Raw genomic sequence first — 135,000 nt, 5'->3', positions numbered from 1 at the left:
GGGACGTGATTTGTCCCGTATTTTTTTTATCATTTTTTTTAAAGCAGCGTCTCATGCAAATCATCCCACACGCATTTTATGAAGATGCCTCCTTTCCTACTTTTGATTGGGTAATACTTGATATCATCGTTAGTTTGATTGGTCTTTTTAACTGTCCAGTGAAGAGGGCGGGTCTTTTAAGTAGAGTCTGCAAAGTGTTGGCACTGAGATGTGGCACCCGCTGCAGTATACGTCCCTTATTTTTTTGTATTAAAAGTGGTAACCCTACCTGGCAGGTAACACTTATGTTTGGTCATGAAGTCGTCTAAAATCCGCCACGTGCCCTCTTTTAATTGCGAGAAGCAGATATATATAGCCAAATTCTGGCGCTTCGTTGCGGCGAAGTACTGCTTTTCATTTTTTAAGAAGAAAAGAAAACCTTTTTAAACGGATCGAAAATATACCAATAACAATTTGTTAAGGATCTGTTTTTTTGTGAACCTCGCTTTTCACAGCTGTCGCGCTACGGCGTGTGTTTCGTTTATTTGACAGTATATAGATCGTGGTAATTACATTACTGGCATTCATTTTCTGAATCACGATCTGACTTTATGGGTGGTTACCTGCCAGGTTACGCTTGTGGTTGGTCAGGAAGTCGCCTTACATCCACCACGTGCCCTCTTTCTGTTCCCAGAAGCTGATCATAGAATGGTTTTAATAGTTTACTTTCAAATAATGCAAAGAGTATGCGACACGTGTTTCTCCCTAATTCTGGGCTCATCAGGCATACACACTCACTGCATCCCCTCTCGGGAATCGAATCTCTATCATCAGCACCAGAGTTGAAGCCCCTAACATTGCGGTCAGCAAGTCGGCTAACATCCGCCATGTGCCGTCTTCCAGTTGCGAGAAGCAGATCATAGAATGGTTGAAACTGTTGCCCCTAACGTTGCGCTTACGCCGTGTGGTTCGTTTATACCTCGTGTCTTCTCATTAAAGTTTTATCTCGCGAATATGTTATTGCAATCCGCAGCGGGAGCGTTTCTATAAACTTAATTTAAACTTACGTTTTACACCATGCTGTGTTTCCCTTATGAACATGCTTGTATGCTTCACTCGCTCCCTTCTCAATTGTTTAATGAATTTTTTGCTCTTCGCTGTTTGCGGGTCTTCCTTCATTTCTCCCTACTGCGTTCACAGTCTTTTCACGTGATTACGTGGGAGGCGTGATGACGTCACACTCAACTCCGCCTCCCACGGCCATCGAGCTGCCGTCCATTACAGTATATTGTCAAAAAAGAGGTTCCAGTTATGACCATTACGCGTTGAATTTCGAAATGAAACCTGCCTAACTTTTGTAAGTAAGCTATAAGGAATCAGCCTGCCAAATTTTAGCCTTCCACCTACACGGGAAGTTGGACAATTAGTGATGAGTCAGTCAGTCAGTCAGTCAGTCAGTCAGTCAGTCAGTCAGTGAGTCAGTGAGGGCTTTGCCTTTTATTAATTAGTATAGATAAAGTGCTGTCAACCTTGTACAGTCAGCACAATGGGGAGGTGAAGGAAGAGAGCTCATTTTCCTCCTAATCGACAGCAGGGTATCCCTGTGGACTAGTTTACTTAGGCATTGTGTGTATGTGAGTGTGTAATTCACAGTTTCAGCTGCCAGCATGAATGTTACTTTGATTCTTCTCAAAGGTAGAGGAAAGTCATCATCCGAACATATTGTAAAAAGCTGGAAGTGCAAGAAATGGAGGAATGGTGGTAGCTGGTCCTTACTAGGACTGTTGATTTCTTTTATGGCTGGACCTGTTATCATCTTCATCAGCTGCTTCTCAATGCTGCTAAGGACATTTGCAACTCCTAGCACTGTCAGCTGCTTTGTCCTTGTCCCCACATATACACACTACCAGTCGTGCCTTGTGTCCCTCACCAGAGGGTAGAAGCAAGCCATTTGCAATACTTTCCAGCAACTCCATAAGCCAACTGAAGGCAAGGGTCTGAACCTGAATCTCACAGGTAACCAGGAACAAATGGACTTTAACAGCAGTGAGACACATCCGCAGTGCTTCTTGAAATGCTGCATTTGTGCCATTACTTTTCATGCTCTCAGGAACTGCTTTTATGGCCATCTTCTCTAGGTTGCCTCACCCATTCTGACATTCCTTGGCCACATGAGGAACTTGTCCCTCTCAGGTCCAGACCAAGGACACTACAATATGTCACATATCAACTGATAGCTTCCGTGTTGTGCCTTATTTAACAACGTTTAAGTCTTTCTTTACCGCTCCATGAATAGAAAACCTTGCACCTGCTCTATTTCTGTCTGCATAAAACATCTGAGAAGATTCTAGATCAGTACCTTCTGTTACCAAGCATAGCATTAACATATCCTGCCCTGAATTTAGTGTATGGATCTGAGAAACAATAGGAGGCAACATGCATTTCAGGTTTGACTTTTAGTACAATATATACAGCTGAACAATACCAGTACAAACTGGGAGTGCAAGGCCAGAATGAGCAAATACAGACATGCCCCACAAGTACAAAAAGCCTATTGAAGGCGGCGGCAGCCCAATCCGCTCTCCACTAGTCGTTTGCTTTCTGTTGAAGTTTGTTTAATTTTGAAAAGGATTCATCAGTGGAAATGAAGCATTACGTTCAACTGGATGATGACAGAAATGAGAGCTGCTGTGCCTTTTCTGCCAGTAATGTTGACTTTTGTGTTCCGCTGTAAGCAAGAGACAGGCTGCCAAACAGAATCCGTGTGTCCCTGCTGTCCCTCCAGTTATGCTTATGTGTTCATCTGCTGTGTCAGCAGCTCACTGTGACTCTTTCCACTTGCTTTTGTCTGTCTTGCTGATATCAATTTTAAAATCAATAATCTTTAAGAAAAAATTGATTCATGTTGCTTCTTAAAGAAAGACACAAGGATAAGGGGATGATGGCCAAGTAACTGGACTGAGACTTCATTAAAATGTTCCCCCAAAATTCAGACATCAGAAAATACAAAAATCAGGGCCTGATATAAACTAAAGTGAATCACAAGAAGAATGAAGGATAAAGCTCTCATAGTCGATGAAACCTGTGATGTTATTTTAGACAAACACATTTGTTTAGCTAATAGCTAAGCTGTTCCAATGTGTCATCCAGATTCTTCTTAAAGTTTGTCAAGGTCTCTGCTTCAACTACATGTCTTGGTAGTTTGTCCCTGATTCCCAATCTCTTTGCGTAAAGAAGGGCTTTCTGGTTTCAGTCCTAAATGCGTGATTCACCTTTAATCTAAAAGAATGCTGGATCTTCTTTATCAATGCATTTCAGAACTTGGATTAGGCCCCCATGCAGTTTATTCTGCTCAAAACTTAACAGATTTAATTCTCCGAGTCTGTCAGAGTATGACATTTCTTCAAGCTCTCCTCTGCATGGCTTCAAGTGCTTGCAATGTCTTTCTCATAGAGTGGTGACCAGGGGCCTCATGTAGAATGCCGTGCATAGAACTCACACTATAACATGGCGTAAGCACAAAAGAGGAAATGTTCGTATGCACAAAAAAATCCAGATTCATAAATCTGTGCGTTCGCCATCTTCCACGTTCTTCCACTCCATAAATCCCGGTGGGCGTGAAAAGTAACGCACGTGCATGTGTCTGCTGTCCTGCCCCAACGCCTCCCAGAATTACGCCTCTTTGAATATGCAAATCAATATAAATAGCCCTTAAGCTCAGCCTTCTATGAAAAGACAATGGCAAAAGCAAGAGGGAAAACAGAAGAATTTTAGCGAATACCAAGTGGAGGCAAGGAAAAACACTATTTGTTGGATTAAACAGTGGTATAAACAAGAAAAGGAAGTTGATCGAGTGACATAGCATGTTGGAGAAACTTGAAAGCTCAAGTTCACAAAGTCGCATAGTTCCCGAAATGAAAAAGAAGTTGTCAGATATCAAAGTTGCCATGAAAAGGCAAGTTGTAGCCCACCATCTGAGTGTCATATGAAAGCTTATTAGGGTACAGAGAAAAAAAAAAAGCACACAGTGGGGAGAAAAGCACGAAATGTCAACTTTAATCTCAAAATTTCCACTTTAATCATGTAGTTTATTTTGTCATTAAAGTAGAACATCATAAACTTCATCTTAAAATCATTTAATTTACTAGTTTCCCAAATCCCATCGTAACTAAAGTAGCACGTTAAATGCTTTTTATTGTATTTGATCTTCTATGTGCTCTATGTGTGTGAATCACTATGCGCTTCCGGGCTTTTTCTTCCTCCGACAGGGGACAGAATCCATTACATTCGTAATATTACAGCTCTCTGAATAATTAAAATACTGAGATGTCATTTTGATGATGTCATTTTCATGATGATAGGTGTTAAAGCATGTTATTAAACATGGGAACATGGTAGCGCAGTGATTGTTCATGTCTCACGCAAGATGCTTGCTGCGCCATATGCAACCTTCAATGAAATACTTTATTGTAGCAGTACTGTCTCTTTCAAACATGCTAACCCCCAATTCCTGTCCTCACTTTTCTTTCTCCAAATACCCAATCGCCACACAATCAGCTCTGTAATAGACATTAAGCCATCTGTAAGCTTAGAACGCCGATTCTTCAAAACTTTTAAGGAACATTGAAATATCTTCATAGTACGTGTTTAATTATTCTATCCATCTATCCTTCCAGCACCAGCAAGAATACAGCACGAGGCAGGAACAATCCGTGAACGGAGCACCAGCTTCTGGCTAGCACTGCGGCACTGTGTCCTCACGTGTTTAATTTTTAACAATATAGATTGCTTAAATTAAGTTAAAGTTTTATCTGTATAATATAATAAAACATATTTTGCTGCATTTCATCTTAAAAATGATATCGTCATCATATGTAAATGCGCACTTTAAAAAGTTGCTCAGGTTGTGCAATATTATAACTTAGTGCACGTTTACAGTGAGGTAATTGTACATAAGTACAAACAGTTCTACACAAAGGACACTTGATGGACTGATTGAGTGCGTTTATAGTTCTTGGGATGAAACTGTTTCTGAACCGCGAGATCCATACAGGAAAGGCTTTGAAGCGTTTGCCGTGTGAGAGCAGTTCGATAGATAGCATGGCTGAGGCAGCGTGTGCTTGATGCTGTATACCAAAAATTCTCTTTCCGATCAGTTGCTGTACAGCTGTGATTTACACTCAGATACAGTGATATAAATACTCCAAGGGTTGCAGTGAGAATAATATGGAAAAAGATGATCCGCTGTGGCAACCCCTAACAGGAACAGCTGAAATAAGAAAAACAAGGTGCAGTGAGAGTAACAACGCTAAAGCAGCTATGGTATTTGGAATACTTTGGCTATTCCCTAGACCATTATATTGTTACAGGTTAATTACAATCAGATGCCTTAAACTAATAAACAATATGCAGTTAGTTTCAGTGTATATGATAAAGCCGCATCAGGGATGTGGATCTAAAAAAGAAAGGGTAACCACACAGGAACAGTAGCACTGCTTTGACGCTGGGTACCGCCAGTCTGCAAAACCGAGCGGAGAACTTGCGTAAGCCAGGGTTGGAGCTACCGTGAAAATGTGTGTGGCTTTACGCCAAGTTTAGGTTTTATACATCGCGATTTAAGCGTGGAATCGTTCGTACGCAACATTTTTGGGCGTACGCACTGTTTATACATGAGGCCCCAGACGTGCACACAACTCTCCAGATGTGGTTACACTAGTGCACTATATAGTCTGAAAATGAACCTACTGAAACTTCATCAGGCAAACAGACCTATGGGATCACCATGAAAAAACTGAAAAGGATCTGTTGAACAAATTTGGGGAAAATATTGCCATATCAGCAGATCATGAGAACATTCAGCAAAAGCTGACGTGGCCATTCCAAAGGATTCCAAGGTGAAGGTTGGGCCTTAGAAAGTAGTCCGAAATAAATGTGAGCTGATGCATTGAAGAATTAGAGCATAATAATAAGTAGAGGTTAGAGAACATTCAAAAAGAAACATGCTTAGTTAAAGAACACTTCGATAACTAAGTAAGTACTCAATGAAGATGCAAATGAAACAAGTTGTAAAAGAGATGTAAGGATATGCAAGAAGATTTGTGATATCAATGGGATAACCCTGTTTAACTTCCATTGGACAAGACTAAAGGTCAAAAAATGCATAAACGAGTTGGATCTTACTTGTACACATGAATGCACCTCACATGTTGACTGACACCATCTTGAGTAAGATATCAGTTTTTTTTCTCAATCAGTAGAGGAGAGGCTGGGTTGGTGCAGTTTTAGAGGTGAAACTTGAAGTCTGTTCATCTAGAAGAACTATGGGGCTTAGCCCCCTGCTTGCTTCGCTCTACCACAAGCCTGAGCTAATTGCCAACCACTTCGAGTCTCTGCCGGTCACGCTGTGAAGAGTGGGGCTGAACGCACCCCAAGGTGACACAGTCGCTCCTCTGAAACCCCCTCTCAAACGGTGATACAATGGGAAACACATACAGTTTTTTTTTACCTTCTCTTTGCTCGATCGGCTGCTGGCTAGCTGCTGCTGCTGCTGTGCCACGTGATCTACATTTCGCAAAGCGCACTTCTGTCATATCACCTATATCCATATATTCGATCTCTTTTCGCTTTTACCTTTTCATCAATATCGCATTAAATTTTGATTCTGTGTTTGGAATTACATTGTGACAACGCAACGTATAACTGCCCGTGAGTGAATATCATTTCTTTCTCTCTACAGGAAATGTGTCCGACATAACCACACAGGACTTTTCCAAATCTCTTTGCTTAAGCTCTTGTCTCATGGGGCTCTGGCCCTAGGCGTGGTTACATCGCTTTGCACAAAGACTCGTCCCCCGGGACGTGAAAATTTCTCTGAGACAATCACATCTCGTCTCCTTCCAAGATTTTTTTTATAATAGAGAGACATCGGGGACAAACACACGCAGCTAAGTAAACAGATCTACTAAACACTTACCAAAAAAAGACATTCCATGATTATGAGACATAAAGTGCGTCCATGAAGCACAATGCAAAGTGGGTGTAGCCAAAGAGATCTGCTAAGGAAATTGTAGAAAAATAATGTAAAATTCAGAATATTCAGGAAATATTAGGACCAAAACATAAAGACGCACCTGGGCAGATAAACAGAAAACTAACAGGAGAAGATAATACAAGTCAGGAGAAACAGTAAGAATGAAAGAAGGACATAGAAGCTTAGTAAGAAGCTAAACTAAACAAATAGGAGAAGACATCTCTGACTCAGTAGATCTAGGAACATAAAAAACACGTGTGAAGCTGGCAGAGCACATCTAAAGAAAACATGCAATGAAAACGACAACGCAGAGTTAGGAGATTTGAGGAACATTCTGGAAAAAAATATTTGAAAGTGAGTTAGCAGCTCTACAGTAGACCATGCTATGTTAGCAAATAGAGAATATTCAAACAGAAAGAAAATCCAGAGATAGGTGATACGCAGAACATCCTTGCAGGTGGTCTTATCTCTTAAAGATAAAGTAATCTGAACAACTAAGGATGAAATAAGTCGGCAAATCTATGAAATTTTCAGCTAGGATTCAACCAGTATGACTCCATCCATCCATTCATCCTCTTCCGCTTATCCGAGGTCGGGTCGTGGTGGCAGCAGCTTGAGCAGAGATACCCAGACTTCCCTCTCCCCAGCCACTTTCTTCAAGCTCTTCCGGGAGAATCCAAGGTGTTCCCAGGTCAGCTGGGAGACATAGTCCCTCCAGCGTGTCCTGGGTCTTCCCCGGGAACCTCCTTCCGAGTTGGACGTGCCAGGAACACCTCACCAGGGAGACGTCCAGGAGGCATCCTGATCAGATGCCCGAGCCACCTCATCTGACTCCTCTCAATGCGGAGGAGCAGTGGCTCTACTCTGAGCCCCTCCCGGATGACTGAGCTTCTCACTCTGTCTTTAAGGGAGAGCCCATACACCCCTGCGGAGGAAGCTCATTTCAGCTGCTTGTATTTGCAATCTCGTTCTTTCGGTCACTACCCATAGCTCATGACCATAGGTGAGGGTAGGAACATAGATCGACTGGTAAATTGAGAGCATTGCTTTACGGCTCAGCTCCTTTTTCACCACGACAGACCGATGCAGAGCCTCACTCGTGAACAAGACCCAGAGATACTTGAACTCCTCCACTTGAGGCAAGATCTTGCTCCCAACCCTGAGAGGGCACTCCACCCTTTTCCGGCTGAGGACCATGGTCTCGGATTGGAGGTGCTGATTCTCATCCCAGCCGCTTCACACTCAGCTTGCGAACCGATCCAGAGAGAGCTGAAGATCACGGCCTGATGAAGCAAACAGGACAACATCATCTGCCAAAAAGCAGTGACCCAATCCTGAGTCCACCAAACTGGACCCCCTCAACGCCCTGGCTGCGCCTAGACAATTCTGTCCATAAAAGTTATGAACAGAATCGGTGACAAAGGGCAGCCCTGGCGGACTCCAACTCTCACTGAAAACGGGTTCGACTTACTGCCGGCAATGCGGACCAAGCTCTGACACTGGTTGTACAAGGACCGAACAGCCCTTATCAGGGGGTCCAGTACCCCATACCTCCCGGAGCACCCCCCACAGGATTCCCCAAGGGACACGGTCAAACACCTTTTCCAAGTCCACAAAACACATGCAGACTGGTTAGGCGAACTCCCATGCACCCTCCAGGACTCTGCTAAGGGTGTAGAGCTGGTCCACTGTTCCGCGACCAGGACGAAAACCACACTGTTCCTCCTGAATCCGAGGTTCGACTATCCGATGGACCCTCCTCTCCAGAACCCCCGAATAGACTTTTCCAGGTAGGCTGAGGAGTGTGAGCCCTTTGTAGCTGGAACACACCCTCCGGTCCCCCTTCTTAAACAGGGGGACCACCACCCCGGTCTGCCAATCCAGAGGCACTGTCCCTGATGTCCATGCGATGTTGCAGAGGCGTGTCAACCAAGACAGTCCTACAACATCCAGAGCCTTGAGGAACTCCGGGCATATCTCATCCACCCCCGGGGCCCTGCCACCAAGGAGTTTTTTGACCATCTCGGTGACCTCAGTCCCAGAGATGGGGAGCCCACCTCTGAGTCCCCAGGCTCTGCTTCGTCATTGGAAGGCATGTTAGTGGGATTGAGGAGGTCTTCGAAGTACTCCCCCCCACCAACCCACAACGTCCCGAGTCGAGGTCAGCAGCACACCATCCCTACCATATACAGTGTTGACACTGCACTGCTTCCCCCTCCTAAGACGCCGGACGGTAGATCAGATTCTCCTTGAAGACTTCCGAAAGTTGTTCTCCATGGCCTACCCAAACTCCTCCCATGCCCGAGTTTTTGCTCTCAGCAACCACTGAAGCTGCATTCCGCTTGGCCTGCCGGTACCTATTAGCTGCCTCCAGAGTCCCCACAGGACAAAAGGGACTGGTGGGACTACTTCTTCAGCTTGACAGCATCCCTCACCGCCGGTGTCCACCAACGGGTTCGGGGATTGCCGCCACAACAGGCACCGACCACCTTACAGCCACAGCTCCGGTCAGCCGCCTCAACAATAGAGGCACGGAACATGGGCCCATTCGGACTCAATGTCCCCCACCACCCTCGCGACGTAGGTCCGAAGTTTTGCCGGAGGTGGGAGTTGAAGCTACTTCTGGCAGGGGGCTCTGCCAGATGTTCCCAGCAGACCCTCACAACACGTTTGGGCCTATCAGGCCTGACCGGCATCCTCCCCCATCATCAAAGCCAACTCACCACCAGGTGGTGATCAGTTGACAGCTCCGCCTCACTCTTCACCCAAGAGTCCAAGACATGTGACCACAAGTCCGACGACACGACCACAAAGTCGATCATCGAACTGAGGCCTAGGGTGTCCTGGTGCCCAAGTGAACATATAAACACCCATATGCTTGAACATGGTGTTCATTATGGACAATCCGTGATGAGCACAGAAGTCCAATAACACAACACCACTCAGGTTCAGATCAGGGGGGCCATTCCTCCCAATCATGCCCTTCCAGGTCTCACTGTCATTGCCTACGTGAGCACTGAAGTCTCCCAGCAGTACAAGGGAGTCCCCAGAAATTATGCCCTCTAGCACCCACTCCAGGGACTCCAAAAAGGGTGGGTACTCCGAACTGCCATTCGGTGCATACTCACAAACAACAGTTAGGACCCGTCCCCCAGCTGGGAGGCTACCCTCTCGTCCACCGGGGTAAACCCCAATGTACAGGCTCCAAGTCGGGGGGCAATAAGTACGCCCACACCCGCTCTGAGCCTGTCATCGGGGGCAACTCCAGAGTGGTAGAGAGTCCAGCCCCTCTCTAGGAGATTGGTTCCAGAGTCCAAGCTGTGCGTCGAGGTGAGGTGACTATATCTAGCCGGAACCTCTCAACCTCGTGCACTAGCTCAGGCTCCTTCCCCTTCAAAGAAGTGACATTCCCCGTCCCAAGAGCCAGCTTCTGTAGCCGAGCATCGGACCGCCAAAGTCCCCGCCTTCGGCCACCACCCAACTCACACTGCACCCGACCTCCTTGGCCCCTCCCATAGGTGGTGAGCCAGTATGACTCAGAAGATAAAAATGAACTAGTATACCCAAAAGCTGAGTCTCAGAATTCAAAGAACAAGCAACGCTGATACAAAAAGGCTAGGTGAGCATTGTGCTGATTCATCATATTTACGGAGCACTAACCAGAACTAGCAAACAATGAGTCAGCAGATCTCAGATCTTACTACCCAGGAACAGGTTGCTGAGCTCAAATCAGCAGCTGAAGCTGGCTTAGTGAAACCACTCAGCGTTAATGAAGAGAGTAACCTGAGCCTACAGATGCAAGGAAGACTGAGTGCGAGTGAAACTGAGTCAGACAGTCTTTGAAATAATCTTCAAGAAAGAAGTGGAGAGGAGAAGAAGGAACATCTAACACCTAGGGATTGACCTGCAAATTCAAGTCAAAAGATCAGCTAGACCTCAAGTTGCAGATAAAGCTGAGTTCATCAAGTGTGTATCCAGGCAGCAAAGGAGCTCTTAACAGGTGAACATAAAGCGGAGATGGCAAATCTCCAAAATGAGTAGCAGGAGGTTATAACACCAGTAACAGGCACAACTGTTAAGTATTTAGATGTGAGACAGCAGACCCACTAAAAACTTAAAAGGAGGTAAAGATGTATCAGCAGATTCTCAAAGACAAGATCCAGGTGTATATTGGCAGTTATGTGAAAAATTCATGAAGGAATATGAAGCTGAGGTAACAGATGAATTAGCTGAACATCATAATAACTCGGCAGAGCCAGAGGAACACAGTGTTGATTCAGTAGATTTACTGTATCTAACAATAAACAGGAAGAGAGGCATAGCTACAGGTGGTAAGGGCAGAGGGCTTACACTGATGCCTATAGGGATGGGGGGGCACCATACCTGCATACAGTGGACCCTTAACTTACGAACTTAATTCGTTCGCGAGGGCTGGTTGTAACTCAAGTTGGTTGTAAGTCAAGACTATTTTTCCCATAAGAAATAATGGAAATACTCATAATGCATTCCGAACCTCCCACTGCAACACTTACTTAACCTTTTTCATAATAAAAAAAAGGGTTGTATAATGTGCATAATTTTACCAAAACACCAATAATTTTTCTAATGTACTAACCAAAAAGTTATAAAAAGTGCCTAGCCTTCCAGAAACAACAATTTCATACTGTACTCTCCATTTAATTTGACATCTTTGGGCTGCAGGAAGGGAGGAGGAGGAGAATGAAACGGAAGGTGGTTATTGTTTAGAAGGAGCCTTCTTATGCAAATCTTTTCTTTGTAAAATTGTCGAGATGGTGGATTTCGACATGCTGTACATATTAGCGAGATCGGTCACACGAACAGCACTCTCATATTTCCACACAATTTCCTTCTTCGTTTCGATTGTGATTGCTTTCTTTACCTTCGTTACCTTCTCTTCCTTCCTTAGCAATTATGTGTCTTGCTTGCCATAGTCTTAGTGAATTATATATATACATAAATCACTGCACTGACCGAAATTACGTCCACAAACACATGTATCTGGGCTCCGACTGACGCTTACTAACTCTCTCAGCTGTTTGTTTACAATCGCGCAAGCGGATACACGTGACCGCATTCAGGTCGTAACGCAAGATGTTGGTCGGAAATCAAAATAAAAATTTTGGTCGTAAATCAAGTTGTTCGCATATCAGGCCGGTCGTATATCAAGGGTCGACTGTAGTTGTTTTTTTTAGTAAAGCTTTATTAATCATTCAGAATAAAATGTGTTAATAATGACGCAAACATATAAAGCTTAAGTTTGACTATTAACTTATATACTTGACATAGCTCAATGATGGTGGTCATTTTAAATTGGATTTAATTTAATTTCACATCATTTTTGTTGTTGATTTTTTTGCACAAAAGGCCCATCAAATTCTAGTTGTGTCATTGAACTGGACGTCTAACTAGCAAACTGAAATGAATACAACAATGTTGACTACAATTACAGAACAATCAGGAATAGACTGTCATGTTTTAGTCAGGGTATTTTATTGTTCTGTGTCTTCTTTGCTTATTTTGAAGTATTCGTTTTCATATGTTTATTATAATAAATCATTTTTTGTTAATAGTGACTTCTTTATTTATTATTTACTACGTATGTTTAATGAACTGCTCTCTTATGTGCCTTGTATTTTGTGAGTGGAACCCAAAGGGGTGGGGCCACCATGATGTTACTGCTGAAAGACAACCCTCAGGGCTCATTTATACTTCATGCTCAGAACGTGTAGGCGCCCGCATCATGGCTGCCACGCGTTTCCAGCATTCAGTTGATGCGTCCTCTGAGCAGGTCCTCAGAAATTAACGCAACGCGTGCGTGAGTTGCAGTACCAGCAAAAAGTCGGGGGGCACAGTGTGCTAAAAGTTGGAATGTGAAGTCAGAGTCTCTGTTTACTATCTACACGTGACAGAAAGCCGCTATGAGATTGGTGTGCACGCTTCGATGTTTGAGGAATGGTTCGAAGTGGTGAAGTAAAATGCCGACATACAGATGTATTCATGGTGCTTTTATATTCAAGCGTTGCATATTCCCAATCGTAATGACACGATACATTTTAAAAGTCTCACATACCGTCTTCTGTGCCATCTTTTTTTCTGTGGCTTCCTCCGGTACTGACAGCAGCAGCAAACAGCAATAGATCGCCACACTGAGCACATTAAATGTATGATATTCCAACTTTCTGCACATTTAGAATCCTCAGATTTATACTTGATATCACTTTCATGATGAATTGCATTGAAGTATGTATGTTACATTTTACAGATAAATCGGTAATTTTGTTTAAATAATGAATACTGTTAATTACACACAAGAGGTGACACGGTGGAGGAGCGTTAGCGCTACTGTCTTGCAGGGAGTCACGTTGCTGATATTCCCTGCCTGGAGTTTGCATGTTTTCCTTCTGGGTTTCCACAGTGTGCTCCGGTTTCCTTCCAAAGGTATGCAGATTTGGTTACACTAAAATGACGCCAGCGTGTATGTGTGCATGTATTCACCTTGCGATGAGCTGAGGCCCAGTCCAGGGATTGTTTCAGCCTTGTGCCCAATGCTAGCTGAAATGGACAAATCCCTGGACTGATGGATTTAATCATTAAACATCCTCTTCAGAGACATTGCGGTAAGATGTCATTGGAATTTAATGGGTGTTCCAGGCAATTCACAACACAGTGAAGCCAAACCTGTTTTCACCGTGATAATATCTCACACTGCCACCTGGTGGATTCCTCCACATTTATGTAAAATATGCAAATATAAACAGTACAACGCTTGCGTAGCAGGAGCGTCCGCTGCAGCATGCGTCACATCGCATGAAGTATAAATCCGGCCTAAGTCTTCAAAGTCTGAAGCTGGGAGCTGATCCTTCAGTGATCCACTGATGTTCATTGAGAGCATTTAGTTGTGTGTATTGAATATTGTTTGCTTTCTGGTGTTGCGGTTGGAGGACGCTCAGATTCATACCGCTGTTACTTGGTGATTTGTTCATTTATTTCAGGGTTCCCAGGAATGCAGAAACATGTAAAATGACTACTCAGAAAAGCAAGGATTAAAAAACAATTAACAAACAACATGCACGCAAATCTCACCCAATTTCCCTGATGGGATGGGAGCATGCATTGAAACTCTAAGTACAAAATGGTAAAAACTCACGATACAGTCCACAATCAGTCCAGTTCCACAGATGCAAACGATGATGATCAAGTGATCAGCCTCCTGAATGTTATGAACAGTATTGGCCAACTGAGCTCCAGTTGTTGCATGGAGATATTATGTGATTAGGAATGTTACCCAGATGAAGACGTATCCAGACAAGACAAGACGAAATCACGTGAACAAGCAGGCACAGGACAAGAATGGAATATCCAGAAGACTGTAATCCAAAGTGGTTGAATTTGTAATCTGATTGAGGGTGAAGTGTTGAAACATAGAAATAGATGAATGAGATCCTTTTTGGCATCTTACAGCTCCTTTTCAAAAGTAGCACCTCATCTTGTTTCTTCCCAACAACCCCCCATGCAAATCCAAATCTCACATTGTTGTGGTTCTTCCAGGGATGCTGGGAATTGCAGCCTTATTAAGTGGCACTGCTTAACTGTTCTTGGTGTGATGTTCGGATTATGCATCTGGGCTTGGCTTTTTAGGCATCTTATTATTGCCTGTTTGCTATTTTTGCCATTTGTGTTCTTTTTAGTTATCATCAAGTAAATCTTTACATGCCTAAGGATTACTTTGTGGCTTTGTCCCCCTTAGGAAAAAGTTTTGACTGTTCCTTTCCCTAGAAGGGCATTTTTGTGCATTTTATAGTTTTTGGGACATGAAAGAGATTATCTGGAATTTTGAAAGTTTGTTCCTCACTTGGGACCTGAATATGCCAAAGTCTCCTTGTGGAGGTGAGAGGTCATACTGCTTGGGGTAAGGCCTGTTCTAGGCAGGCTTGTGGATTCTTTTAGGAGTCTTCTCTCTGTTTTCACTGTTGAAGTGCACTTGATTCATAACATAGACCATGCTAAGTCTCCAGACAGCATCATATGAAGGTGATTCAGGAGATCTATGAAACACTTAGTAGAAGGACAAAACCCTGACTCTGCAGAGCAAGAAGAACATAATGCTGGTTCATTGGAGACTATGCAAGAAAGTAAATACTGACACAGCAAATCTATGAAACATCCAGGAACAACAACAGCATTTATTTATATAGCATAAAGTAGCAAAAAGTAGCTCAAAGTGCTTCAAAGGAAGAGACCACCAAAGTGACTTAGTCAGTATACAAAATGATGAGACCAAATTGTGTGTCCTCATTCATAGAACACTCCACCTGACCACCCGGTTGGGAGCATGCACTGATTACAACGCACTGCCACAACCACCACACAGCAAATCACCCAGATTGAGATCCGAGTGCAGCTGTGCAACGGGTGACACCTCAGCACCACACTAAACAGTGTGAGGTTTTTTACAGTGGCTGGAGTGCCAATCCTGCCATCAACCCCCAAATTTTCCCTGCATGATAGAGGACCTACTTGCAGAGCTGGAAGCCAATTAACATCATACCCAGGATAGAGCAATTGCAGGTTAACTCAGTGGAAGGAAAGTAGAGTCGAAAGATCTATAGAACATTCAAGAAGAAATAAGTGACTATATGACAATAGATCTCCAGAACGTTCCTCAGCAGAAGATTTCATCTTGAAAAATTCAGGAAGAGGCCTACAAACTGAACTGAGTAGATAAGATGGACTTTATGCTGCAGATCAAGGCAAGTTACAACATCTATGGAACATTCATGGTGAGACAAAGCTGAGTCAGCAAATGCTTTGAATTCTAAGGCAGCAGATTCACAGAATGGGTAGCAGGGGGCAATAAAAGCTAAAGGCACATGAAAAAGAGTCTGGAGCTCAGACAGCCAATTCAGGAAAGACTTAAAAGGAGATAATGCTGAGATTACTGGAACAATAAATTCGAGAGAAAAACAGCTCAGCAGAGCTATTGGACCCACAGCAGGAGATGAGGTGGAAATGGCCAAACGACTGAATGAAGAGGTGCTAGATGACAATCAAGTAAGACCTTATGACCTCACTGCATATGTCACCAACAGGAAAGTGTTGCTTGGTCTGGCATTATAATCGCCGGGTTTGGGTATTTGGTCCAAACAGGCTGCAGACATTTCACTCCTCAATAGCATGCAGGGAGCACCTTGCCAGGTAAGCCTCTTGTGAGTTTAATGATTAGTGCTTTTGTTGGGCAGGGACCTAAAATGGAAAGTGCACAGAAAAGCGTCAGAGCTGGTCAATATTTGCACAGCAGTGATTCCGCCTCAGGTAATCTCTTTGTTTTTGTAAGATGACCTAAAGTGAGCTGAGCCGCTGCTGCTTTACTGTACTCTGTGTGCAGAGCCTGAGAATTAAAGCAATGAGCATCTGCATATTTACTTCGGAAGGAGCAGATAGCCGGCTGGTCCCCTTAATTTTTTGGAGAACGTGTCCTTTGCTTGAAGCTCATCACTATGCAGAGAACAGGCCAGAGATGAGTGGTGGTGTCAGCTACTTTTCAGTTGCAGCCTACAGGATTGCTAATGCAGTGCCTTTCAGATCAGTGATCAATACTGGCACAGAGACAGGCAGTTTCAGGCACTGCCAGTTCTTCCTGGGACAAATGCTGTCACCTGTAGTAACTTCAGGTTCCAATGTCCCCTCATGACTGCCAGGGACAGGAGGCACTTTCTAAATTCAAGCTCTACAGCAGCAAAGTTCTCTGAACCCCCTTTCTGTTCCCCATGGGCTCGGGACATGCCTAATATAGGGCATGCCACAGAAGTTCAGCTGGTATGAAGCCAAACTTCACGTGACTCTGTTCGGGTGGGCTTTGTGCCAAGCTCCTCCACTGGACGCAACATGGCAAGGTCCCATTTTACATCAACTGCAATCTCAGTAAAGTGCTGATAAGGGTGGCCTATACATGACGTAAAGCGACGCAGCACTACGATAAGCTGCTTGACTATGTCTTTCTCACTGGAAGTCCATCTGGGCTTCACAATCCAGCATTTTTCTTCTTCAGAATAATAACAGCAAAGCCATCAAAGGTGTAGCTGCACTCGTTTAAACTTAGCCCCACCGCCATCTGGTTAGAGACATATTCTGCACCTACCCACGCCCCCATTCAGTCTTAACCCGAATACTAAAGTTCTGTCTAGTGCCCACACAGCTTTTTGGAGCCCAAGCAACTGCCTTTTTAAATCTTTTGAAAGCTGAAGATGGCTAACTGAATTTGATGCCAACAGGTCCACTGACTGTACATGCCCACCCCATTCTCTTGCCTAGATGTAGTGAACATGCTGAGGGAAGCAGATTGTGCATCAATGTAACAGTATAAACTTTGAAAGGGGTTGTACAGTACCGACAAAAAGTGATTGGCCCCTTTGAAGTTCTCACGTTTTATACCTCATTGATTCCCAATGGATTCAACTTGGCTTTTCTTGATCAACAGAAATGCAAAGTGCTGTAAATTAATTACAAATACAAAGCACAAAATGATTGATTGCATAAGTAATATGACACTCTGAAATCAGCCAAGAGAATTTAGAGGTCACAGAAGTATAGCAGTCTGTAGTCTGGGGCTTTGTAGTATAAATGCATCTTAATGTGGAAGGTTCATCTTGTGGGGAGTCATTATAGACGCCTAACCTACACAATGAAGGCACAAGAATACTCCAAGCAATTTAGTGAAAAGCACAAGTCAGGGGATGGAGATAAGACAACATTCAAGTCACTGAATATCCCCTGTAGTTTAGTTAAATCAGTCATTAAGAAATTTAAAGAGTATGGCACAGATATAGATCTGCCTAGAGCAGACCGTGTGGTCACGCAAGAAGAAGACTAGTGAGGGAGGCCACCAAGAGAACGACGATAGCTCTGAAGGTATTACAGGATACAGTGGCTGAGACTGGAGAGATTGCATATACAGCAACTATACCCCAGTGGTCTACCAGATGCAGCTTTATGTGAGAGTGGCAAAGGGAAAGCCACTGATAAAAGAAACACACAGAATACCTTGGCTAGAGTTTGTCAAAAGGCCCATGAAAGACTCTGAAGTCAGCTGGAAGAAGGTTTCTGCGGTTTGATGAGACCAAAATTGAGCTTTTAGGTAATCAGAAGAAGCGGCATGTTTGAGCGCTGTACATTCTCAAAAAGAGGTTTCTCTGTAGCAGGCCCTTGAAGGCCCTTTTGGGGATGGAGGGTAAAATGAATGCAGGCAAAATACAGGAAAGTCGTTGAGGGAAATCAGTACTGCATAAGACACTTGAACCTTGGGAGACGATTTGTTTTCCAGCAAGACAACAAACCCCAAAAATAAAGCCAATGCTACACAAGAATGGGTTAAATCCAACAATGTTAATGTCCTAGAGTGGCCGAGTGAGAGTCGAGATCTCAATCCCATTGATCTAAATGTGTCTATCTAAATCGAAATATGTCATTTAGAATTGACTTTAAAATACTGCTTATGGTTTACAAAGCCTTAAATAATCTTGTTTCATTCTATATTTCAGAATGTCTTACACCTTACACTCCAAATTGTAACCTTAGATCTTCAAATGAGTTTCTGCTTATTATTCCAAGAGCTAAACTTAAAAGAAGTGGTGAGGCGGCCTTCTGCTGTTATGCACCTAAAATCTGGAATAGCCTGCCAATAGGAATAGGAAAAGGCTAATACAGTAGAGCACTTTACAAAAACTGCTAAAAACTCATTATTTTAACATGGCTTTCTCATCGCTTCATTTTAGTTTCATCCTGATACTCTGTATATTCATTGAATTATCATTATCATTCCTGGTGGCTCCAATATCCATACTAACCCATACTTTCTCTGCTGTTCTTTTGCTGGTTTTCTGTGGTGGCGATCTGCAGCACCACTACCTGATCAAAGCACCGTGATGTCCCTACATTGATGGATTGAAGGCCAGAGGTGCACATAACCATCATCATCAAGTTCTTCCATGTGAACCCTGAAAACCATGAGGACTGATTGAGATCATTGATGTTAGGTAGAATGCCTAGAGGGGGCTGGGTGGTCTCGTGGCCTCAGAACCACAGCAGATTTTTATTTTTTTTCTCCAGCCATCTGGAGTTTTTTTGTTTTTTCTGTCCTCCCTGGCCATTGGACCTTACTTTTATTCTATGTTAATTAGTATTGCCTAATTTTTCTCTTTCTTCATCCTGTAAAGCATTTTGAGTGCTATCATTTGTATGAACATGTGCGATATAAATAAATGTTGTTGTCGTTGTTGATAATTTGTGGCTGGATTTATAAATGCTGTTCACTCAGAATCACCACGCAACCTAAAAGACTTTTAGCACTTTTACAAAGAAGAACGGAGGAAAATGACAGAATCTAGATGGGCAAAACTCATAGAGACCTGTGCATACTGACTCGAGGCTGTCATGGCTGCCGAAGGTGCGTCTACTACATACTCACTTAAAGAGGGTGAATACTTATGTGATCAGTTTTATATTTGTAATTAATTTAGACCACTTTGCGGAGCTCTGTCTCCACTCTGATATTAAAGAGTCTTTTTCTGCTGATAATTGTCAACAACGTCAAATAAAATCCACTGCGATTCAATATTTGTGACAATAAGAAGTGAAGCCTTACAACGTTTAGAAGCATTTTATGTCTATGCACACAAGCCTGTTGCTTCCATTCCGTGTAATGTTCATTTCTTTGCAGAATATAAAAAGACACTATAAAAAATAATTCACATGAACCAAAAATCAAGATCAGATGACAGGTTCTACATTGGAGTTCATCGCTCTCTTCGTCTTCCTCTTGATTATCTTACCTGGCACTCCTACTCTTTGGCAGCAGAGCTCACTGGACATGTTGCTGGAAGGCCGAGACTTTAGCAGCTCCTTTATGGAGTTGATACACGTGAGCCCCGCCGTGTATCTGCTGATGTTACTGCCTTCTGATGAGAGACAGGCTTTCCTGCCCAGAGAATTATTTAGGAGCAAGGCGAATGAATCTGTCCCTGATGTATTAATGGTAGTTTGTGAAGGTGGGAGGGGGTGCAATAAATGGGCTTGGTCGGCAAGGCAACAAGTTGCCAGCACCCTGGCTTTCTGAAAATGTGGGCTCTTCATTACCCTCCCGTGATAGGCATTGTTTTGAGATTTATGTGCCAGTTGCTGTTGCCATGGAGTATCCAGAGTTGTCAGTGGGTTTTTCACTCGGCTATAATTTATCACTCAGTCACCCAACCCGGGAATTTGCTCTGAACAAACGACTTTTCAGCTTGCATCTGAACTCCGCCAGATTTCACTCATCCTGTGTGCCACCAGGACAGCACATTCATACCACTGTGCGACCCGGTAGTGCCTTTCACCTTTGACCCTGATGCTCCCAGTCTTGGACTGACGAGGCCACAGATCAGTCCTAAATTCTCAAAAATGAGTGGTAGTGCTCTTACTGCCTACTCCAAAAGGTGCACGTCAAAAACACAGAAGTGAAACCCTGCAGTAAAAGTCGCCAGCCACCTCTACTCACTTTTACTTTACAAGTGGCAGCGTACTGTCGCCTTTCAAACTGGAAATCTGGACGGTGTCCATCAGATGGACGCTCACTTCAAGCTCAAACCCTCAATAAGACAGCAGGTGCTGTAGTCTATCAATGCCACTGAAGTGAAGCCCCCTTAGATGAGAAATACTACAGGGTACTATAAATGCCATTGTGTATTATGAGGTCTACTGTTGGTGTTTTGGCTCCTCAGCACAAGATATTTGGCACTTGGATATGACTTGGGAATCAAACCCCCTGGATATGAAATCCATCATGACCTATCAGTTGAGATGAATGTTGTTTTTTGTGGTTGTTACTTTAGAGCACTGGCACCATAGGTACACCTTCTTACACAAGTTGGCATTGGACCCAAGTAAGTCAAATGGCTTTGTGGTCTATAACTGTTTATGAGAACTGGTACACTGACTTGGTCTAATCAAAAACTTCATAGTCAATATTACCAAGAGTTGGCACTGAAGTTGAGTACCTCAAATGATAATTGTCATCTGAACTGAAGTGGAGTAAAGACCCTCTGACTAGAGACAGTACAGGAGTCAAGCCCTTTAGACAAAATCTCATTCTAGAGTTGATGAATTCAATGAATTCTGGTTTAGTGATCTTTAACTTTAAATGAGTGTTGGCATTGTGAGTTCTGCTCTCAAAGAAGACCAAGCTTTAGATGTTATGAACTACTGGCAATGGAATCAATGCATTGTGGCAGATCTTAGTCTTGTTGACTATAACTTTAAATGAGAGCCAGCTCTGGGAGTTCAGCCCTTTAGCAAAAGCCTGCCATTCAGCAGGAACTGAAGTTAAGGGAGTTAGATTAGAAGTGGCACCGGAGCCATTAAACTTTGATGAATCATGGTTTTATGGTCTGTGCCTTCAAAGGAGAACCTGCATTACAAAGCCAAACTCTACAACATTCCTGGCATTTCATGTTGATGGTCTGGAGACAAGTACTTCAGGTGTTCACTGGCACTGGTGTCAATCCCCTTAGAGAACTGGACTTAGAGAATTCGTCTGGTTCCCAATCTTGTGTTTGGTGTCTTAACAGTTGGCATTTGGGTCAAGCTACTGAAACATGGAAAAGGAATGGTACAGAATTACTAAGAGATGGAATGGGAGTCAAATGCCCTAGACGAGAACTGATGTTGGCAATGTAAGACTTCAGATGAACCCTCATAATGGGATGTACTGTATGTCTTTGGTAAAGGCTCATCGTTGAGCTTCTACTAATTAAGAAAGCAGTCACTATGGTTCAGCTCTTGAAAAGAAAGCTGGTGTTCAAGTCCAAATTTATGAAGGAATAGGATTAGAGAGCTGTCACTAGAGCCAAGACATTAGGTGAGAACTGCCATTGGATTGTACATTGTACTACTGGGGTCCGGTACTGACAATATCTGACAAAGACATCAAACTACTTAGATATGAAATGGCCCAAACATTAAATTAATTCAGAAGAATGCTAACACAGGTGTCTTCTTTGGTTTCAGAAGAACCCTGGCATTGGTAACTTTAAGTGACAGCACAGAGATTTAGCTCCAAGAATCGGGCACTTAAAAAAAGAGCACAATATTACCAAAAAAGCACTCATATTGGAACTGGCACTGACATCTTTGACTTTTGATAAGAGATGGCACTGATACCAATCTGACCAAAGGAGAACTAAAATGAAGCCTGAAAGGTAATAACTTGAGTCCTGTATATAAGACTTGACATGGGTATAATAACTTCAGATGAAGGTAGACATTGGGGTCTAAAACTGCCTTTGTGATCTGTGAATTCTGAGGAGACTTCAACTCTCCTCTCCTCTTCTTGACTGAGACCAAGATCCAGCTTTCCCAAAAACCGACGCTGGAGTCAAGACCCTCTCATAAAAACATTCCAGACTAGTGTTATAAGTTAAACTTAAGGCCAGAACTAAGGCCTTACTCTTTAGATCAGAACTGGCACTGAAGTAAAAGAATTCAGATGAGGTCTGTAATGTTACATGAGGTCCATGTGCTTGATATTTCGTAGAGACAGGTTTGGATTAGCGCCCGAGTGCAGCTGTGCAACACCTCAGCACCACACTGGAACAGTTTGAGTATTTTTTCTTTATACATCGTCTGGACTGCCAATCCTGCCATCAACCCCCGAGCTTTCCCTATAAGTTGAAGGACCTGCTTGCAGGGCAGGATGCAGATTAACATCATACCCAGGATGGAGCAATTGAAGGTTAAGGGCCTTGCTCAAGGGTCGAACAGAGTAGAGTCACTCTATCATTTACAGACTTCGAACCAGCAACCTTCTGATTGCCAGTGCAGATCCCTAGCCTCTGGGCCACCACTCCACTCCATGCTTTGCAGATCTTCTTAAAATTCCAAGGTTAAGTAAAGCCTTTAAGTTAAGCTTAAGTTAAGCCTTTAGCTCTATGGCCTGCAAACTCTGCCAAAAGTATTAGGATGCCACAGGCCTGAGCATTTAAACCAAGGCTGAAGTCTGATTGTTTTAGCATAATGTATTCCTAGAGATGCATCCGGTGAAGCTGTTCACTTGTTTTTCACAGCAGTCTTTGTGACTGGTCATTACTGAGTCTCCAAACTCCATCTTTCCAAACTCTTGAGATTACTCCTGTTTTGATCATGGTGTCTGTCCTGGCATTGGAGCCACATCTTTCAGACTTGCCGACTGCTGTTGCTGAACTTATCACTGGACCATGCCCATTTAAGTGACGGAAAATCGCTGAGCATGTCAGAATTAGTACCTTCATGATAACATTCCAGCACAGCCATGCTTGCCCCCTTTTTTGACAGCCAATAGAGTTCTGTACAACGGGTTAATAGCTATGTCGAATTCAGTCCTTTTTTTCCATTTTGTCGTGGTATGTAAAACACAAGACATCATACAGATGAGCTTGTCTTCTATTTGTGAGGTCCAAAATACCTGCGTGTTCTTTACTCCTCGTAGCTGCTTTCTGTGCATTGCACTTCCAGGTGAGGGGTTACTGTTTTGTCGGCTCTGATGTGCATAGAGCCCACCACAATGACAAAAGACAAAATCAAATGTGTGATTTTTTTGGAGCTGGAGTGAACCGCTGGGTACATCAGACTAGATGCGTACCACCAACAGCGTCCAAGTCACTAAGAAAACTATTGAAAACTACGACAGAAAAGTCATCTCATAAGACTTTAGAGTAGAAATGTCATCACTAGTTATGGACTCAACATATAAGCTGTGCTGTTTATTGGCACAGTTATCAACTTCTAATGGTGGGATGGTGCATTGTTTAAGTCTCCAAGTAGAGAATGAATGAGCAGTTAACTGAAGATAGACATATTCTGTCTAGACCAGTGTTTTACTTATCTCTTCTCTCTGTTACTACTTGATATTAACTATTAAGTTCATCCATTATGAATCAATCCACTTAGCATCCTGGCAACTTCAGTGTGAGGCCAAAATATTGGTGCTTTGAACAAAGCAAAGACACTGCACAAATAAAATGCATTATTATTATTATTATTATTATTATTATTATTACTATTATTATTATTATTATTATTATTATTATCTGCTGCTTCGCAGTAAGGAGACCTGGGTTCGCTTTCCGGGTCCTCTCTGCATGGAGTTTGCATGTTCTCCCCATGTCTGAATGGTTTCTTCCCACAGTCCAAAGACATGCAGGTTAGGTGCATTGGCGATCCTAAATTGTCCCTAGTGTGTGTGCTTTGTGTGTGTGTGTGTGTGTGTGTGTGTGTGGGTGTGTGTGTGTCCTGCAGTGGGCTGGTGCCCTGCCCGGGATTTGTTCCTGCCTTACACTCTGTGTTGGCTGGGACTGGCTCCAGCAGACCCCTGTGACCCTGAGTTAGGATATAGCGGGTTGGATAATGGATGGATTATTATTATTATTATTATTATTATTATTATTATTATTATTATTATCATCTGAGGTCTTGTTCGGGTTACTTCAGGCCTGATGCCTCTCATTCACAAAGAACCAGGCTCATTCTTTGTGTCCCTCAAAGATTTGTTCCCTCTCTACAAAAATATAACTTATTTTAATGTAATGTTTTCTTTGCATGTAGCTTGTGGACCACCAGGGGGCGTATCGCACCCCAAACCCAGACACAGTACACAGCTTTATTTAAACGTTTTTCTTTTGCTCCCCACTACACAGCATGGTACAAAGCACCAAATAACACACAGTTCTTCCTTCTTCCTCTCTCTTTCTCTCTCTTCCTCACAAGCTTTGTCCTCCATCTCCCGACTCTGGCTCGCTGACTGATGGTGAAGCAGCTCCTTTTATAGTGTCCAGGTGTTTCTTGACCTTCTTCCAGCTGCACTTCCAGGTGTGGAGGAAGTGGTGCCAAAAAAGGGTTCAGCTGTAGCTGCAGCATTCCCTGGTGGCACCCACAGAGTCCAACACTCCAAACTACAACTCCCAGCATGCCCTGCGGGGATCCGTGGTGTAGCAGCAACCCAGTGGGGAAGCCATCTAGCATCACGGGAAGGACATTGTCTCAAAGAGGTTCTCTCTCTCCCTCGGTCTTTCCACCATCCATCCTAAGCTGCTTCTTTGACATCTTGTAAAGCACTTTGTGTTACATCATCCATCCATTATCCAACTCACTATATCTTAACTAAAGGGTCGCAGGGGTCTGCTAGAGCCTATCACAGCTAACACAGGGCACAAGGAAGGAAACAAACCCCAGGCAGGGCGCCAACCCACCACAGGGCACACACACATACACACCCACACACCAAGCACACACTATGGACAATTTAGAATCACCAATGCACCTAACCTGCATGTCTTTGGACTGTGGGAGGAAACCGGAGCACCCGGAGGAAATCCACGCAGACACTGGGAGAACATGCAAACTCCATGCAGGGAGGACCTGGGAAGCAAACCCGGGTCTCATAACTGCGAGGCAGCAGCACTACCCACTGCGGTGTTACATCGTTTGTTTGAAAATGTGCTCTAGTAATAAATGTTGTTGTTGTCGTTGTAGTGTGACACACAGTATTTTGAGAAACATCACAACTCAATGGTGAACAGGACGAGCTATGTTGAACTAAATGACCTGTTCTTGTCCAAATTGCTCTAATGTTCTATTATTATTTGTCGACTGGATGCCAGCAATAAACTGGGCAGACACACACATTCACTTATACTGGGTCATTTCCAAAGCTGCTGATGAACCCAACACACATGCAGTTGTGATGTGAGAGGAAAATTGATTTTTTATTTATTTATAAAACACTTTTAAAAAGAACATCAAGGCAGACCAAAGTACTGTAAAATAAACCCAACATATAAGACACACAATAACCAAAGGGTAAAAGAAACAGAAAAATGAAACAGCTGAAGAAATTCATAATAAAAAAAGTACACAGATAGTCAACATCTCACACTGGGTCAAAGGCCAGGGAGTAAAAGTGTGTTTTAAATAAGATTTAAAGACAGCAAGTGAAGAAGCCTACCTAACCTGTAATGGCAAATCGTTTCAGAATTTTGGAGCTACAACTGAAATACATTTAATATATTATTATGTGATCTTTTTTAAAATATTGCACTTAAAAAGCCTATAAACATGTACATTTTTGCAACATTTTAGTTCTATGTAAAGTATGGTGCTTTGTGTGTTGCTGTATTTATTTTTGCGCTTTAATTTCAATATACTGTACATGCCACCATGTTGTTCTGTAGTGGCACTGCCTCAAAGATACAATGTCTTGGCTTTGCAGACTGGTGATCTACAGTATGTTTAAGTTGCACCTTCTCCCCACATCTGTATGTTTTTTTCTCCAGGTACTTTGGCTTTCAGGCATTAGAACATTAAAAAATTAGAAAGCATTTGATGAGAACAGGCCATTCAGCCCAACAAAGCTTGCCAATCCAATACACTTGATTCCTCCAAAATTACATCAAATCGAGTTTTGACGGTTTCTAAAGTTCTCCTCTCTACCACACTGCTTGGAAACTAACAAGTGTCTATAGTTCTCTGGGTGAAGTAAAACGGTCCATGTTTGTGTGAAATTTACCCTTGACAAGTTTCTAGCTTTGCCCCCTTGTTGTTGTTAAGCTCATGTTAACAGTCTCGGTCCAGTGGACTAAATCCCTTCATAATTTGAAACACTTTAATCATGTCACCTCTTAATCTTCTTTTATTAGCCTTTTCAAGGGCTCAGCTCTTTTAACCTTTCCTCATAACTCATCTTCTGTGGCCTTGGAGTCTGCCTAGCTGCTCTTCTCTGGGCCTTTTCTAGTGCTGCTATGTCCTTTCTGTATCCCACAGATCAAAACTGCACCCAGTACTCCAGATGAGGCCTCACCAGTGCCTTATAAAGCCTGAGCATCACTTCCTTGGACTTGTACTTTACACATCAGGGCACTATATAACCTCACATTCAGTTAGCCTTCTTAATGATTTCTGAACACTGTCTGGAGGTTAGCAGAGACAAGTCCACCACGACTCCTAAATCCTTCTCATAAACAGTAATTTCAAGTTTCAGACCTCATATTGAGTATTCAAATCTAACATCTTTACTTCCTCCATGTGCTTCTTTACATTTACTGACATTAAATTTCATCTGCCACAAATCTGCCCAAGCCTGTATTCTGTCCAAGTCTCTCTATAATGATTTGACTGATTCTAGATTATCAGCCAGTCCACTTAGCTTGCAGACTAAACCAGCTTGTTATTTTAATTTCTGTCCAGACCATTTATGTATATTGTGTTTTAGTCAATTCTGCCCCCATCTACACACTATGCTTCACACAACACCCCAAAGACACGTTGGTTATGTTGACTAGTAGCTTAGAACTTGCCAAGTACATGAATGAGTGGGTTCTGCAAAGAACTGGCCGCCTGTCTAGGGCCATGCGACCCTGAGTAGTATTAAGCGGGTTTAAGAATGTTATGGCAGGTTATACTGTGTGTCTAAATGTGTGCCGCACTCACGCTTTTTAAAGGAAGTGTGCTACATAAAAATACATTGGAATAATGCCAGCAAGTGAAAATCTTTTAAGGTTTTTCCTTGTTCCTTAGGTGCATGCTGTGCTTGCCTTCATTGGTGCAATCAAACAAGTAAAGGCCCCAGATGGGTGGCTTTCATACCAGTCTGCAATCACTATAAGATTCATCTCTATTGCTGCTCTCCTTTGCTCAGGCATTACATACCATTTCAGAAACTCCTCAACTGCTGTTTGTAGGGAATGTTTTTTTTCCACTGGCTGCTTATTTTGTAAAGAAGTGTCAGACAACACAATGCTGAATAAACAAGCAAGCAGTGAGCTTCTCACAGCTCAGAGTAAGCAAAAACGAGGAAGAGACACAGAAGGAGAGAAAGAAACAGACAGTGATGGCCCGAGGCCTGCTCTCTCACTCCATCTATTGGTCAGCACAATGCTTTGCATGGGAGTCTGAACTTCCATTATGGTCACCCAGTCACATCATCTAGAGACTGAAGGAGTCGGACACACGCTACTTTCTTCAGTAATAAGAACCAGTGCTATGGAGTGGGCACTGTACTTCTTCACTGACAGCTACTGACATCATTTTGGTCAGTTAGTGAACTGAACTAAGAATTAAATGGATAGGACTGGCAAGTTTGTTGGGCTGAATGTCCTGTTCTCATCTACATTGTTCTAATGTTCTGATCTTCTAACAGACCAAATGTCCTTTTACAGTATGTAAGAGTCCTGATTGGCTCCAATGGTGCATCACAATATCAGGTGCTACATCCATGGACCGGTAGGCTGATGAGCTGACGGCTTCACAAAGCACACAATGATGCCTGCTGCACCTCACAGTCCTTTATCAGTGTCCAAGAAATAGGAGGGATGCTTTATGATAGATAGATAGATAGATAGATAGATAGATAGATAGATAGATAGATAGATAGATAGATAGATAGATAGATAGATAGATAGATAGATAGATAGATAGATAGATAGATAGATAGATATGAGAGGCACTATATAATAGATAGATAGATTTATTATATTTTAATTATTATTTATTATAGATTTATTTCCATAACATACTCTTATTGAAGTTTACTGAGTTTTTTTCATGCTTCCCACTTCATTGCTAGTCTATTAATTATATTTTTTTTAAATTTGACTTTACTAACTTCTTTTACATTTTCTTTCTCTATGTGTTCAGGATCATTTGTTAAATTATATGACAGACCTGTTTACAAACATGTTCCATTTAAATTTAGTTTTCATTATTTACTTGGACTAGGGGACTGTTGAAACCTAAATCCATCCTGTGTATTTGTGTATAGACAGAATGCTCAAATATATATTTAGTCACACACTTGCACAATATGGGACATCTTCAAGGCTCTCAAATCATACCTGTAAGTAATACGACCCCAGGCAGAAAGGGGGCTTTCTCACTAACACCTTCTCATTTCCCTTCCACAATTCCGATGCTCACCAGCAGGAAGGTGAATGACCTCATCTAGCACTTCCTCCATGAAGCCCCGCCCCTTCTAGGTCAACAATATAAAAAACACCAGAAGCTGACTTTCATTGAAGGACCATCACTAAAGGTGGTTGGATCAACTTCTCTTCCTAGCATTCTTTTGTTTTCTTTTCTTTTGTAATTCTGGGAACAACCGTGCCATGTAGTGTCACCAGTGTATCTCAAACCTTGAAGATAAACAGAATTAGTGGTAGCTTGAACTTGTGACTGATCTTTGTGTAAATATTTTTTAACAAGGTTATCACGGGTCATGAATTATTATGTTTCTAGTACAGCCCATAAACAAAATGGCAAAGCATGCACAGGAAAACATGACGTTTAACAAGGGCAAAAAAAGTACACATGCCACGGTCATGGTTGAAGACCATGCTTGTGTACTATTTTTCAGCCGTGGTGAACTCAGTATTTTCCACTCCGTGCATTGCCATTTTTCTTCCTGGTCATACTGGAAACACTATGCTTGTGCTCATCTGTCAAGATTCATGGCACACGGACAACACTGCACAGCCATTCCAAGAATAAAATTGTCACACATCTATCTATCTATCTATCTATCTATCTATCTATCTATCTATCTATCTATCTATCTATCTATCTATCTATCTATCTATCTATCTATCTATCTATCTATCTATCTATCTATCTATAATGCAGTGGCCTTCTTATGTATCAATCATCCATCCAATCCATCCATTATCCAACCCGCTATATCCTAATTACAGGGTCACGGGGGTCAGCTGGAGCCAGTCCCAGACAACACAGGGCGCAAGGCAGGAAACAAATCCCGGGCAGGGCACCAGCTCACCCCAGTATGTATCAATCAGTTCAATTCAATTTATTCTTAGTAAGGGCACTTCACAACTCTAGCCAAAGAAAGGTGGGGACTCGCCCCTTTTTATAGGGCACTCAGAAGGATGGGGGTGGCCCAAGTGTGGCCAAATAAAGCCCTGGAAAGGTCCATGTGCCCCCTGGTGATGGTCACGGGTTCCAACAGGGTTGCGCTCCCATGCTCATGACCAGTGGCCCTACTGGAAACCAAGGGGTCTGCCCTCTGTCAGCCCGGGGGAGAAATTGTCCTGAAAACACTCTCTCACCCGGTTCCTCCACACTCAGGGCACCCCGGTCGGGTAAGAGTCCCGGCAACCCGGCACAATATATATATATCGAGAGAGAGAGAGAGAGAGTTTCCATACTTATGTTTGTATCGATTGAATTTGTAATTATTGAATAGGTCTCATATGTGGAAGTGCCCTTACTAAGAATAAATTGAATTGAATTGATTGATACATAAGAAGGCCACTGCATGATAGATAGATAGATAGATAGATAGATAGATAGATAGATAGATAGATAGATAGATAGATAGATAGATAGATAGATAGATAGATAGATAGATAGATAGATAGATAGATAGATAGATAGATAGACATTGTGGCCTGCAGGGGGCACACTATCTCCCCAAACCTGACACAGACAGATGCAGACACAAGTTCAGTTACACACACACACACACACACACACACAGGGTTATTCTGCTGTGGGAAATACTTCCTTTTCATTTCCCACCTGCAGAGCACAATACAGTCAATGAAGCACAGTTTATAAAGCACAGTAACACAACACTTCTTTTCCCTCTCTCTTTCTCTTTCTCTCACTTCTCTCTGCCTCCACTCCTCCCAACTTGTGTTATCATCTTCCTCCCTCCTGATTCTGGCTCCTGGAGAAGTGGCAGCTGGCTTTTTTAGTCCTGCACATGGGAGCACTTCCGGGTAAGGTAGAAGCCAGATGAAATAGGACTCCACGGTCCCTGCAGCATCTTTTGGTGGCACTCATGTAACCGACATGGCTGTGCAAAACTCCTACTCCCAGGGGGGCTGCCATCTAGCACTCCAGAAGAAATAATGCCCTATGTCTGCCACAATATTCATCTTTAAACACTCCTCCTACTTAATGGTTTTTATATGTTGCGGATTGCAGTATCTCCCAGCCATTTCTCAAACTGCTCGGTTTAGTTCAGTGACTATGTTGTCAGGCTCTGTTCCAGCATAGCAGGCCTGCACCTTATCTCCTTGTCCAGTATTACAGGTGGAACCGTTGGACAACTGAGAATAGTCTCCCAGGAGCCTAGGGCCAGGATAAAGAGGTTGGAAAGCAGCATCAACTTCTCATAAAAAAATGCATTTTTTTACTCCCCGGCTTTTGAAACGATGCATTCATTTTATGTTGAAAGCATCTGGAATTTTTTGTGCTGGGTTTCTTGGAAAGGGTGTCATTTTTCAGCTGTTTGCTCTGCTGTATTTTTTTCCAGTACTCCCAACTGGTGGACATTTCTGAATCATAGGTGACACAAAAAACAAGCACAGATTGCTATTTCCAAGCACGACACAAACCAGCTCAGGCTGACAATTGAGTAAACCTCACAATCAGGCAGAGTGACTCGGCGAGGCAAACGCCTTCACAAGAAATCCCATTTCACTGGATAAAGTCTGCAAGAATGTGACACTGAATAAAAACAGAAATGCAAAAATCAAAGGTCACTACCCTTAAATAAATATTCTGAGTTCACTGCTAATTACAGCACGCTTCCATGTGCATTACAGTGGAACAAGTGAGCTTCCGGCTGTGTTGCGCGGTGTTCACCGTGATCAGCCCTGTCTGGGTGTTGTAATCTGTATCTAACACCAGCCTGTAAAATGTTTCATCACACCAAATGATCAACAAAATTGCAGCTTCATTCTTGTATGTAAGAACATAAAAAGTCTGGAAGAAGAGTGGGCTTTTCAGTAGCTCACCAATTCCTGTTGTTTCTGAAACAATATCAAGTTCAGACCTGAATGTCCCCAAGGTGCTCCTTTTAACCACATTGCTAGGTAAATGTTTCCACATATTTACAGTTCTCCTTTTGAAATGTGTATTCTAACATCTTGTCTGATTTAATAAATCATTTTGTCCTACTGAGGGTGCCAGGAGTAGAAGGCTAAACAGGGCAGATCAGCAGAATCCATTCTCAGGATAGATAAAAGATTAAGTCCACACTGAGAGCAACCTGCTTATTTTAAAGATGTTGACGAGGGGACTAAAGGTTGTACAAAACCCCTTGCGGATCTGGTGGTTACATGCCAGTTCCCCACAGACATCGGCTGGGCCGGGGTGTGAGCTTTAGGAGGCATGTGGAAGGGGCACAAGCCACTGTTCTGTCAAGCCACTCCCTGCATTTATTAAATATAGCGCCATTCATGGTGAACACTATCTCAAAGAGATTTAGAAAAGGAAGAGGACTGCAGCAAAAGAAGAATGTAACAATCCAGGTTAGTTTTGTATTTAGGTGTGGATGGTATAAGAAGGCTTTCAATGGCAAAGTCATTCCAAAATGCTCCACAGGTTTACCACAGCAGAATTCTGTGCTCAGTTTTATAATTTGCATGGCACGGTGCCACAGTGGCTAGTATGAGTGCTTCACAGCTCCACAGCTCTGGATTCAAACGCCAGTTTGGGTACATTCTAACACAGACATAGTTGCTCTTTCTAGATACTGCAGTTTTCTTTCTACGGAAGCGTATTAGGTTCATGGGGAAAAAAAACAAAATACGGACTCAGTGAACACAACAAAAAGTGTATGTCGAGAATAAAGTCAACATGCCAACTTTATTCTCGACATTTCCACTTTAATCTTGCCGTTTATGCCAAGATTAAAGTCGACTTGTCCACTTTAATCTCAGCATTTCCACTTTAAACCCTTGTTTTTTCTCTCTGTAGTTTAACTTTGTCATGTGGTAAACTTCATCTTAAATGCTGATGTCCAGATTAAAGTCGACATGCCGACTTTATTCTTGTAGTTTATCCATCCATCCATTTTCCAACCCGCTGAATCCGAACACAGGGTCACGGGGGTCTGCTGGAGCCAATCCCAGCCAACACAGGGCACAAGGCAGGAACCAATCCCGGGCAGGGTGCCAACCCACCGCAGTCTTGTAGTTTATTTTGTCATTAACGTAGAACATCGCAAACTTCATCTTAAAATCAATGTTAAATTTACTAGATTTTCTCACACCCTGTCATAACTAATGTAGCACATTAAATGTTTTGTGTTAAGTGTTCCCGGACCCCATTGTTAATTGCTATTTGCTTTTTAAAGGTTAACAAAATCCCACATCTTACATGATTTTGAAAGGAATCTGAAGCACGCCGAGTAAACCCACCAGAAAAACATGCAAATTCAAAGGCAGGGAACACCCAGGACCCCCTTGCTGTGAGGCAGCAGCACCACCTCCATGCCACCATGCCTCCACATGTTTAACAACATTTATTTATATAGCACATTTTCATACAAATTATGTCACTCAAAGTGCTTTACGGGATGAAGTAAGAGAAAAAAGACAAAACATAAAAATAAAATTAGAAAATACTAATTATAACATCTGCGGTAGGGCTGGTGCCCTGTTTGGGGATTTGTTCCTGCATTGCGCCCTGTGTTGGCTGGGATTGACTCCAGCAGACCTCCATGACCCTGTGTTAGGATATAGCGGGTTGGTTAATGACTGACTGACTGCCTAATTAACATCGAATAAGAGTAAGGTCCGATGGCCAGGGAGGACAGAAAAAAACAAAAAAAAACTGGAGCTGGAGAAAAAAACAAAATCTGCAGGGGTTCAGAGGCCACAAGACCACCCAGCCCCCCTCTGGGCATTCTACCTAACATAAATGACCTCAATCAGTCCTCATGAACTTGATGATGATGGTCATGTGGACCTCTGGTCTATAATCCATCAGTGTAGGGACATCATGGTGCTTTAATTAGGTGGTGGTGAAGCAGATCGCCACCACAGAAAAAAGAACAGAAGAGACAGTAGGGGATAGTACGGATATTGGAGCCACCAGGAATGATAATGATAATTAAATGCATATACAGAATATCAGGATTAAACTAAGATGAAGCTATGAGAAAGCCATGTTAAAGTAATGTGTTTTCAGCAGTGTTTTAAAGTGCTCCACCGTATTAGCCTGGCGAATTTCTATTGGCAAGCTATTGCAGATTTTAGGTGCATAACAGCAGAAGGCCGCCTCACCACTTCTTTTAGATAGATAGATAGATAGATAGATAGATAGATAGATAGATAGATAGATAGATAGATAGATAGATAGATAGATAGATAGATAGATAGATAGATAGATAGATAGATAGATAGATAGATAGATAGATAGATAGATAGATAGATAGATAGATAGATAGATAGATAGATAGATAGATACTTTATTAATCCCAGGGGGAAATTCACACAAGTTTTATCTCTTGGAATTAATTCATGCTTTAAGGCATCACATCACAAAAATGATATCAAGTATTTATGTTAGCATTCTAAATGTTCAGAGAGCAGGAATATCATGAAGTGAATGTTTTCTGTGTGGCGATCGCTGCCTGCGGCTCCTCTCAGTACAAAAGCAAGTCAGTTTAAGAATCATGTAGCGATTAACAACTGGGTCAGTGAACACTTAATACAAAGAATTTAATGTGCTACATTAGTTATGATGGGGATTGACAAAATCTAGAAAATTAAAGATGAAGTTTACAATGTCCTGCTTTAATGACAAAATAAACTACGAGAATAAAGTCAGCATGTCGACTTTAATCTCGACATTAGCACTGAGATTAAAGAGGAAATGTCGAGAATAAAGTCAGTATGTTGACTTTATTCTCAACATACTTTTTTTTTCTTCTCCGTGGCCTTAATACGCTTCCTTAGTTTTCTCTCCACGTCCCCTAGATGTGTGTATAACGTTTATAGGATCAGTCCTGTCACATATACAGTGTACAGTGAAATCCTTCCTTCCATAGGTTATGTTTCAGCCAGGGGCGTGAAAATGTCTTGTTTTTGTCCATTTTGTTCATTTTTCGTTAACACTGGTAGTTTCTGTATTTCGATGTATCTCTTTCTATGGGCCTTGTGTTTGCATGAGTGGCTCCCAAGTAAGCGGCAAAAACTCACCGTCCTTAGTGGTCCATTGAATGTGCTGGCCTTGCTAAGCATCTTTTGTGATTTTTCTGTGCTTTTGTGAGTTACTTTTATGTTTGCCCTTTGTGATCTCTTTAAGAATTATTCTTTGGATTTGTGTGTTTGCCTTTGTGGTTTCAGGCAACTCTTTTGGCTTCTTGTGCTCCGCTAAGCTTATTTTGTGCCATATAACATTTTTTTTTTACATTTTTTCCTATTATTTATAATGATTGTATGTTTGACCATTCCATCATTAACTGGGGTCTAATGGTTTTCTCCCCTCTAGTGGGCATTTTATGTTATTTACGGGACTATTATGCTTAGGAAATTACTAGTCTGTGACAGCATGTGCCAACCAACATGCGACACGTTGCCATGATTAGTGAGTAGAAACTTCTCTCTTTCTTACCTTAAGCTGCTTTTGTATCAATGATTTTGGATTTTGAGCTGGTTTAATTTTGATGATTTGCTATATTCGTTCTTTTTGTTTTCTTTGGTAGTTTTTGAAAATTTTGTGGATATGTTAAATAATGTGGACTTTCTATATTTCATTTAATACATTTTAAGCCTTTGTTATTTTAGGCCAGCAGTTGTGAGGTTCCCCTCACCCTTTCTATGATTTTTTTTTTTTAGGCCACAGGCCTTTGTGGAGTATTCTTGAAGTACTTGTGCCGTTTTCTCCAAATTGGTTAGGCCTACACACAACAAAAGCAAGAAGTCCTAGTCCTAAGTGTTCTTGGTTGCTTAGACATGGAACACTATGCACCTCCAATTTGCAAACACGTGTGTCATTCTGTCAAACATATTAATTTGTCAATAAGTGGTGTTACTACAAACAATACGGCTGCACCCCAGCTGAAAAAAAGTCAAAAGGGTGGCGACGGCAATGAAACCAAACCCATAAAATAGCAGCTGATAACATTATCATCAGACTAATAAGGACAAATAACATTAGGAAAAATAAATCGAATCTGCACAAATACTTACAAAAAATGAATTCTGGCAGTGAAAACTTGAGTCATGACAAGTGGAGATGCTAAACTGGGCCAGTGTGAGTGAGTGTGGATGTGTGAGTGCACTCTGTGACAGACTGGCACCATGATTTCCAGAGTCAAGGAATCAAAACCCAGAGCAGGCACTGCCTGTATGCTCTTTGCATGCTCTCCCTGTGTCTACCTGATTTTTCCACTTAGAGTTCCAGTTTCCTACTACACTCCATTTGTGTATGTTAGGTTACTTAGAGACTTTAAAGGCCCTGTCACATTACACACTGTTGGTTTTCAGTTGCTGACCTCATTTATATAATGTTAGTAAGTTGGAGGCAGTTGCAGTATGCTCCTGTGACTACCATTCATCTAGTCTGATACGGCCAGCAATGCTGTCTATCTAGTCCACTACTCGCCCCTCCAAAATCAAGCAGGTTTCATTTTATCTTAATTCTTAGGGATGAGCTCTGTTTTGCATGAGAGCTGACATCCAATCAGCACACACTCCGTTCAAGTGCAACGCAGCCATGGAGGAAAAGGAACGCAGGTGGTTTGAACCTCGCAAACAGAAGAGAGGATCATCTGTCTGCTCTTTCATGTTTTATATACAGTACCATAATATGATGGAAAAAAGAAAAAATTAAAAATCGGGAGTGTTCTCCCCTAGACTTTCTCGTATACTCAGATATGGGGATGGATATTTGAGGAGTAAACTGCAAGACAATTATTATATTTTTACATTATGTACATTAAAGAACCATCAACAACGAATCAATTCAAATTAATAATATATTGAACAATTATTATAAAGGTAAAGTTGAATAAATCAGACTCTGCAGCTGCATGAATAAAAAGTAACGTACCACTTTCAGTTAGCAGACATAACCCAAAAGTTGATAGAAATCTACATTTTGTCCCTAATACTTGCAAGAGCAGCGTTTGGAGGTGCCAAGCGGGCCTAAGTGTCCCATTTGAGCGGATTTGTCAAGTTATATTCTCCAGTATATGTATATTTGAGATGCTTCTAAGAGGAACCCTTTTAAAATCCCTCTTCAAGGTCAAATACCGTACACGTCCGTCTTTGAAAACATTCCATAGTCCACCTTCACCACCCGAAAAGGGTCGCCAGTATAATCCCTTCCTAAAATAGGTATAGCTCATTAGTCACTGGGTTGGCTTCTGCTTTGACCTGGGAACAACTGATGGTTTGTCGTTTATGACTCATTCGTGTCCAGAGGGCCTACCATCATTTCTTAGTCGAGTCTTTGGTTCAGTTTGCTACAGTAGGCCTAGTTGAAACAGTGTGGGAAGTTTTTGGTAGTGGAATGTGCAGTAACGTTGTATTACTGGTTTAACTGTATCACTATCGATGCCATGAGATCGTGGTGCACTTTTTTAATAGCTTAAATCGTTATATATTTTGATAAAGTCCATATGTTATCTTGCAAAAATTTAGCTGAATACTGTAATGAGAAAATCCAGTGTATGTTAACATTATTTTTTATTAAATTTGTGTGCAAGTTTATACAGTCCACACATACCGGTAACAGCGTTTGACGTAACTGGCCCCGCGTGGGGTTAGCCAGCCCTAGGCCCCGCACACCCCTAAGGCCGCCTCTGAATACTTGTAGGCAGACTTTGGTAGACATACCCAAGTTATTGTGTTTACATACACAGACACACAGACAGACACACATACATAATTCCAAAAACGGTATTTTCAGACTCGGGGAGGTCTAAAACACAGAGATTCATCGAAATCTCAATATGGAATTTTTGGAGGATTCCAATACTTTCCCTATATTTCATATTCAAGAAAGTCAGGGAGGTCTAAAACGTACAGATTCATCAAAATCTCAACATCGAATCTTTGGACGATTACAATAATTTGCCTATACTTTGTATACGAGAAAGCAAACAAGGGACCCAGGCTGAACTCAATGTGAAGCATTTGCATGGTCACCAGCTCTGTCAGGCAGCATGTTACTGGCTGTCAGAAAAAAGGAGGACACGTACTTCTTTGGGAGTGTGGATCTCTGCTGGAAAGTCATCACAGAGTTGAGCTGTATACTCAGGTGATGAGATTTGCAACTGAAGTCATCAAGTCTGATATCCCCTCAGACTAAAAATTGTACAACTTGACATCAGCTTAACTTGTCCCATTATGAGTGAGTGTGCGCAGGTGTATGTGAGTGTTACCCTTTGATGGACTCGCTGGATTCCACATTGTACCCTAGTACTGCCATGACAGGCAACAACTATGACCTGAATTAGATGAATGGAAAATAACATGATGAACGGCACACTGGCAGATGACCAGCATCTTTCCTCTTACACATCCAAAGCTTTGATAACTATGCCACAAGTCCTTTGAAAGTAAACTGGAGGGCACCTAACTTAAACATGAGGTTACTCTTTCCACTATTGCGCATTTTGCATTAAAATAATAAAATTGCAATTAATTGCATGGAATGTGATGATAACACAAAAAGGAGAATTAAAAGTTCAAAATAAGGGTTACGAACGACAGATCTGGCCTGCTTGTTAGAGTCCTGCCAGTTACAGGATTTCCATTAGAAAGGAGTGCAGAGTAGCATGGAAGGGAAGAGGTGTGTGTGATCAGACATGGCCTACAAGAGTCCAAGATGGAGAAGAGACCTGGGGTCATACAAAAAGGTGTGAAGGTGGCAAGGGGCTCAAACGGTGAATCAGAAGGTCAGATGGGACTCTTTAAACTCTCCCTACTGTCTTTTTACAGAAATATAAAGCAAAAAAATTAATATGCTAAACACTTTGTATCCATTATATGCAGCTGTTAACAGTGCACATGTTATAAAGCCTATAATAAACCTTCTTAGAATAATGTACAACAGTGAACATTGGAATGTTAGAATAGTTTTGACGAGAACAGGCCACTCAAACATATTGCAAGAGTGTTATTACTTTTAATGTGTAGCACAGTGAATAAAATATTTATGGACGGTTAATTGATGTGACTATAAGAAATGAAAGAGACTTTCCATTTAATCACATTGCAAATTAGTTGTCATTTTTCAAATCACAGATAAACTTTACTTGCTCGACTGTTTCTTACAATGGAGTTTAGTGTCTATTTTCCTGGTAGGCTAAATGACACAATGTAGTGACCACTCCAGTGTCTTACCCACTTGGACACCTGGGCTGAATCTTTACTCTACATGGCAACCTTTCCCAGACATTTGCAGGAATATCTATAGTATGGTTTACTAAACTTGCTTAATTTAATTGTGGGTGTCTTAATGTACAGGAACCTATTTGCTCAGCATGGCGGATAAGGAATGAACTAACCTCAGACAGAGTGCCAGTTCATCACAGGGCACACTCACCAGACAACCACACACACTGGTACAGTTTTAGAGTCACCAATTAACCCAACCTGCATGACTTCGTTATGTAGGAGATAAATCAAAGTACATCATAAAAAAGCCCAACAGACACGGGAAAGTGCAAACTCCACACAGACTGCGATTGGGCCTGCCACTCAAATCCAGTCTTCTGGAACATCACTGTCTACTTGAGAAGATAGAGAACAGCTGACCCCAAGTTTCAACAACTGGTGCTCGGGCAGCTTGTGTTCTGCTCAAAGTCATACCATGAATTAGTAGTGGGGAATAAAAGGGTCTTCAGAGTGATGTCATAGGGGAACCATTTTTGGTTTCTAAATGAGCCAACCACATGAAGTTTCCTGAAAGGGTCTTTTATTTAGACCTGTAACAAATTCCATAAAATAACCACAGATAGATAGATAGATAGATAGATAGATAGATAGATAGATAGATAGATAGATAGATAGATAGATAGATAGATAGATAGATAGATAGATAGATAGATAGATAGATAGATAGATATGAGAGGCACTATATAATAGATAGATAGATAGATAGATAGATAGATAGATAGATAGATAGATAGATAGATAGATAGATAGATAGATAGATAGATAGATAGATAGATAGATAGATAGATAGATAGATATGAGAGGCACTATATAATAGATAGATAGATAGATAGATAGATAGATAGATAGATAGATAGATAGATAGATAGATAGATAGATAGATAGATAGATAGATAGATAGATAGATAGATAGATAGATAGATAGATAGATAGATAGATAGATAGATAGATAGATAGATAGATAGATGTCCTGCAGTGGGTTGGCACCCTGCCCGGGATTGGTTCCTGCCTTGTGCCCTGTGTTGGCTGGGATTGGCTCCAGCAGACCCCCGTGACCCTGTGTTCGGATTCAGCGGGTTGGAAAATGGATAGATAGATAGATAGATAGATAGATAGATAGATAGATAGATAGATAGATAGATAGATAGATAGATAGATAGATAGATAGATAGATATGAGAGGCACTAGATAGATAGATAGATAGATAGATAGATAGATAGATAGATAGATAGATAGATAGATAGATAGATAGATAGATAGATAGATAGATAGATAGATAGATAGATATGAGAGGCACTATATAATAGATAGATAGATAGTTTTATTATTTTTTCATTATTATTTATTATAGATTTATTTCCATAACATACTCTTATTGAAGTTTACTGAGTTTTTTTCATTCTTCCCACTTCATTGCTAGTCTATTAATTATATGTTTTTTAAATTTGACTTTACTAACTTCTTTTATATTTTCCTTCTGTGTGCCTTCAGGATCATTTGGTAAATTATATGACAGACCTGTTTACAAACAAGTCCCATTTAAATTTAGTTTTCATTATTTACTTGGATTAGGGGACTGTTGAAACCTAAATCCACCCCGTGTATTTGTGTACAGACCAGCATTTCTCAACCTTTAGGTATTTGCGACCTGAATTTTCATAGCAGTTTTAATCGCGCCCCCCTAAGATTTTTTTGAAAGGAGCCGACTAATACCACTTTGTTCATTTTTAATTAATGATATATCATAGATGCATATTTTATTATACCTACTTAACTTTTACTGACATTTATCTAACTCTATATTTATTTTTCTAGTATCAGAATGTAGTTTAAGTTAATTTGTTTTGGTTTCAATAGATGTATTTTTCATATTTTCGATTCTTGTTTTCTTTTTTTCATATCTTCGCACCCCCCCTTTTTGTTACTTCATGCCCCTCTAGGGTGGCCCGCCCCACAGTTTGAGAACCACTGGTATCGGCAGAATGCTCAAATACATATTTAGTCACACACTTGCACAATATGGGACAAGGCTCTCAAATCATACCTGTAAGTAATAAGACCCCAGGCAGAAAGGGGACATTCTCACTAACACCTTCTCATTTCCCTTCCACAGTTCTGATGCTCACCAGCCAGAAGGTGAATGACCCATCTAGCTCTTCCTCCATGAAGCCCCGCCCCTTCTAGGTCAACAATATAAAATCCACCAGAAGCTGACTTTCATTGAAGGACCATCATTTAAAGGTGTGGTTTCCTCCATGCAGTGAGAGGGGGTGCTGTCACTACCACTGTCTTCTCTTTCACCTGCAGTTCCAAGAGGTGGGCCAAGCACCCACCTTCAGCCCCAGGATGGCCACGCAAAGAAACACAATGAAAACAGGTTGTCCCCGGAAGATGCAGGTTCATTCTAGAACCCCTGCCAATGGACACAGAGCACCCACTGACAAGACTTTATTTTCTCTTGTGCAGTGACATTTGCCAGAAGGCTAAGAGTTGTGTTATCGGCTTGGGTCTTGATTGACTTTCTTTTGGTTTTTCTGTTTTATTTCTGTGGCTGGTCACATGCAAATTAAATGGGGTAGCCTAGTTGGAGCCCTGACTAATTCTCTGGCTCCATCATAATCTGCCCACTAATCACAACAGAAAGATAGATAGATAGATGATAACGCTTGTGCCCAATGATTGTCGGGATGGGCTTCAGCTGCCACGTGACCCTGCCCTAGATAAGTGGGTTGGAGAGATGATAAGAAATTTTGAAATAACCAGTGGATTGCTGATTTAAGGACTTGTGCTGCATCAAATAACGCAGGCTCAGTTCAGGTTTTTTTGATCTGTAAGCATCCTGCTAATGAGCCTACTATACATTAAATCTTTCTGTTTTGTCCACATGTCAAAAAACTTACATTTGGTTATTTGGCTGACACCTTTATCGAAGATAACTTACAACATTTCTGATACAATGGGTTACATTTCTGTTTGGTTTTACAATTGCAGCACAGGCAGGTTGAGTGAACTGCTCAGGGTCACACAGTGTCAGCAGCGAGATTTGAACCCACAGCCTCAGGGACAGAAGTCCAAAGCCTTAACTGCCTTTTCAAAGCCCAAAGAACGGACTTCATATGTAAGTCAACCTTTCACAGAATTCATTTTTTTTTCGTCAAGCAGTGGTTCTACAGGGAACCACACATCCCAGTAAAGTGCCTTTAAAGTACCAGTGTCTCTGAGAGTGTAAGAATTAGTTTTATGTAACATCTTTCTGTATTAATTCCCATTCCTTCCCATTATGTATATGGATGTAACACCAGATGAAATTCCAAGCAACTGTGTGACCTGGCAATAAAATTCAATTCAACTCATCATAAAGGCAGACTATATTTGTTATCTTATTTTTCCATTTGGTTTTTGCTAGGTTATGTGTCTTGTTTAAAATCAAAACGTGGTTCTTTAGAGCAATGCCATAGAAGAACCATTTTTGGTTTCCCGTAAGAATCATCCATATGAGGGCTCCAGAATGAATCATTATTTATTTAGAACCAAGGTGGGTTCTGTTAAGTAGCCATAAAAAGATGGTACTAGACTTGTGAAGCACCAAAAGGTTCCTGATTTTAAAAGCATTCTTGCTGCGCTCAATAAGAACACAGGCTAAGATCAGATTTTCTTGATCTACTGTATGTGCATCCTGCTAGGGAGCCTCTAAAAGTTTCTGTTTTGTTAATCCAGGGTTTGTCCTGCCTTGCGACTTGCATGCTTGAATAGAATCCTGCTTCTTCGCAACCCTGCTCAGGATAAGCAAGTTTGGAAAATGGATAGACGGAAGGGTGGAGGGATGGAACCTTGTCAAAGCTCAGAAAAGCAATTTCATATGCAAAGAAGCCATCCCAGAATGAAACGGTTCTTTGACAAGCAGTAATTCAACGAGGGACCACACAAACCAGTAGCGTGCCAATAAGGATCCAGTTGCCCTATAAACAACAATGCATTTCTAAAATTGCATTTCATTTTGTATCTTCGCTGAACCGACATCCCATTCATCATTTCTGAAACTTAAAGACAACTTATTTAATGATTATGCTGTTCATTCCAAAAAATACATGTTTGCAGTAAAATTATACATCTGCAACACTGAGATAGAAAAAACAAGTTTACAAAATGAAAGGATTTATAAGAGGGAGTCTTTCAACAAGTAAACCTCCGACTCAAGTTGTTTTACTGACATATAGTATAATAAAATTGCCTTCATATTTGCACAGCGTATGCTACAGCATAATCACAATCCAATAGTGATGGGAATTTAAAAACAATACCTTTTTCTTTACATTCCAACATAGGAAATCCTCATGCCTAAAGCTTTATGTAATTCTTTTCTATAATGAACACTTTTGTGGAAGACTAAGCAGGTACAGCACAATTATTTTCATATTCATGCAATTGGTTCTCTGACAGGTAAAGTGACTTGGGGTCAAAGAGATTCAGCGGTGAGGGCCAAAACAGAAATGCTACCCTTCAGTCCGCTACCTTAGCCACCAGGCCACATATCCTGCCTATACATCTGTTTATTAATGCTTAAGTTAAGTGTATCTTAACCATTTTTAGTCATTATTTATCACCCAGATCATGGTCCGAACTTAAATGTCGCAACCTCCAGTCTTTATTATTAACTCTTACCCATTGCAGAGAAATGCTTTGATTGCTAACAAATCAAACGTTTGTAGTATGAGTATGGGCCACATTTAGTTTTCTGCATAAGTCCACTTACCAATAATTATGAAGGTTTTGATTATCTTGACTACACCAAGCCATGGAGAACCAACATTTAATGTGCTTCACCACAGACAGAAATACCAAGTGAGAAATGCCCAGATTTTTTCTGAATTTTTGGCCGCATTTCCAAAACCAGACCAATTTAGCAGTCATAAGGGGAAGCTTCTGCAGGGCAAAGCAGCAGATCTGTGCTATTCTGATGTTTATTTAACACTTGCAATTGTACTCCGAGAAATATTAGAGAAACCGGTTTAACCAAGTATACCATTAGAAGTGGGAGGCCCGCTAGCAAGTCCATTTTTCTAAAACATTCATCCTGTTTTTAAGAAGATGACTGCGCTTTCCCTGACAAACTTGAAGCGGCCTTACACTTTTGTTCATGATTTGTCTGAAGGAGAAAAACGTGGGGGTGTCCACCTGTCACCACCCCTTGTGTTTATCTTCTTTCGTCGATAACGCGCTCCAGATTAAATTCATTTTTGTATAGCTAGTTGTTTCTTGTCCCTTTATTCACTATCCGAAACCGCATTATAGGGACCTGAATTTATGTTATTTGTATTTATGGTCCCCTCGATTTTCTTACAAAAAATGTGAAGTTTGGCTCCGGTAGATCTCGATTTTATTGAGGGGTTTCGTGCCTTTTTATCTCTCCAACTATCTTTTACAGACAGAGGGGCTGCAAAACGAGAATGATTCGAATCTGACATAAAAGCGCTTGAGACACCTGCCATGAAAGGCACTAGCGCATTCAGATGTTAATATAAACTGGTCTTGGTAGTATTCTTTTCAAATTGTACGTGAATTTACCGAGGAAATGTAAAGTGTTGCGATTAAGCTTTTTATGAGCCAGCTAAGGAGCTGTTTTATTTAAGAAAGAGGAACCCTGCCAAGAAAGAGTAAGCGGTTTTACGACCTCTGGGTAATTGCTGTTCCTTCGCATCCTCTCCCGGGATCTTTAAAAGAGCCCTCCAGGGCGGGACACACCCACAAAGCCATATTTGTCTTGTGCGCCACGCCTCTGACCGCCTCATCCACGCCCACTTCGGACCGCGGCTGAAGTTGGTCCGCGTCCGATGCTTCAGCAGCTGACATTCCGTTTCACAGCGAACTGCGAGCCGTACGTCGCCGGAGCGCAAGCTGCGCATCCTACCCTAGTGCCCGCTGCAACAGGAGAGACGGCGGAGCGAAAACGAGCTGCTGTACCGTCTGGACACACGCACGAGTGGGATCATATGTCTTAAAGTTCCCGTTATATGTGGAGGCATAGCCTGCGATCTTGCTGTCATCGAACTCGAGCAGAGAGAAAAAGAAACCGGCGTCCATCGGACTTTGGCAACTTTCTGCCGTGGACGGTCGATGGATTAACCTGCGCCTGGTGGTGATGAAGTAGCGGCTACCAACCCTCACCCCCCCTCCCCAGCCCCCCCCCCCCCTCCGGTCCCCTGAGACGCGGATTTTACCTGACAGTCTGGGGAGCTGTGCGGGACGACAAGATGACACCGGAGTATTTGCTCAGGTCTCTTCTGCTGCTCATTGTCGCTCTCTTCTCCGCGAACGCAAGCAACTGGCTGTGAGTTGTATTAACATTTCTATGGACACGCACGTGTACCTGAGCTTGTGAGTGCGCGCGCGTGTGTGTGTCCGTCCTGAAATTGTAAAAGACAAAATCGCTCAAGTGCAGCCGACGGATTGGGGTGAGGAGGGGGGGCTTCAAGGTTCTTCCTGTCAAAAATTAACTGTTGCATTTGTGTCGATTAACTTCTGCTTCTAGGGTTACTATAGCTGGAATGGTTAAAGTTACTGTGTAACTGGCTTCTCACATTGACGCTAAGTCTGCTGCTAGAGCCCTTAAATGACTTCGACTTTCTTTAATTCTGCTACTGCTGCGGGTATTGCATTTATTAATAGCAATTGTAGTATCTGAGAATGCATTAATAGCAGTCCTGCTTTTGTGTTTCTCCTAGATGATATCAATGTGATTACTAGCAGCGCTTATGAATGGCTTAACTCGTTGTATATTATAGTGTTACTCCACAACAGGCGCTTTTGTTATTTGTAATACCTGTTATTATGCGGGCTTCGCCTCACTGAGTACCTGCGCCAGATAAAGCGGCTTTGGAACATGGATGAATGACGGGAGTAGTAGCTATGTTATTTTTCATTTTTAACAGCGGCAATTTAAAAGTTATCATCCGTAGTATTATTTGACCAAACAATGTGCGTCTTTGTCAGATTTTCATTAGTTGAAGTAGTGACTGTATTATTATTATTAGGACACATCTGTTACGTTTATTATTAGCGACTGAATTATGCCTTTTCAGTAATTAGAAGTGCAAATATTACATTCAGTTATTTTTATAATTATATAGTAAAACATTTATATATTCAGTTCCAGAATCCACTTTCTACTAACCGTATCGCGAGAAGTGGACAAATTAATGATTGCTTTCATGTTATTGTTCTTCCTATTGGTAAAAGTGTTTGGTGTCGGTTATTTCGTTTTCTGTATAATTGCTGCTGACTCATATAAAGATGCTACTAAATATGTCCACCCGGCTTGATCTCCTTTTGTATCTTGCTTTAAGACTTAAAATCTGAAAGTCATGTGGGCATCAGGGAGGCGAGTAGATTTTTTAAAAAGTTTGGAATAATACCGCAATATAGATGATGACAGTCTTTTCGTGTCGTATGTAATTTTAAGAGATTTGATTCTATGTTCTTTGTTGCGCAAAGTTATTGTTTTCTTTAGTTGTTCGAAGCTGTCTCTGCGAGAGTTTCGGTTCTGGCCGCTTCACAGGCACGAGTCGGTCCCGTATTCCATGTGAGGAGATCTTTATTTATTTAAAGGTATAGTTTTCCTTGAAGTTCGCTTCACAACACACTTTTTAATGCAATGTCGCAAATTTGCCTTATTCTTCCGTGAAGTAAAATCTGCGTATTTGATTCCCTGTCGTCATTTTCTTCTCTTATTTCCTCGTTAAGATGAAATATTTTGAAGCTAATAGTCGTAGACATGCCGGGTTTAAAGAGACGCTCGACAGATTTAAAGTCTTTCTTCACAATTACCAATAAAGCTGATAACCACATATTAGATTTTACATTTCTATTTGTTTTATTAAAATGAAAACGCATTTTCTGGTTACATATAGATACTGGTGTATTTAACAGCACAGCGGGTTTTATACTTACATGCCTGTCTCATTTTATTAAGGTGTGGTGAAAGAGTGCAGACGTGCTGAGACCTGCTTAACACTTAAGAAAAAATCTGAACTTTCAACTTATGCTTCAAAATATTATTATTATTAGCCAACAAATCCCATGCATTGCACGTTCTGGGAATCCGTTGCAGTGAAACGCTCCCCTCCTGTGACACTGACTTCACGATTATCTATCATTCATTCTGTCCGTCTGCCAATTTCTAAAGTTTAAAGATCGCTTTTTTCATATTCACACATTTCTGCAGACTGCTAAATTCAAAACAAAGGCACGCTGCCATTAAGAACAATTTCTGTTGACGGTTGTGAATCTTGGCGCCGTATGAGCCGTCGGAGAAATTTGCGCAGCGTTTAGAATAAGTTTGGTTTGTGTGAACCTGATGGGACGAAATATGGCAAAGAAGAAGAAAAAAAAACACGCCTGTCTGCGGTAGCTGAAATCATCGGATGAGCTTTAAAAGCTGAAATAGCAATTTATCTAGCCTCGAATTATGTCAGTGGAGCTGAAAAAGTGCGCACGGCGCTTTTTAATGCAGTGAGATTTGTGACGGACGGTCTTTTGCGGCGCTACAAGGCGCTGAACGGCGGAGACTGGAGCGCCCAGCAAGCAGGAGAGCTGCAGTTTCGTTTAAGTCGATCGTGCGGTTAACGCTCTTTCGTGTCCAGAGTTTGGTGTAGGTTTCCGTGCGTTGTGACACTGACAGCATTTCTCGTGGTTTTAATCCGACGGACGTGTGGTTTGCCTAACCATATGTGTTCGTTGAAGGGTTCAGTAATTGTGGCGTTGACTGAATTTCTCGCGGTTTTAATCCGGCGGATGAGTGGTTCGGTTTTTCCATGACATCCATTTTCGAACTCGTAGTCGTTGGCTATTCCGATAGAACCAGCCGGAATGCAGAGACGAAAGTTTAGGCGATTGCCATTTTCGGGCAAAATGAACCCCCTCCATCACATGATGCCAATCTCATGTCACCTGCTTTGGTGATTGGAAAGCAAAATCGGACAAACCGGGGAAGCTCAACGCGCTCACGGGGAGAACGTTCAATTTGAGCTTCGAATTTAGACGTCTCACGGCGAAGGGCGGGCAGCTGCCATAACTAGTGGAGCAGTTGTCTTTCTGTTGTTCTGTTGATTATTTAAACGATTTCACTCATGTTTAAAATGCTGTGTTCTGTATCTATAGTCTCGCTCCTGTGGCTAAGAAAGCTGCTTTTTAAACTATTTTTTTTCTTTAAGTATGTATAAATATTCTTAAACTCTAAATAAACGAGTACCCACACATTTACGCGTGTATCATTAAATCATCAACCAGTTGAATATCATAGGTCTTATTCAATACGCTAAATCCCAAATGTTATACTCTTAAAGTGGTAAAGTGATCCATAAATGTGTATACTGTATATGAAAACACAGTTTTTCAAATACAGTTTTTTCGTTAATTTCTTCATGTACATTTTATCCGTTGAGTAAACGCTGGCGATTTTGACGTATATATATTTATTCTGCGCACGCCTTTATTTTTTGACTTCTCAAACAAGTGCGGGTATAACTATTCCCCAATACATTGCGGAGTCAGTTTTCAGCATAACTGGATGGATGGCAGACGCGTCGCAACATATCCGATTAAACTATCGGATTTTTAAAAAATATGGTTATCCATTTTTCATGCAGAGAAAAAAAATCCTGTGACTGCTTAACACGAACACAGGCGTTGCGTTGCATCATTGCCATTACATCATAATTGCGTGTTATTGATTTGCTTAAAGTGATTTAAGCGAGTCTGCTGCTTTACCTCTCACGCAACAAAACGCTTCTGGTGAAAGTTTTCGTATAGAAAGTTTAAAAACCTATTTGCACTATAGCGGATTTAAATATAATGTAGCTAAGCATAGTCTTTTCACCTGCCAATCAGTCAATGAAACCTTTCAACAACACCAGGCGCATTGCAAAAGCAAACGAAGTATGATTAAGTAAAGGAGACTCCCAGTGCCCAATAACAGGTCCCCGTAACGCCCTGCCACCCAGGTCCTCTACACGCTCTACACAAGCGCTCTGATTTTGCATCTTCTTTGTGCTTTACTGTATTTTCATTAAGAGCTAAACATTGATGAAAACATGTTAATTTAGAAGGATAATCCCTTACCAAAATAGGAAAATTATACTTAAAATCTTATTGATCTAAACGGACGACACCCATAAATTCTCCATGAGCTTTCGCTGAGATTAAGGCTTTTTTAACATAATGACAGCCTCTTAACTTGCGCGTTGGTCTTAATGAGTATCGCTGTGACATTGCATTAGGACAGGCACCAGAAAATTCAGTAGATGGTGATCGCAGCTACAACCGGAGTAAAGACTACTTAGTTTACAAAACGAGCTCTGTTTCAGATATACGGTTACTTATCTGTATAATCCTGTTCGTACACACATCTGTGAAATTATAGCAAACGCACCCTTAGCCATAACCCGTGTACAGTCTCCCTTTACTCACCTGCACTAGTTGCAGCCTGACGCAAAGTGATTCGTTTGAAAACGTTTGGACTGTAACGCTAAACCGCTCCTCCAAAACGGTGTTCACAAAAGTGAACAATCCATGCGATGGATAATGATGATGAATATCCAGCCTTTGTGTTTTGTTCTAACTAGTTAGGATCGTGCAGTCCACCAAGAGCCTATCCAGCTAACTCTGAGGGCCGAAAATCAGATTTATAGCTCGTGAAATCGTTATTAATTCGTTTATTTCTTAACTCCTTTCAGGGCGATAGGACCACCGACAGCAATGTGCTCAAGGCAGAAACCCTGAATATCAGTCCCCCAATAAGAAATTCCAACATAGGACCTCGAAATGTACGTCACGCACACATAATAATAATAATAATAGTAATAATAATAATAATAATAATAATAATAATAATAATAATAATAATAATAGGCGCACGGTGACGCAGTGATAGTGCTGCTGACTCGCAGTAAAGATACCAGGTTTCCCGTCCCATGTCATCCCTACCTGGTGTTTGGATGTTCTCCCTGTATGTGCATGGGTTTCATCCCATGGTCCAAAGACATGCAAGTTAAGTGAATTGGTGATGCTCAGTTGGCCCTATTGTGTGTTTAGTGTATGTGTGTGTGTGTGTGTGCTCGTCCTATGATGGATCGGTGCCCTGCCCAGGGTATTCTCCTGCCTCACAGCCTGTGCTAGCTGAAATGGGCACCAGCCCCACCACCATACCCTGATCTGGATTAAATGGGGCGGAAAATGACACTATTAATATTTTTAATTAATAATAATAATAGTATGTTCATTAAGCACAGGAGTCTGGGTATACAGACCAAGCCGGTGGGATAATTATGAATGCTCAAGAAGGTTTCAGCACATTCTGGGATTTAACTGATTGACGGCCAATGAAGTCTTGTAGCCTGCTTGATGTGTGGACTGTTGGTGGAGCACTGTCTGGTGTGCTATTTAAATAAAATGGATATGCAGTTTATAGTGTGATCATTTCTGGTCCATGGATGCTAATAGAGTATACTGTATGATGTAAAACAGATGAAAACATTTTAGTCTAGTTATAGTTTGCAAAGAGTGTTCTCTGAGATTGTTGAATATTATTATTACAGGCGTTCATCGTTCCTTTCACCTCCAGAAGTTCTCACCAGACTTCGTTTGCCTTCAGTTGAATGCTCAGTTGGATCTCGCCTCGCTTTATGGCTTCTCGATAAGAAGTAAAACTTTAGATTTTATCTGACAACTCTTTATTTTCTTATATTGGGCGTTATTTTCACACAATCATTATGTATTTATATGCCGAAGTTTGCCTAAATCACAGTTTTGATCGGTTGAAAAGGGAAAGCTGCGTGGTGACGCCACACCAGTCCGAGAAGCTATAAGGTTTTGTGTTCGTTTTCTTCCCACATCTCGACAACAGAGTGAAAATTCTCCATCCTGAAGTCAAGCAAGCAAATTTGATTGGCTACTGTTAATTGTCCTGAATATACGTCTGTGTGTGCACATGAGTGTGCCTTGTAATGACGTCAAGCGGACAAGTCCACTGCGACTCTGTGGGGTTAAAGGTGGATGGAGGCGACAGAACGTGTAGCCGCTCCGATTTTAAAGGTGAACTTAGAGGTACGATTTGCCAGAGGTCCGCATCTATCCAGGTCACGATGCAGGGCTGTGTTTTTAGAAAGTGTCGACAGACAAGAACTGAATGGCCTGGTGCGATGTATGCACGCCTCTTGTTCTCTCTTTCTTACTGACAATATATGGACTCCAAGCTCTTCGCGGTCCTACCGTTAACTTCGCTGGTTCTGTGGCTCAGACATTCCACTGAAGACCAATGACCATAGTGATACTATATTATTATCTTTGTACTAACTGTGCTGTGGTACCCATCTAAGACAGGTTGTGATCAAAGTATTCAATGTAGGCCTCAGCGTTAATGCTTACAGTGCACCATGCAAATCATGTCTCTTTGGTATGGGATTCATAACAGCAGTGTTAATGTTTGTGATGCGCCATCTGTTGGAATGACAGAAACATAGCAAGTGGGTGAACACAGACAGACATATAGATACTTGTCCTTTTATTAAGGTGGAGGATCTCTTCACATGCGCTTTGCCTTGATGTTTTGAGGACTCCATAGATGATGCCTGTTTCATTGTGAGACAACTGATTAGTCCAGCATCGTTAAGGATTTTATGTAAAATGTTGCAGAACAGGCATTATGGATCAAAAGCTTTGCCAGTGCCATAGCAGCTTCTTGTGACAGCCTTCAAATAGTTTTATTGAACATTTAGAGAATATATAGCATAGTACACCGAAAACTAAACTGTGTCATGGCACAGCGAGTTTCTTTTTATATATTAATGTTGTCTTCTTAGTCACAAAGAATGTTCTGTCTACAGTTTGCAATTGTTTCGATGTTGTTTATTCTTTAAAGTGATGCTGTGACACTGTTCATGGTCATAATGCAATAAGCACTTTGAGCTACTTTATTGTACAAAAATGTGCTATATAAATAAATGTTGTTGTTGTTGTTATTATAATGGCAGTAAATAAAATAAAGATTAATTGATTGATGGGCAATGCTAGATTCCCAATCCAGGAGGCTAGGATTTGAACCCCATATGCCCAGTTGGGTGGTTTCCCTCCACATCTCAAGGATGTTCAGGTTTGATTGACTGGTGACTCTAAATTGGAGCACTGTGAGCAAGCCCAGATTAAGACCCCCTCAGGCCCCTGGGTGACGTAGCTCCTTAACAGAGAGTTGATCACACTTTTAACAGTGCAGCTTGTGGACATCCCAGTCATTTAATACAGGGTGGTATTTCCCACTCTTGGTTTTGGCGCATGAAGGTTTGATTCTTTCATCAAAGTGAAGGGACTGTTTGATGCCACCATCTGCCCAGAATGCACTGATGGTTGATCCACCTGCGCCTGTGGACAAGTATGGTGTCCCTCCTATGCTTCCTTCTTGAATTGTACCTGATACTGCTGGAGGAAGCTCTGAATTGCAATGACTGGGTTCAAAAATGAACAAATGGTTGGATGGACAGCTTTATGATTGATTCATGTTTTTAATCAATTCCCGTCAAGATCCAAAGTCACAGAGTCTGGACTTAATGGTTTACTACATTAACCTGTTGAATTGGGGTGTATAAACATGCTTTGTGATGGACTGACATCTTGAAGCAGTGTTGAGTCCAGTCTTCAACATTTATGGGCATAATGGGCACTGGCTGGGGGCCCCAGGAGCACAGAGGCCCACCTTGTTTCTGATGCCTACTGTTTGTTTCTATTCTGCTATCAAAGCAGAACTACTTTGCTCAGGGGCCTATGATGTTGTTAACATGGCCCTGTATGCTATCATGTAAACTATAATTCTCTCCCATTCTGTACTAAATGAAGGTGATCCAGAAGATGGTTGACATGAATTAAAGTTTTAAGAAGAGCACATGCCTCGACCATAACTGGCACTGGGGTGTATTTTTATTTCAGACTCAAAGAGAACAGATAATCCTGTGCTTCGTATGTAGTGTCCTGTATAGTGAAAAGAGCATTTCTTAATTAGATAACAAAATACAAATCCAAAAAATAGGAAGCCAAACCACTCAATGATTTCAGAATTATCAGTGAAAGGGGCAGGATGGTGGTTCACTGCTTAGCACTGTTGCCTCCTTGACCATGCGTCCAGGTCTAAATGTCATGTCTGGACGTAGTCTAATAACCCGGTGGAGTTTGTATCAGATACTTGGGTTTTCCTCCCACAATGCCAAAGAGCTACGGCTCAGGCTAATTGTCAGTTCCATATTGGCATGAGTGTGGGTGCCTGTGTGAGTGGGTACTGCCATGGACTGCCTCTTTGTCCAGAGTCTTGCACCTGCTATTGCTGTGATTCTGTATTGCATTAAGCAGGTTTGAGAACTTTGTGGTATTTTCTGTCTTAAATGATTCCTGGAAAGAGCAGGTGTAGGAGAACCATGGATTGGAAGGACACAAAGTATACCATCACCACTGTCAGTTTCTGTCAAATCAACATTCCCATCATTTGCAGTTTGATCTTGAACTGAGTTGAAATGGAGGCTGCCTGGATTCGAGTTCAGATTTCACTGTTGGCTGAAGGTGTGACCCTGAGCTAGTCATCTCAGCTAGTGGTAGCGTAAGAAAAAGCATTTCTGTGAAAATTGTGTTCCATGTGGTATCAAAGGGTGATGTTCAGCATGAATTGTGCTACATGCTTTAAACATTGTATGAAGAAATAATATAAAGTGTGTGTCTTGAAGAATAATTTGCATTTAGCTTTATAATATGTTTACATATCAGCCTGGCTGTTAATTGTTCTGCAGGCTTTCATTTAATCCAGGCACCTGTCACAGGTCAGTTCTGGTGTAATTTCTCATTTTTAAATGGTGCTGGGTGGGATTGCTGTCTCACAACTCCAGAGCCTTGGGGTTAAATCCTGGACTGTGCAGAATCTCCATGTTCTTGCAGACTTGCTGGTTCAATTAATTGGTGGCTCTAAAGTGGTGCAGTGAACAATCTGCTATCCCATTTGGTGTTAGTTCCTTCCAGAAAAGTCTTTGGTTCCCAGACCCCTGACAGCCCTGTGTTTCAGGTCCCAGTGTGATGTATGCCTCTTCTTAACTGTAGTGACCTCTGAATGAGTATAATGGGGATCACCTTGCATGATTAGATCCCTCACTCCAAGTTGTTTGCCAGCTGAGGTTTTAGGATTTTCCCAGAGCATGAAAGACGGTAGCCCGATAACAGGATCATTTCACTTGGGCCCTGTTGCTTTGAAGTTACAACACTGACTGTTCAACCTGTATGAGAATTTACTGTGTCCATGGGAACATGTTGGATGTTGTGTATCCCATGCGTGTTTTAGCTGTCAGGTTTTATTGTTATAAATAATGGCAACATAAGCTCTTCCTTGCACTTCTGCACTGTGATGCCCTGTGTGTCCCAGTTGTTGTACTTTTGTTCTCAACTGCAGCGTACAGTACATTATTACATTGTCGGGAATTGGACTTGGGGAATACTGGCAGACATCAGTCAGCCTACCCATTTACAAGTAATAATTCTTCAATGGCACTAGATGGCTCTTTACTGGGCTGTGTGGTTCCTTGTTGGACTATTGCTTAACAAAGCCACATGTCATTCTGGGATGTGTTTTTTGCTTATTAAGTTGGTCCTTTGTGCTTTGAAAAGCTTCCTAATATGCAGAAAATGAAAACAAAATGTTGAATGTATGGTAGACTGCAAGGACTAAGCCTGTGTTACTGGACATATGCAGTGAGAATCCTTTTAAATAACGACCCATTGATATTTCACAAATCCGTCACCGTCTTTTCCACCTAACCATCTAAAGGTGTTTACTGTATGGAGCAGGTTACAGATGTAAATAAGTAAAGGTTCTTTCTGCAACCTTCATGTGGATGGGTCTTTTGGGAACCATAAAAATGGTTCCCCTATGGTTTCACTCGGAAGAACCACTCTGGCACCTTTATTTTTAAGAGTGTACTCCCCCCACTAACTAGTGATAAGAAAAAAAATGTTTGCATCAAATTGAATTTACAGTGAAACCAAGTTTCCTTTTGCAAAAAAATAAAATTCACAAAACAAATTGTGTTTTTTGCCAATGTCAAAATCAAAGTTGTCCATTTATTCATATGAATGAGGACACTGTAGGTATTGCTGCAGCCTCAAGGATCTGGCACGTTGGGTTCAAATCATGGTCCAGACACTTTCTACATGGAGTACGGTCCTTCACTTTATGTCTGTATGGCTCTTCCTGAGTATCCTCCAGTTTTTTTCCTCTCATGTCTACTAAGACCTGCCTGTTAGGTTAATCGGCTCTTCTCAAATGGCCGCACGTGAGACTGGCACCCAGTCTTGGTTACGTTTCAGTCTGGAATCCTCTCCTGCTGGTAGAGGCTCGGGCCCCCTATGACCCTGAAGTTGAATTAGTGGGTTCATGAATATATAGATGTGAACACATTTGTTGGTACCCCCCCCCCACAAAGAAAGAAGAATCCACAATTGTCTCTGAAATAACCTGAAACTAACTAAAATAATGGGCACTCTTAATTGTTTTTTCCATATTTAACAAAAATCAGACTTTGCTTTTGAGTTTTGATTCGAGAGAATATTAGAATAAAAAAACAAATGAAAATTGTATGGACAAAAATGATGGGACCCTTAACCTAATATTTTGTTGCACGACATTTAGAGGCAATCACTACAAACAAGTGATTCCTTTAGCTCTCAATGAGACTTCTACACCTGTCTACTGGTCGTTTGGCCCACTCTTCATGAGCAAACTGCTCCAGCAGTGTCAGGGTTGATGGGGGTCTTCTCTAGACTGCATGATTTGGTTCTTTCCATAGATATTCAATAGGATTCAAATCAGAGCTCATTGGAGGCCACTTTAGAATAGTCCAGTGTTTTGTTCCCAGCCATTCTTGGGCACTTTCTGCTGTGCGTTTTGGCTCATTGTCCTGTTGGAGGATCCATGACCTGTGACTGAGACAGAGCTTTCTGACACTGGGCAGTACATTTTGCTCCAGAATGTCTTGATAGTTTTAAGATTTTGTTGTTCCATGCATAGACTTGAGGCACATCATGCTAGACTTAGCAAAGCAGCCCCAAAACATAGCTGAGCCTCCTCCATGTTTCATAGTAAGTATGCTGTTCTTTTTTTTTTTGAAAGCTTCATTGTTTTCGTCTGTGGACATGGTATTGGAGTGACTTGCCAAAACCTCCATTTTTGTCTCATCTGTCCAAGGACATTCACCCATTTTAGTAAATTCCAGTCTGGCTTCTTTAGTTTTTCTTTCAACAGTGGAGTCCTCCTGGGTCTTCTTGCATTGAGCCCACTGTCACTCAAAAAGCGATGGACGATGTGATCAGATACTGATGGACCTTGACCTTGGAGTTCAGCTTGTATCTCTGTGGAAGTTGTCCTTGGGTTTTTGTCTGCCATTCTTACTATCCTTCTGCATGTTCTGAAGTCAATTTTCCTGTTGAGGCTGTGTCCAGGGAGGTTGGCTGTAGTCCTATGAATGTTAACTGTCTTAATAATATTTGCAACTGTCGTCACAGGCACATTAAACTGCTTGGAGATGCTCTCTTAGCCTTTGCCTTTAACATGCCTGTCTATAATTTTCTTTCTGATCTCCTCACACAACTCTCTCCTTTCCTTTCTCTGGTCCAAGTTCAGCGATAATACCAAACAGCAGAGAGACGAATTTTCTAAATTTAAATCGGCTGAGTGACTGATTGCACGATTGGTGACATGGTGTGACACTAATTAAAGAAACCAACTAGTTTGAAAAATCTCTCAAATCCTATTATTGATGATCTTTTCTAGGGGTGCCAACAAATGTGGTCCCGGCCATTTTAGAATGTCTTTATAGAATGAGCGGCACTTGATCTCTTTCCACACTTGCTTTGCTTTGCTCGATGACATATCAAATGTATACAGGGGACAATTGCTCTTCATTTCATCACCTTTCAGGAGACATACAGCACTTTCTTAATGAGATGTAAGGGGACCGACAATTTTGTCCACATCCCGTGCATTTTTCAACATGTTCTTGGTGTGCTGTATCAAACGCAGACATTCCAACCATTTATTCTATTTTGTGGTGAAGTTCTCTCAATAATGTGAATGTAATATGCAGACCTTGTGTTTTGGTCCATTAATCACATGAGCAGGGTTTTAAACCAAAAGACGTGCAGGTTAGGTGGATTGGCAATGCTAAGTTGGCCCCTAGTGAGTGTGCACTTGTGTGTCTTCACCCTTTGATCTGCTGACATTCTTACCATGGATTGTTCCTGCCTTGTGCTCAATGATTGTGCAGGGATAGGCACCAGCTTGCCTGCAGCCCTGCTCTGGATAAGCAGGTTCAGAAAATGTATGGATGAATGAATTAATAACTTTCTGGTGGTCAAAGGCTGATATGTTGATTGAGACCAACTGTGAAACTGGCATTCAGAGCTGAGAATATGTTCTTGCTTCAAGGAAGTTTATAGATGTAGAGGCAGAGGTAGTGAGAGATGTTTACAAGTAGCCATATAATTGTGGCCTCCAGAGGGCGTTATCCTTGTGAAAGACATTCAGAGGAGAAGAAGACAGGCCACGTCAGGTCAGGTTGGGGAGCATGCATTGGTTCAGTGCATTGCTGCACTGACCACACAACGAAACAGCTTGGGATCCTGGTTGGCAACCCCCCACGCAGACACGCGATCCAGTCCCACCCTCCAGAAATAACCATCTATCTGCCTCAGCCCAGTATTACGTGGGCATCCCCTTGGCCTGGTCCAGCCACTCGTGTCCTCAACAATGAGGACCCTGCAAGCCAGATGACCCTCAGGAAGTCGCACTACATGGCCGTAGTGCCGCAACTGACATTCCCTCACAATGCAGGTAATGTGCCTCATTCGGGACTCCATGCGCAATTGCTCATTCGACACAAAGTCAAACCAGCTGTACTCAAGTATTCTCCAAAGAGACACAGTACCGAAGGATTCCAGCCTTCGTCTCAGGTCACTGGATAGCGTCCATGTTTCACAACCATATAGCAAGACAGGAAGCACCAGAACTCTAAAAGGCTTGGACCTTCGTCCTTTTGCAGAGATATCGGGAGTGCAACACACCCCTTTCGAGTGACCTCATGACCCACTTTGCTCTCCTAATCCATCTACTGACTTTACAGGAAGAGTCAGCAGAGACATGAAGACAGAAGACAGCTCATGGGAATGTTATGGGACCTGTTTATAGCTCAACATCAGCTCTTACTGTATTAGGGAACTGGTTTTGTTTATAACAAGACAGGAGCGCCTGAGTTTGGTGATCCTAGATTAGGTACACAAGCAGTTGCTGTGGAGATTGTCCTGTGGTGATCTTCACATCCCTGACATGTTGGGGCACCCAAAATGGAAGATAAAAGGTCCTACCAATGTTATGGATGGGCAGTCAGCATCGACTGTTACACCCTAAGACTACACAGGGGTCGCCAAGAGGCAGCTGGCCTGCACTATTATGAACCAACTTCTGCCCATCAAATGTACAGGCTGAATGTTTGTTTCTATGCAAATCCTATCTCTGCCAGATTTTGCACAGGTTCCCTGTACAAGCTAGGTTTCATCTATTAGGGAAGTGCCTATAGGAGTCATTTTTATTATTTGTCATAAGTATGCAAAGTTGCTTCCCACGGTGGGTTTAGTCAGTGATATTTTGTTTTTTGGCCAAAATTTTACCCCGTGTTTAGTGACTGCACCTGCACTCAATTGCATCCTCGGTTGCACTGTTTGCCCTTGCTAGTAAACATATGTAGATTGGACTTCTAAGGGTTGATGTCTGCGCCCCTAGATGAGACGTGAGTTCACACAAAAGTTTATGGGTAAAGAAGGAGCTGGGACTAGAAGGAAAGACAGGGAGCAGACAAGTGGGAATGTTTGTAGAGATAAGGTGGATGCCCATGCACAAAACTTGATCTGTCTTTTGTCCCTTTGCTGTATGCCCCCCTGTCACAATGGTGTAGAAGTCTTTGGTGCTTCTCCTGACTAATTTGAGCTTCATGGTGGTTCCTAAATAGAATGCACTTCACAAATACCCTTGAGGGTCAGAACTGAATCAGCACAAGGTACTCCTCATGTGCACCTAGGGAGAAACTTGGGTGGAATGGACCTGAAGTCGTATGATTGTGCCTTTCGAGATGCTGCTCCCCCAATTTGGCAGAGTTACTCATGAGATGTTTGGATAGACCCTTTGGGTGGAGTTTTCAAGCTTTCTTTTCAACGCGTGACCATCCACATGTCAGCTCCTGTCTACTTACTGTTTACTCTTTTAGACTGTGATGGACACAGGTCACCAGTGAACACCAAACACGTCCACACGAACACAGTCCCGGGTTCAAGTAAATTGGTTTTTATTATAAAAATACCTCCGTATAAGCACAAAAGCACAAGTTTTCTTTCCTTAATCCCTCTCCTCTCACCACCGCACTGCCCTCCTTCAGTCAAGTGTTGCCTTCCTTCCCTCCAGCTCCAACTCTGATGGATAAGGGTGTGCAGTCCTTTTTACTGAGGTCCCGGGAGTATTTCCATTGCCAGGGCTGCTGCCCATCAGAAGTACTTCCAGGTCATACGAAAGTCCAATGTATTGGGGAGTGCATCTCCCTGCAGCGCCCTCTTGCATCACCCCCAGACCCCAATAGGACTGCGCTGCTGGACTACAACTCCCCGCATTCCCTGCTGGTCGCCAATATGGAGGACTGCTGCCATCTAGTGCCTGGGGGGAATAAACACCTCTCAAAGACAATCGTTTCTGGTCCATCTCTTCTTTTCCCCAGTTCAGGGAAGGCACTGGAACCACGGCTGGTCAGGATGCATGTCGATTTGCCCAGGACTTCCTGTCTGGGAAAGGAATCTCCTTCTCTGTCTGGGCCTGTCCGTCCATCCCCTAGGGACGTTCCGTTTTTGTATGGCCCCTTTTTCTTCTTTGGTCAGGATGCCTGACTGACCTCCTGAAGCTTCCTGTCTGGACAAGGAACCGCTACCTGGTCGGGATGCCTGTCCAACCCGTGTGGCCCTTACAAGACATATTTCCTTCTAAATGTAGTAGCATTACCTCATCTCAGCTCCACCACCTTGGATTCAAATCCTGTCTTAGACACTGACTGCGTGAAATTTGCATGGCTTTCTCTTCAAAGACTTACAGGTGACTCTGAAGTGCCCATGATGCGAGGTGTGGGTGCAGGACCACTTGAGTGTCTCTGCTTTTAGAACTTCGGACCAGTGGTCAGAAAGCTGCAGGTTAGTTCTGTAAGTCATAATGGAGTAACTCAAGCAGTCATCAAGTCCTGCTCCTCTCCTAGCAGACAGAAAGTGGTGTTTACTGACTGTCTGTTGGGCACACAATAAGCCAACAGGAGGCGATCTTGTGCAAGATGGCATAGCTTTCTTAATGTTATGTTTACCCTTGGAAAAAAAGAGCCAAAAATGTTGAATTTTTTCAACAAGAAAAATGTATTTAGATGTCCCTGAAACAACACCAAGACGTCAACATAAATACAGTAGGAAAGGCATTTCTAGTGTCCACTTCTGTCCTGATGCAGATTTAGTACACGTCCCACATGTGATGTTTTAAAACTGTCACCAGTGCACAGCATGACATCACAATTAGGACAGTATGTTTCTTTGTGTACTTTTCTAATAATATTTTTCTGCTGCTTGCACATGAGAGGTAGAATGTCAGTGCGTGATCCTCGTGTTTGACGCACCCATTGTGTTACCACAGCTCAAGTCTTGAGAATAGTGCTTAGGAGGCCAATATCTTTCTTGGCCTTCCACTTGATCACAATTATTTTGTCTTTTTGCATCACAGTGAAGCTTCACGTACCCAAAGTCACCAGGCATATGACAGCAGTTTGTCAGTGACATCCACATCAGTCTCACTATCCGTGTCAATGTATGATGACCAATTCACATCGTCGTCACTATCACTCAGTTTGAGGAATGGTTCAGTTTCAGTTTGTTCTAAAACTGGAGATTAAGAGGTGACATGAATGAAATGAAGGGAATGAGGCCAGTGGAGTGAGACGGTGACTTTAAAATGAGTTCATCAAGAACACGGGGACACAGTTGGAAACTTGGGAAAGGTAAAGTTAACACAAACATTAGGAAGTTTTTCTTCACACTGAGAACCATAGACACATGGAATATGTCACCAAGTACTGTGATAGACAGTAGAACTTTAGGGGCCTTCAAAGCTGCACTTGATGTTTGGAAGAGTTAAGTGGATTGGACTGGTGAGCATTGTTGTGCTGAATGACCTGTTCGTGTGTAGATCGTTCTAATGTTTTAATGTTTATAGCTTTTCGTTTGCCATTGAGGTTTTGTTGACAGTTCCATCCCACTTGTGAATACAGTAATCCCTCCTCCATCGCGGGGGTTGCGTTCCAGAGCCACCCGCGAAATAAGAAAATCCGCGAAGTAGAAACCATATGTTTATATGGTTATTTTTATATTGTCATGCTTGGGTCACAGATTTGCGCAGAAACACAGGAGGTTGTAGAGAGACAGGAACGTTATTTAAACACTGCAAACAAACATTTGTCTCTTTTTCAAAAGTTTAAACTGTGCTCCATGACAAGACAGAGATGACAGTTCCGTCTCACAATTAAAAGAATGCAAACATATCTTCGTCTTCAAAGGAGTGTGTCAGGAGCAGATCATGTCACAGAGATAGAGAAAAAAGCAAACAAATCAATACGGCTGTTTGGCTTAAGTATGCGAAGCACCGCGGCACAAAGCTGTTGAAGGCGGCAGCTCACACCCCCTTCGTCAGGAGCAGGGAGAGAGAGAGATAGAGAGATAGAGAGAGACAGAGTTTGTTTTTCAAGCACAAATCAATACGTGCCCTTCGAGCTTTTAAGTATGCGAAGCACTGTGCAGCATGTCGTTTCACTAAGCAGCTGCACAAAAGATAGTAACGTGAAGATAATCTTTCAGCATTTTTAGACGAGCGTCCGTATCGTCTAGGTGTGCGAACAGCCCCCCTGCTCACACCCCCTACGTCAGAATCAGAGAAAGTCAGCGCAAGAGAGAGAGAAAAGTAAGCTGGGTAGCTTCTCAGCCATCTGCCAATAGCGTCCCTTATATGAAATCAACTGGGCAAACCAACTGAGGAAGCATGTACCAGAAATTAAAAGACCCATTGTCCGCAGAAATCCGCGAACCAGCAAAAAATCCGCAATATATATTTAAATATGCTTACATATAAAATCCGCGATGGAGTGAAGCCGCGAAAGGCGAAGCGCGATATAGCGAGGGATCACTGTACTGATAAATTCCCATGGAGTTACCATAAAGTGGCAGAATGCATTTAATCCACTAGATGGCAGCAAAATACTGTCATGGGAGTACCTCAGGCTTAACACTGTAAAACTGATCATGACATGTAACCCTGAGTCTGACTCGGACTTAACCGCACTTAACATAGAATTCTAGTCACGCTTGGGGTAAACGCCATGGATGTCAAAGGATAAAGCTTTTATTTTCAGATTTTGATCCGTGCACCCGTAGGCACCATTTAAAAACACAGCAACAGGCAAATTTTTATGTTTAAAAATGTATAAAAAAATTCTACACTTAAGAACAGTTTCCTGTGGCAAATTAATGTATACAATGATTGTGAAAAAGCAACCGATTTCAAAAACGCCAAATATATCATTTAAGGAGCCTGAGGGGCTCATTTGTTACTGTATATGGCAGCACATGGAGCTTGATTGGATAGAAGTTGTCAGGAAGCACCATGGAGCACTAGCTTTTTTTAATTTTGACTCTCCAGGTTGTAACATGAGCAACGCCCCACCAGAAATCCACTTGGTCTATGTCACAGATGGAATTTATTTTCCATGCATACTCTTGCTACTTCCAGTTTCTTATTGCCGTGTCTTACAGATTTGCTGCACTTCAGTGTTTCAGATGTATCCAGCAATTGAGAAGGCCTTGCCAGTGTCCACCACCAAAGTATCACACTTGAGCTCTCTGCCACTCTTGGCTAGTGGCACCTTTAATCTGACACAGTTACAATTCAGTACTGCAATTCCGGTTTCCTCCCACAGCCCAAGATGTGCATGTTAGGTGGACTGGAGACGCACAGTTGGCCTTAGTGTGAGCAGTATATAAGTATGGGTGTGTGTGTTCAACCTATAAATGACTGGCACCCTATCCAGGGACTGACTGTTTCTGCCTTGCACCCAGTGCTTGCTGGTATAAACTCTAGCATCCCTGCAACAATGCTCTAGAAAATGCCGGTTTAGAAAATAGATGGAAGGAAGGAAGGCTGTCTGGGTTGATATGTGGGATGGTTGAGCTTGAAAGGTACTGCTGCCCCAGGCTCAAAGAATCTAGACAAGATATCTGATCTTCTGTCCAGAAGTCCATCCATCCATCCATTATCCAACCCGCTATATCCTAACTACAGGGTCACTGGGGTCTGCTGGAGCCAATCCCAGCCAGCACAGGGCGCAAGGCAAGAACAAACCCCGGGCAGGGTGCCAACCCACTGCAGGGCACACACGCACCCACAAAACAAGCACACACACTAGGGGTAATTTAGAATTGTCAATGCACCTAACCTGCATGTCTTTGGACTGTGGGAGGAAACCGGATCACTCGGAGGAAACCCACGCAGACACGGGGAGAACATGCAAACTCCACACAGGGAGGACCTGGGAAGCGAACCCGGGTCTTCTTACTGTGAGGCAGCAGCGCTACCACTGCACCACCATGCCGCCCCTCTGTCCAAAAGTGGTTTATCTAAATACACCGGCCACTTTATTAGGTACACCTGTTCAAGTGCTTGTTAATGCAAATATCTAATCAGCCAATCACATTGCAGCAACTCAATGGACTTAGGCATGTAGATATTGTCAAGATGACCTGCTGAAGTTCAAACTGAGCATTGAAGTGACTTTGAATGTGGCATGGGTGTTTGCTGCCAGTCAATCTGGTCTGAGTATTTCAGAAACTGCTGATCTACACGTAGAAGAGCATCTCTGAACGCACAACACGTCAAACCTTGAAGCAGATGGGCTACAACAGCAGGAGACCACACCAGGTGCCACTCCTGTCAGCTAATAATAGGCAACTGAGGCTACCTTTCACACAGGCTCAGAAGACTGGAGAAACATTGCCTGGTCTGATAAGTCTCAATTTCTGCTATGACATTTTGAAGGTGGGACCCGAATTTGGCGTTAACAACTTGAAAGCATGGATCCATTCTGTCTTGTATTAACGGTTTAAGCTGGTGGTGGTGGCCTAATTGTGTGAAGGATATTTTCTTGGCAAACTTTGGGTCCCTTAGAACAAACTGAGCATCGTGTAAATGTCACAGCCTACCTGAGTGTTGTTGCTGACCCTGTCCATCCCTTTATGACCACAGTATACCCATCTTCTGATGACTACTTCCAGCAGGATAACATGGCAGGTCGCGAAGCTCAAATCATCTCAAACTGGTTTCTTTAATGTAACAATGAGTTCACTGTACTCAAATGGCCTCAACAGCTACCAGATCTCAATCCAATAGACCACCTTTGGGATGTGGTAGAACTGGAGATTTGCATCATGGATGTGCAGCAATCAAACCTGCAACAACTGCGTGATGCTGTCATGTCAATATGGACTAAAATCCGTGAGGAATGTTTCCAACACCTTGTTGAATCTATGCCACGAAGAATTAAGGCAGTTCTGAAGGCAAAAGAGGGTCCAACCTGGTATCGGCAAGGTGTACCTAATAAAGTGGCCAGCGAGTGTATATTTGTTATAACCTTACAGCACCTCCTGCTGGCAAAACGACAGTGCAAGAGAACATATGTCTTCAATTTCTGAGTGTTTTGCCCTCTAGATGACTCTGAATTTGACTCCAACCGCAGTCCTACATGGCACACCAGCACTGGAACTCAATAGACGTACAATAATGTGAAGCGGGCAGCTAAGTGCACCCCCATTTGTTGTCCCTCTTAGATGTACAGCAGGTGCTGGTCAGTTCTGCAAGGCCAAGCAGTCGGCTTCCACAATGTCACAAACTTGTTTGAACAACGTCAGGAAATGGGCGGTTAAGTGAGGAGGAGAGGAAGTCATTAGGATGTTCCTCTTGGGTCTAATGAGTCAGAGCCTGGAGGCTGAGCGAGTCCGGCTGACAGGAGCTCTCATTGCAAAACGCGCACTGCGCCTTCAGCCGTCTGTTCTGACTTGTCAGCGGTCAAGCTGAGCCGAAGCTAATCCTCGCAGGCGGCAGTCGCATTGCATAACGGCAAAGGTTCTGTCAAAATTTGTGTATGAAGACACTCACTGTAGAATAGTCATAAGTGTAAGATACCAGGGGGCAAGGTTACAAGATATGGGGATTGCCCATCAGTGCCACCACAGGCAAATGCCCCCTTCTAAAAGATACAAGCACCACAGCAAACCTGAAGTGCCTTCTAGCGTCACTGGTTTACCCAGCCAGTGAATCCTTTAGTGTACCTACCTATAATGGATCCTGGATGGGACGGGGTGCACTGCCACACTCACGTGGGCACATTCAGTCAACTTACCTGAATATCTTTATAGACATAAAAGAGAAACCGTCCATGGAGAGAATAAGCCAGCTGACAGGCATTGACCAGGCGGAGTCTCAAACTCATGTTCCTCAAACACCACCACGTAACTGCATTCAGCTCCCAGGCTGCCTCTTGCTGTTGTTAAAACTGTAGCAACGTGGGGTGTATAATTAAAAGGACGATTAGGTTGTGTTATATATAGTGCCTTTCTCAGGAATCACCACAACAATGCAAAAATGTTATTCAAATTAAACGTGCGGAATGTGAACCACTTAGTCACACAGAGCAGGATTGGCTACCGTGTTCTCTTCTAAATCGAGCAGCCCCTGCCACGGAAGTGACCTGGACGGGCTGAACATCCAGCGTTCTGTTGAGCACAGATGGATGGTACCCTTGGGATGGAGTGGGTGGCCTGTATGTTTGTCACAGCTGCTAGTGGAGAGGACAGCGGTGGCGAACGCTCGTACTTCAGTGGTATGTCAGCCCCGTCTGTTTGTTATTGCAGATTACACTGGGATGACCTTGGCTCTTACTCACTGGATCGTGTGTCCTCAAAGCAAGTGCAGATAACAGCAGCCAAAGAAAATTGTTTAGTCTCTTCAGGAAGGAATCTGCCGAGTGCATTTCAAGGATGTGCTCGGATGGGCTCTGGGCCTTGCTGGGGAGCGCAGGGTTCGGTTTGCATGTCACCGGATTGCTCTCTCTTTCACAGAGCCGAAGAAGGCATTTCACTTGAGAGCTCTGAGCTGACATCTTCACCCGCCTCTTGGCAGTTTTCAACATTAGATTACTGAGAGGACGTTTTAGCTTCCTTACAACAAGGAGGGCTCCTTCACTCACAATCAAATCTTAACGCTGATGGGGCCTCTTTCTATTCAAAGTACCAGAATTCTACATATACAGTAGCATTTTGAAGCCCACTTGATCTGTTTAAAGGGTCATGGAGGGCTGGCAGTACTGCGTACAAGGCAGGGACCAGCTTTGGGTGGGGGTGCGTACAAGGCAGGGGCCAGCTTTGGGTGGGGGTGCAGGGTCATTTTGTAATCGACAATTAGCCTGTGCGTCTTTGGGGACACATAGGGGGCAGACTCATGTGGACACAGGGAGAACATATAACTGGAATACAGTGTGCCACTCTACCCTCTTTATACATTTATTACTTTACGATTAAAAGTGGAATATACTATAAAAAATAATTCATTTATTCATTAATTCAATAACAGATTTCTGTCTTTTTTTGAAACAAGTTTGTCAAATGTGATCTGACATCTTAAGTCAAGCCAGACTCAGGTGACAGAATGGAAAGGCTGTGCTGTACAGAAAGGCATAATGGGCACATTGTGAAAACGTAGCCCATACAGTGGTAAGCCTGACCAGTTTGAACCAGTATGTCTGTCCCAGTATGCTTGATGAGGTTTAATGACTGTTACTTCATAAGCCATGTTTCCATTTTAACTCTGATGTGTTTAGCATTAGCTGCAGTTTGAAATCCTAGCCCTGGTGCTATCTGTGTGGACTCTGAATGTCCTGCCCATGCCCGTCTGCAAAGATAGCGTCATCAGAGTCTCGCCGAGGGCTGGCCTAGAGTAATTTGTCGTTATTGTACTCGAGTATGCTTTGAGAACAGGGACGTGTGGTCAGGGGAGGCATGTGAGGCAGAGTAAAAAAACTAATAATGATAAGATAAAATAAATGGGTCCACTGGTCTGTGCTATTAATTTGTTTTCTATATGATTCCAATAATTTTGATCATTTTTATAGTCAAAATCGCTGATTTGGTACATTTCCTGTTCAAATACAGGGGAGAAACGCGAGGTGCGGCAGCGACGAGACGAGCCTCACCACGGACTGCACTCTCCCTCACACACGGGTTTGATGCATGCAGTTGGCGCGGTGCCTGTTGTTGTCTCTCTATATGTCGCCAATATAATGTTTGCAGACACATTTATTATACACCCTGACTTTCCACAGTCTGGCTAATATCTTTAATGAAAGTGTGTGACATATTTAGTCTTGCTGATCGGACAGTGAAAAGGCACAGGGTGAGGCAGACAGTACCGTGCCGCACTGAAGGGGGCGCATCTGAGCCCAACAGGTGCCTGTTGCTGCTGTTCTTCTATGCAGAGGCTCTGGGTGCCAATAAGTTAGTGATATCAGAAGGTCAAATGCACTGCAGCTGTCCGTTTAATATTATTTTTTGTATCAACTCACTGCCAAAATAGAAGATTATGATTTTTAAAACTAAAGGAAAATAAACAGGACTTTTACAAGAAAGTGATGGAGATTTTTGTGAAAAAGGATAAGCACATGGACTTTTACAAATAAAGGTAAGACCATAAATGGTTTTCAATTTTATAAAAAATTGGATCAAACTAAGAATTAAGAAACAATCCAAAATTTAAAAACTAAATTTTCTCCTTAAATAAATTATTCTTTAGTTTTTCTTGTTATTCTTTTGTTGAACAGTCTCTATTAAAATTGCTTAAAGAATCAGAATAAAAAGCTATTTAAAAAAAAACAAAATATTTCAATTAAGGTCAAAATTGAAATCTTTTTTTTTTGTATATCACTCATATTTTCATTTGTAGTGAATGAGTGTGAATTGGGGAATTGCAACAGTAAATTTAGAACACATGGAGGGTGAAGAGCAAATGCGCTGTCTCCTCTCTCTGTCGCCGCTATAAATGTAACGTTCTTTCTTAGTCATATACAGTATGTACCTCACCTCACCTATATGTGTGTAAAGAATGCTGATGAGATATGAAACATAACCAGTAGTCAATGTGCATGCTGCCAACTGAATAATGACATAGCTACTCTTTTGGGTTCATAAATTTGTAACTCTGACTCTGAAGGGGTCAGTGCCTTACCAGCCATGAACCTCACCGCACGTCACCATTTGAGAATATTTCTACTTGACTTTAGCTTAACGTTCTCTGTCTGCTTTCACTTTTACTTCACTGCATTTTTAAACACAGAGGTCTACTCTTACTCTGATATGTTTTGCCACACACATTGGTTACTGCAAAATTAAACAAGAAAACAAAAGGGCTACACAAATACGTTACCTGTCCAATATCTAAAATATGTGCGCACCCATTTTTATGGAAATTTACATATAGAAGGAATTGGGGACAATTTCTAAATGCATGCAGACTGGTGTTAACACCTAAGCAGTCATTCCAAGTGCACTGTGGTGTATGGACTACAGAATGGGGCGTGGCTGGATGTTTTTGGGCTGGACGTGGATGTTGGTGATGCACCGTCCCCAGTCTGTCATTCTTATAGCTCGGGGTGGGCAGCATCGGTCCTGGAGAGCCGCAGTGGTTGCAGGTTTTTGTTCCAATTCAGTTTCTTAATGAGAAGTCAATTATTGCACTTATTGCTTAAGTGATATTTTGATGCTTCATTTTAGTGGTCTCGCTTGTTAAGGTTCCCCACCCTTAATTGCTTATTTCAGTCTTAAACAGCTGCATTCACTGTTTTAATGGCTCCTTATTAGCAATAAGATGCAGATGACAAAGGAGCCATCATTTCTCTATCTAACTTGTTTCCATTTACACCTGTGTCTGTTCATCATGCACTATTTGCTTTAATAAAACACTTAAGAGAAAAATATGACGGACTGAAAATGATCCGTTTAAGGCTTCAAATCATTTGGATGATATCCTTGGAAAGGGAAACATCTACGATATAAGAACCTAACATTGCAGACTAACAAGCCATAAAATTAAAAAAGGTCTGAGACTGGCAAGGACTGGTTTCTAATTAAGCAATTGGGTTGGAATGAAAACCTGCAGCCACTGCGGCCCCCCAGGATTGACAATGCCCACCCCTATGATAGCTGATGCTGACTTCTGACGCCAGCCTCACCACAGGGCAGGGCTGATGGGCAGGCTGCAGTGAGGTGTTCTTACGATGTTATCCTGGGCATCATTAGTTGGAAAAAATCAAGATAAGCCAAAAGGCAATTCCTTTGAATGTGAAACTAGAAGTGATAAAGTTTACCTGAAGCACTTTATTAAATATTATTAGGGGTTAGTTTTGATGAAGGGCGGCACGGTGGCGCAGTGGTAGCGCTGCTGCCTCGCAGTTAGGAGACCTGGGTTCGCTTCCCGGGTCCTCCCTGCGTGGAGTTTGCATGTTCTCCCCGTGTCTGCGTGGTTTCCCCCCGGGCGCTCCGGTTTCCTTCCACAGTCCAAAGACATGCCGGTTAGGTGGATTGGCGATTCTAAATTGGCCCTTGTGTGTGTGGGTGTGTTTGTGTGTGTCCTGCGGTGGGTTGGCACCCTGCCCAGGATTGGTTCCTGCCTTGTGCCCTGTGTTGGCTGGGATTGGCTCCAGCAGACCCCCGTGACCCTGTGTTCAGATTCAGCGGGTTGGAAAATGGATGGATGGATGGATAGTTTTGATGACCTATTTATTATTAAACTAAATGTTTCCATTTCCATGTGGTTCTGTTTTATTTGAACAAAAAAGGGGTGCATTTTGGGCAGCTAGGGAATGCTTAAAAATGTTTTCCATGTAAATTATTTGTAGCTAGACGATGAACAATCACTCTATGATGAGGATTTCAAGAACAGATTAGCTTCTTCTTACAGGGCCTGTACGTATCTCCTGTTAGCGTCTACCCTACTGAACCAGGATATAATCATTAAGAGGTTTGCTCCCGCTGAATGTCACTGCTTCAGATTGCGGTTGCTTGGCTCATACTTTAGTGACTGTAACACAAGTCACAGTGGGGCAAGGGATACTGTCAGCATGGCACGTGAGCTGACATTCTTAATTTTATAAGATGACAGTGTAATAGGCAACGTGGGTTGGCTGGCATCCCGGCCAGGATGGATGGTTCCTTAGAAGGTTGTGAGTGGACGTGCAGCCTGACCAGTTGGTTAGTGGTACCTTTCCTGGTCGAGAGACTGTTGTAATGGATGGACACGGGGAGACTGCCTTCAAGGACCATGTGCTTCCGTAGTGGTGATATCCCTCTGGCGTGCATCCCATTCAGGGCTAAAGAGGAGTTCTAAGTTTGGTGGGCAGCCCTGTTAGGGTCCTCAAGTGCCACTAGGGGGAGCTGCTTGAGGTAGTCTCCACCCGACTTGGAAGTGCTTCCTGAATGTAGTGCAATATCACCAGTAGTACTCCCAGGACGGGTATAAAGGAAGCCGCTCCGCTTCAACCAGGTGAGTAACAGTCAATTGGAAGAGGACAAAGTTCACCTGGGAGGAGTGGAGGTGAAGAGAGAAAGAGACCTGTGTTTTGCCTCCAGTACAAGAAGCCTTTTTGTTTGAGATTTTTATAAATAAAACATCCGTCTGCACCCAGGAACTCTGTTTGTGAGGTTGTGTCCAGGGTTTGGAGCGCTGCAACGATCCCTAGTGGTCACTACAGTAACAGCAAGAAGGCTTTCTGGCCATTCTTGCTTTAAATAAACAGTTCCATTTTTTAATGTAATTATTTTTAATTTCTTGTCTAGAAAATTTCTCAACTCAGTTTAAGTTTGCTCTCTTTTTGTGGTTTCCTTTGATGAACTTACGGTTGCAGTCCTTCTCCTGTGTACACTATCTGTTTTTATTCAGAGGATGATCGATTAATTCAGCCAGATTTCGTATTCTTTCCTTCCATTCAATATAATAAAAGTAGTCTGTATTTTATCTAGCAACCTTTGCATTAAGTGCTGTTACAAGGCACAGTTCAAAGCCAACCAGGTTTCAAGACAAAGCCTGCTGCCCGATGACAAAGGCACCACGAGGGCTCAGTGCTCCACAGAATGAACTGGCAGCAACAGCAGCAACATTAAGAGTGAAGACTGTGCAGCTTTTGTCATGTCATCGTCTAGCCCACTCAATCCAGACCATAGTCATAGGGGGTGCTGAAGCCTATCCCAGCTAGCACTGGGCACAAGGCAGGAACAAACTCTGGGTGCCGGTCCATCGCAGGGCAAATACACACACACAAATGCCAAACACACACAAGGGCCCATTTAAAGCTGCCAGTTCATCTAACCTTCATGTCTTTGGACAGCGGGAGGAAACTGGAGCACCTTGAGAAAACCCACACAGATACCAGAAGAATATGCAAACTCCATGCTGTCGCAAACCTTGGTGTCCTCGCTGCGAGGCCTCAGGATTGCTACTGCGTCAATGTGCCACACTGCACTCTGTGAAAGTTAGGTAGTGCCATGCCACCTTCTGCTTTGCTCTTTGTATAGTTACCTTTTGAATACATGGATGTTTCGAATTCCGAATAAATGAGGTTATAATTGAGTCTAATTTCTTAAAGAATGATTTGCTAATGTATATGGTGATGTTCTGAAGTAGAAAAAGAAGCTTGAGAAGGATATTCATCCTGACAGTGTTGATTCCCTCTTCTAATGTGAGATGGAGGGTGGACCATCTGTTCACATCGTGCTTGATTTGATTCTATGCTGATAGCAAAATTGTGTTGAAAAAGATCTTTATATTTACTTGTGATGTTTACCCCTAGATATACAGTATAAACTTTTCTCATAAAATAAATGGATAGATGTCCAGTCTAGTATTATGTGCTAGATAGTTCCCTGGAAAAAGCACACTTTTATTCAAATTAATATTGAGTCCAGATGTCTTTTGAAATTCTGCTAGTGCATTAAGGACTACTGGTAAGGAAGTTTTTGGATCTGATATATACAGTACCATGTCATCTGCATATAGTGGTTATAGTGATATTTTCTGTTCAAATCCTTCTCTGATAATCTGCTTTATCTCTAATGAATGTCAAAAGTAAATGGCTAATAGCACAATGACAACTGCAAAAAGCAGTGGTGATAAAGGACGTCCTTGTCGATTCTCACGTTCTTGTTTGAAGTAGTGTGTTATTAATACAGACAGAGGCTTCTGGACTGATATAAAGTAGTTTTATTCATTTGTGCAATGTGGTGAAGAGGAAGTCCCGTTCAACCATGCCAAATGCTTTTTTGCATCCAAATATAATAGGGTTTCTGGTGTGTTAGATTTTATCGGTGAGTATATTGCATTAAACAGACTCCAAAGGTTAGAAGCTAAGTGTCTGCTTTTAATAAATCTGGAGAGTATCTTGACATCATTATTCAGAAGTGAATTTGGTCTATATGATGCACATTGTAATAAATTGTTATTTTTCTTTGGAAGGATGGTTATTAATGCTTGGAGAAAAGCTTGAGGTAGTCTCTAGCTTCTATAAACATTGCTCATAATAGTGGGGCTAACTTATTTGAAACTTTTTGCAAAATTCCAGTAGATAACCATCAGGGCCTGTTACTTTCCCACTTTGGAAGGAGTTTATAGCATCCTTTTAATATATAAATAAAAAGATTAGTGTCTGTGTGTCCATCCAGTTACTATGTCTCTGTTATTCCAAAAGACGATGTGTCACAAACATTTTTAGTAATAAAAGGCATTGCATTTGTTATTACAACAGATGGCGCTATACAAACATTAACACAGCTTTTACAAATCGTATAACAGAGACATATGCATTGCATGGTGCACTGCAAATATTAACACTGAGGTCCACATTGATTACTTAGATTTCAACCTGTCTTAAAAGAGTAGCACAACTAGTTATTAATATTACAGTAGAATTGCTATGACTAGGATAGGAGAAGGAGGAGAATGAGGATTGCATGAACCATTCACACATCCATCCATCTTTCAGACCTACTCATTCTGAGTAGGTTGGCAGACGAGCTGGAGCCTATCCCTGCAAACACTGAGTGCAAGGCAGGAGCAACGCTTGTAAACAGCACCAGTCTATCGCAGGATGAACACACATACATATACATACAAATATTAGGGGAAAATTTAGCATTATCAGTTTACCTACATGTCTTTGGACTGCAAGAAGAAACCAGAGAACCTGGAGGAAACCCACATCAACACAGGGACACCATGCAAACTCCAGGCAGGGAGCACACCCTGGTCTGTACATGAATCAGATTGTTTATTATAAGCATTAGTGTTTCTCATGGCACTGTTATTAATAATGCAGGAAAAGGAAATGCATTACTGTTTTATAAATGGTTACAGTGTTAATATTGCAAGTGGCATTGCTGTTAGTCGTACAGGAAGAGAAGGAAGAAGAGTAAGGAAGCATGTTACTGACTAATCAATATAAGGGTTTGCAGTGTTCATACTGTGTTGTTAGAGGCATTGTATAGGAGGAGGAGCAGTATACGCATCCAGTGCCACCCCTGTTCAAACTGGAGCCCTAAGCAGGATCTTCTTGATAATGATCACAGCAGGTGTCTGTCAATGACATTAATTTGACAATCCATGAAACAGCAATAGCCCTAATAGAGTGAAGCTGCTGACATCCACAGCTCTGCTCCATTGAGGAAGTTGTCGCTTTGCATTATGGTTGTGATTAGGATTGTGGGTGGAGCTATCTGACTCACGTCAAGTAAACCAAGCAACGTTAATGTGCAATCCAATTGGCTGTCCAGTGGAGCTGTTGAATCCAGGAGGTCTGCAAAACCCCCAATAGGTCCCTGCCTGCCCAGCGGTCCTCCAATCACAGGCCCCATAATCTGCGTGTAGAAAGGGGTGGGTCTGAGTGTGTCAGACTGGTGATTATAATCATTAATATTGGCAGTGGCTTAACTATTACTAATACAACATACATATGTAGATGGGGACAAAGAGGCAAAGTGTGTGTGTCAGACTGATTATTATAAGCATTAGCATTGGCAGTGGCTTAATTATTACTAGTATGCCAGGCGTTGATGGGGATGTGGAGGAGGAGGAGTGCATTTGGAAGACTGATTATCACAAGAGATAATGTTGTTAGTTCTAGTGCTAATGCTGTTAGTTATTGTGGAGACTGGCTCGGACACAGACAGGCAGACACGCTCATGTCACCCAACACACGTTTATTTACACTACTATTTACAAAGTCCAAGTGCCACAAACCCCAATCTTCCCCAAAGTCCCGGCCAACCACTCTGCCTCTTCGGACCGCTTCCTTCTCTCTTTCTATCACCTTGTTTTGCTTCCACCCGACTCCAGCCTCGAATGAAGGGAGGCGGCCCCTTTTATCCGTACCCGGATGTGCTCCAGGTGTGCACCGGCCATCCCGCGGACACGCCCCAGTGTGGCGGAAGTGCCGGCTGTCCTCCCGGAAGCACTCCAGGTGTTCCCTCTCTTCTTCCCCCCAGCACTTCCTGGTGTGGCAGAAGTACTGGGGTCCAGGGTCCTTCAGGCAGGGGGACGCCCCCTGGCGGTGACCACGGGCCCCTACAGGGTTGGGCTTCCAAGCCCTATACCCGTGGCCCCCAATACAACCAGGGCGGACACCCCCTCGCGGTCTGGAGGAGGAATGAGCCCTCCTCCTGTCTTCTTGGGCGTCCCGGCCGGGCATGAGCCCCGTCCGGGTGCCACATTATAAATGAAGAAGAAGTACTTACAGTATATAGAACTGCAGTATTAATGTTGGCAGAAACTAATTGCTAGTAGAGGAGGAGGAGTAAGAGAAGGTGTGTGTATGCGAGAATCAGGATTGCTGGTGACTTTGTTATTGCCAGGACAGAAGGAGGACATGAACCAGAGGTTTTGAGGATGCACTAACAGAGTGACAAGCCACATCAGGATCCCAATTAGCCATACAATGGGTGATACTTCAGCACCACACTAGTTTGGATGGAATGGAACAGTGGCTGGAGTGCCAATCCTACCCCCAACCCTCGAGTTTTCCCTGCAGGTTGGAGGACCTCCTTGCAGGGCTCGATGCAGGTTAACGTCATACCCAGGAAGGAGCAATTGCAGGTTAAGGGCTCTACTCAAGAGACCAACGGCGTGAAATCACTTCTGCCATTTACGGGATTCGGGAGCTGACAACGTTCTGATGGCCGGCACAGATGCCTAGCCATTATCATAAACCTCAGTTTTGCTAGTAAGGGGTGGTATTATTAGTGCAGTAGGAAGAGGAGTATGTTTAACAGATTTATTATGGTATTACAAGAGTTTGCATTTTAAATATTGCAAGTGACATTGTTACTTGCAGTACACATGGAGGAGTTAAATCAGTGGTCTCCAACACATCACTCGCAAGCTACCGATACCTCGCAATCCCTTTCCAAGTAGCCCGCCAAAGGGTTAAGGAATCCTATATAAATTTGAAAACTAGATTAGTCGAATTAGGGGTGGGCGATCTTTCCAAAAAATCATATCACGATCCTTTTAACACACAATCACGATCCAAAATCTGAATTGCAATCTATCTTTTCAATGTGGCATACACTTAAGAGAATATCCGGACTCAAACTCATCAAGACCCAAGTAACACTTTATTTTAAATATCAAACAAAGTTGAATTCAATTGTTCTCTCGATCGCTAGCTAAGCGGAGTTAAGGAACACACCCCGAAGCTGGCAAGTGAGTGAGGAAGGCCCTCCTCTCAGCCCGCTGCGTGTTTCTCAGATTCGCGCAAATAAATCGGTACCGCAAGTGAACTATGATAAGTTGCAAAATCAACTGGATTGTTAAAGCAAATTATAGAAAAAGACCCGATCTAGATCCGTTAAGTAGTTCTCTCGTGAAAAGCGAACAGACAGACGAAGAGACATTTGATTTTATATATTATATATTAGTAAACCTTCAAAATAATGTGAAGTTAAAGTCTTGACAGCATTCTCAGCATTTCTGGAGCTTAGTAGAGCCAGATAACTATAAGAATCTTCACCAAGCAGCTCTGAAAATGTCAGCTTTGTTTGGGTCTCCATACCTCTGTGAGGCGGCCTTTTCTGACATGAATGTCGTGAAATCAAAGTTCAGAACAAGACTGACAGATGAACATTTAAATGACTCCATAAGAGTGAACCTAAGTGGCTCCACTCCATCGTACACCTGCCTCTCTTGTTGAGTCATCTGACTAACTAAAAAACACGTCACAAATGCAACTGGACATGTGAATAAAGTGAAACAGTGACATGGAACAAAATTACAAATGAATAAGTCATATCTGTTGTGATGGGCAGCCGGCTGGGACGCCCCTGCTGCATACAGTATGTTCCGGGGGAGCAACCATGGGCAGCTCAATACCACCCCCGGGACGCTTGGTGGCAGCCTCCCTGGCCGACGGTGATACCCCAAACTCCCGTAGGGCTCCATGGGAGATGGAGTCCTCCACAGCCTGGTTGAGAGGTGGGGTGGCCGCTAGGGGGTGCTGCCTGGAATCAACAGCCCGGCTGGATGAGTCTTCAGCCCCACCCGGAAGTGCAATTGGGATCAGGTGGTCAAGAACCTGGAACACTTCCAGGTGGGCTATAAAAGGTGCCAGCCACCACCACTCAGCGGCCAGAATCGGGAGGAAGAGGATGAGGTTGCCTGGGAGGAGTGGTGGTGCCAGAGGAAGAGTGCTTGTTGGTCAGTGTTTAGTGCTTGGGACTGTGTTGTGGCTGGAGCGATTACAGTGAATACGTGCCCTCCAGCTGAAGAAAAATGAAAGTCTTTTTGTTTTATACGTGCCTCCCGTGTCAAGTCTGTGCCGGGTCGGGCGCAATATAGCACCTTTATTACACTGTGTATTTGTAATTGCGTTGTTTTGTTTTGACAGCATTCATGTTTTACTTCAATAGTGTGAGATACACTAGAAAATGCTTACAGACATACAAAATGCACTTGCAGGTGAACTAAATATTTTTTTGTGTTGTTTTAATGTAAAATGTGAGTCGTGGACACCAACATTTTGTAAATGTTCAGGCAAAACAAGTTTATTCAGTTTGTTTGGGTTGAAATAAGCTATGAGAATAAACGTTAGAAAACATGAGTAGCTCTCGGCCATTTTCATTTTGTAAAAGTAGCTCTCAGGGGAAAAATGGTTGGAGACCCCTGAGTCAGAGGATATGTTGCAGATTGATCCAGGGAGTGGTTTGCTTTTGCTGTTAGTTAGTCGTCAGTGAATTTAAAAAAGGCAAAACTGGGGTGTAAGTTGAAAAACCACTGGTGTAAGAAAGGCACTCCGAGCCATAAGCATAAGAAACACCCACATGTAGCAACGCCGATTAAAACAAATTTTAATGAGACCTTGAAGAACCACAAAACATATGAGACCCCGTGAAATAATAATATTAATAACAACTGGTAATTTCTGTTTTCCTATTGCCCTCAGTCGTAAGTATGAATCGCCTCAACTCGGTCAGCTGAAATAAGGAAATTAAGAGGCTGTTTTTAATAGGTTTAGCCGACTGCATTGTTAATATTGCAAGTGGCATTGCTATTAGTAGCACAAGAAGAGAAGATGGCTGGTCAGTCTGTATACGGGATCACAGTGTTAGTAGAGCCAAACACATCTTACAGGAAGAGAAGAAGGTGTAGGTATACCAGACTGATGATTCTAAGCATTAGTATTACTAGTACGGCAGGAGGAGGAGGAGGAGGAAGAGTGCATTTAGCAGGTCGATTCTTATTACTAGAGACGTTGTTAAAGCAGTGCAGTTAGAGGAATAAGAGGACATGCTGCCAGTTAATCAGTATAAGCAAATACAGTATTGGTATTGGGAATTCATTTAAACGTGTTTGGATATAGCGGGTTGGACACTGACTGACTGACTGACTGACTGACTGACTGACTGAATTCATTTAAACAATGATAGCTCTAGGCCCTTGTTCTCCATCGTTATTACCATCAAACATGGAATAAAACACACATTTATTGCAGGCATTGGGTTTACATTACTGTTATTGGAGGTACAGTCAATGTCCTTGTTACTGTTAGCAGGGTAGGAGTCCACCTTCTGTGAAAATGGATACGTATTTGTTACAGTTAAATTCTTGTACATGTTGTTTTTGTTTTTTAATTTATTTACTGGATGGAATGGATTTTCTCATGAGATCAGGCATATGAAAAGAGAGAGGGGGAAAGCAACCATAGAATGTTGTGGCAACATGCTGCTGAACAGATGAATTATTATGGGAAACTCAGAGTCTCTAAGCTAGCAAAGCTGCTGTGAATTGTGGATGAGAGACAGGCGCCTGGCTGGGCAGGTGACGAAAGGAAGAATCAGCAGCTGTAACTGGCGATTCCACTTTGTGTGGAAAGCATTTAATGTTCGGCCAAAAAGCGACTCTGCACACAGTGGGCAACCACAGTGGGTTGCAACAGGGCGGCATGGGCTGGATCGCCATTCAGATGTTCGAAAGCCAGAAATGTGAGTCAGAGACGGAGCAGAGCAGACAGGAGCGTGGGGAGGAGGAAGATGCAATCCTGGAACCTGCCACAAGGGGTGCTGTGGAGCCTTCCTCCTCCTCCTCCTCCTCCACCTGCATTTGTTTCAGAAACGGAGGGCATTCCTTCATTTGCTAGTGTTACTGCCCAGGCAGCGTGAAGACTCAAATACTGTACAGGCGTGTATCTGCGTATTATAGGACATAGTCAGTTTGAAAGGCAAACATTTCCAAGAATGCATACAGAGCATTAAATGTGAAGCCTGAGGAGCCTTTGCTTATTTCTTTCCCCATTTTATTCTCCAGTTGGGTGTTTGCAGGCACTCGTTTGTGTTTTATATGCCGTTTTTCTGCTTGATGTCATCTAGCACCTCTGGGGGGCCAGGAGCCTGTGACGACGCCGGCCTTGGCAAGCTGAGCTCACCAGCACATAGCCGACTGAAATGAGTGAAGAATTTTCTTAAATTAGCCCTTAGACTGTAGCTTAAATTAATTCTGATGCAAGCGGGGCACGTGGTTGCAAACCCATTGTCTAAAAAAAGGGAGGCTGCTGCACACTCCCAAGCAATGTGTCATAAACACAGGTCAGCCACTCTGTCAGCTTGGTACCCAAACCAGGGAAGCTCTCATGGGACATAATTGGCAGATACACTTGTGGTAAGTGCCCATTGAGACCCTCTCTGGATATAACTGAGACATTCGTGTCACCCAGCCCTGTGCCCCTATTTGGCACGTAATTCATTCAGCACTGCAGAGACGCCAGCCTTCCTCGCTTCACTTCGCTTGTGCCATCTTGACTGCAATCTCGCTGCCCAGTCTGTAAAAGCTCACATCTACACAGACCCAACTCAAAGACGCTGAGGCCATCCTGCTACATTGTCACCTCGGCCATTAACTGAAGCGACTAAGTCCTGTAAATCATCTGCTGGTCTTGTTGGCACTCAAACTGGCACTATGAGAAGCTTGGTTTACCCCATTACTTTCAGCAGCAATGGTCGACAGAATCAGGGTTGATATGAGATTGTGAAGTGACAATATGGGATGAGCCCAGAAACCAAAGAAAAGGCCTTTTCAGTCAGGGCATAGCGCCTCCCAATGGCCGACTCTGCCTGCTTTATCACTCATTCGGGGGGCTAATTTTACACATGTAAACAAAGGCCAGGCCCAGACCACAATGCGCAGAGGCAATCTGGAAACAGTTTGTCTTATTATCAGGTTTCTTTTTCATTCAGAAGCAGACTATTTATAAAACGGCATGAACCCACTTCTCCGGCTGCAAGCACAACACTGAAAGCACGTTTATTTTCAGAAAACAGTCGACTGTGGTTAGCCTGTCAAGTAATACACAACCTGGCATGCAGCTTCAGCTGTGCTTGTGGTCTCCCTGAAAGGCATCCTTCACAGCAGCGTGTGGGCCCAGGGGTCAAGAAGCCAGCAAAAGGCTGAGCTTAGGCTTCTGTGGCTTAGGGGGGCTTGTGTGTGTGTTGGAGCTCTAAGCAAAGCCGAAGGCTGGCCTTCAGCCCAGGCCCCTGGGACAGTGCGACCACAAGACAAAAAACAAAAAACGATTAGCGTTTTTATTAATGAGCCATTCTGAGAAGCTTGCTGTTACAAAGACTCTATGCGACACTTGGGGAGGTGCAAACACCTAGGGTCAAATGCTGCAGGACACTGATATCTGACAGGATCAGACTGATAGGTGAAAAGACCACGGAGATCTGATAGGCTCAAACTGTATGGTGATAAGGCTGGAGACCACTGAGGTGTCTAGTGATAAGGCGACAGGGCTTTGAGTTCGGAGAGGATCAGTCTTCCAGGTGAGATCTGCTAGAATCAGGTGTTTAGAGAGCAACAACCTGAGAACTGACAGGATCAGACTGCCAAAAGTCAAGACTGTGAGACACTGACCTCTGAGTGAATCAGACTGCTCAGGGATATGGCTGAGAGGATCGCTGAAATCTGACACGATCAAACTGCCGGATACAAACACTGTGAGAAATTGACATAGAACAGGATCAGACTGGTCGCTGATAAGGTTGTGGAAATTCCAGATCTGACTGGTTCAAACTGTGGGGCACTGAGATCTGCTAGAATCAGACTGGCTGGCATTTAGATTGCAGTGAGTTGAAATCAGATGGAATCAGACTTCGGAGTGAAAAGGCCAACAGGCCACTGAGATGTGACAACATTTTAATGCCTAGCGATAAGGCTGCAGAAAACTGAGATCTTACACGATCAAACTGCCTGGTGATAAGACTGGAGAGCACTGAGATGTGACAACATTGCAACGCCTAGTGATAATGCTGCAAGACAATGTCTTCTGTTGGGTGTGTAGACTGCAGGAAATTGAGATCTGGCAGGATCAGACATTTGATAAGAGAGAAACAGACTGCTCAGTGATAAGGCTATAGGACACCAAGAATGGACAGGATCAAACTGGCAAGTGATGTAGCTATAGGGTACAGGGATTTGGCAGATCAAACTAGTTTGTGATAACACTACATGGTATTGAGATGTGACAGAATCAGACTGTCAGGTTATAAGGCTTCAGGCCAATGAACTCTGACAGAATGACAGTGCCACATCATAAGCTTCAGGACACTTAGATCTGACAAAATCAAACTGCTCGGTGAAAAGGCCACCAGGAATTGTGATCTGACAGATAGTGAGTGGTGATAGTGATAACGCTGTTGGACTTTGATATCTGACAGGATCAGTCTTCCAGGTGGTAAAGCTACAGGGTACTAGAATCAGACTGCCTGGTGATTAGACTGCAGGGAACTGAAATCTAATGGGATCAGACTGGCAAGTGAAAAGGCCAACGGGGCACTCAAATGTGACGACATCTAATGCCTAGTGATAAGGCTGCAGAATATTGAGATCTGACAGGACCAAACTGCCTGGTGACAAGGCTGGAGAACAGATTGCAATTCCTAGTGACAACACTACAGGACAACGAGTTCTGCTGGAATCAGACTGCTGGGTGTTTAGACTGCAAGAAATTGAGATCTGGCAAGGTCAGACTGCCATCGGATAAGTCTGCAAGATGATGACCGCTGTGTGAATTAGACTGCTCAGTAATAAGGCTGCAGGACACCAAAAACTGACAGGATCAAACTGCTTAAGTAATAAGGCTGTAAGAAAACTAAACTGAGATCTGGTAGGATCAGAGTGCCAAGTAATATCCTGTAACTACAGTGCACTGAGATTTGACAGGACCAAACTAGTTAGTGATAACACTACATGATGATACTGAGATGTCAGGTGTTAAGACTTTGGGGCAGTGAACTCTGCCAGAATGGCTTTACCAAATGATAAGATGCAGTAGCTTAGATCTGACAGGATCAGACTACCAGGTGAAAACACCACCAGGGATTGAGATCTTAGAGACTCAAAGTGTCTGGTAATAAAACTGGAGGACACTGAGATGTGACAACATTATAATGTCTAGTCATAAGGTAGGGGGACTTTGAGATCTGAAAGGATCAGTGTTCTAGGTGATGAGGCTGCAGGACACTGAGATCTGCTAGAATCAGGTGTTTAGAGAGCAGCAAACTGAGAATTGACAGGATCAGACTGCCAAACGTCAAGACAGCAAGACTCTGACCTCTGAGTAAATCAGACTGCTCAGGGATAAGGCTGAAATCTGACACGATCAAACTGCCGGATACTAACACTGTATGAAAGTGACATAGAACAGGATCAGACTGGTCGTTGAAAAGGCTGAGGAAATTTGAGATCCGACTGGATCAAACTGCCAGGTTATAAGGCTAGAAGACACTGAGATTTGATAACATTTTAATGTCTAGTGAAAAGGCCGCAGTAAACAGAGATCTGAGATGATCCGACTGCCAGCTGATAAGGCTTCAAACTAGTGACCTCTGTGTGAATCAGCCTGCTCAGTGATAGGCTGCAGATTATTGAAATCGAATAAGATCAAACTTCCTGGTAGTAAGATGCAGTGCAATGAGATATGATGGGATTGGACTTCCAATTGAAAAGGATGCAAAAAACTGACTTTGAAAGAATCAGAGTGCCAAGTGGTGCAGCAACTGAAATTTCACTGGCCCAGACTAGCTTGTGTCAAAGCTACATGGCATTGAGCTGTGACAGAATCAAAAGAGGTTTCAAGTCAGGAACGTCTAACAGAATGATACTGTAACTTCCAAATGATAGACTGCAGGAGACTTAGATCAGATAGGATCAGACTACACTGTGATAACCATGCAGTGCCATGAGGTCAGACAGGATCCGACTGGCAAGTGACCAGGCTGCATGGTACTGATTGCTGAAGGTATTACAGGCCTGGTAAGAAGAAGCAGAAGAAGAATCGTACTCTGTCATGATCCCAGACAATTAAATTTTTTCTTTTCTTGGTTCTTTATTTCGCCTTATACAATTTCTTGTATTAGGAATTCGTTAGTTTTCACATACCCCTTTGGGTCAGCCATTGTACAGCACCCCTGGAGCAATCACAGGTTAAGGGTCTTGCTCAAGGGCCCAGCAGAGTAGGATCTCTTTTTGGCAGTGACGGAGATTCGAACCGGCAATCTTCTGGATGCCAGCACATATCCTTAGCCTCAGAGCCACTCCGCCCCAAATTGCATGTTAATGTACTGTAGCTGGAAAAAACTGACAGTTTTTAGGCTACCGCGTCATGGGAACAGCAGGTGCACAGACTGCACTATTCCTAATTTTTAACAAGATCAGGCTTCCAAATTACTGCACTAAAAATGATCCAACTCTGGCAGGATCAGAATCCTAGTTGATGAGGTTAAAAGTTACGAAAACACAACATAATCAGACCTGTAAGTGATTGCCCGTTGGATACTAAGCTGTAATGTGATCAGAATATCCCGTGATTAGGCTTTAAAATGCTATATTCTGAGCAGATCAGACTCTTATGTGATTAGAGTGTACTGTATAATATCACGTTTTGCTCGCCTGTGAACAGACATGTCACCCTAGTGAGTAGGAAACATGGTACTGAGCTGTTAAAAGATCAGGATGCCAAGCTCTGACTGGATCATGCTTGCTGTATTGAAACTTGAGGCTGCTGAGCTCTGATCCAACTTGTAACTACGTTTGTAGGTAATGAGCTCAGTGAGCTCACAAAGAAAATTATTCAGCCTTCTAACAAGATCAGATCAGGTCAGAGCCATGGAAAGTGGAGCTTTGGAATGTGACAATATCAGACTGAAACCTGACGGGATCACACAGCCAGATCTTTAGACTGTTGGATTCTAATATGTGATAGTAACAAAGGCCTACAGATACTAAGGTCCAACAAAATCAAACTCATTGATGATTAAGCGCCAGGTTAGATGAGCTCTGACAGGATCAGACCCCTCAATAATTAGGCTGCAGGACCCGCACAGGTTCAGACTCACAAATTATTAGGCTTAGGAGAAATGATAGTATCAACCTCTCAAGTGAATCAGATTATTAAATTATATCTGACCTGTTGCCCAGGTGTTTAGGCTGTGAGGTACAACACTCTAATAGGATCTATCTGCCAATAAAGTGTCAGCCTTCTGAGCTCTGACAAGGTGTGCTTTATGTGGTCAGACCACAGTTTAGAGCCTTGTCACTGGACCAGGTTATTATGCTGCTGCTGCTGCTGGTGGGTCAAATGTCTGGGTGGTGAAGATAAAACCTTCAATAATCAAGGATTCCGAGGCTTAATTGAAATCTGGCAGGGATAGACTGCTCCTGTATTGTAACACACCACTATAGTATCTCAGCACAAGACTGTCCTGTTAGCCTGTAGTAGCAGATTTCGGTAGTCTCGTTGCCAAGACACACTCAGTTGCTAGGGGGCGGGGTCTCAGAAGTCAAGTTTCATGATGTCATCAACTCAATGCTTTATAAACTAGCGCAACAAAGTCTGCCTTGAACAAGACTGACATTTTCGTTCAGTTGTGCAGTTTCTTTGTTGTCTGGTATTGAAAACGTCCGTTTTGACTTTGAGTTCTGGTGAGCGTTTTGGCTTTGGTGAATCTCTTTTTGACTTTCTGGTGACAGCTCTTTTTCCTAATGTTTTGACTTGGGATCCATCTCCCGATCTCTTCTTGCTAGCGTTTTTTTTTTTCTAACAGGGAGGCATGATGTTAAAAAAGCAGGTGGGCTCGCCTCTGTTGTGACTTAGCTGAAAACTGTTAGCTCTTTGCCTTGGCATTTCTTAGTAAATCTTTCTTTATTTCTCCTCTGCCTTATTGCTACAGCAGTACATATAATGAACGTTATGTGGCGCTTCACAACCCAAACCTCAGACACAACTGACCACGACTCAAAATATAGTCCGGGGACTTTTTTATTCTACACATCACTTATTTACAGGTAACAGTACTCAAAAAATGCCAAACTCCCACACCTTCCTTTTATTTCTCTTCCAATTCCTTAGGCAAGCGTTCTTCACCTCCACTCTCGGCTCCCACTTCCCAGGGTAAGACAGTGTGACCTTTTTAAAAACTTGACTTGGGAACATTTCCAGCATATCGACACCATAGCCAGGAAATTCCATATGACAGCGGAGCAGTTCCGAGCAGTGCCCAAAGACCCCAGCAGGGCTGTCCTGTGGATGTTCAAACAGGTGCAATGCCAGATGGATGCTGCCACCCAGTGTAATGGGAAGAGAGCCGATCTCCCTCAGTCCTTCTGTTACCTCAGCCTCTAGACTGGGAAAGGGAGCAGCAACACCCATTTTATTATTACAAATGTTTGTAATGCACCATCTGTTAGAGTGACACATGCAATGTATTTTATTACTACATGCATTACAAAGAATGTACCAATAGATGGTGGTGCACTGCAAGTGTTAAAGCTGTATATTGTGGCCTGCAGAGGGCGCTCCTGCCTCCCAAACCCAACACAGACAGACGCTGGACACAAGTTCAGCACACACGCTTTTATTTATTTATTTATTTTTCCTCATGGGAAACACCTTCCCTCATTTCCCACCCATACAGCACAGTCCCAAGCACCAATAAACACATTTGCACTGCACACAGAACTTTCTTTTCTTCTTTCTCTCCAGTTGCTTTCTCTTCCTTTCTCTGCCTCCACTCTTCCTGGTAAGCTTTGTCCTCCACTTACCGACTCTGACTCCTCGAGTACTGGTAGCTGGCTCCTTTTATAGGACACCGAAAAGTGGTCCAGGTGTCCAGCGACCTCCTTCCGGCAGCACTTCCCTCACACCCAAAAGCCACACAGGGCCCAACAGTACCTGTAGCACGCCCTGGCAGCACCCATGAAACCCAACAGGGCTGCACCAAACTCCAACTCCCATGGAGCCCTGTGGGAGTCTGAGGTCTGCTGCAACTCCGGGGCTGCCATCTATCGCTCTGGGGGAGGTACGGCTCTGGATATGTTCTCTCCGCCGGTCCTTCCAGTACAGAGGTAGGTAAGGACCCTGGCCATCCACCACAATATGTGTGTGTGTGTGTATATATGTATCACTCAGCACACCTTTATTTATACCTGGGGAGTGCTTTTCTCTGCCCCTCACAGCACAGTGCATAAAGCACAGCACAATCCTCTTTTCCTTGTCTCTTCTCTCCACTTCCACTCCTCTCTCAGCAAGCTTCATCCACCACCTCCCGACTCTGGCTCCCCGAATGGAGTGAGGCGGCTCCATTTTCTCAGGTCCTGGGGGTGCACCAGGTGGCTCATCAAGTTCACCTGGAATCACTCCCAGGTGTGGTAGAAGTCCACTATAGGACTCCGCAGCTCCCCCTGGTGGCCCCCACTCCAAACTCCAGCTTCTAGTGTGCCCTGTGGGAATCCGTGGTGCCACAGCCACCCAGGAGGGCTGCCCTCTAGCATCCCAGGGGAAGTATTGCCTCAGCCATCCCTCTCTCCCCCGGTCCTTCCATTCTGTTGGCATCCTGGTAATGGCCGTGGCCGCCGTTACATTATATATATATATATATATATATATATATATATATATATATATATATATATATATATATATATATATTTATGTATACTGCAGTGGGTTGGCACCCTGCCCAGGATTGGTTCCTGCCTTGTGCCCTGTGTTGGCTGGGATTGGCTCCAGCAGACCCCCGTGACCCTGTGTTCGGATTCAGCGGGTTGGAAAATGGATGGATAGATGGATGGATATATATATATATATATATATAGATATACACACAGTATACTGTATATATATACAGTAATCCCTCCTCCATCGCGGGGGTTGCGGTCCAGAGCCACCCGCGAAAGGTGAAAATCCGCGAAGTAGAAACCATATGTTCATATGGTTCTTTTTATATATTTTAAGCCCTTATAAACTCTCCCACACTATTATAAACATTTCACGCACAATTATACAGCATAAACCCTTTGTATTCTCTTAGATATTAGGTAAGATTCGTTGAAATTATGTATGTAAACACAGTTTACATACAGTAAAACCTAAATATTATTTTAAAGATATCGAGCGTCTCCGATATCAAATATGTTACAGCCATTACGACAGACAGGCCACCATCAATAAATACGTACAATGCAAGAAAAATTGTATTCAGTAAAATGTGTGTACAGTGACACTAAACTATGTACATGTAATAAGTACTGTACGTAGATAATTAATTATGGTTACTCCCCAACAATGACACGACGACTTGTCCGATAATGAGGAGTTTAATTTTACTGCACAACAAAGGATAGCGTTACAGCTCTTCTAAAGGAGCCTCTTCAGGCGACTGTGTAGCACCGCCGTTGTTCTTCTTCCATCACTCTTCAATCCAAATCCCTAAAGCAGATTCCATCCAGACTACTGCCTTATCACGTCCACTTGCAACTCGTTTTGCACCCTGGTTAAAGGACACTGCGGCCGTAGATCTTATATGCTTTTCCTCCTTTTTAAATAAAAAGAATCGTGGACTCATTGATGCCGTAATGGTGTCCTGCAGCGGTGTAGCTGTTCCCTTCCTTCAACATATCCAAAACTTTTACCTTTTCTGCAATCATTTGCATCTTCTGTTGGTGCTTGGACACGGCCCCTGAAGCAGTAGCAGGAGCACGTTAATGCTGAATGAGTAAGAGGAGACTTCCTGGTTAATGCAGCAGTCCGTCGCTGAGCCAATCAGCACACAGGAACTTAACTATGTACTCTGATTCGGTAGCTTCTCAGTCATCCGCCAATAGCGTCCCTTGTATGAAATCAACTGGGCAAACCAACTGAGGAAACATGTACCAGAAGTAAAAAGACCCATTGTCTGCAGAAACCCGCGAAGCAGCGAAAAATCCGCGTTATATATTTAGATATGCTTACATATAAAAAGTCGAAGCGCGATATAGCGAGGGATTACTGTAGTATATATCTAATATAATATATTACATATATAGTATATATATAATACATATTTTCTCCTGCTTCCCCCTTTCACAGCTCAGTACACAAGCAGCAACTAATATAACACACTCCTTTTCTTCCTCTCTCTTTCTCTCTCTTCCTCTGTTGCCTCCACTCCTCTTCCTCCTCTGGCTCGCTGACTGATGGTGAAGCGGCTCCTTTTAAAGTACCCCAGGTGTTTCTTGATCTTCTTCCGGGTGTGACAGAAGTGATGCCCCTAAGGGCTCAGCTGTAGCTGCACCCAAGGAGCCCAACAGGGCTGCTTCAAACTGCAACTTGTAACGGCCGACCCCTTTACCCAGACCGGCAACTACACCACCAAAACTATTGCCTTGGCTAACCTGAGGATTCTCAAGATAATACCAAGCCGTACTCCTTACAAATAGTCCTTTTATTCCCCAAATGACGAAATAACAGGCACTACAAGTCAGCAATGTACAGTAAATCAAGTGCAGATATATTGACAATGGATAAATATATACACACACAAGGACAGACAAATACTTAATACTATATATATGTGCACACAATTCACCACTATCCCAAAATAAATTATTTATATGAACACACAAATGAATAAAAATAGTATTTACAAAAGCCCTCCATTGTCTCTAAATAATAAATGAAAAAACACAGAACATAAACACAGATTAATGATAAATGACAATAGAAATGTATGTGGTAAATGAGTCCAAAGCTAATAAAGTTCGGTGGTAATTGAATATTGACTGATGTGATATTTTGCTTCTTCCCAAAATGCAAAACGACCTCACCGTGTAAGTCCTCGGCAATGGCTGATAGGAATCCAAACGCTGGGGTTTCTCTGCACTGGTTGTCATGATGATGATCCGTATACTGAAAAAGCAAGCAGTGGAATTTCCCAATGAACAGAAGTGATGAGTTGGAAAATGAATGCGTAAAGCAGCTCCTTTCTCTCTCCTCACCTTTCTCTCCCTCTTTCTACTCACCCCTCTCTTCTTCTTTTTTCCTCTCATTTAAAACTGAATGTCTCGGATGTCATTTGATGATTAAACAGGAAATTCCCATCACGGGGTTGCGGTCTCCCTTCATCGTCCTTCCCCTGTTTGACTTACAGGGACAACATTTACTTATACACACATACATGACAGTAAACGGGACGATGAAAACAAAACGCAGCTCATCACAAATACATAAAAAAAATACCTGTTATCATGTAGCCCCGCTACAAACTCCCAGCATGCTCTGCGGGGACCCATGGTGCAGCAGGAACTCAGGGGGGCTGCCTTCTAGCGTTTCAGGGAGGATACCGTCCCAAAGAGGTCCTTTCCCTCGGTCCTTCCACCCAGCCGGCGTTCCAGCCAGGTAATGGTCCTGTATATATATATATATATATATATATATATATATAGATATATATATATATATATATATATATATATATATATACAGTAATCCCTCCTCCATCGTGGGGGTTGCGTTCCAGAGCCACCCGCGAAATAAGAAAATCCATCCATCCATCCATCCATTTTCCAACCCACTGAATCCAAACACAGGGTCGCGGGGGTCTGCTGGAGCCAATCCCAGCCAACACAGGACACAAGGCAGGAAACAATCCTGGGCAGGGTGCCAACCCACCACAGGACACACACAAACACACCCACACACCAAGCACACACTAGGGCCAATTTAGAATCGCCAATCCACCTAACCTGCATGTCTTTGGAATGTGGGAGGAAACCGGAGCGCCCGGAGGAAACCCACGCAGACACGGGGAGAACATGCAAACTCCACGCAGGGAGGACCCGGGAATCGAACCCAGGTCCCCAGATCTCCCAACTGCGAGGCAGCAGCGCTACCCACTGCGCCACCGTGCAGCCCATAAGAAAATCCGCGAAGTAGAAACCATATGTTTATATGGTTATTTTTATATTGTCATGCTTGGGTCACAGATTTGCACAGAAACACAGGAGGTTGTAGAGAGACAGGAACGTTATTCAAACACTGCAAACAAACATTTGTCTCTTTTTCAAAAGTTTAAACTGTGCTCCATGACAAGACAGAGATGACAGTTCTGTGTCTCACAATTAAAAGAATGCAAACATATCTTCCTCTTCAAAGGAGTCAGGAGCAGAGACTGTCATAAAGGCAGAGGAAAATCAATAGGGCTTTTTGGCTTTTAAGTATGCGAAGCACCACGGCACAAAGCTGTTGAAGGCGGCAGCTCACACCCCCTCCGTCAAGAGCACAGAAAGAGAGAGAGAGAGAGAGACAGAGAAAAACAAGCAGGCAAAAATCAATACGTGCCCTTCGAGCTTTTAAGTATGCGAAGCACCGTTCAGCATGTCGTTTCAGGAAGCAGCTGCACAAAAGATAGCAACGTCAAGATAATCTTTCAGCATTTTTAGACTAGCGTCCGTATCGTCTAGGTGTGGGAACAGCCCCCCTGCTCAATCCCCCTATGTCAGGATCAGAGAAAGTCAGCGCAAGAGAGAGAAAGAGAAATGTAAGCTGGGTAGCTTCTCAGCCATCTGCCAATAGCGTCCCTTGTATGAAATCAACTGGGCAAACCAACTGAGGAAGCATGTACCAGAAATTAAAAGAGCCATTGTCCGCAGAAACCCGCGAAGCAGCGAAAAATCCGCGATATATATTTAAATATGCTTACATATAAAATCCGCGATGGAGTGAAGTCGCGAAAGGCAAAGCGCGATATAGCGAGGGATTACTGTATATATATATATATATATATATATATATATATATATATATATATATATACAGACATATGAAAAAGTTTGGGAACCCCTCTCAGCCTGCATAATAATTCAGTCTACTTTGAACAAAAAAGATAACAGTGGTATGTTTTTCATTTTCTAGGAACATCTGAGTACTGGGGTGTTTTCTGAACAAAGATTTTTAGTGAAGCAGTAGTTAGTTGTATAGAAATAAATCAAATGTGAAAAACTGACTGTGCAAAAATTTGGGTCCCCTTGTGATTTTGCTGATTTGAATGCATGTAACTGCTCAATGCTGATTACTTGCAACACCAAATTGGTTGATTAGCTCGTTAAGCCTTGAACTTCATAGACAGATGTGTCCAATCATGAGAAAAGGTATTTAAGGTGGTCAATTGCAAGTTGTGCTTCCCTTTCAGTCTCCTCTGAAGAGTGACAGCATGGGATCCTCAAAGCAACTCTCAAAAGATCTGAAAACAAAGATTGTTCAGCCTTCCGGTTTAGGGGAAGGCTACAAAAAGCTATCTCAGAGGTTTAAACTGTCAGTTTCAACTGTAAGGAATGTAATCAGGAAATGGAAGGCCACAGGCACAGTTGCTGTTAAACCCAGCAGGTCTGGCAGGCCAAGAAAAATACAGGAGCGGCATATGCACAGGATTGTGAGAATGGTTACAGACAACACACAGATCACCTCCAAAGACCTGTAAGAACATCTTGCTGCAGATGGTGTATCTGTACATCGTTCTACAATTCAGCGCAATTTGCAAAAAGAACATCTGTATGGCAGGGTGATGAGAAAGAAGCCCTTTCTGCACTCACGCCACAAACAGAGTCGCTTGTTGTATGCAGATGCTCATTTAGACAAGCCAGATTCATTCTGGAACAAAGTGCTTTGGACTGAGGAGACATAAATTGAGTTATTTGGTCAGAACAAAAAGCGCTTTGCATGGTGGAAGAAGAACATTGCATTCTAAGAAAAACACCTGCTACCTACTGTCAAATTTGGTGGAGGTTCCATCATGCTGTGGGGCTGTGTGGCTAGTTCAGGGACTGGGGCCCTTGTTAAAGTCGAGGGTCGGATGAATTCAACCCAATATCAACAAATTCTTCAGGATAATGTTCAAGCATCAGTCACAACGATGAAGTTACGCAGGGGTTGGATATTCCAACAAGACAATGACCCAAAACACAGTTCTAAATCTACAAAGACATTCATGTAGAGGGAGAAGTACAATGTTCTGGAATGGCCGTCACAGTCCCCTGACTTGAATATCATCGAAAATCTATGGGATGATTTGAAGCAGGCTGTCCATGCTCGGTAGCCATCAAATTTAACTGAACTGGAGAGATTTTGTATGGAAGAATGATCAAAAATACCTCCATCCAGAATCCAGACACTCATCAAAGGCTATAGGAGGCGTCTAGAGGCTGTTATATTTGCAAAAGGAGGCTCAACTAAGTGTTGATGTAATATCTCTGTTGGGGTGCCCAAATTTTCGCACCTGTCTAATTATGTTATGATGCATATTGCATATTTTCTGTTAATCCAAATGTCACTGCTGAAATACTACTGCTTCCATAAGGCATGTCATATATTAGAAGAAAGTTGTTACTTTGAAAGCTCAGCCAATGATAAACAAAAATCCAAAGACTTAAGAGGGGTTCCCAGACTTTTTCATATGACTATGAAATATATGACTATGTGTAATATATATATTATTTTTTTTTTCTTCAGTAGAAGGCAGGTTAAGAGAGGCTGGGGGGAGCTGAGTCAGAATTTGGTGATGTTTTTCCACTCCTTTCTGCATTAAACTGATTCATCTTGCAAGAAGGAACATCGGATCTCACATGGGGGTCCTATCTTATCTAAAGCAATTGAGAATTTGTGCTATAAATGCAACTGGGGGATGCAGGTTCAGTCAGACTCTCTGAATGTAAAAGAGGAAACAGGAAAAGGCAGTCAGGGTATCAAAACTGATGCACTTTTGGTGTTTGGTCTCAGATGTATTTGATCTTTATCTCTGATTTTTTTTATTCCTTTTGTACCGTTGTGAACATTTGTGTAGAGCTTTGAGGATTGGAATGATGCGATATAAATAAAAGGCATTATTATTATTCCAGGGTGAGGTCATTAAGGGCTATATGAGGCAGACTAGCTATTCATGTTTGCTCTTTGTGAGGCCATCACTTAGAATAATCAGCGTGTAGAAAAGTCCAGAATTTCCAGACCTTCTCAGTCCCCATGAATTGTCAAAGGACAGCCTGAGGTAGTGGCCACGGGAACACGGTGCATTGCTTTTTATTATCCCTTTATTGTTCCCCTTGTTAAAGATCTCTTATTTTCAGCCCAGTGTTTATGTAGAGTGAGTGTCTTGCCAGCCATATGGCACCCCCCAGTGGCTCGGCATCCCTACACTGTCTCAACACTTCACCTCTCTGTCTGCCCTTTATTCTTCTCAGCCCTGGGCACGTGGCCAGTTGTGTGGAGTGTCAGGAGACAGGGCAGGTCAAGGTTCTCCAGAGCAGGATATGAACTCGTGACCTGGTGACCTGCAGGCGAGAGAGCTATCAGGTGTGCCAGACAATGGGAGGGAGGTCGCCCTGTGAGGAACGACTCCTGTCATCAAAACTCCGCTGATAAGAAGAGCAGGGCAAGGCTAGTAGCATCTCCTCAGAGTAAACACGCTGAGTGGCAGCATGGCATGTGGGTAAAGGAAGGCTGGGGGTCGTGAAACACTGAGGAGAAGAGATAGGCTGGAGAACAACAAGTGACGCTTGGGGGACAGTGGGTCATTGAGGAGGAGGAGGAGAAGGAGAAGAATGAAGCTGGAAGGCATTTAGCCACCAAGGGAAAGCTTTACATTTATTTGCCATCAAATGCAAGTATGTCACTAAGAAGAAGTGTAGCAGAGTGAGGCTTGGCTGGCAGAGTGAGGTTTAGGAGTCACTGGAGGGGGAAGTGAGGCTGGGAGACAATATGTCACTGACAGGAAATATGAGATGGGAAATTCATGTGCCACAACGTGTCAGGGTCACATCACTGAGGGGGAAGTGAGGCAGTGAGCCAGATGAAGCTGCCATGCCTAGCTGGGTCCCGTCTAGTCGCTGAAAGAAAATCGGAACGCTGCTCCTCTTCTTCTCTTTTCTGTTGGTGCGCAAGTCAATTTTTTATTTGCTTTCAGATTCTTTGATAATTTGTATATTAAAGCATTCAGGACCTTGGATACTATATCATGCAGTCGAAGTTGTATCCCTAAGTGAGCTTCTAAATATCAGTGTAACATTTTAGTCTACCCAATAAATGCCTAATAGGTACATCTTTTTATCCCCCCAGTTCAACTACCAGCTCCCTTAGAATTAGTTTGGTTGATCTGGTATGTTACATTAAAATGAGTTCTTCAACATGGGGAACCAGTTGGAAACTCATTAAGGGTAACTTTTTGCCCAAATTTGAGAAAGTTTTTCTTCAAATGAAGAACTATAGACACGAGGAATGAATTACCAAGTAGTGCGGTAGACAATAGGACTTTAAACAGCACACACTTGGTGATAATTTGGAGCAATTACAGTAGGTGGTTAGGATCGGTGAGCTTTGATGGGCTAAACGGCCTGTTCTTGTTATACTTTTCCCAATTTTTCTCCATTGCACCACCCAATGTGTGACTTTGCCCGCAAGTAGTGCCAGTGCTAAGTTATTTTGCACCTTAGGCCAAGCTTAGTAGGGTGCCAACCGACTGTTCAGTAGCTAACCTGTGCGCCCTCAGTGAATGCCTAATTCGCCTTAATGGTGGCACTAGCTCTGCCCACAAGCCCCACGCAGTTGTGTCCCTGCTTTCTAAGATATCATGTTACACGCCTACCCTGGATATAACAAAGAAGTCCCAGAAAGTCCATTCTTCTCCATCCCAGCATGGACAGTGACTCCCAGTTTGTGTCAGACTCCCTCTCAGTTCCAGTCCATGGTGAGCCTCCTGTGGTTTGAGCGCAGTGTTAGTTTAAGAGGGCTGTGTGGTGGCCTTGTACTATAAACAGTGACATCTGGCGTAAAATAATCTGCACAGCTTAAATAAAAAAGGTATTTTTCAAGTCAGTTATTTCTTCATGATCGTGGTGCATATTCATTTTCCATATAAAATTGTATTCTATAGTGAAGTGATTTTTATACATATTAAAAATTCCTTGTCTGTTCATGCAGCTTACAAAGGGACTAATGGATAAGTGAATGAGAAAGCTTTAAAATGTACCAAAATATGTCCATATTTCCATCCAAAAATGTTATTCAGTATTGATCTGTGTCTTGAGATTCCACACATATTACAAAACAGCAAATCCATGTTATTTTAAGAAGGAGAAAAAAAGCCCACAGCAAAACATTCTTGTGGCATTCAGCACTTTCTGCCACATCTTTCTGGACCAGAAGGTTTGGATTCACCTTGGAAATTCATCACCAAGCACTGGCTGTTGACACTGAAACGTTGATACCCTGATGTCAAGTGCTGCCTCTGTTCTGTAGACAACTAGGAAATAGTTACGATCTCTTATATGCTTTCAATATACAGTAGCTTATTTAATTATTGCAGCGTCCGTTTCCACCATACAACGACATGGGCTTCCACCTCACTCCACACCGTTTTTCCCCAGCTCCATGCATCAGGAGCACAATGTCAGCTGTCATTTTTCTAGCAAGCATACAAACTGCACTAGTAATACGTAACTCGAGGTATAGCTAATAGAGCCTTCAAACAAGGTGATCATTTAGAGGCTCAACAAGTGCTGTGTCTGCGGTCCGCACCTTTGCCCCCTCCAGCCCTCAGTGCTGTTGCCACCGTTCATGGAGTTTCATTTATGGAGGCTTCTCCAGGTAGCGCAGAGCTGTCATTCCTGCCTCAAAGCATGAGGGTCTGCATGAGTTTTGCATGTTCTTCTCATGTATTTACGGACTAATTGTTATTTGTACAAAGTCCTTTGAAATTTGTATGAGCTAGTTTCACGATATGTTCTCCCCGTGTCTGCGTGGGTTTCCTCCGGGTGCTCCGATTTTCTCCCACAGTCCAAAGACATGCAGATTAGGTGCATTGGCGATCCTAAATTGTCCCTAGTGTGTACTTGGTGGGTGTGTGTGCGTGCCCTGCGGTGGGCTGGCGCCCTGCCCGGGGTTTGTTTCCTGCCTTGCGCCCTGTGTTGGCTGGGATTGGCTCCAGCAGACCCCCGTGACCCTGTACTTAGGATATAGCAGGTTGGATAATGGATGGATGGATGGATGGATAGTTTCACAATGCTGCCACAGTGTGAGTCTTGCTATGTAGGCTGTGTAAAATAACATCACAGAATGTAATGGACACAAAGAATGTACCATTTAGGATTTGAGTATGTGTCTGTCTGTTATTACAAGACATGGCAGAACATAACTGCTGAAAAAATTACAGAAGCAAAAGTAGAGTTATAACTAGAATAGAGCTTAGCACTGGGGGCTTCTTAGGTGGTCTTAACTTCCCTCACAATGGAGGCTGTGAGCAGACAAACGAACAGGAAAAGTATTCTTACCTCAAGAAAAATAGCTCCAAGAATCTGTGATAAAATAATTATTTCTGGTTTCCATTTCATTATCACAAGGAAAACTTATAAACCCAAAAGGCATATTTTCTTAAGTCAAAACCTTTACTGTTTCAAAGGGGATGAATTTGGCAAGTATGATGGCTTTTTCTTTCACCTATGGACCCACATATCCATTAATTTTCATTTAGAGTATAAGAAACACTTCCCTTGAGAACACAGTTTTATATGGTCAATTAATATACACCATGATTGTGAAGAAAAAAACTTTGACTTGAAAAATATCAAAGTTATCCTTTAAAGAAAACAAGGATTGTCCATGTAATGCCAGGATCAGCCAGCAGAGGGCACCATTTGACCTGCTGCCTCAGTGAGCAGAGACACAGAGCAGCCAGTGGACGCTGCACTTGGGCCGCCTCTCTGGAGCACAACGTATCATAAGCCCTCCCACTTCTGACCTTTGACCTCTGTTGAGAAATGATTTTTTTTTTGTTCCATAAATAAGTGAACAACTAGTTAGTTTTTGTTTAAGGATATTCCTGTCTCGAATGAAAAGGTGGGCACTGTGGTGTAGGGGTTAAAGCTTTGGACTTCAGATGTGAGGTTGTGGGTTCAAATCCTGTTATTGATGCAATGTGACAACATGCAAGTCACTGCACCTGCCTTTGCTGAAATTCATAAATGTATTGCAACCAATTGTATCTCAAATGTTGTGTTAGATAAAGATGTCAGGCAAATAAGTTAATCTGAATACTTTTCACTAACACTTTTCTTTAAACTTTACTCTTGTCTCACGTCACTTTATTTTGTGCCTGTATGGACTACTGAGCCCTATCAATTTGTAATGGAGTGACGGTTATTTTGGTACTGGTTGCTGTCCTTTCTGTTTCCTCTATGATTTATTTTCCTGTTAAAGTGTACTTTCATTCTCAAGGGGTCAAATTACTGTTGCCTGGCATCAAGCCCACCTCTCAGTTCCCCCATCCAAATTGAGAGAGGCCGTGCCATGCTCAACAGCCGCTTACAACTCTGTGAATAGGCTTTAGGTGTACCCTGGCAGGGGGTCCCCTGAGCATTCCGAGCCAAAGGGGGCTGGAGCTGTAATCATTAACAAACTGCTGTGGCTTGTAATCATTAACAAAGGGGACGTGGTTTTTGAAATTCACTAAGGGGACGTGGTTTGTAATCATTAGCAATGGGGCGGGGTGCATCTTTGATATGTAATGCTGCCATGTTTTATTGTATCTTTTTTGCATTGTCCATTTATAAGCCAGAAGTGGGGTCATTTGTTCGCTAGGTGGGCCATTTAGCATTCTGGTGTAAAGCTGAGCATTATAGTAATGTACCAATTCAAGTCCTGTTTACAACAACCACCCTACTCTTCTAGGTTTTTCATTTTTTAATAGTTGTCCTTTCTCGCAATGCCCCCCACAATGCATATTTGAGCACTGCCATTCCTTTGTCAAGTCAAGTTAAGTGGCTTTATTGTCATACTATTTTACAGTATTCGGTGGCAGGAAATGGTGATCCCCAGGACCAAGGTGCCACCTATACAGAAACACAGGACAAGTCCAAGACAAGTAGAGAACTATCTCTCTGTTATATGAAAAAAATCCTGCGATGAGACGAGACTTTTTTGAAGATTTTTTCAAGTCTTGCGAGATAAGACTTTGGCCATGAGATTTTTTCAAGTCGCGCCCTCCTCGCAACCATAGAAAACTGTGCACATGGTCCTCTCACCTCTCATTCGTGTGAATGCTTTTGACAGACACCGTTCCTGCGCTCTTAGCTCTTACAAATTTTTATGTTTTCATCACTTTCTTTTTTTTATTTTTATTTATAATTTTATTGATTTTATTGTAATCATTCCATACAAATAGATCAATTTTTACAAAAAATAGGATAGAAAACAAATCAACCCCCACCCCTGAGAAAGAGAACATGGCCAACGGAGTAAAACTTAAAGCTTGCAAAAATACATAAATTGATGAGTTTAATAGGTGAATAAAGATAAATGGAGAAGAAAAAGAAATGGGAAGAGAATCTGTTTTCGCAGTGCTTTAAGAGCATATTCTAAAATATTATTGATTAGATCCTGCCAGGTTTTGAAGAAGTTCTGCACAGATCCTCTAACTGAGAATTAGATTTTTTCCAATTTCAAATAATATAAAACATCGGTTTCCCACTGACTTAAAACAGGAGAGTTAGGATTCTTCCAGTTTAGCATTGAGTCTGCGTGCCAATAGTGTAGTAAATGCAATTACAGTTTATTTGTCCTTCTCCATTTTAAGCCCATCTGGAAGTCCACCAAACACAGCTGTTAGTGGATTAGGAGGGATTGGGACACCAAGGCTGTCTTAAAGGCACTTAAAAATTTTTGTCCAAAATGATGTTAGATTGGTGCAGGCCCAAAACATGTGACCCAGTGAGGCTGGAACTTGATTGCAGTGTTCTCAGGTTGGATCTTGCCCTGGAAACATTTTTGGACAGTTTTTTGAGCGAGAGATGAGTTCGATATATAATTTTGAGTTGAATAATTGTATGCTTTGCGCATATGGAGCTCGAGTGAATTCTCTGCATTGCTCCCTTCCACTCCGTTTCTGATATGTTGAGTGAAAGATCTTTTCCCATTGTCCTCTTGGATCTTTGAAAGGGAAGGACTGTAAAATAATTTTATATATTGTAGAAATGCTGTCTGACTCCTCGAAACTGAGCAATATTGTTTCCAGCATAGAGGAGGGTGCGAGATGAGGAAAATCATGCAGGTTCTGTTTAACAAAGTTTCTAATTTGAAGACAGTGAAAGAAATATGTTGCTGGAAAGTTAAATTTGGAATGTAATGTTTTCCTCACTTTAAGTTCCCAATAAAGGAAGACTTATTATGTCAAAATCTTATTGAAGAACTTCATCCTGAAGGGTTATCAACAGAAGAAATGAGTACACGGGCAATCCACGCACTAAGAAACGATCAAGTCAAACGAATTAATGTGAAAATTGTCAATCCGTTACATGGCAAATTGGTTAAATGTGTATCAATAGACTTAGACTATGCTCAAACAGTTGATGGTGATGGTGCGGAAGATGAAAACATCAACTTACGACATCCTTTATAATATCTACAACCGTTAACACCATCTGGTCTTCCACCAGCCAAATTACTGTTGAAAGAAGGATGAATCCAAGAAAGGTAATGTAGTACATCTTCCGTGGATGACATTAGACACCAAAGGAGATCTTGATATGCCATTCGTATTAAAACGTTAACAGTTTCCTGCTAGAATAGCTGTTGCTATGACAATTAACAAATCAAAGGGACAAAGATTCGAAAAAGTTGGTTTATTTAATAGAGAGAAAGAAATAAAATTCAATCACGGGCAGTTATACGTTGCATTGTCACGATGAAAGTCCAAACACAGAATCAAAATTCAATGCGATATTGACAAAAATTTTATTCAAAAAATTGTTTTTACTGAAGTTTTACAGTATAAGTGTAAGTTTAAAAAGTATTTGCATGTTAATTTCAAAGCCAAACAGAACAAAATCGTATTACATTCAAATTATTATGTTTTACTCTTTTTAATATGGTTAATTACTGTAATGTAAAATAGTTCTGTTATGCATATGTAACAATTCCCATGAAAATAACAATCTGTTTAAATTGTACATCCGCATCCCCATACGTGAGCAGCTGAACCACACAGAGGCTAACGTGTAATACAGGAACGGGGGTTGGCGAGCGAAGCAAGCAGGGGTCAAAGCCCTCTAGTATTATACTATAAATAGATAGGTAAATGAATAGATAGTAATCAATGACAATCGATACTAATACATTAACTAATGATAACAACTCCTAATAATAAAGACTGCAGTAGTAATGGATGCACTGTGTATAGTTAAACTACTAGGAGCAGATCTGAGAGGACTGGGGCAGCACAGAGTTCAGAGTCCAGACAGCCAAGGGGTAGAAGTTGTTGCAAGACCTGACAGAAGTGGTTTGGTACCTTCTACCAGATGGAAGTAGGACAAGCAGACTATGGGAAGGGTGGGCTTTTAAGCGCTTGATAAAGATGCCTGTAGTACAGCGGTTCTCAATCTGTGGTAACAAAAAACGGGCCTGAATGTTGCCATATGTGGGGTAATTTCGCTATTCGTGGGGATATTTTAAACTTGTAGTGGTGTATCGGCAGCAAAAAATATAGGAATAAATTTTATTAGGGTTTCAAAAAAACGTTAGGGGGGGGGCGCGATTAAAACTGTTATGAAAACTTGGGTCGCAAATACTTAAAGGTTGAGAAACGCTGATGTAGTAGATGGTAGAGTGGTCCCAATGATCTTTTCTGTTGGATCTTACGGTCAGAGAACCTGCAATCCTCAAACCAGATGGTGATGCAGCTGGTCAGAATGCTCTCGATTGTGGCCCTCAGTAAAATGTGAGAATGGAAGGAGATAGACTTGCCTTTTTCAGCCACCAAAGGAAGTGGAAACACTACTGCGCCTTCTTGACTATGGGGGTGGTGTTAACTGACCAAGTCAGGACAGCTGCCAGCTGCACACACAAAAATATGGTGCCCTTGACCAATTCCACATAAGAACCCTCAGGTTACAGTAGCATGTGAACAGCATGGACTTCCTAAAGTCCATAATCGTCTCTTAACGTTGTTGCACATTTTATCTCCATTCTGTACTCTGACTCATCCCCATTGCTGATGAGACCCCCCATCATTGTGTCATCAGCAAACATGAAAGTGTTAGAGCCATACAGTCGTGAGTTAGATTCAATTTAGTGCATATCTTCTTCTTACTTTTATTTATAAGTTACACAGTAGTTGGGTCCATGCCACTTTACCTCAGTTAATCACTGGTATAGTATTTGTTAAAAATAATTTACTGGTTGAAGCCCATTTGGAACCCAAGGTGGGGTTAACAGAAGTCACCACTCATTGTCCATAGTGGGTGGTTATTATTAGCAGCCTTCGATGACATGCTTGGGGATGTTCCCTCTCGGTGTTCAGAGTGCACACCCCTTAACTTTCACCTCTGATGTCGGCATCCTTGGCAGCTGCCCACATCACCTAATGGATTGGCTGGCTCTGCTTTTTGGGAAAGGCAAACAGGAAGATTCTTCTTCTGAGCAGATTTAAAAAATGTTTAATCCAAGCTGATGTAAAGGGTGCTGAGACTACTCCAAGTGTAAAAAAGTCCACCACAGGGCACACTCTCACTCATTCGTACAGGGCCAGTCCAGAGTTGCCCAATAACCTAATACACATATCCCTGGGGTGTGTGAGGAGAAAAACAGGAAACCCTTAGGAAACTCTCCAGTCCATCAGGCAATCAGGTTAGAGCCCTTGGGGCTGTGAGGCAGCAATGCTAATGACTGTGCCATCCTGCCACACAACTCCTTTCATTCAATCGTTCATTCTTATTCAAAATCATGTTATCCTTTTTCATTGTAACAGGGGCCTGTCCCAGACATTTCCAAGTACCAATGTGTTGCAAGTTGAGCAGAGCGTGCAAGTAAGAATGTCACTGAACTCTGTACACGTGACAACAATGAGCCTGTGAACCTATGAACGCTGGTTGGAGTGCCAGTCCATCACAGGGGACAGCCACTGGCACACCCATACTTATCTCAAGATGGTCAGTTCTGATGCAATAAGCAACCTAACACTTTAACCGTAGGGATGCAGGAGGAAACAGGAGAACATGAACATACAGCAGGGCCAGGGTATAGAACTCAGGTCCCTGGAATCTTGAGAATCACTACTCCATCCACCTTAATAAAAGGATAAGTGTCTGTGGGTCCTGCCAGTTGCTACAGTATGTCTCTGTCATTCCAACAGATGGTGCATCACAAACATTTTTAGTAATACAATACATAATGCATCACAAACAATAACACTGCTCTTACAAATCCCATACCAAGTGGCACATAACAGAGATATACTGTATGCATTGCACTGGGCACTGTAAATGTTGATGCTGAGGTTTGCATTGATTATTTAAATTTCAAACCATCTTAAACTGGTAGCACAGCTACAATTTTATATTCTTCTAGCAATCACCCCTTACTATACTATAACATTTTTCTTTGAAGGCATTTGAAGCAGCCACTTAAAACGGGCAGATGCTGACTGCAATGTGGTATTTGGAAAGATGTCTAGCTAAATAAAGTGTTCACCTAAATACAGGAAACTAATTTCAGAAAATATTCAGAATAAAAAGCAGGAACCATCATGTTACTTCACGACTGACACTAAAATCTTTGAATTCATTGTAGAAAACATTAAAAAGGGGCATGTTTCTGTTCAAATAATATTACATGAGGTAGGGATGTATCTTGTTTATTGCCACCCTGAACCCACAGATGGACACAGGATGTCAAAGTACAACAAAGGAGGAATAAATAAAGCAAGTAATAGTATAAAATATGGGAAACTAGCAGACACCTAAGCTTTCAGGGCTGTCGCAATAGTTAAAGCCTCAGACTACCCCACAGGATGAATGGTCTACTTACTCGCTGCACAAGGTATCTCACCCCTGCCCATCTTCCGTAAGATCTCACTCCTTCACATATTTCATATTTCTTGCTTTACGTCTACCATCAGCATTTGTCATCCACCTTTCTCCTCACCTCATAGGTCTCAACCTCTCTTGGCCAGCACTTCCTCTTTGTATCGCGTTACTGTAACGCCTGCACCTCACACTCTTGTCATTTCGAGGTGCATTGCTTGCCCCCTGTCCTCTTAATGACCAGACAAGCCCCCATTACCCGCTGCAAAAAACATCATCTGTATACTTGCAAATACTTCCCATGTCTGAAGGTGACTCTCAGCGTTCCTCCTACACCTTTCCTTGGTATTCTCATGTGTATTAATCTCTCTTACCTGGCACTTCCTTTTTTGGTCACGTTTGACTGAGGAACAACAGAGAAACTGACCAATCAGACCAACCCCAAACTCACCAATGAGATTGCTCCAAGGGACTGGACACACATACACACACAGACATTATGTATATAGATAAATAAAACAATTCAAATGCAAGTTTAAAGCAAAAAATGTATTTTGAACTTTTTGTTAAGTCAGTGTCAATGAAATTGTGGAAATATTATTACCGAAAAGCATAGTTTTATTTTGCTTATTTATTTATCAAGAAAGTAATGGTTCTCACAAAGCAATCATTCTTATTTTTTACAGAAAATATGTCTGTCAGTTTCACACTGTCCTTTGTAGTCTATGCAGACAAGCCAGTGACCTGTGATAATGTAAAATTACAGTACGGTACGCTCAAAGTGCTGCTGGACAGCATTAATGATGGTGCCTCAATAGCGGTACTTTTCCAAAAAAGATAATAGAAAGCCCCATTCTTGAAAGCAGTCATATTTTTAGGTTTTGTAAGGTAACGCTTCACATGAGATTTACAATAAAAAGTGTGAAAGTTATTCTAAAGCATTCCAAGCTGTCACCATTGCTACCAGGGGGTTTCAAGTAGTACAGCAGTTAGCGCTGCTGCCTCCCATATCCAGGGTTCCGGGTTTAAATCTACATTGTCTCCATGTCTCATTGGGTTTTCATCTCACACCCACCAACATGTCCACTGGTGAATTAGCTTCCTTAAATTGGACCAGTAAGAGTAAGACTGGTGCCAGCACTATGCCCAGGCTGTTTTCTGCCTAGTTCTGCCTGGATTGGCTGTGGGCACCTGCGACAGTAAAATGAATTAAGGTTTGAGAATGGTGTGATGTGCCAAAGCTGCACTGACACTGTAGTTCAAAAGGAATTGTACATAATGAGTGAGGACACTCCTTCTTTGTGCCTTTCTTAAAGTAACAGCTGAATGTTTAGGAGATTTTGAGGCCCTCTTGCTAACTGCGACTTCTACTTCATCCCCTGTCAGGTACCTCGCGAAGCTCTCGTCTGTCGGCAGCATCTCAGAAGAGGAGACCTGTGAGAAGCTCAAGGGGCTCATTCAGCGGCAGGTTCAGATCTGCAAGCGCAACGTGGAGGTGATGGACTCGGTGCGCCGCGGGGCTCAGCTGGCCATTGATGAATGTCAGTACCAGTTCCGGAACCGACGATGGAACTGCTCCACACTGGACACGCTGCCCGTTTTCGGCAAGGTGGTAACGCAAGGTAAGTACATTGTCTGAAGAAACAAAGAAGATGCAAGATGCTCTGAAAGCTCAATTCCTGCTCTTATTGTTATTTTTCTAATTGGAACATGTGAGTTCAGGTGTGTTTGTGTGTGTGTGTCTGTGTGTCTGTGTGTGTGTGTGTGCCAGTGTGGGTGTGCTCCACAATGGACTAACAACTCATCCAGGAGAGCTCCTGCCAGGATGGTCAACAGCCCTGAACTGAACTTTATTTGTCCGCCAGGAGAAACTAAAATTTTACAGAAGCTTGTAGCGGTCCGGTGCCGCTAAGATTCACACCGTCGAAGAGACAGTGATTTATTAATTTTTTTTTGGTGGAGATTCCAGTGACGCACCCAGCCTTGGCCCAACCCATACACACTCACAAGCAGAGACAAAAAACAACAGGTAATGAAACAATTAAAGAATGTATTAAACAATAATAAACGAAATATAACTACAAGCTAAATAATCCCACCCCAGGCCCCTTATGGCGATGTACAACAAACACAAGCAAACCACAGCAATAAACACTCACAACAACGTCTTTATACAGTCCAATACAGCAAAAGCAGGTGAAATGGTGGGGTGTGAAGATGAGAATCCCGAGAATAGCTTCCATAGTAAGTGAGTGAAACAGTCCTACCAGTAGTCCTGAGCGGCGAGGGGTGAGATTTCCAGGAGCGCTCCTTTTGAAGACGCACGACAACTAATCCACCGCTATAACACGACAGGCAGGCACGAGACAGTCCATTCATCTAAGGTGAAATGATCCCAGACACAATTGACTTTTTAGACAACACTTTGGACAGGATTCACAAAAACACCGATCTCCTGTTGCTCCGTCAGGCCTCGCTTTTAAACTTTCCCACTGGCCTCTTTCATCCCCAGCAGCCCCTACTTCCGTTCCCCCATCCTATGTGGGTAACCCCCTTGGGCTGCAAGCTACAACCTCAATCAATAAGTAAATAAATATGATACATAAAACAACAATCCACCCTTCCCCACCAAACAAACATAAAAACTTCTGGTTTGGATAACAACGTGCTGCTACTGTCAAATAGTGATGAGCGAACTCCACAGTGCTCGCTTCGTCTCGTGTTCGAAAAAATCACAGAAGTGTTTGCAAATATCAACGAACTCGGCAAAATTCATTGAAGTCAATAGGGAAGGACTAAATGAACTAGATTTGACTGGACTATAATGGTGCAATCATCTTTAAAGTGTCACTGAGGGCTAGGGAAACATCTGCCAACTATCCTGGACCGATTATTGTGGCCAAAAAGGTTGACCTGAGCTGTGTGGCAGCAGTGCCAACCACCGTGCCTCCATGAGATCAAAGAAGGAAGTACACAGTCAGAGACGCGCAATCATATATTTTGTCAAAATGAAGAAATTGTAGTCAAAAGCCAGAAAAAATTCGTAGGTCTTTTAAAGGAAGAAAATTCAAAGTGGCGTGTCATGATTGAAGCCGCTGGCTCATTCTGTTTTTTGAAGTTGCGCTGATGGCTCTCCAAACTGTCTGTGCTGAGGTTTTGCACTTTTTCTTCTGTGAAAAAGATAAAAACATCTTGTAAATAGTAATAAATCTTTCATTATTATTATTATTTCATAGAGTCTTCTGTGTTTGGTTGTGGGGGGCATCAGGCTCCTACAAGGTTTGTTTTTTATCTCCATGTGGCTAATTATACATGCATAAGGCACACGCCTCCTTCATTTAAACTGAGTGACATGGAACTGGAAGATCAACCTGTACATCTGGTGACAAGCAGAGATAAGTCGTTATTTATGCTGTACTAGGAGGCTCCGCCCCCTGGTCACTTCGCTCGTCCACCCCCGGTTTTGCTTTACCGGATAAACAATTTAAAAAGATTGATATTTTCATGGGAATTGTTACATATGCATTATTTTCACTTTTACTTTAAAACTTTTGTAAAAACAATATTTATCCTTTATTTCCGGCTTAAGGCGTGGTTAAATCTCTTTCTCCCAGGACGTATAACGCTGCTCACATTGTAAAGGGGGGTGCTGAACGCACGCTAAAGAGGTGCAGTCAGTTCAGCTGCTGTCTTGCTGCTGCTGCTGGCGAGCTGTGTGCTCTGCTTGTCGCGCTTTGCGTCGATCATTTAAAAGCCTGTACAGCAGCTGTACTTTTGCCACTTTGCATCTCTGCCACTCGCGTTGTGAAGGGGGGGGGGGCGGAGCGCACGCTAAGAAGAAGCGGTCGGATCATCTGCTGGCTTGTTGCTGCTGCTGCTGGCAAGCTGTGAGTTCTGCTGTGGTGTAGCGGGTCCACAGCTCAAGTTAAAAAGGCCATTTTTTAAATAAATAGTCGCCATACTTGCGGCTTAGAGAGGGGGCATGGTAGTGTGGCCGGAGCGGTCCCAGGGTGGTTTGTGATGCGGACGGTCCTCTCTTAAGTGCACAGGTGAGGAGTTGTCCGCATCCTTAATTGTTGCCGGGAGCTGCTGATTAGATAGATAGATAGATAGATAGATAGATAGATAGATAGATAGATAGATAGATAGATAGATAGATAGATAGATAGATAGATAGATAGATAGATAGATAGATAGATAGATAGATAGATAGATAGATAGATAGATAGATAGATACTGCCACACCTGATCCACGTCCCCAGAGCCTATTATAGAAGCGTGAGGTGGTCGGTGGGGGAGAAAAGAGAGAGAGAAGGAACAGAGGTTAATGGGGAAGAAGGCAGAAGGAAGGAGAAAGTCGGTGCGTGAGAGCGAGAGCAGGTTGGATGGTAATGCAGCTGATAGGAAAGCCCCGGAGGAGTGTTTGGCCAACTCTTGGAAGGGGCAGTTTGGAGGAGCTGGAGTGACCTGTAGTGGAGTCGACTGGCCGCTGAAGGAAGCAGAGTCATGGAGGCTTTGGGCGTGTTGAGCCCCAGCGTGAGCACCCAGGCCACTGGGGAAGGAACCCAAGTCTTGGTCCGACTGGTGCCCGATGTAGCCGGGGATCGGAGAGTTACCGGACCAGTATTGAAGGGAGCTGCATTTACTGGTTGGGCGACTCCCCTGTTGCGGGGCCCGAATGGGAGAAGCAGGGGAGCTGCCAGTAGAAGAATGCACCTGACTTTAGTTTTAAGAAAGACTGCCTCCAGCCATTGTTTTTAACCTCGTTGTGTTAAAGGATTTTTTAGGCTATTGTGTTTTTAACCTCCACCGATTCACCTGTTTTATTGGATTATTTATTTGAAGATTTGAGAGACACTGCACTTATTTATTTGGACACTTTGTTTTTGATTTAGCTGTTTTTAATAAAAGCACTTTGTACTTTTTGCACCATCCCCTTGTTTTGTTGTTTCTCACTGTCCAGCTCATCAGTGACATTACCGACGATATCGGGTTCGAGGGCTCCCAGAAGTAAGATGGGAGCATGGAGCAAAACCCCCATCGTTCATATCTGCTTGTCACTTTTTGTTGTTTTAAGAGCTAGGAGCACATGAAGTGTGTCTGCCAAAAGCACTCCAACAACTGCGAGGTTAGATGTCCGTGAACTTGTTTTAAATTGTTTGTAAGTAGGGCGTGACGTGTAAAAGTCACCGTCTCACGGGTTTTGCTTCCTAAGGTTGTAATGTCTAGTCTCGTGTGTCGTCAAATTGTCTCTCCAAGATGATCAGGACTTGTTCGCTTCGCTCAACCCACCCATGGAGGCGCGCTACGCTCCTGCCACTTCGTGTCTCTCCCGCTCGCGTTGTGAAGGAGGGGACCTGAACGCATGCTAAGGAGATGCGGACAGATCAGCTGTAGGCTTTGTTCTCCTACTGCCGAGGAGCTGCGTGTTCTGCTTGTCGTGCTGAGCGTCGATCATTTAAAAGCCTGTACAGCAGCTGTCCTTTTGTCTCAATCTCTTGTCTCGTGTGAAGTTAAAGTGTCTCTCGCGGGACATCAAATTGTCTTCTGAGAAGATCACATCTCGTCTTCCTGGTCTCCCTGCCAAGATTTTTTTTTATAATAGAGAGATATGTTTCATAAAAGTAAAATTCCGAGAACCTGCACTATTTACTTATCTGTTCTACCACTAATTAAGTCCCACAGAGTCTGTAATGCAAATGATCAGCATTATATACCCAGGGTGGGTGAGTCCCCACATCCAGTGTTGGCTGTTACAGCTCATGGGGATGTCACACTGGCCTGCTTGGACTGTGCCACAGGTTTATATTAAAAGAAATTAATATCTGAATAAAGTAGGGTCCATGACTGAACAGGCCGAATAGACCTTGTCCAAAGTCACCAGCGTTAAGAATGATTCATCAAAAAGACATTGGTACAGAGTGACTCATGTCTGCTGCCGAGTCAGCCAGGATGATGTAACTTACTTCCTGGGCAGTGACATGGATTTATTCAGCCTGCAATTCAATGCCTGGATCACACATTTAGTTTTAATTATACTGTGCCCCCTTTTTCATTCCTGCACACTCACAAAAATCTCCAGTCCTCCTCTTGCTTTTTCCAGTCAGTCTAATGAAATCTGTCCAACATCTAAAATAAGAGGTGTACTTTTTTTTGACATTGTTCTTACAGACTATCCACCTTTCCACTTACACCAGGGACCAAAGTGAAGCTGTATGTTATTTCTCCTTTACTAAACAAGAACTCTTAAGTAGGTGTTATTTATACATATAACATATCAATAATCAGACTTTAGATTGAATGGTTTAGAAAGGTCAATGGATGTGAAGCTGACAGAGGACTAAGAACTTTGGCGCATTCTATGCAGGTCACAGTGCTACTGCTAGAATCGCAGCTAAATATAAATGGCAGATGTTTGCACAGTTACACATATAGGACATGTGAAGGAAGTTTCTGCCCTGCTAATAGTTATTCTTTTCTTCTTGTTGCTATTTCTATTATTGTCCGAGGCTTCACAGGACACAGTTTCTTTAACATTTGCAGCCCTTCACCCAGTAAAGCCTCCAACTCTTTGACAATGTCAATTATGTGTTATATTCCATTTTCCACACGTTTACTACTCCATATTGCCTAAGGCCAGCATCACGCTACACGACTTCAAGTTAAAGGGGATATCAAATTTGACATCTGCAGTTGCTGATCTTGTCACCTGAATAGGTCAGATGACATGACTAGACGTTTCAGGGCTTAACAATCCAGCACAGATTCACATTTTCAAAGTATCGTGAGCTCACCCCTGTTTGTGATGCCTGACAAAGCCAGTGCTGTACAAATGCTTTCCAGGTACAACATGTTTAGCCGTAGTCTTGACCATTTTTAACTTTTAATTTCTATTCTGTTGTGGTACGTAAGGCACGAGACACCAGACAGGTGACCTTCTCTTCTATTTATAGATCCAAAACACAACACCCATGTTCCTTATCTGTCAAAGGTGTATTGCATGCCTTGTGCTCTGGGTGAGTGCTCAGTGGTCCTCAACTTTTGAACACACATCCCACCTCTGTGACTTAAAACAAAACTGTTTGGTGTGGTTGGTGCGAGTCTCAGACTGGTTGGACAATGAGAATATGAGACTATACGACTGGAACTCACAAGAATGTACCATAACTGTGTCTAACTTGCTAAACTTATGTAAATAAAGTCTGCTACTGAAAATCACTGGAAATGTGACAGGGCCTGAAAAAATAAATAATAAGAGTGCATGTAATAATAAAGCTTCTGGTGTAGGTGTGTCTTCTACAAGACAACACAGAAAATAAACAAATCAGTGACTATGATGTCACCACGTTCTGGCAGATGAGTTCCAAAAATCTGTGAGGATACCACATATGCAGCACAAAAACAACCACGCTACCAGTTAAACCTGGAAACTTAAATATGAAATGAAGGGGAAATAGGAGCCATGCTACTTTGGGTTACTAGTGGTAGCAGAAAAACAGCATCGCTTCCATTAGCCTCCAGCCTGCATGTAACATTTAATGGGCGCTGCTACTGCTGGTGGGCGTATTTATGCTTGTTATGTTAAGGTCAAGAAACCTGGTGGCAGCTCATTGTCACAGACAAGATTTAAGACAGGTGTCAGTTCATTTGGTGTGTTGTCCCTTATACGTCACAGTTAGAACTTAGACGACAACAGGCCATTCAGCCCACAATGCTCACCAATCCTATTCACCTAATTTCTCCAAAATAATATCAAGTTGAGGTTTGAAGGTCCCTCAAGTCCTCCTCTCTACCACACTACTTCAGAACTTATTCCATGTGTCTATGTTTCTCATTGTGAAGAAAAACGTCCTTGGATTTGTGTGATATTTACCCTGATTTTTTATATCAGTTGCTCGTACACATTAATTTGCCACAGGAAACTCTTCTTAAGTGAAGAATCTTTTATACATTTTTAAAAATACCATGCCTCTTGTGATTTTAATTGGACATGGATCAAAATGTGAAAATAAAAAAGCTTTATCCTTTAACATCCATGGTGTTAACCCCGAGGATGACTCAGACTCTGAAGTCTATGCTAAGTGCGGTTAAGCCCGAGTCAGACTCAGGGTGACATGTCATGATCAGCTTTGCAGAGTTAAGCCTGAAGTACTTTCAAGACAGCGTTTTGCTGCCATCTAGTGGATGAAATAGCATCATGCTGCAAAAAATCATGAGTATTTTCATGCATTCTGCCACCTCATGGTAACTCCATGGTAGTTTATTAATATTCATAAGTGGGGTGGAGCCGTCAACAAACCTCAACGGCAAACAAAAATCTATAAACATTAAAACATTAGAACGATCTGGACAAGAACAGGTCATTCAGCCCAACAACACTCGCCAGTCCTATCCACTAACTCTTCCAAAGTTACATCAAGTGTAGTTTTGAAGGCCCCTAAAGTCCTACTGTCTACCACACTACTTGGTAACTTATTCCATGTGTCTATCGTTCTCAGTGTGAAGAAAATCTTCCTAAGATTTGTGAGATATTTACCCTTAACAAGTTTCCACCATGTCCTCTGTGTTCTAATTGAATTTGTTTTAATAGTCATGATCCACGGTACTAACTCCTGTCATTATTTTAAAAGCTTCAGCCACATCACCAGTTAATCGCCATTTACTTAAACTGAAGATGTTCAGCTCCTTCAGTCTTTCCTCGTGATGCATACCCCACAGCCCCTGACTCAGCCTGGTTGCTCTCCTTTGGATTTTTTTTTCTCTATGCCTTCTTTTTACCAGGAGATGACAACTGCACATAATGCTACAGGTGAGGCTTCATAAATCCATTCTTCCCTTGACTTGTACTCTATGCGTCATGATGTCTAACCTAACATTGTCCTACCCTTCCTAATGGCTTCAGTACACTGCCTTGATGCAGATAGTGATGAGTCCACGAAGACTCCCAAGTGTTTCTCATAAGGGGTACTTTCAGGTTTTACACCTCCCATTGCGTATTCATAGCTCATATTTTTATTTTGTACATGACAGTTTTATTTCCTACTTACATTAAATTTCATTTGCCACAAATCTTCCCAAGCCTGTATGCCATCCAAGTGGATCTACAGTGGCTTGATTGATTCTAGATTGTCAGCCATTAATTTGGTAGAACTAGATGGAATGGCAGCTCAAGGCAAAGCATTTGTTGCTCATCAACACTTATTCAGGGCCATGCAGCGATAATACAGTACAAGGGGGGCTCTGCCCCCTGCTCGCTTCGCTCGCCTACCCCCGGCGTTGGGTATCCTGAAATACATTAGTCGAGCTCGTTCGTCTTGGAGCCGTGCCCGCTTTGCTTTCGGCATTTCAGATGCGCGTTGTAGGCACCTGCGTTCATTGATTTTATCCAGCCGGGCTCGTGTTTGTATATCCATCACTCGAGCTTGTTCGTTTTGAACCCATGCCTGCTTTGCTTCCGCAGTTTCAGACACGTGTTGTAGGCGCCTGCGTTCATTGATCTTATCTAGGTGGGCTCGTGTTTGTATCGTTGAGCTGTATTGTGTTTGAATTCGGTGTAAAGCATTCAGTGGTTTGTACAATCCCAAGCAGCACATTATTCCTAACTTCACTCCGCAGTAGTGCCACTCACAATATGGCGGTGACGCCTGCACCTTCCGTACTATCATTGTGGACCTGTGGGGCCACCGTAGCCTCTCACGTTTGAATCTGGGCTGCAGTGCAGAATCCTCTTTTTTGTATGGCTGTGTCGTTAGTCGTTAGCTATGGGCGCATTGTTGCTTCAGTATGGGAAGATGTCAAAACAGACACGAGTTATTGAGCAGAACAATTAAAACTTCTAGATGGCTTCAGATCCCCTGCTGGTTGTTGTTGTTCTCCCCGTGTCTGCCTGGCTTTTCCTCTGATATCCTCTGATATTCAGCTTAGGCTAATTCAGGTCAGGTCAAGTCAGGTTGGGGAGCATGCACTGGTATAGTGAGTTGCTGCACCCACCACACAACGAAACAGCTCAGGACCCTGGCTGACAAACCCCCAGGTCCAGTCTCACCCTCCACAAATGACCCTCTATCTGTCACAGCCAGGTGTTACGTGGGCGTCCCCTTGTCCTATTCCAACCTTTCGGATCCTCAGCAATGAGAATCCTGTGAGTGGGATCACCCTCAGGGAATCGCTCCACATGGCCATAGTGCTGTATCTGACGCTCCTTCACAATGCAGGTAATGTGCTTCAGTCAGGACTCCATGAGCAACTGCTCACTCTGCACAAAGTCAAACCAGCGGTACCCAAGGATTTAGGCTAATTGGTGACCCTATACTGGTGCTTTACAATCCCAGTTCTGGCCATCCCTTGCCTACAGGTTTCACAATCCTTCAGCCATTTTCCCTCTAATTGATCTCATTGTTTGATTTTTTCTTCTTTTATAGTGAGATTTGTGCATTCCTATGAAATTAGACACATTTCTATTTTTTCCCTAGTCTTAGGTCTGAACTCTCTTTTGCCATTTGTCTATCAATTCTTCTTTGTCTGTGGAGTTTAGTCTCTTAATTGCATCCCAATAATGACAATTAGTGATGAGCAGAGACTACACGGGGGCAAGCGAAACTGAAAGGCTGCAGCTACTCCATTATGAAACCCACTAGCAAGGTCACTACAAAATTAACTTAATCATAATGATGATGCTGAAATGATTTCCATGTAAGTGATGTAAATGCTTGCCACATTCCAATAAAATTTAGCAAGTCCAATCCTTTCATCATTCTGTGCCATTCACCCTCATGTCTACTTTGTTCATCATATTAATTATCATTATTAGGATATAATTAAGGCAGCAAGCTCCACAGAAAATGAAAGTTAAGAACCTAAGGGGTGTCTTCTTGCTCCTGCTCTGTTCAATGATTGCGTGGACTGGGTGTTGGGCAAGGTTGTGCTGTCCAGCGGCTGTGGGGCATCTGTTGGTGAAGAGAGACTCACTGATCTTGACTTTGCTGACATTGCTGTACTCTTCACGGAGTCAATGGAGGCTCTGATCAGGGCGCTCGAGAGACTGAGCGAAGAGTCTGAGTATCTGGGCTTGCAAATGTCCTGGATAAAAACCAAGATCCAGGCCTTTAATGACCTCTTGGGCACAGCCATCAGTAGTGTGTCTGTTTGCAGAGAGAGTGTCGACCTTGTTGTGAGGTTTACTTATCTTGGCAGCAACATTCATGACTCTGGTGACTCTTCCTATGAAGTCAGTAGACGGATTGGGAGAGCATGGGGGGTCATGAGGTCGCTGGAAAGCGGTGTGTGGCTCTCCTGATATCTGTGCAAAAGGACGAAGGTCCAAGTCTTTAGAGTCCTGGAGCTTCCTGTCTTGCTATACGGTTGCGAGACATGGACCCTATCCAGTGACCTGAGATGAAGACTGGACTCCTTTGGTACTGTGTCTTTTGGAGAATTGTTGGGTACTGCTGGTTTGAATTTGTGTAGAATGAGAGGTTGCTCATGGAGTCCCGAATGTGGCACATTTACCTGCAATGTTGAGGGAGCATCAGTTACAGCACTACGGCCATGTGGTGTGTTTCCCCGAGGGTGACCCAACTCGTAAGATCCTCATTATTGGGGACCCGAGTGTCTGGACCAGGCCAAGGGGACGCCCATGTAACACCTGGCTGTGGCAGATAGAGGGTCATTTGTGGAGGGTAGGACTGGACTGCGTGTCTGCCTGGGGGGTTGCCAACCGGGATCCCGAGCTGCTTTGTCATGTGGTGGGTGCAGCAACACACTGTACCAGTGCATGCACCCCAACTTGACTTGACTTGCACAATAAAAGGAAAAAAAAGGCCATCAAATTAACCAATGAGATCAATCAGAGGGAGAATGGCTGACTGATTGTGAAACTGATGGGAACAAAAACCTGCAGTCACATGGGTTCAAGGACTGGGATTGGCTTTGAATTGTCTACAGCTCTAGTGTGGGGACTGTGTGGGTGGGCTTTTTCAGAGTTGTTTTCTCCTTTATCCACTGCTGCTGGAACCTTGCAATTTGAATTTGATCAAGTGCGCCTGGATATAAGCTATGACAAAATTAAATAAATATTTAGCTATTTCAAATATAATATATTTCAAAAGTAATGTCAAGAGAATCTGCCCATCGACAAGGTTCACCTCCATGCTGCCCCCTCAGTGCTTCTGTTAAAGGATTAAGTGAGGTGATCAGTGCTGGTTTGATGTCTGTTCTTGTTAGATATGTAAGATAGATAGATAGATAGATAGATAGATAGATAGATAGATAGATAGATAGATAGATAGATAGATAGATAGATAGATAGATAGATAGATAGATAGATAGATAGATAGATAGATAGATAGATAGATAGATAGATAGATAGATAGATAGATAGATAGATAGATAGATAGATAGATAGATAGATAGATACTTTATTAAACCCAAGGGGAAATTCACATACTCCAGCAGCAGCATACTGATGAAGAACAATATTAAATTAAAGAGTGATAACAATGCAGGTATACAGACAGACAATACCTTTGTATAATATTAACATTTACCCCCCCCGGGTGGAATTGAAGAGTCGCGTAGTGTGGGGAAGGAACGATCTCCTCAGTCTGTCAGTGGAGCAGGACAGTGACAGCAGTCTGTCGCTGAAGTTGCTCCTCTGTCTGGAGATGATACTGTTTAGTGGATGCAGTGGATTCTCCATTATTGACAGGAGCCTGCTCAGAGCCCTGTCACTCTGCCACAGATGTCAGACTGTCCAGCTCCATGCCTACAATAGAGCCTGCCTTCCTCACCAGTTTGTCCAGGCGTGAGGCGTCCCTCTTCTTTATGCTGCCTCCACAGCACACCACCGCGTAGAAGACGGCACTCTTTAAGAGTCAAACCTGAAATATTTCAACCCAAAATGGCGCCCATTTTATCACTGGACCCAAGCAACTGTGACAGTGTGTGGTTCCGAACCTAGTCCTGCACCATTGTCACATTGTTGCCATTTACTTTGGGAGTTATGTCAATTCCTAGGGTCTGTCCACTTATACCCCACCTTTTTTCTACTGTCTGTAAAGATTCACAAGCTAACTCTGGCAGGTTTCAGATTAAGGGTCCATTTCATACACACTCTCGGCCCAAATCATTTTCTGCAGTGCAAATCCTTCCACACTGCCTAGCAGGGATCCTTTATTATGGAAACTGTGGAGCCTCGCAAACCACTTTATGTCAAAATTAAGTACTTTGGCGCCCCCTGCTGGTTCTGTTTGGAAGTGCATGTGTATTACTTTCCAACTTTCCTCCTCAGCAGATGATAATAATAATAATTCTTTACATTTCTCACTACTCAAAGCACTTTTCCTAGTGAGTGAGAAGCCACTTTCACCACTACTAATGTGTAGCATCCACCTGGATGATGTGACGGCAGCCATTTTTGTGCCAGTATGCTCACCACACATTAGCTGTTAGGTGATGAAGTGGTGAATGAGAGATAGCCAATTAAAGACAGGAGATGATTAGGGGGACCACAATGACCAGGCCATGGTGGACAATTTAGCAAGGACATTGGGATACACCTTTCTCTTTACCAAGGATGCCCAGGGATTTTTCATGACCACAGATAGTCAGGATCTCAGTTTTATATCTCATCTGAAGGATGGTGCCATTTTGTACAGCACAGTGTGTCCATCACTGCACGAAACATTGGGATTCATACTCAGACCACAGTGTAAGTGCCCCCTGTTCGCCCCACCAACACCTCTTCCACCAAGGTTTTCCTGGGTTGGCCTCCCATCTGAGTCGTGTCCAGGCCCAAACACGCTTCAGGTGGATGACCTGTTCTGAAGTGCATGTGGTACGGCTGAACAGATCACAACTCAGAGGTGTCCACCCCTGGAGGGCTACATGCTTCCCTTCCTGCCATTTTCTAGGGAGTGACCAATTTCTGCCATTAATTGACATTTTTCCCTTTGTACGGTGATGCAATCAGCTGAACGCATTACTGTGTGTGCATTTCCTAATTTTGAAGACATTTATACTAAGCGATGAAAAGAAAATGATCAGTGAGACCAGCCACTACAACAATGGCAACTTTTCTGTATTGCGATCAGGTAAACTCTACCACTGCCTAAAGTCCAGTTCAGAGAGACTGAAGAGGAGGTTCTGACCACAGTCCATCCACATCTTGAAAAAGGAAAGTGTCTAAAACTATACAATGCCCTGTTGTGGACTGTCTTACATCAAGTTATTAAGTTATATATTTAGGTATTATTTATGATTTTTGATAGTTATGTATTATTGTTACTGTCCTTTAATATTCTTCCATCATTGGAGCTGAGCAACTAAGCATTTCACTACATATTGTACTGTATGTATAATTTGTATGAGACAAATAAAATTTCATTTCATTTCATTTTAGTTGCCTTGTTCTTTTAAGACTCTGTCCTCTGAATTGCTTCTCTTTTCCTTAAATGGACAGCCAAAAATAATGAGATGTGTAGAGAGCTAACAGATTATCAGCTAAGTCAAAGTCTCAAACTCTGACCAAGTTTTTAGAACAATAGAACATTAGAACACTCTAGATGAGAACAGGCCATTCAGCCCAACAAAGCACGCCAGTTTATCCACTTAATTCTTCTAAAAAAACATCAAGTCGAGTTTTGAAAGTCCCTGAAGTCCTACTGTCTACCACACTTCCATGGTAGCTAATTCCAAGTGTCTGTCGTTCTTTGTGTAAAGAAAATGTCCTAATGTTTGTGTGAAATTTACTCTTAATAAGTTTCCAACTGTGTCCCCGTGTTCTTGATGAATTCATTTTAAAATAACAGTCTCGATCCACTGGACTAATTCCCTTTGTAATTTTAAACACTTCAATGATGTCTCCTCTTAATCTTCTTTTGTTTAAACTGAAAAAGCCTAACCTAAATATAAACTAATCTGTTTGCCTTCTTAATGGCTTCTGAATACTGATGGGAAGTTGATAGTGTAGCGTCCACTAGAACCAGTGGCTCGAGTTCATGCCGCTCGAGGTGGGGAGGTGCTTCAATTTACTGCCCTCCAACATATTTGAATATGTTAACCTATTTAAGTACAAAATTAAAATGACGTATAGAGAAAAATTAAGGTAAATTTTGCATAGATTTATTCATACAAAGTCGAAACTGACTAACATAAATGGAAACCAACAATGTATGCCCATTAATTAATTGCTGAACTGTGGCCAATAGAAAACAGAGGATATTAAAAATGTTAAAGAACATCAAAGACAAAGTCAGACATATTCACAGTCCTGGAGACCTCAGCCAAGTGTCTGCCTACCCCCTTCTGGATATTCTACTGTAGAAAGTGCTGGGCTGTCCAATCTGATGAGAGGATCTTTGCATCTGATGATTCTAATGCTACTTTATCTGAGATGACTTTTCCAAAGGCAGGAGAGCAGCTTGGTGGTAGAGCATTGGTACCAAGTGCCACATCGAGATAACAAGAAGAGAAACAGAATAGAGGAGGGTTTGAAACAGTTTATAAATATGGCTATTTCTTATATTTCTGAACAAATGACTAACAAACTAATAGCTAATCAGCAGCTCTAGTCAAGGTATGTTAGACTAAAGCAGTGACCCTTCAGCCTGGATTTAATAGCTGACACTGGAGAGGCATCTCTTATACAAACAGGCATGTCATTCAACATCTTCTGGGCCCTATAACTAAGAGTTCAACCTCCCACTGTTACTTTATTAATCCTAGGAATGATTAATAGGCTGGCATCTTGAAATCTTAATGTGCGCGCTGGTGTTCAAGTAATGAGAACTTCAGATAGGTAAGCAGGTTCTTGGTCATTTCTTCTTATATAATATGCTACTGTGGCTGTCTGTTTGTCTGTCCAGGATTTTAAATCACCTGTAGCTCGCGTTTGACCTATTGACCTGAAATGTGGTACACATAAACTACACGACCTCTTCTTTCCGCTTTCGGGGTGATGATTTTCATTACTCTTTTTATTTTTATTTTATTTTATTGTAGAATCAACTCTTGGCAGTGGGCAGCAGGGTGGCCATGCAACGTAGGTGTACGGGCGCTGTTCTCATCCCTACCACCTTCACCGTCACTTCCCCTACCTCTTCATATCTTAAATCATTCTTGAGGCAGATTGAACACTTAAGTGCCAGCTTAAGTGAAAAATTAAAAAAAAAATTTAATTAAATTAAAGAAAAACGTACTAAGTAATTGCAACACAAACACTGACTTAATCAGTTTTAACATGAAAAGATGCCGACGAATGAAGAGAAGAAGCAGGCCATTAGGGTGGAGAAAAGAAGAGCTGCTCAGGAAGCAGCAAGCATATCAACCTCTGAACAAACAAATGCTAAACGTACAGAGAAAGAGTATCAAAGCTATAAGTCAAGTGTATTTATTTATCGTTCAGTCCGCCGTTACTGGTAAAGTATAATTCGTTAAAAGGAGGGTTTTAAAATCTACTCTAAACTTAACTGGGAGCCAGTGTAATGACTTGAGAACTGGAGTTATGTGTTCATACTTTTTGGTTCTTGTAATGATACTTATAACAGCATTTTGAATAAATTGAAAGCTACCTAAAGAATGATTAGAACAGCCAGTGACTCATACATTCAAGCACTCAATCCTACCAGAAATAAGTGCATCAATGAATTTCTCAACCTTAGACATATACGTATAAACGAAAGACCTGTGTGTGTGTGTATGCATGCACCTCACTGCTCACTACAAAAGACCTCTGTGCAGCAAACGCCACCACGCAACAGCAACCAATGACACAGATATAGAGATACAATGCCGAAACAAAGCAAACTCCGCAGCTCAACAACGTGCAAGTGAAACACATCAGTAACAAAGGGCAACGCCTGAAGTTTTCACTATAAACATTGTCTATCTGGAGGTATTTTCTCAAGACAAAGATTAATAGGACTCATATGCCAGCAATACGGCTAAGATATGGTGTGGCCATTGTCTTCTTACAGAAGCCAGTGGGGCAGCAGCATAAGGTGGGTCCACATCTTCTGCATGGGTAATTCTTAAGAGTTAGCTGACGCCTCTCCAAGTTCATGAATATAGTAAAACTGTTAGGGAGTCTTCAGGTTGATTTTGTCCCAAAGACCACATGCAGCTAGTTCTACATGCAGTATTTAGAATAAAGTCTTAATTTCCCAATGTTTTTTAAGATGAGAATAAGCATGTTTTGGATAGTTTGACAATGTGTGTGTTTAGATGACATGTTAATGTCCGAATGAGGCCTAAATTGCACCCTAATTTAGTAAAACTAATGGTGATTCCAAGGGAGCTAAAAAGTGACAGGATGTTGGTACAGTGGGCATCATGTCCCCCAATAAGTAACATTTGTTACAGAGGCAAGTAGTTCTCATCTATCCACACCTCTAACTCACTGACACAGATTGTTATTTTTAATTAAACCCGTCATTTAATTCTTTGCAATGTTGGTGCTCTCATTCTACCACAGCAGATGTTGATTTTCTTTTTTCTAAGAGCACCATCAAAATGTTTTGTTGTCCAGAGGAGATCACATTGCTGAGACCTTCACCGTTCTTTCTTTTCAGATATTGTATGATGGACACATGTTGGATGGTCATGTGTTGGCTCATTCTGTATCTCATTTTTGTTTGGCCACTGATTAAGGAAAAAAGAAATAATTAAGGGATCAGAGTCTTAAATAGCAAACCAATTTAAATGAAGGCAAAAGGAGTTAATTAGCAGCAAAAACTGGTCACCATTTAAGAAAAGGGTTAGAATGAAAATCTGCAGCCAACACAGCCCTCTGGGATCAGATTTGGACACCCCTGGGTCAAGTAAAGAGGTTGGCCAACATGCCATTATTGCATCCTGCTGCATTACCTTCTTTCTCCCCATGTGGGGTCTTGAAGTTTGCCGGATGATCAGAACAGCAGGACACACACATCCTGAGTTTGTCAGGGTTACAGAGAAAAGAAAGCAGTGCTGCCTACTTGAGACTCCATGCATGGACTAATTTTTTCTCCCTGCATGTCCTTCTGTCTTTCAGGTACTCGGGAGGCCGCCTTTGTCTACGCCATCTCGTCGGCTGGTGTGGCTTTTGCTGTCACCAGAGCTTGCAGTAGTGGAGAATTGGAGAAATGTGGCTGTGACCGGTCAGTGCATGGGGTCAGCCCAGAAGGTGAGTATGTATGGGCTTTGGAGGGGAGACTCCAAACAAGTGCGCCAGACCAGTAGCACCTTCATAGTTATATAAAGGCTGCAGGGTGACACCTAATTATACTACAGCCTTTTCAGGTGGACACATCAGGCCAGTCCTGACAGCCCTAAATCAATGTCAAAAAGCCAAATTAATAGGAAGATGACAAACGAGTTAAGCTATGGCAAAAATCCAAATATTTCTTAATTTCTCGTAAATTTTTTTGAAGGCAGAAGTTTCGAGGTATGGCTCAGTAATCTGTGCTGTCATGTCAATAAGAATTTGCCTGCACTCTGTATACAGTATGTGACAATAATGACTGTATAAACCTACAATATGTCATCTCATTTGTGTCCCCTACAGGATTCCAGTGGTCTGGGTGCTCAGATAACATCGCCTATGGCGTTGCGTTTTCTCAGACATTTGTGGATGTGCGAGAAAGGAGCAAAGGTTCGTCATCCAGTCGGGCGTTAATGAACCTGCACAACAACGAAGCTGGTCGTAAGGTAAAGTGAAAGAATGTGGGGGTGGTTTGCTAGGAGGTGGTCTGGTCTAAATGTTTATTAAGCCTTTAGGGCTCCATCTTAGTGCTTAGCCACTAATACTTTGAAAGATTCATTAGACATCCAGGTATTCTGAGATAAATGACAGTGATCTACCATGAGGCGTTCTTACCTAACACTTACTTTCGTTTTGCAGGCCATTCTAAACAACATGAGGGTGGAGTGCAAGTGTCACGGGGTGTCAGGCTCATGTGAAGTCAAGACCTGCTGGAAAGCCATGCCACCATTCCGAAAGGTGGGCAATGTACTGAAGGAGAAGTTTGATGGGGCAACAGAAGTGGAGCAACGCAAGATAGGCTCTACCAAGGTGCTGGTGCCCAAGAACTCCCAGTTCAAGCCCCACACTGATGAAGACCTGGTCTACCTGGACTCCAGCCCTGATTTCTGTGAGCATGACATGAAGAACGGAGTGCTGGGTACCACGGGACGGCACTGCAACAAGACTTCGAAGGCCATCGATGGCTGTGAACTCATGTGCTGCGGCCGAGGCTTCCACACGGAGGAGGTGGAGGTGGTGGACCGCTGCAGCTGCAAGTTCCACTGGTGCTGCTATGTGAAGTGCAAACAGTGCCGCAAGGTGGTGGAGATGCACACATGCCGGTGATGGGCTGTCACGCCCACACACACCAATCTTCTCCTTCTTTTCTTCTTTCTTACCTAATTTATTGCCGACTCACTCAGAACTGTGGAGCCCACCTCATCGGAAACCTGCTGCTTTGGGGGCTTTGAAAGGATGGGAGTGGACTTCGGGACAAATCCAAGAATGAACATTTAGATTACAGTCCACATGAGCACTGTGCCCACCTGTTCACCCGGGCGAGTCCGTGGTTCAAACTAGCGAGACCTGTACACTCGACATGTTACAATAAAGTCATACAGACGTGTCTTGCTGTAGATGCTTTCTGCTGCCCTAGGCAGGCTGCTAAGCTGGGGGTTAGGCATCAAAGAGTAGTAGCCATATTGGTCTTTTATAAGCTGTATTGGTCTTTCTTCCCATATACTTGATTGTAAATAACGTCAAGAGGCCCAACCTAACAGACCTGTGATGAAGCTGCTGGGCACCTAGATCTGACAAGATCAAACTGCTCAAGGGAACAACTCGGCAGACATGCAAGGTCTGATAACATGAAAAGAACAAAGCTGTCTATTTAATATGAATGGACCCGTCCTAAGGAAACTAAGGCTACAAGCCAGTGACATCTGACAGGTTTGGTCTTTATGAATGTTGCTGGTGGTCTGTGATTGAATCAAACCTTGAGAAACAGGGTGGGAATGGAGTTGTAAAGCTCAAGGCCAGTGAAATCTGATAGAGTTGGTGCTTATGAAGGATAAAGGTGTGGGCTGGTCATTTATGATTCAGACTTTGGGGGAACAGGAGGTGAAGATAAAGGCTAGTGAAATATGACACTGTCAGACCTTTAAGGCAATAAAAGTATAGGATTATCTTGCAGACATAAATAGACCCCAAGAGAGGTAAAAGTAGAAGGCCGGTGAGGTTGAAGAAGATGAATCCTTATGAAAAATTAAAATATGGGATGATCCAGATATCATGTGCGGTACAGTTGAAGAAGATCCAGAATAATGTCATAATGATGCCGGATTGACTGCTATGACAGAATCAGAGCCCAGTAAAGTTAATGCTGCAGGCTTCTGAGCAATGGAGGGATCAATTGTTAAGGGATCTGAAGATGTGGTCTATTCAGGTGTGACTGGATTGGACCTCAAGGGAGTTAAAGATGAAAGCTAGAGAAATCTGACAGGTACCTGCTTCAAGGGGAGGGAGGTTAAGCAGAAAAGCACAAAGGTCTGATAGGATCCCTTCAGAAAAGAATGAGATAAAGGAAAATGGCACTGGGATTTGACAAGGTTGGGTTCAAACTTTAGATGCTGGATTGTCTTGTGGCAGAATCAGGCACTAAATGGGCATAAAGCAGCATGCTATTGAGCACTGATTACTAATCAGGTCAGTCCGTAAGGTTAATAATGATATGAGCTTGTGGGATATGCCTTGGATTGGACTTTAGAAGGGGTGAATCTGATAGGATCAGATCTTAAGGGGAATAAAAATATGGCGTTGTCTTATATAACCAGACCCTACAGTAGCTGGAAGCCAGTGAGATTAGAAAGCTTCAGTTCTTATGAATAACAATAATGAGGGAACTGAATGGGATATCAAGAGGACTAAATCTGAAGGAGATCTGAGAGGATCAGACCTTCTTACTGATAAACATTCTGGATTAGCTCCTGTGACCAAATCAGACCATAAATGGAGATTAAGCTCCAGGGTTATAAGCACTAGTGGGGTCGTTTATTAAAGGAATACTTCAACCAATATATTTTTTATATGCTACTTACCCCATGTAGCTTGTCATGATAGCCAAGAAAAAAAATGGATTCTCATGTTTTTTGGCAGGTGATCAATGTTGGAAAACAGTAAACACTATCAAAACATCCATGACAAAGTCTCACATTTCTCATATTGCATAATCCACATGTCCAGTCATCCAGTTGTATGTTCACAACATCCCAAATATGTGTGAATGGAAGACCTGCTTCTCCCCAACCCTTAATTGGCCAGGATTCCAGCCCAGTAACTGCTGATTTATAGGCTAACACTGCTGTTCACATGATGTTGATGGTGCAAAGTTCAATGAAAGTCACATACAGTACATCTGATGATTAATGTGTGAAAACATTACCAGGAAGAGAATATGCCTCATTTTTGTACATATCTGAGATGTTTCAACAAGCAGGAAGTCAACTCACCCAAAAAGTTTCACAGACTGATGCTAAATAATCCCAAGATACTCAGTTGTGGATATGAATATGAGCATAATGGCAGGAGGCAGGCCTACAAATCAAATGCTCGATCTTGATCCATCTTGAACCAATGGAGCTTGATCCATTTTCGTTCACGAGAGTGTTTTCCACAAATGGTTTTTTAACAGTATTTAGTAAAAATACATGTGTTTTTCACATTGTGAGCCTACGACTGGATGACTTGACAGGTGAGTTAGGCAACACAAAGAATAAGAGATTTTTTGTGTTATATTTTGTAGTACTAGAGTGTTTGCCGTGTTAGCCATTATGGATGTACAGTCGTGGCCAAAAGTTTTGAGAATGATGCAAGTATTGGTTTTCACAAAGTTTGCTGCTTCATTGTTTTTAGATCTTTTTGTCAAATGTTTCTATGGTACTCGTATACTGAAGTATAATTACAAGAATTTCATAAGTTTCAAAGGCTTTTATTGACAATTACATTAAGTATATACAAAGAGTCAATATTTGCTGTGTTGGACCTCCTTGTCAAGACCTCTGTAATTCGCCCTGGCATGCTGCCAATCAACTTCTGGGCCAAATCCTGACTGATGGCAGCCCATTCTTGCGTTATCAGTGCTTGCAGTTTGTCAGAATTGCTGGGTTTTTGTTTGTCCACTCACCCCTTGAGGATTGACCACAAGTTCTCAATGGGATTAAGGTCTGGGGAGTTTCCTGGCCATGGACCCAAAATTTCGATGTTTTGTTCCCTGAGCCACTTAGTTATTACTTTTGCCTTATGGCCCGGTACTCCATCATACTGGAAATGGCATTGTAAGTCACCAAACTGTTCTTGGATGGTTGGGAGAAGTTGTTCTTGGATGATGTTTTTGTACCATTCTTTATTCATGGCTTGGGATCAAGGGCACCACCATTGCAGAGCCTGCTCAGGAATGGCAGCTGGCAGGTGTGAATACATCTGCACACACAGTGAGGCAAAGACTTTTGGAGAATTGCCTGGTGTCAAGAAGGGCAGCAAAGAAGCCACTTCTCTCAAAGAAAAACATCAGGGACAGACTGATATTCTGCAAAAGGTACAGGGATTGGACTGCTGAGGACTGCTGGGGTAAAGTCATTTTCTCTGCTGAAGATTGTCTGGAGAAGAAAAGGTAAGCACTACCATAAGTCCTGTGTCATTCCAACAGTAAGACATCCTGAGACCATTAATGTGTGGAGTTGCTTCTCAGCCAAGCCAGTGGGCTCACTCAGAATTTTGCCTAAGATAACAGCCATGAATAAAGAATGGGACCAAAACATCCCCCGAGAGCAACTTCTCCCAACGGTCCAAGAACAGTTTGGTGACCAACAATGACTTTTCTAGCATGATGGAGCACCAGGCCATAAGGGAAAAGTGATAACTAAGTGGCTCAGGGAACAAAACATCAAAATTTTGGGTCCATGGCCAGGAAACTCCACAGACCTTAATCCTATTGAGAACTTATGGTCAGTCCTCAAGAGGGGGTGGACAAACAGCAAGCATTGATTATGCAAGAATGGGCTGCAGATGAACTCACACCTGCCTGCTGCCATTCCTGAGCAAGCTCTGCACTGGTGGTGCCCCGATCCCAAGCCATGAATAAAGAATGGGACCAAAACATCATCCAAGAGAAACTCCTCCCAACCATTCAAAAAAAGTTTGGGCCAAACAGTGCCTTTTCCAGCATGATGGAACACCGGGCCATAAGGCAAAAGTGATAACTAAGTGGCTCGAGGAACAAAACACCAACATTTTGGGTCCATGGCCAGGAAACTTCCCAGACATTAATCCCATTGAGAATGTATGGTCAGTCCTCAAGAGCCAGGTGGACAAACAGAAACCCACCAATTCTGACAAACTCTAAGCATCAGTCAGGATTTGGCCCAGAAGTTGATTGATAGCATGCCATGGCCAATTGCAGAGGTCTTGAAAAAGAAGAGCCAACACTGTAAATATAGACTGTTTGCATAAACTTAACATAATTGTCAATAAAAGCCTTTGAAACTTATGAAATGCTTGTAATTATACTTCAGTATACCATAGAAATATCTGAAAAAAAGATCTAAAATCATTGAAGAAGTACTGTAGACTTTGTGAAAACCAATACTTGTGTCATTCTCAAAATTTTGGCCACGACTGTAGTGAGAAGTCAGGCCTGCCTGCCTCGAAAGTTTGCATATTGTAATCTTTTTTGTTAGTCAATAAAAGGTGTCATTTGGGTTAACTTCAGGGACATTTTGATATTGTTTACTGTTGTCTGTTGTTGGCCACCATAGACTTCTGTTCTTTGAGAAACTTTGTTATCTCTATTCTTCATGAGAACATGAGTTTAATATTTTTCTCTTCCATCACTACAAACTAAATAAGATGGGTAACACATAAAAAATAATATTTTTGAGTAGCGTATTCCTTTAAGGGAACTGGTGATGTAGACTGGTCAGGTATGACTGCATTGCACCCCAAGGCAGGTAAATCTGAAACCAGAGAATTCTGACAGGATCAGATTTCAAGGGGAGAGGGGTAAAATAGAAGACCACAAAGATCTGAGAGGATCACACCTCAAAGGGGCTAAGGTGAAGGGCAATGGCACAACAGAATTAGACCATAATGGAGACAAAGCTGCAGGCTGCCAACCGAATGAGTCTAAAAGGGTGATGATGATGATGTGGACTGGACAGATGTAGGCCCAGATTGGACCTCAGGAGGAAAGGAGTGGTGGCTCTGAGACTAGGGATCTGCACTGGCAATCAGAAGGTTGGCAGATCGAATCCCATAAATGCCAAAAGGGACTCTGCTCTGTTGGGCCCTTGAGCAAGGCCCTTAGCCTGCAATTTCTGAGTGCTTTGAGTAGTGAGAAAAGCGCTATATAAATGCAAAGTATTATTAAGGAGCAAGGTAAAGGGAAGGATGTGATAACTGACAGGATCAGTCCTTATGGGTGATGTGGTTATGTTTTGTATGGCAGTCTGATTTAAATGAGTTAAGGCTGCAGACCTGTGATATGTGAGAGGATCAGTACTTTTGGATCATATGATAAAGCCTGGCCAACTATGTCTAAATCAGACTATGGTACTTGTGATAATGCTGAAGCCCAATAATGTTTGATATAATCAGAATTTAATGTGGATAAAAAGGATTGTCTTGTATGAGAGAATCAGACCTGAGTGGAGGTAAAAACTGAATGGCCAGTGAGATCTGAATAGACCAGTCCTTAAACATGAGCATCAATATGACATGATTGGCCTCCAATACAATAAAACTGAAAGCCAGTCAGATATGACAGGGTCACACCTAAAAAGGGACAAAGATATGAGAGACAGGTTAGGAGCACGCACTGGTAGAGCACACTGCCGCACCCACCACATGACAAACCAACTCAGGATCCCAGATTAGGACCCTAGTGCAGCCATGCGACAGGTGACACCTCAGCACCACACTAGTTCAGATGGAATGGAACCAGTGTGAGTTTTTCTATGGTGGCTAGAGTGCCAATCCTGCCACCAACCCCCTAGGATTTTCCCTGCAGGTTAGATGGCCTGCATGCAGGGCTGGATGCAGATTAAAATCATATCCAGGACAGAGCAATTGCAGGTTAAGGGCCTCACTCAAGGGCCCAATGGATTAGAGTCACTTTTGGTGTTTATGGGATTCGAACCAGCAACCTTCTAATTACCAGTGCAGATCCCTAGCCTCAGAGCCACCACTCGGCCAAAAGGTATGGTTCTGTCTTATAGGGCAGGAATTGAATTAAGTGGAGCAACACTACAGGTCATATATGAGATGATCACACCTTAAGTAGAATAAACATACAGGATTGTCTTATTTGAATGAACCAGGCCTCAATGGAGGTAAAGCTTGAAGTTATTGAGATGTCAAAGGACAAACCCTTATGTGTTGTAACAATGTGGGTTTGTCGATATCACCAGATCAGGTGTTCAGGAGGGTGAAGCTGGAGACCACTCAGACACAACAGGATCAAACCTAAAACTTGGGTTTGTCTCTTATCATTGGAGAAGACCATTTATGAGATGATCACAGCTTGAAGGAAATAAATATACGGGATTGTTTTGTATGAATGAATCAGACCTCAGAAGAGGTAAAGCTGAAGGTCACTGAGATGTCAAAGGATAAGTCCCTGATAGGGATGAGAATGTGGGTTTGTCAGTATGACAATATCAGGTTTCTATGGGATCAAACTGATATCCAGTCAGATATGATAGAATCAAAAATAAAAGGGGACAAAAGACATGGGTCTGTCTTGTATGACAGGGCCTAAATTAAGTGGTGGCAAGGCTACAGGTCATGTATGAGACGGTCACACCTTAAGGACTGACTTGTATAAATGAATCAGACCTCAAATGAATGTGAAGCTGAAGATCAGTGAGATCTCAGAGGACCAACCTTTGCTAATGGTAAGAATGTGGAGTTGTCAGTGAGACCAGGGCAGACATCTATGAAGTCAGATGGTCAGTCAGATGTGACATTATCAAACCTAAAAGAGGATAGAGATGTGTGCTGTCTTGTATGAGCTGAACGAACTTAAGTAGGGTAAGGCTGTAGGGCACAGAAATGTAAAACACTCAAACCTTAAGGAAAATGAAGTTAAAATGTAGTGTTGTATGACAAGAAGTAAAAGTTAATGATGACTGGCCCTTAGGACTGGTAATGATGTGGCCTGGCCAGTGTGATCAAACCAGACCTCAATAGGGAATAAGCTGAAGGCCACACAAATCTGACAGAATGAGGGGGGCTTGGCTGGATCCAACCAACAGAATAAAAATACAGGAGACAGGCTAAAAGATCTAACACATAAAGGTCCACTCAGATCTGGGTGTTACCCTTCAGGGTATGGACATATTCCAGGGTTAGACCCTGAGAAAGTTATCAGTTGTGTCTAATCTATCCAGATCAGACGCCAGGGAAATTGAAATGAATGGGGACAGGGACATTGAATTCTGACTCTGAGAAAGAAGGTGAAACTGCTCAACAGAAAATATGTGATATGAGCAAGCAACAAAAAAGGTAAATCTGCAAGACAATGGAGTGCAATGTGATTAGGCCAACAGTATACACATGCAGAGAAGAAGATCCAACTTGGAGGAAGTTGAGATGCAGGGTACAAAGCCTGGACTGTATCCTAACCTAAGCCTGTGTGACCCCATCCATTCTCAGTGTTGTTTGCTGTAAATAAAATCATTTTTGATGAGACTTCACTTCCACTCCATTACAAACATAACAATTGATCGGGTATTCTGACACCAGAGACTTGTTGCGTGTTGATTAGCATGTGGAAATAAGAATTTCACTGTACTGCATAAACCTACAAACCTGAATGAATTCTATTAGTAGATGATTAGTAGAACGTCGATATCTGACAGGTCTGAGAACTCTAACAGGATCAGATGTCAGAAGTAAAAGGGCTGTGCAGCAGGTTATGAAGCTGTGGAATCCCAAGATGAGCATTAAACTTCAAGGTGCTGAGATATTGGATGCTTTAATTTCAAAGATGTTATGTTATGATCGTCCGAATCAGTGTATAGGACGCCATTAGTTTGATAGGACACATAACCAGGGTTCAAGGCTGTAAAACTGGAGAATGCTAACCTCTGTGAGAGTTAAATTGCAAACACTTGAAGCTGCAAGCTTTGTGAGATCAGGCAAGACGAGTGCTCACAGTGAGGGCCAGGAACATTAACACTGGTTATCGTATGTTGTCTCTGGCAGTAAATATTATTATTGGAAGCTTTTTCCTGATGCACCATGTGTTTGGAAGAATAAGGGGTTGTTACAAAGTCTTCGTTGTGTAGGATGAACAATGAAAGTAATTCGCATAGAGCCGAGTACAAGACTGTCTGCACAGCAGGCTGTAGGGCCAGGCTGCCTGCTCCGGTCAAAGCATCCTGAACAAAGAAATCTCCCAGAGGAAAAGAAAACACGATTCACCAGGGAGGCAGATGGCCTGTGTCTGAGGTAACGGCGTTATCTTAGTCAATCTCATATTGTTACAGTTAGGTAAACCCCTTAAGTGAAAACCCTGAGATGAAAACAATTGTGGACAGTGGAGGAGGCTCAGCTGTTGCCCTTATCTTCTTCTGGTCGGAAATTAAATTTAGACAAACTTGCAAGGGAGCTGCAATTAACTCAAGAAAGAGCAAAGAAATGTTCTCCACTGAGCCTCTTGGACCTCTTGGCAGGCCTTTTTACTTTTTAATTGAAATTGGCTGAAAAGCCAAATCTCAGCGTATACAGAATATGAGGGGGGCATCACAAAGTGGTCTGCAGTGTCTCTAATGCTCACACCAAGAGTGCTGATCTTGGGCTCAAGCGTCTCATGAGGTAAGGGAACAACAAATATATACATACATAAAGGACAAGACAGAAGTCTGTGTCTGTGGGTCACGAGCATTAGATAGATAGATAGATAGATAGATAGATAGATAGATAGATAGATAGATAGATAGATAGATAGATAGATAGATAGATAGATAGATAGATAGATAGAAATGAAAGGCACTATATGATAGATAGATAGATAGATAGATAGATAGATAGATAGATAGATAGATAGATAGATAGATAGATAGATAGATAGATAGATAGATATGAAAGGCACTATATAATAGATAGATAGATAGATAGATAGATATGTGTAGCTCTAATAAAATTTATTATTATTATTATTATATAATAGATAGATAGATAGATAGATAGATAGATAGATAGATAGATAGATAGATAGATAGATATGTGTAGCTCTATATAATAGATAGATAATAGATAGATAGATAGATAGATAGATAGATAGATAGATAGATAGATAGATAGATAGATAGATAGATAGATATTTTTTTTTTTTATTTTTAAAAAACAACTTTATTAAATTCAGTATGAAATACATTAAAAACACAAAATCTAACCACGGGTACAAAAACTATAATAAAATCACATTTTGAACTTCTAAATACTCCCAGTCCATCCCTTTATTTCATAAATACCCACCCAAACCCTCGCCCCTTCATTCATCCCTTCCATTCCCACAATTCCACTCATTTATTACAAAAACTATACAGATTTCTGCTCATACATATTCTATTAATAATCAAATTATAACTAGAATACAAAGTGCAGTTCATCATTGTCATAATTACACAATACATTATTTACACACCACTTTTCCTTAAACTGTGAAAGATTTCTAGTAGATTTATAAAAATTCAGATCTACTTCTATTCTACTTTTACAAGTCATTTTAAATAATACTGAGGGGTCTGTGCTGCCTGCTCCCTTAACTTTATTTTTCCGAGTTTTCCATATTCCCAGTTTCGCCTGTCCTAAAATAAAGTTAACCAGGTTAACATTTGTATTTGTTTTTTTTGAGCTCTTTACCCCAAACACAAACACCATCCTATTATAACAGACCCCCAGACCCTCAATCAACTGCTTTATCATTTTAAAAAAAGTCCCCAATCTTTCACAAAACATAAAACAGTGAAATACAGTCTCCCTTAACCCACAGAAAGGGCAGGTATCTAAAACCCCTGGACAAATAACTGATAAAAAGGAGTTCACAGCAACTATACAATGCAATATCCTCCACTGTAAATCCCCTACCCTACTGGTCAATGGTGGTCTATATAGCGCTCTCCAGGCTGGCAGTGTTCCTTCAGGAATGGCAATCTTCGTCCTCCAGGGTGTGTCAGCCTTCACTGCTTTCAGTTGATCCTGATTCTTTACTTTTACGCAGATCCTGTAGAGCTGTTTTCCTTTGATGGTGTGCAAGGGCAAGTCTCTCAGATCTTTTGTCGAAAGTAATCTGTTGGTGTTACTATTGTCCCAATCTCCTCCTGGAGACACCACAAGTGTATTGAAAGTCTGATCTTCGGGTGGTTTCAGCTTGTCTTTAAAAGTGGTCTGCAGGAGTGTCCTTACTTCACTTCCTAGAGATGCTTTAACTTGTGTTAGGAAATTCCCCACAAGCCGCACTGAGTGCACTTCTGTTTCTGCTGCTACCGTTTCTGGACTTTTCCAATTAAAATCATCCCAGTTGATTAAATGTTTTAATTGTGTAATGTTATTTCTACAGAGACTATGAATAAAGCTTGCAGACTGTCCTATTGTGGTGCAGATATTTGGATTAAATACAATGGGCTCTTCTAGAATCCAAAACAATGATAGGTCATCACAGTCTCTTTGAATTGATAAAAATTGCCAAGCTTTAAAAAGACTCTTGTAAAAGTCTGGTACTTGTAAGGTCTCAGGTTTCTCAAGATGACACCATATTAAGCTTTTGCCCAATCCCATTTGTCCCACATGGTTAAAAAAAAGCAGTGCTAGATTCATCCAGGGCTCGGGCGTTATGGAGTATAACAGTTTTTGCACTGTCTGAAGGCGGAAGGCAATAATTCTGTGGGTCACGAGCATTAGATAGATAGATAGATAGATAGATAGATAGATAGATAGATAGATAGATAGATAGATAGATAGATAGATAGATAGATAGATAGATAGATAGATAGATAGATAGATAGATAGATAGAAATGAAAGGCACTATAGATAGATAGATAGATAGATAGATAGATAGATAGATAGATAGATAGATAGATAGATAGATAGATAGATAGATAGATAGATAGATAGATAGATATGTGTAGCTCTATATAATAGATAGATAGATAGATAGATAGATAGATAGATAGATAGATAGATAGATAGATAGATAGATAGATAGATAGATAGATAGATAGATAGATAGATAGATAGATAGATAGATAGATAGATAGATAGATAAATGAATTCTGCTCTTATCAGCCCAGCTGACTTCAGAGTCTCCCATGTGCCTTGTGGTAAACTCTAGGCAGGGTCTCCTGTACGTTTTTGCGTCTTAACCTCTCTATCAATCGTGTCCCTGTAAAGCCTGTTTCTCAGACTCTGACATTTTGGGGTGCTTGCTTGCTTCCTGTTCATTTTTACATTACCCGCCTTTGAAGACGACTCTCAGTGTGCCTCCTACACCTTTACTCCTCCCTGTGTGTTTCAATTGCATCATCAAAGCCAAACTGACCAATCATATCAAAGCCAACCACACCAATCAGATTGATCATAGCGACTGGGCACACATACAGACCTTAGCGTTTTATTAGAAATGTTTATGATGGTGCTCAGTATTGTACTTATCCTGTAGTGAAATTTCAATCAACCTATTTTAATTTACTAATTATGTACAGTATATAATATATAATTAAATATAATATGTATGCAATATATATTTGGTAGATGGTGTGAAACTGCTATTTAGAGAACCACAGTCTGGAAGAGCAACTGGTGCAATGGTGTACAGGGGTAGCTCCATACTGGCCACCTTCTGCTTTCTCGGTGACTTTGGTAAATACAAGTGACGCTTTGGATTGGCAGTCTTTTCCAAAGACGTTAAACCCTCAGCTTCACAAACTCCTGGCTTGTAATGTTTAACCAGCTTGGTGTGAAAATCTGCATTCTCTCTCTCTTATCTTTAGGACCATACTGTTCTTATTCATAAAGGTCTGTGACTTCCCTGAACTTTGGCTTGGATTTTTAACAGCTTCCTTTTGTCTTTCTCCTCCACTATGTAGTCATCTGAAGAATAAGCACTAGATGACCAAATCAGCACCTCAGATCTGACACCAGAGCAATTCCTCAAAAAGATGCGCTCTGTCCAGCCTCTACTGCACTCCCACTCATTCTCAGCATCAATGTGAAAGTCCTAAAGAAAACATACGGGCAGATTTTTCTGTCTAATGCATTTGAAAGCAGCAGCCCTCTTACTGGCACTCCCCTCCCTGTTAATGTTCAGACTCCCAGAGGGGGCATTTATCAGAGTAGGGGGAGATAAAAGGACGTCGAGAATGGAAAAGGCAACTCGCACACACAAAGTTTGAGAAAGCCACTACTGTAAGGGAACCTTTTAGGGTCTTCATATAGGCAGGAGTGTCCACCTCTGATACTGGAGGGTTTTCATTCTAACAATTTTCTTAATTAGTGACCAGACTTTTGTTGCTAATTAAGTAATTTTTCTTTAATTTTAATTGATTTATTTGACTCAGATCCCTTAATTATTTCTTTTTTCTCAAACAATAATGAGATGCAATACAAGCCAACCATGATCGGCTAGCATGTATCCATCATACAGTATCTGAACAGAAAGAAGAGTGAAGGCCTCAGTAATGTTGATCTGCTCGGGTCCACAAAACATTTTGATGGTGCTCTTAGGAAAAAGAAAAGCAACATTTTTGGAAATGTCTGCTGTGGCAGAATGAGAGCACCAACATG

The 135,000-nt window shown here is 42.4% G+C and overlaps 1 protein-coding gene across 2 annotated transcripts; it reads left to right on the top strand.

Annotated features, from left to right (window-relative positions):
• Positions 1–45,075: 45,075 nt before the first annotated feature.
• wnt4 (wingless-type MMTV integration site family, member 4) lies at positions 45,076–122,784 on the top strand. 2 transcript variants are annotated; one of them, XM_028807704.2, is made up of 5 exons: positions 45,076–45,574; positions 104,546–104,781; positions 121,188–121,319; positions 121,701–121,843; positions 122,037–122,784. In XM_028807704.2, the coding sequence occupies exons 1-5, from the start codon at positions 45,498–45,500 to the stop codon at positions 122,502–122,504; spliced, it is 1,056 nt and encodes a 351-aa protein (XP_028663537.1). In that variant the 5' UTR covers positions 45,076–45,497; the 3' UTR covers positions 122,505–122,784. The 2 variants fall into 2 exon arrangements, with proteins under 2 accessions (XP_028663537.1, XP_051786343.1); XM_051930383.1 differs by lacking the exon at positions 45,076–45,574 and adding an exon at positions 47,803–47,893.
• Positions 122,785–135,000: the final 12,216 nt, after the last annotated feature.

The sequence above is a fragment of the Erpetoichthys calabaricus genome, chromosome 8, assembly GCF_900747795.2.
Source record: "Erpetoichthys calabaricus chromosome 8, fErpCal1.3, whole genome shotgun sequence".
Classification (NCBI taxonomy): domain Eukaryota; kingdom Metazoa; phylum Chordata; class Cladistia; order Polypteriformes; family Polypteridae; genus Erpetoichthys; species Erpetoichthys calabaricus.
The sequence above is the reverse complement of the archived record's forward strand: the minus strand, read 5'-3'. Positions and strand labels throughout refer to the sequence as shown.

Coding starts and splice junctions, on each gene's coding strand:
- wnt4 (XM_028807704.2), top strand. CDS start 45,498: ATGACACCGGAGTATTTGCTCAGGTCTCTTCTGCTGCTCATTGTCGCT. Junction 104,782..121,187: donor CGGCAAGGTGGTAACGCAAG/GTAAGTACATTG, acceptor TCTGTCTTTCAG/GTACTCGGGAGGCCGCCTTT. Junction 121,320..121,700: donor GCATGGGGTCAGCCCAGAAG/GTGAGTATGTAT, acceptor TGTCCCCTACAG/GATTCCAGTGGTCTGGGTGC.